At 38.3% G+C, this 144,179-nt stretch overlaps 6 protein-coding genes, 2 long non-coding RNA genes and 1 pseudogene across 19 annotated transcripts in view; 6 read left to right on the top strand and 3 right to left on the bottom strand.

Annotated features, from left to right (window-relative positions):
• LOC148801204 (uncharacterized) overlaps positions 1 to 11,646 on the top strand; it is a 12,356-nt gene extending 710 nt beyond the window's left edge. Inside the window, exons 1-3 of the long non-coding RNA XR_016083429.1 lie at positions 1 to 4,583; positions 5,554 to 5,721; positions 7,857 to 11,646. The exon at positions 1 to 4,583 is cut by the window's left edge and continues 710 nt beyond it. This is a non-coding gene — a long non-coding RNA (uncharacterized LOC148801204). The remainder of the gene's footprint in view (positions 4,584 to 5,553; positions 5,722 to 7,856) is intronic.
• Positions 11,647 to 23,069: 11,423 nt separating this feature from the next.
• LOC148801203 (uncharacterized) lies at positions 23,070 to 24,129 on the bottom strand. The gene is made up of 2 exons (XM_088900338.1): positions 23,967 to 24,129; positions 23,070 to 23,284 (listed from the first exon to the last, which is right to left on the bottom strand). The coding sequence occupies exons 1-2, from the start codon at positions 24,127 to 24,129 to the stop codon at positions 23,070 to 23,072; spliced, it is 378 nt and encodes a 125-aa protein (XP_088756464.1).
• A 28,889-nt stretch (positions 24,130 to 53,018) lies between these two features.
• LOC104609537 (uncharacterized) lies at positions 53,019 to 58,119 on the top strand. The gene is made up of 3 exons (XR_016083621.1): positions 53,019 to 53,235; positions 53,374 to 53,451; positions 57,847 to 58,119. It is a non-coding gene; the product is annotated as an uncharacterized LOC104609537 (long non-coding RNA).
• A 3,989-nt stretch (positions 58,120 to 62,108) lies between these two features.
• LOC104609538 (signal recognition particle 9 kDa protein) lies at positions 62,109 to 76,823 on the bottom strand. The gene is made up of 4 exons (XM_010275873.2): positions 76,607 to 76,823; positions 76,374 to 76,442; positions 62,590 to 62,683; positions 62,109 to 62,367 (listed from the first exon to the last, which is right to left on the bottom strand). Exons 1-4 carry the CDS (start codon positions 76,676 to 76,678, stop codon positions 62,291 to 62,293), a joined length of 312 nt encoding a protein of 103 aa, XP_010274175.1. The 5' UTR covers positions 76,679 to 76,823; the 3' UTR covers positions 62,109 to 62,290.
• A 7,425-nt stretch (positions 76,824 to 84,248) lies between these two features.
• Positions 84,249 to 86,124, bottom strand: LOC104609539 (transcription factor bHLH92-like). 2 transcript variants are annotated; one of them, XM_010275874.3, is made up of 3 exons: positions 85,581 to 86,123; positions 85,117 to 85,410; positions 84,249 to 84,692 (listed from the first exon to the last, which is right to left on the bottom strand). In XM_010275874.3, exons 1-3 carry the CDS (start codon positions 85,899 to 85,901, stop codon positions 84,585 to 84,587), a joined length of 723 nt encoding a protein of 240 aa, XP_010274176.1. In that variant the 5' UTR covers positions 85,902 to 86,123; the 3' UTR covers positions 84,249 to 84,584. The 2 variants fall into 2 exon arrangements, with proteins under 2 accessions (XP_010274176.1, XP_088758245.1); XM_088902119.1 differs by having other exon boundaries at positions 84,550 to 84,761; positions 85,581 to 86,124.
• Positions 86,125 to 96,306: 10,182 nt separating this feature from the next.
• LOC104609541 (GABA transporter 1-like) lies at positions 96,307 to 100,913 on the top strand. The gene is made up of 7 exons (XM_010275876.3): positions 96,307 to 96,844; positions 97,079 to 97,201; positions 98,091 to 98,185; positions 98,284 to 98,470; positions 98,576 to 98,706; positions 98,788 to 99,003; positions 100,468 to 100,913. The coding sequence occupies exons 1-7, from the start codon at positions 96,652 to 96,654 to the stop codon at positions 100,861 to 100,863; spliced, it is 1,341 nt and encodes a 446-aa protein (XP_010274178.1). The 5' UTR covers positions 96,307 to 96,651; the 3' UTR covers positions 100,864 to 100,913.
• Positions 100,608 to 111,052, top strand: LOC104609542 (DNA-directed RNA polymerase V subunit 7-like). 11 transcript variants are annotated; one of them, XM_088899646.1, is made up of 4 exons: positions 104,507 to 104,882; positions 105,583 to 105,684; positions 108,239 to 108,324; positions 110,280 to 111,052. In XM_088899646.1, the coding sequence occupies exon 4, from the start codon at positions 110,288 to 110,290 to the stop codon at positions 110,813 to 110,815; it is 528 nt and encodes a 175-aa protein (XP_088755772.1). In that variant the 5' UTR covers positions 104,507 to 104,882; positions 105,583 to 105,684; positions 108,239 to 108,324; positions 110,280 to 110,287; the 3' UTR covers positions 110,816 to 111,052. The 11 variants fall into 11 exon arrangements, with proteins under 11 accessions (XP_088755770.1, XP_010274179.1, XP_088755773.1 ...); XM_088899644.1 differs by lacking the exons at positions 104,507 to 104,882; positions 105,583 to 105,684; positions 108,239 to 108,324 and adding exons at positions 100,608 to 100,746; positions 101,004 to 101,155; XM_088899647.1 differs by lacking the exons at positions 104,507 to 104,882; positions 105,583 to 105,684 and adding an exon at positions 104,457 to 104,494.
• A 6,215-nt stretch (positions 111,053 to 117,267) lies between these two features.
• LOC104609543 (uncharacterized) lies at positions 117,268 to 135,949 on the top strand. The gene is made up of 6 exons (XM_010275884.3): positions 117,268 to 117,476; positions 128,356 to 128,410; positions 134,053 to 134,590; positions 134,677 to 134,908; positions 134,993 to 135,465; positions 135,604 to 135,949. The coding sequence occupies exons 2-6, from the start codon at positions 128,388 to 128,390 to the stop codon at positions 135,697 to 135,699; spliced, it is 1,362 nt and encodes a 453-aa protein (XP_010274186.1). The 5' UTR covers positions 117,268 to 117,476; positions 128,356 to 128,387; the 3' UTR covers positions 135,700 to 135,949.
• A 4,032-nt stretch (positions 135,950 to 139,981) lies between these two features.
• LOC104609544 (PRA1 family protein F3 pseudogene) lies at positions 139,982 to 141,185 on the top strand (annotated as a pseudogene).
• The last annotated feature ends 2,994 nt before the right edge of the window (positions 141,186 to 144,179 follow it).

Raw genomic sequence — 144,179 nt, 5'->3', positions numbered from 1 at the left:
ACCATTTCCCCTAATTGAAGCTAAGCCTTCTTGATAATTAGAATCAAAATGTAGTAGAAGAAAGGCTTAGTCAATTAACCTTAGTAGCTAATTAAGATATTTACCTCAATGATCAACATAATTGTTGAACAAGAGACTGCAATAACAAAATAAATAAACAATCTAATAGCAAGAGTTGTAGGGGTTAGCAGTTAATAAATATTAGGGGTGCCAACAGATTGGGTTCAACACAGATTTGCCTCAATCCTAGCCCAACCCTCTAGTGTCCTAACCTAAACCTAACCCGATCGACCCTATAGGGTCTAACTTGAAACCAACCCAACTCGACCTATAGCATTTCAAATCTATTTTTCAACACGTTTTGATGACCTAAAACCCATTAATTTGCATTAGGAAATTGTTTTACAGATTCTAAGGTGTCACTTTTTCCACTTAAAAAAAAGAAGAAAATCAAAATTAACATGTAAATAAATCATAAACTTTAAAGCTATAGAGTTAGAAATCAAAAAGTTGCAAGAATACTTTGTATATTTGTAGGGTGTTAAGACCCAATGGGGCAGGCCAGCCAAAACCTAAACTCAACTTGATTCAAAAAAATCAAAACCCTAACCTAACCCTAAAGCCAAATATATCTGACCCTAACCCAAATTGGGTTTACCATTTAACCCGACCCATTGACATCCCTAATAGATATAAACCACAAGAAGCTAGAATAACTGCTAACAAGATGATAGCAACTGAAAATACATGAAACAAATAAAATATTGTAGCTTACTATTAGGTTAGTGGTACTACAATTATATAAACAAATATAAATGTTGGAAGTAAATAAACTACAGAAATTAAATGAGCAATTAAATGTAAATAAACAATAAAGTAAATGGCAATTGCACCAGTAGTGTGTGCCTAAAGTAGCAGCTAAAGAGAGATGACGGGCCACTAAAAGAAGTTGAGAAAAGGACCAACGACAAGATGATAGTTAAGATTATAACAAGCTATCAAAGTTGAATAAACTTAAGATTCAAGCAGTTTGTTAGACTACTATTGGAACCCAATGACAAATTGAACTATCGAAATGTAAATATAGTTGAATGATAAATGGACAATAAAAATAAACAACTGTAAATGTACAAGCAAATGCAAAGTAGCTAAAAGTAAGTGGTCAGCAGTTGGAAGATATTAGCAAATAAAGTCCAAACTTTTGAACCAAGATATTTGTGCACTTAGTAAAGTTAGTGAGATTAGAAGCTCATGACTGCACTAAATGATCTTGTATCTTGCATATCTAAATAAAGAGAAACAAAGTAAGAGCAATGTCTGCAAGATCTCAAAAAAAGTTATTACAATTATGAGAGAATGTTAGTAAAATTAGTAAACAACTAAACTACACAACTTGAAAAAAAAATGCACATACAAAGGCACACAAGACTTTTATAAAGGTCCAGCCAATCCTGTCTACACCCTTTATCTCAAACCACCATTGATGATTTTCACTAATCTACTAAACTTCTCGAGTGCCAACAAAGCCTTTTACAATGAACAGGACTTCACGGGTGCCTATAAGTCCTAAACTAGTTGGACTTCATGAGTACCAACAAGACCTAACCAGTAGGACTTCTGAGTGCATATAACACCTTGTAGTTAGGCTTAACAAAGGTGCTAACAAGACTTTGATGGTGTTCAATAACTTTGAACACCTACTTGCTTTAAGATATTTCGCTTTTAGCACAAAAGCATGTTTACACCAAGAGAAGCCTTTGGATAGGCAAATATTACAGTACGAGTACAAATTAATTCAATTGCTAGAGTTTCTGAAAAAATGCCCAGATCAATGAAGAGACTCCCAACAAATGGGTGAGACTATACAAGCTCAAAATCTTCTTAGATTTGCTAACCTCTAACACTATTGAAGCTCAAGAATCTTTTCAACAAAATGACTCTATACAACTTGCTATCTCTAAAAAAACAGTTGTATACATTATGTACAAGGAATACACAAGTTTTTCTTAGCTTTGATTCAATCTCTTGCTACTTAATTTTAAATCAAGCACAACTCCTCTATTTATAGAGGTTTTGAGAGTAGGTGATTATTTTCTAACCATTGGAGGGATTTTTCCTTTCTTATAAATGATTCAAATTTCTCCAACATATTGTAAGGATATCCATGGGATGAATCTTCAAAGTATTCAACTGTCAAAATTACTAGTAAGCTACTTGGCAAAGGGATGAATCTTTTTCCTTTCTTAGTTGACTAGTTCCTCCATATCAGGCAACTAGTATTGCTTTAAACTCAGCTTGTCTGGGTTAGTTGACTATGTTATTTTGGGTAGTTGACTAGTCTTCTCAAACAAGGTATATTTTATGTCTCGACTGTCACAATTAGTTGACTATGCCTTTTGGGGTAGTTTACTATATCTCACATTCCTTGCATCAGTGCAAATTTATTTGCATTGCAACCAAACATAGCCTTACAATCAAATCAGAATAGAAAAGTACAAGTTTTAATAGTAAGCTGATCCTAAATTTGGAGTGGGTATGAAGATACAATAGAAATTTCAAAAACCATCATCAAAGCCTTATCAATACTAAGCTGATCCTAAATTTTGAGTTCATCTCTAAAACTCAGCAGAATATCAAAGTTTCTTATGATATTGTAGTCAAGGTTGCCCTTCAACCTCCAAGGAGGAAGGATATGGCAAGGAAGAAAAGTCATAGAAAGCCAGGTTGCTCAGTCTTGAGTATCATGTGTGGAGGATGTGTTGCATAAATGATATTTGGTTGGGGATGGATGACCTTCAGAATTAATTCACAATTTTGAATGTTCATATTTGTGTGGTAACAACACCCTCGTATTAGTGCCGGGAAGGGTAGAGGGAGTTTTTATTCTTTGTTGCCTTAGTAAAAATAGCTTATACTTTGTTGTTGTTAAATTAGGACCTGTTTATTATGCAGTATATCAAATATAAGCAGTTTCAAATTAAAAAAAAAAGCAAGGCAAATAAAGATATTTAAACATGGAACTTTAACTTGAATGAGGTTTGAAACTCAAGGAGTTTTTAATTTTTCCATGTCAGCATGACATGTGGCGATATTCAAATACTGTTATGACATGTCATCTTATAAACAAATCTTGTGTTGTGGAATTGGATAATGCAACGATTTTATCAAAGTGGAATGAATCTAATCATCTTACAAAATTTTCTCAGAAACCAAACACCGGAAAACATATTCGATAGGACAACTGATGTCAGGGTGATAGGAATGGGAAAGTACATTTTACCTTTTCATCTCATCTTTTCTTAGCAACCAAGCAGACCATAAGAATGAATTTATAGATGCAACTTAGGGGAGACGACCCAAACTGAAACTTGTTTAGCCTAGGCGTTAAAAATTATACACAAATTGAACCTGATTTAGCATAGCATCAAAGAAAAAACAATGGTTTAGCCCAATATACTCTACCCAAGGTTTTATTGAGCTAGGGCTAATTCTAGCCCCATTTACATGACAAAAGTCGGTTGCTGACTCACTTGGAGTCCATACAATTTGGCATGGTCAATTCTTTTAGCATTATGAAGCATTCATGTTTACTTTATCTTCCAGGCCGGTCCAACCATATTAGACGTTAACCCGCCGGTCCCGCCGAAGAGCTTGGGTTGATTTCAACTCATTCGCCCATCCCATCCCAGTAGTCCAGTACAAGTACTCAAGTCAACCAGTCAACCTGGGCTTTAGGTTGGACTGGGCACAGCGTTGTCGGTCCAGTTTGCTCCCAGACTATTGCCTATTATTGGGATTCCTGATGTCATTATAAGTTCAATCGAGGTCATTTTAGGAATATGAGAAAAGACCACATAGACCCTGCACACAACAAAATATATAGAGCGTTTCGAATGGTCATTCATATCCTTTCTCCTTTCTTCTTCTTCGTGATCTTCATCTCCCTCTCTCTGCTTCTCCTTTTCTATTCTTCTTTGATCATTTCGATTATTCGATTCTCCAAATCTATCCGATCTCTTCAAAACCCAGATCGGAGTTCTTATCATCTGATCAGCTTCGACTGGTTTTGTTATATTCCGCTGTATCTCCAATGAGGATTCGGGTTTCTTCAATCAGTTCTCCTTCTCCTTCTACTTCATCCCATTCTTCTCATTCAGTTGTTTCTGCTCATTCGTTTGCTTCATCTTCTAATTCTATTGCTTCGTCTTCACCGAATTCTTCTTCCTTTTCACTCGATTACCAGACTCGCTGCGAGGGGCTCGATCTCTTGGTAAAAGCTGTTCTCCATGTTGCAGGATTTGTGTTGGGTGTTCCATTTACTCAGAGACGAGTTATCAGAAGAAGAAAGAGAGCTTTCAGATTCAGAAAAATAGCTGTGAGCGAAGCTGGAAATAATGTAGAAGAAGAAGACGACGACGAAGAAGAAGAGAAGATGAAGCAAGATTTGGAAATCGATGTGATAGCGAAGCCGAAAAGGCGAAAAAGAGTGATGGCCATGCCTTCCAAATACCAAGATTCAGTTCTTCAGCCGTGGGGGCGAGGGAAGCGTCAACGGAGGTCAATTGAGATGGATGTCTGATCGGGTTAGTTGATGAGTTTTCTGATGTGGGTTTTCTTTTATTGGCCTTAAGATGTTCTTCTCTTCTCGAGAATGTTTGCAGAGATCCATGTTTCGATGAATATCTTGATTCTTTTTCTTCTTTCCTTCTGCTTATCTTATTTTTGATTATTGCAAATCTCTTATAAAGAAAAAAAAAGAAAATTTTCATTACTGGGTTTCGGTTTTAGCTACAGATCTTTTCACTCTCAGATTGGATCTATTAGTTTTTTCTCTAATTCTGGTGTGATGTAAAATTATTGCAAATAGAATCCTGATGTATTTCATTTTTTGAACTTCCTCAGTTTCCTCTTACATATCTGAACAATTTTGGTTCTTTTAGATATTCTATTGATCTCCTTTTAATACAAATTCAGAGTTGTCAATGCCACGGAAAAATCTCTCCTCCTTTGAATTGCAATGTGGTGAGAATGTGTTTGATAGAGGATGTCTCTGTTAATCCTTTTAAATCTTCTGTATTCATTGGATGCTGAAAAAAATGCACAATAGCAGTTTCCTTTATTTAGTTGGTTTCCACCTACATCTATATTAGTTGCAGTTAGCTTGAGACTCCGTGATGATTTAGAATCTGCTGGTTTTATTTAGCAGATCTCATCGGTTTGCTAGTGTTCTCGTTGCTGATTGTAGGTAGTATCCATACTTCCTTTTAGAACGATGAAGGTCGATTAATTGTGGAAGTATCAATCTGATTTCAGTACTGCTCTTTGTCTGGGTACTGTCAATTTTAATAAGAATCCATGAAAATAGTTATTCATGGTGAAGCTTTCCATGAATTGTTTCATGTTTGCAAATCTTCTTCAGCTTTATGATCCAGCTGAAGTGTGTTCACACTGACAGTGACAGCCCACTGCTAATCACACTACATTTTTCTGGGTTTTGTATGAAGAATTTCTTTAAGTTATAGTAATTGAGATTGTTGATCTGTTTATGCTCAGCTCAAACAGCTTTGTCAACTGTATTTACCAAGGAAGATGTGTTCTGAGCTGGTGCAAGCTTGTAGCTTTGTTCCTCTGTTATGTTGTTGGTGAACTCTGAGAGGTTCGTCACTGTCTTTCCCCTCCAAAGACTGGCTATTGACCCAATGAGGTGAAGACCGAAAGAAGGTTGGCTTATGAAAAAACTTGGTAAAGAGATATGCATCCCTTTTTCGGTAGTTACAAATGGATTTCACAGTAGTAACCAGTCGAGAGAAGAAGATACATCATATATTAGCTATTTTAGCTATTAGTGTCCGTCCTTTAGGAGGGCTGAAGCGCAGGGACTTCTGGACAACCTATAAGCTATGTTTGTTGAAAAATCGGGACAGCCAAATCAGCTGTCCACCAGCCAGTTAAAGGCTGTCTGCTTCAGCCTCTTTGAGGGCCCCTTTTTGGGAGGGCTGAGCTGAAAATTCAGCTAAGCTGTTCAGCTGCGTTGAAGGCTTGAAGCGCTTTGGATAAGCTAATCAAAGAAGCTGAAGTGCAGCACTTAAAATGACTGATGGACAGCTGATCTGGGCTATTTTTTACCAAAAATAGCTTATAGGCTGTCTATATTGGGCCCACTTTGAAAAGCCAGAAGCTGCATTTCAGCCCTCCCAAACAGGCACTGAATAGCTTATTGAAAAATTAGTGCTTAAAAATAACTGCTGATTCTAATAAGCATTCATGAGCATTTGGTGAAAAAACACTTGTTTTAAGCAGAGGTAGTATAGGTATTTTCAAAATGACATGGCAGGCAGACAGAAAGTAAATAAGCATTTATTGAATAAGCAATTTGGACTTATTTTGAAGTGAATAAGAATAAGCACTTATTTGGGCCTATTTGACAAACACAGATAAACGCTTATTGTGTGGTCTGACCCAAAATGAGTGTTTATTTGAATAAGCCCTTATCCCCAAACTTAGCCTAAACCAATTGTCAACAAACATTGTTTATTTGGGCTTATTTGACAAACACATTTAAATGCTTATTGTGTGGTCTTGATCCAAAATAAGTGTTGATTCGAATAAGCAATTATTTTTAAACACCCCAAATTTAGCCAAAGCCAATTGTCAACAAACATTGCTTATTTGGGCTTATTTGACAAATACATATAAATGCTTATTGTGTGGTCCTGATCCAAAATAAGTGTTTATTCCAATAAGCCCTTTTTTTAAACACCCCAAACTTAGCCAAAGCCAATTGTCAACAAGCATTGCTTATTTGGGCTTATTTGACAAACACATATAAATGCTTATTGTGTGGTCCTGATCCAAAATAAATGTTTATTCCAATAAACCCTTTTTTTAAACACCCCAAACTTAGCCTAAGCCAATTGTCAACAAACATTGCTTATTTGGGCTTATTTGACAAACACATATAAATGTTTATTGTGTGGTCCTGATCCAAAATAAGTGTTTATTCCGATAAACCCTTTTTTTAAATACCCCAAATTTAGCCTAAGCCAATTGTCGACAAACATTGCATATGTTACTTATTTGTGCGGTTGAACTAAAGCAACTGAATCAAAGCGGGTCTTCAACTCAGCCCTTCCAAACGGGTCCTATGGTACAGTGATTTTAGTTTTGAGGATAGCATCGTATGGACTATAGAAGAGGGCATAGAAGGTCTCTCATGTGGATGTGGCATTTGGCATGCCTGGAAAGTGGGCTTCGCAAGGTCCAACGTAATATCAATTTTGGGTGGTTGTGAATTTGTGATTCCAAGGCCCAGACTTGGTATATGATTTAGGGCTCATTTGGTTTGCGGAAATAGAGATTTAGAATTGGAATTCAATTCTAACTGTTTGGTTGGTCATTCCCTTCCTTCCTCTTGGGAATGAATGAGATCCCATTCCACTTTATTTCAATCCCGATTCCGATTCCCTCGAAGGGAATAGACCATTCTGATTTCACTTTCAATGGATTTCAATTCCAACTGGACCCTTAATTATTTATTGGGCCGAGATGTCAGCTTCGGGTCCATATTTGCACATGAAAGGGTTTTGAATGAGATCCCATTCCACTTTATTTCAATCCCGATTCCGATTCCCTCGAAGGGAATAGACCATTCTGATTTCACTTTCAATGGATTTCAATTCCAACTGGACCCTTAATTATTTATTGGGCCGAGATGTCAGCTTCGGGTCCATATTTGCACATGAAAGGGTTTTGACTTTTGAATTAGGCAGTCAAATTCCCAACGACAGAGGTGAGTAACAGTATTGTAAGAATAGAGCTCCCCCTATTACTAATTACTTCCTGGATACTTTTTTCAGGTGAATCATACAGCATACATGTATTCCGGACTCGTGGTGCTAGATGCATTCAAGGAAAAGTCCTCACATTGTATTTGAGTCTTGAGACTTGAGAGTAGAGGTTCTTCAAATAATTGAGGTCATTTCCATGGTTTGTTGAGTATTGAGAGGTGAAAATAGAAACGCCATTTCACGCAGTCAAGATATGAAAACACATGTTTTATTTTTTATTTTTGTCAAGAATGGTTTTCATTCTACTCTATTCTCTAGAGCATTGTGGGTATAAATACTATTAGAAACCAACATCAAATTATTTCAGGGCCCGTTTGCATTTCGGGAAGTTATTTACCTGGATAAGCGTTTTTTGGGAAATATATATCCGGATAAATATATTTACCCATGTTCTTTTATTTCTTAGGTAAATAAAATAATGACTGTTTTAGTCATAAAAAGTCATTATTAAAGGGACAATTTTGTCCCATCAAAGTTTTGACAACTTCCTCCCAGGTGGGAAAGTTATTTACCCACTTGGGATAGAGAAATTAAATTTTCTATGAACCCCACATTAATCTGAAAAAGAACATGGATATCTTGATCAATGAGAACCAAAATCCCATTATTTAATGACTTGTAAGACAACCCTGTAGAGCAAAGCGCCATTATCTAGTGACTTGTAGGGGCAAACATTTCTAACCTGGCCAGAAAATTAAAGTCCTCCCTGGCCCAGCCCAGCCCAGCCCACTCTCCTCTCCTCTGGGAGACCTCCAATAAATCACAATGAACCCTGCGTTTCGAACTGGGCCTCATACAAAAACTTCTGAAGCTGTGTTTAATGAAAATCCAGAAAACCAACATGGGTGTTCCAAATGCCAGAATGGTGACTGTAACAATGATAATTTTTCATGCTTGCAATAAAATGCATAGGACCCACATCTCTTACAGTACAATAGGGCTCATGAATTTATTATTCATGTGGAATCTTATCATTGGTTGGGTTCCACAGCTGTATGAACATCCATTGTGACATTCGCAAAAGAAATATGATTTTCTGAAATTAGGATTTTAGTCAGTGTAACAATATAATGCGACAATAGTTAACTATTATTTCTTTGTTTTTTTGTGAAGGTATTATTGAAAAGAACTTCCCTGATTGATTTGAAAGAGGGGTTATTTGGATTTGTTATTGTCTTTGCAACAATGAAACCCTTTTGGTAAAAGAAATTTCTTTTTCTACCACATTTCCCCTAATAAAGCTGGAGCTCACCACTTTTGTTGCAGAAAGCTAGGGCTTGATGATCTGTATAATGGGTTTTTTGGGTTGTATTTTAGGCTCCGTTTGGGAAGAGTGTAAATACAAATACGTTTAATTAATGCGTCTTCCCAATTGGAGCCTTGGGGGTTTCAAAATGTTTTTTGGCAGAGCACAAGACAATATGACTAAGCAGGCTTTAGCATCTAATCTATTACATGAAAAAGACGGAGCTCTGGAAAAGCATTAAAGAGCAATATGGGCTGAATCAAAACAGTCCCATTCCTGTGGAATCAAAACAAGATCCAGAACAAGAATTTTTTTTGGTAGAAAGAGAGCAAGATTTACAAGTTTGAGTATTTATGCCCTACTATTATACCCCAGAATGGTGCCACCCAGTGGTTATCAATGGAATGGAATATGTTTTGGGAGCATGTAATGGGAAGCTTTCATGGAGGCACCCTGTGCTTGTTGGCCTGACTGAAGAGTCCGAAAGCCTGTTCAGGGACACCTGCTAAGCCATGACAGACACAGACAACTTCAAGGCTGCCAGAGTCCTTTTGTTTGTGGTTTTGGAAGAAGACATTCTGATGCCAAGCCAAGATATTTAAGTCTTGTAGCCAGATCTGACAGCGGCAATTGGAATAGTATGCTTGGAGATGAAAAGTTTGCCATAGCAAGACCAATCTTGGTTGAATGATTGAAGAATATATATAAGATGAAAGATGAAAGCTGAAGAAATATAAAATTAACTGGATGAAGTAGAGTCAAAGTATGATGTTATGCAATTCAATTTTAAAGGAGGAATGATGTATATGATATCAGGGCCATTCACCATTGCTTTGACAGGCATCATAACTTGGGGTTGAGTCTGGAAACAATATTTATGTAATTTAATGATCAATTTTATTCATTTCCGATGTATGATCTAGTAAGTGTGGTGGCGAGGCTAGGCAAGGTGGTCTCCTTGAATGACAAAGAAGGGTTAGGGCCAAATTCCGTAAGGGAAATAATGGGCAGTCTCAGCGGAGTCGAGTAATGAGAGTAATTGAAGAGAATGTCCCCCGGTTGTACCTTATCACCTCATTTTATAAGGGTGATTCCGAGACTTTAAGGGGAAGGATCCAAAAAAGGGTTTGATTTCTATTAGGAAAAAGAATCCTCGTTTTTATGTCGGTTATCAAGAAAACACCATTAGGGTTTCGCCATGTGTCCAACTAGATCTTCTAATGACAAAGTTCCTTTTTCCTTGAGGATTCTAGCCTAGCACGTGCAGGTTATTGAGGATAACAAGGAGAAAAACTCTTCAACTGAACAATAGGGAGAAGGATAGCGGCATGTCATAGTGCCAACATCTATAAATACATAATCATCACTCTCGCATAGAATGTGCGAGATTTCCAAACTTGTTTTTTCCTTTATGGTATCAAAGCCTAGATTCCCTTGCTCAATGGCACTCTCACAAACTTCAAATGATCAGTCTTCAACTGCTGCAACAACTGAGACAACACATTCAACTATTGCTAGCCTCAGCCTTCCCACTTCTGTTGGTCATTTGATATCAGTTAAACTGGACCGCAACAACTACTTGCTCTGGCGGTCACAATTCATTGTAGTTCTGAAAGGACTCAAGGTCATGACACTACAACGAGAAAGTAGATCTGAAGCCATTGTAAATCCCGAATATGAGATTTGGGAACAACAAGATAAGCTGCTGCTCAGCTGGCTGTTATCATCACTTACTGAAGGCATCTTGGCCCAAGTTATTGGCTGCACGACTGCGAAAGCTGTTTGGGACACCCTTGCCCATCTCTTTGCTTCCAAGTCTTAAGCTAGGATTATGCAATTATGATTTGAACTGCATGGAAGATTAGATCTAAAGGGCTAGACTTATCTGTGATAATCTAATAATGATAGGAGCATTGTAGGTAAGCTCCAATATCTTACTATTACCAGGCCTGACATAACCTACTCTGTCAACAAGGTATGTCAGTTCCTACATGGGCCCACAATTGATCACTGGTTTGCAGTACCTCAAACATACTATACATTATGGTCTCATGCTATGTCATTGTCAGGACCTTTGTCGTCATGCTTATTCTGATGCCGACTGGGTTGGTTGCATAGATGATCGATGTTCACAGAGTGATTATTGTATGTTCATGGGCAACAATCTTATATTTTGGTCATCAACCAACCATTTCTTGATCAAGTACTGAAAGCGAGTATCGCAACATTTCCATGGCCACTTTGGAACTTCTGTGGTTGCAATCTTTGTTAAAAGAACTTGGCCTCTCTTCCGCTGCCAAACTAGTGTTATAGTGTGACAACCTTGGTGCCACTTATCTCACCTCCAACCTAGTCTTCCATCCACACACAAAACACATCGAAATTGACTTTTACTTCGTGCGTGAACAGGTGATGTCCAAGAACCTTCATGTTCAGTTCATCTCCTCGAATGAACAGGTTGTTGATATCTTCACCAAACCGCTCTCTTGGGACTAGTTTAGTCATCTCCGTGACAAGCTCACCGTGTTATCCAACCCGGTTAGGTTGATGGGGGCTATTGAGGATAACAAGGAGAAAAACTCTTCAACCGAACAACAAGGACAAGAATAGCAGCATCACCCTTATCTGTTGTATCATATTTAAATTGTATTTATCTTTAACTGCACTTATGTCTAACAACTGTACATATCTATCTCATAGTGCCAACATCTATAAATACATAATCATCACTCTCACATAGAGTGTGCGAGAATTCCAAACTTGTTTATTTCTTTACAGGCTACATCTTGTCATGGGTTTCTTTGTGGCAATGTGGCAAAGGCGGGGTTTGGGTTTGTGCATTCAATCGCCCTCGAGATGTTGCATCACAGCTTCCTCGAACCCTTGATTTAGGTGGCTTTTGGACTCATTGCAGGTTTAAGGTAGTTTTTTGAGTTCATTGCAAGATCGAAATGACTATAAATACAAATATGTAGAGTGCAAAATCTTATATTTTGCATGTATTTGTATTTGTACTCTTTCCAAATTGAGCCTTTAGGGTGCAATCGAATTGAAATTCAATCCAATAGCCCTTCAGGCTCAAATTTAATTAGGTTCAATGCTATATAGTTAAGAGATGCTGAAAGACTTGAAAGTTTTGTTAGGTTTTAATCTCTATTATGTGGGCTTACATATTTAATGAAACAATTGCATTGATGGGCTTATTTTATAAGTGAGCTTAATTAAGTGATTCATTTATGTAAAGTCCATCATTTATGTAAAGTCCATACTTTAATAAGTGGGTATGGGTTTAATGGGTGGATACCATATTTTGACCCATATAGGCTTAATGGGATCCTATTAGGTTAAAATATAAGGACTCCTAGGTTATGGTTCCCAATACGTTAAATCATTCAGCCACTTTCTATTCTCTACCCAGAGAGTTGAGAAAACCTAAGGAAACAAGGGATTTAACTAAGGAAAGCCACACCTGTCGATTCAAGCACTTGTTCATCATTCATTCCGCAAAGGTTCGATTGCTACAATGAATACAGGCATTTATATCAGAATTTCCTTAATAACTATAGCATGATGGATCTTGGGTGTTTAAAGTGTTTTGATCATTGTGTGTTTATTGATCTTAATTAAGTCTGACAAGTGGTATCAGAGCCTAAATCATGTTAGGTGATTAGGATTATTATTTTGTTTCTTTTTTTTTTACTGTCAAAATCCGTAATTGGGACTGTATTTGGCACTACACAGCCGTTCGGTAATGTGCAATGCCGAACGGCTATGTAGCAAGGTTGTGCGGTTTTTTGCACAACCGTGCGACTGTTCATCAGATTTCCAGAAATTTTGTATGATAGTAACAGTAAAGCCGCATTCTATTTTATTTCAAGTTGTGATATATATATATGTATGTGATTTACATGAATTAGATCTGTATGACAATAACATTGAGTTGATTTTGTTTTGTCATATGTGCAATACTAAGAATTTTACTTACACTAGTTGTATACAGTATTTTCAAATTAAGTTGATTGAAACAACATGTTACCAAAGTAGCCTCTACTGTGTAAAATTAATTTGATTTGAAATGTAAAGATTTTGTGTATTCATTGTTTATGCGGACATTGATTAGCCCAAAGGAAGGTTAATGTTTGGCCAGAGAATGAACACACATGCGATGATAAATATTGATATTATAAAGTTGTTATCCATGTGAATAATAGTCGGTCCAAAGAAAGGCTATTGTTTGACAGGATTTATTATCAATGTTTGATTGTTGTGTTGAGAGTACCATTTACAATTGATATTTCTGTGCAAACACTAAATGTCAAGTTGTGCTAGGTATCTTATTTTGTAATTTGTATTATTGATTATATGTTGTTTCTTTGTTCTTTATTTAGTTTCAGCAACTGCAAATAATGTTTCTACTCAAATCAGTGTCATTCCTATGCTAAATGGTACAAACTTTAAGGTCTGGAAAGAGAATGTGGAAATCATTTTTGGTTGTATGGATTTAGACCTTGCGCTAAGGACGGAGCGATCCGTTCCAACTGAGGATAAATGAGGCCAAAGTTGAGAAATGGGATCGCTCTAATCGCATGATTCTAATGATCATGAAACATTCCATACCGGAAGCGTTTCAAGGCTCTATTTTTTAGAGCAATAATGCTAAGGAATCCCTTGTAGCAATACAACAATATTTTGCCAAAAATGAGAAAGCAGAAACAAGTAACCATTTGGCTACTCTGATTTCTATGAGGTACAAGGGAAAAGGAAACATAAGGGAGTACATACTAGAAATGTCAAATCTTGCTAGAAAACTAAATGCACTAAAGTTAGGGATAAATGATGATTCACTCGTGCATTTAGCTCTCATTTCTCTTCCTGCACAATTTAGTCAATTTAAGGTGAGTTATAATACTCAGAAGGATAAATGGACTCTTAATGAACTCATTTCTCAATGTGTGCAAGAAGAAGAAAGGATCCATAGGGAAAAGACTAAAAGTGCTTACTTAGCATCGACCTCTCAGAATAATAAAAAGAAGAGGGCTAAGGATACTGCAAATGGAACACCCTCGTAGAAAAAGGTGAAGAAGCAAGGTGATGAATTCACCTATTTTTTCTGCAAGAAGGGATGACACATGAAGAAAGAGTGTTCCAAATATGCCGCCTGGCATGTAAAGAGGGTAAGTCTCTCACTTTAGTTTGTTCTGAAACTAATTTAACTTTTTTACCTATAGACACTTGGTAGATAGATTCTGGTGCTACTACTCACATAAGTATGTCTATGCAGGGTTGCCTCTGGAGCCGACCGCCAACTGATGCTGAAAGATTCATCTATGTGGGCAATGGCAATAAATATCCCGTGGAAGCTATAGGACAGTTTAGATTATCTTTAAAAACTGGTTGTTATTTGAATTTAGTTGAGACTTTTGTAGCTCTGTCATTTAAACGGAATTTAATTTCTATTTCCTATTTGGACAAATGTGAATACTTTTGTGGTTTTGGAAATAATAAAGTTAGTATCTCTCTAAATTCAGATGTTATTGGTACCAGTATTTTAATTGATCGTCTTTATATGCTAGAAACTATTGCTTCCCATAATGAAATCCTGCATACAAGTTCTAAAGGTACAAAGCATAAATTAACTGAGAATTATGCTTCCTTATGGCATAAGCATTTAGGCCACATCTCTAAATAGAGAATTCAGAGGCTTGTATCGGATGGAATTCTTGATTCCCTTGATTTAATAAATTTCCAAGTTTGTGTTGAGTGCATTAAGGGAAAATTAATGAACATAAAGAAAATAGGTGCCAACAGATGTACAAAAGTCTTAGAACTAATACATACGGATATCTGTGGGCCATTCCCTACACCAGCATGGAATGGTCAATAGTACTTTATTACGTTCATAGACGACTACTCAAGATATGAGTACCTATATTTAATAAGTGAGAAGTCTCAATCCCTAGACGTTTTCAAGTCTTATAAAATTGAAGTCGAACTTCAACTTGGTAAGAAAATTGAAGCTGTCAAATCTGATGGTGATGGAGAATACTATGATAGATATGATGGATCAGGAGAACAACGTCCATGACCCTTTGCTAACTTCCTAAAGGAATGCGGTATCGTCCCACAGTACACTATGTCGGGCAAACCCAGCATGAATGGTGTTGCTGAAGACGAAACAGGACGCTTAAGGACATGGTAAGAAGTATGATTAGTCATTATTCTTTACCTGAATCACTTTAGGTAGAAGCAATAAAAACTGTAGTATATATCCTTAACAGAGTACCCAACAAACCACTAACTAAAACCCCATATAAATTGTGGATTGGAGAAAAGCCTACTATAAGACACCTACACATTTGGGGATGTCCAACTGAAGCAAGGCCTTATAGGCCTAACGGAAGGAAATTGGACTCTAAGACAGTTAGTTGCGACTTTGTTGGATACGTAGAACGCTCTCGAGGATTTAAGTTTTATGATCCCACTACCCGGTCCTTCTTTGAGACGGGAAATGCGAGATTTCTTGAGGATGTAGAGTTTGGAGGGGAAGAATTAAGGAACATCTCTTTTGACGAAACAATTGTCTTGGAAGAAGAGAAATTATCTTCCTGATATTGTTATTGACGGTGATCAGACAATAATTTATGACATTGTTCAAGAAGCAATTCCGGTTCAAGACAACAATGAAGTTTCTCCTATAGAGCAAACTCAACAACCTCAAGAAGTGCCATTAAGGAGATCCAACAGAGAAAGGAGAAGTGCGATTCCTGATAACTATATTGTGTTCCTCCTAGAACAAGAAGATTCTGTAGGCTTAGTGGAAGATGATCCAATCAACCTTAGAAGCTCTTCAAAGTTCTAATTCTCAACGTTGGATCAATGTCATGCAAGAAGAGATGAAATCTATGAAAGACAATGACGTTTGGGATCTGGTTGAGTTGCCTGAAGGTTCGAAACCCATTGGTTGCAAATGGATATTTAAAACCAAAAGGGATTCAAAAGGCAATGTCGAAAGATATAAGGCTCGTCTAGTCACCAAAGGATTCACTCAGAAGGAAGGCGTTGACTATAAAGAGACATTTTCTCCGGTTTCATCAAAAGACTCTTTTAGGACAATAATGACACTTGTAGCTCATTTTGATTTAGAGCTACATCAGATGGATGTAAAGACAACATTTTTCAATGGAGACATTGATGAAATGATTTATATGGTTCAACCAAAAAACTTTGAATCCAAAGATTCAAAATCTATGGTCTGTAAATTAAAGAAATCCATCTATGGTCTCAAACAGGCTTCTCGTCAATGGTATCACAAATTTCATCAAGTGATTACCTCATATGGTTTTGAGGTAAATGTGGTTGATGATTGGGTATACCACAAGTTCAATGGGAGGAAGTTTATCTTCCTGGTGTTATATGTCGATGGCATACTGCTAGCGAGTAATGATATAGGCTTATTGCACGAAATTAAGAAATTTCTCACTAAGAATTTTGAGATGAAAGATCTTGGGGATGCCTCTTTTGTACTAGGCATACAAATACTGCGAGATCGCTCTCGAGGTATTCTTGGGTTATGACAAGAGAGCTATATTGAAAGGTGCTAAGCAGATTCGGCATGAAAGGTTGTTCGTCGGGAGATACACCTGTAGCTAAAGGAGACAAGTTCAGTCTCAATTAGTGCCCCAAAACAGACCTTGAAATAAAGGAGATGCAAAAGATTCTCTATGCCTCAGCAATAGGAAGTCTGATGTATGCTCAAGTTTGTACCCGTCCTGATATAGCATTTATAGTGGGACTGTTGGGCAGATATTTAAGTAACCCAGGACTGGATCATTGGAAAGCAGCCAAACGAGTTATGTGGTATTTATAGAGAATAAAGGACTTCATGTTAATCTATAGGAAATCAGACAGTTTGGAGATCATTAGGTATTCTGATTCTGATTTTGCGGGATGCCAAGACAGTAAACGATCCACTTTGGGCTATGTTTTTATGTTGGCTGGAGGAGCTATATCTTGGAAAAGTGCCAAACAGACACTCATAGCTTCTTCAACCATGGCTGCAGAGTTCATAGCATGTTTTGAGGCATCTAATCATGGGATATGGTTACGTAATTTCGTCACTAGGTTGTGTATAGTTAATGGCATTGAAAGGCCATTAAAATTATTATGTGACAATAAGTCTGCAGTTTTGTATTCCAATAACAACAGAAGCTCTGTGAAGTCAAAACATATTGACATCAAGTTTCTGTCTGTTAAGGAGAGAGTTCAGAGTGGTCAGATTTGTATAGAGCATATAGGGGCAAACTCCATGATAGTGGATCCGTTGACCAAGGGATTGCCACCTAAGATCTTTCATGAGCACACTGCTCATATGGGTATAGGCATATTTTGAGATACCTTGATTTAATGAGAGTTTTTTTTTTTTTTTTTACTTTTGGATGTTCTATGGATTAAGACATGTTTTATATGTTTATATTTATGCATAGTAAAGTTTAATGATTCATTTCATCATCTATATCTCTGAATATATTTGTGAATTTTTAGATTGATCTCTCTAAAGAATAAAGTAGAACCAGTTGGAAATAGGCATGTTTTGATATCACATTGCATGTAATTTTTATGCCACTCATCCATACTTGATCTATGTCATTGAATGTATTGATATGGTGAGCATAAAAGGTTTAGTCACGCTTGTATGTGACAAAAGCCATCATAATCTCATATTGGTATAGGAAATGGAGCAGATTGAAACTAAGGAGAAGTCTAAAGAAAATAGCATAAAAGGTGTACACATAAGGAATTTGTTCAATATAATTGTTTCAGATTTCATATGTAGCCCAAGTGGGAGATTGTTAGGTTTTAATCTCTTTTATCTGGGCTTGCATATTTAATGAAACAATTGCATTGATGGGCTATTTTATAAGTGGGCTTAATTAAGTATTTCATTTATGTAAAGTCCATAGACTTTAATAAGTGGGTATGGGTTTAATGGGTGGATACCATATTTTGACCCATATAGGCTTAATGGGATCCTATTAGGTCAAAATATAAGACTCCTAGGTTATGGTTTCCAATACGTTAAATCATTCAGCCACTTTCTATTCTCTACCCATCAGAGACAAAGAGTTAAGAAAACCTAAGGAAACAAGGGATTTAACCGAGGAAAGCCACATTTGTCGATTCAAGCACTCGTTCATCATTCATTCTGCAATGGTTCGATTGCTATAATGAATACAGGTATTTATATCAGAATTTCCTTAATAACTATAGCATGATGGATCTTGGGTGTTTAAAGTGTTTTGATCATTGTGTGTTTATTAATCTTAATTAAGTCTAACAAGTTTGGCTCGGCTAATCTCGATTCAATTGCATCTTCTATTCCTACAAGTTATAGGTGCCACATATGTATTTTAGGACTGCCAATGGGTTAGGTCTGGGTCGGGACAGGGTGGTCCTAATCCCGAACTGATTATTAGCCAGAATAGATTTCATTTGGAAATACTTATTTAAAGGCCCATGATTCTAAATTTACCTTACTACCTCATACAAGAGTTACCAATTTTGAATGCAATATCATGTAAGCCACAGTGACACCAAGACCCAAGTATGGAGAGAGAGGTTAACAATTACAATCTTTTTATCTGCTTGATTAGTTAGCTTCTTATGGTAACTCTAGGCTAAAGAGTGATTGTATTCTTCCCCAAGTGGGGAAATCAACCTTGGTTTCCGATATGCTGGCTGGAATTCCTTGCACAAGTAATGAATTGCAATCATAATGCACTGTGAAATGTGATGGTGACTTGGCATCTTTGGTGTGGTGCCACTTGTGAAGATATATTGGCATTGGTCAAGTCCACTCCTCATTAAGAATTAAATTCTTGACTGGTGAAGATTATGCTTTAAAGTGGAATGCAAATTGGTGTTGGTTAAACAATCTCCAACCCTAGGCATCTAAATTGGAATTAATATTTCCTCCCAAAAGGAAATATTAATTCTTGACAAGAGTTAAGCAACTGCACTTTAGTATTACAATGTAAAGCTGGATTACTAATATGACACCAAAAACACAATTTTACACAAAAAGATCTTAAAAAAACAATGCTGAAGGGATTGTATTTCCATTCAGAAACCTTACCTTGAGGAAACAGAATTTTTCGTTGTCATAGAAGAAGAGTGAGTTCTTATAACTTGTAACCCCTTTTCTCTGTTCAAAGTTTTTGTCTATCTTCTTTAAACCTACCTATATGAGGCCCAAAGATATAGAAAGCTTACTTCTGATGCTACCTAAAGCCTTCATCTATAATCTCAGTCTTGAACCATACACATCTATACTACTTTAAAAAGCACAAATGGCCTCAAGAATATTTCTAGAATTTTCTAGGGACAAAATTTACTCCTCTATATTTAAATTTATTGATAAAAAAATGAGGGCAAATAGGTAATCGGTTCTTGATAATAAATGAGTTGAAAAGAGGTAATTTAAAGATAATCAATGCATTCAATCCCTCTCATTAAATCCAACATTTAAGCTATTAACTTGCATTCATGTTCATTGAATCATATATTTAAGTCATTTTTGCTTGTTCTCATCATTAAGTTCTATTAATTAAATCCATACTTAATAAATTAATAATTTCAATAACATAAAAACTTATACTTTTAAAATATACCTAGCAAAAATAGTGTTTTCATCTAGGTGGTGGCAAGAAATTAAATTATTTTGGGTTAAATGGGCTAATCCATATTACTACGATTAAATAATAAAATTAAAAAATAGATAAAATGAAAAAAATAGAAATTAAAAAAATTCCAAACATTTTGAACATACATATTAACCAATAATAAGTATGATAAATAAGAAATGTTTTTATTGATGATGGAAATGGAATGCAAAAATTAAAACCAACTGCAAATAAAAATACTTTCCTATTATCTCTAATTAAATCCTATATTTAAGATATACTTTTCTCATCATTGAATTCTTGTAATTACATCCACAATATTAATTTTAATAATATAAAAATAAATATTTTGAAAAGTAATTTGAAAATAAAACCATTTTCTTCTCTCCTAGTGGTGGATAAGCAATTCGACCATTTGGGGTCAAATGGATTAATCAATAATGTCATAATTAAATAATAAAATAAATAATTATGAAATATAAAAAGTGTTTTTATTAATGATGAAAATGGAATGCTAAATTCAAAGTCTACCTAGAAATGAAATGATGTCATAGTCAAATAATAAAATTTTTAATAATAGAAAATACAAAGAATCACAAAAAAAAGATAGAAAAAATTTTGGGCACATATCTAATATTATATATTTATAAAAAATAAAATATTGGGTACATCTCTAATATTGTGCATTCATTATATTGAACAAAAATAAGTTTTATACATAAGAAATCATTTTATCAATGATGAAAATGTAATACAAATTTTAATGTTAACTTAGAAATCAAACAATTTTTATTTTTAGATGGTGGGTTAGTGGTTTGAGTCAAATGATACCATAGACAAACAAAAATTAAGTGTGATAAGTAAAAAATATTTTATATAATGTAAACGAAATATATAATTTAAAGGGAAAATTATAGTTAAAGCCGGTTGTACATTTAAAATTAGGCTTTAGGTTGGTCCAGAAATCAACAAAACTCTGACAACTGGCTCTACATTTCAAATTATAAAAACCCCGCCATGTCATCGGAGGCTTATGTATCTATTGCCAACATGGGACTCTTAGTCCATGTAGGACACAACGAAAAACCTATACCAAAAATAGGTTTTAAGTTTCTCTTCCACTCCCTCCCTTCTCTCACTCTCACAGTCATCTCTCGATCTCCCGCTCCCTCTGTCTCTCCCACTCTTTCGGCTTCGATATGTAGCCAAATCAAAACCTCTCTCTCTCTCTCTCTCTCTCTCTCTCTTTCTCTCTCTCTTTCTCCCTCAATCTTTCTCATTCTTCACCCTCACTCTCCCTCTCGGTCAATATCTCCTTATCCTTCAATCTATATCATTCTCCAATTGGTGTAAATTTCATAGCTAAGAGCTTCTTGTGAATTTTTATTAAATTAGTGTAATAATTTTTGAACCATACCAAATTAGTTTCATGTTCTTTTATACAATTAGATTAATACCACATAAGTGTGTAAGAAAATTAAAGAAAAAACGAGAGAGGGAGTGTGAGAGAAACTAAGGGAGAATGATAGAAATTAAGGGAGAATGAGAGATCGACCAAGAAAGAGAACGAAAGAGACTGAGGGAGAACGATGGGTAGAGAGAGAATGAGAGAAATTGATATAGGTAGATATACAGATATATATATATATATATATATATATATATAGAGAGAGAGAGAGAGAGAGAGAGAGAGAGAGAGAGAGACTAAAAACCTTTTTTTTTTCCAACACCCAACATTAAAGGGCAATTTCAGTATAAGCTTTTTTTGTGTATAACATGGATTAAAAGTCCCATGTTGGCAATAGCCACATAAGCCTCTGATGACATGGTGAAAGTTTTTATAATTTGAAATGTAGAGCTGGTTGTTAGAGTTTTGTTGGTTTATAGACCAACTTGTAGCCTAATTTTAAATGTACAACTGGCTCCAACCATAATTTTCCCTAATTTAAAATGAATCCAAAAGCAAAGCTATTTTCCTATCTAGATGGTGGATCAACGACCCAACCTTAAAAAAAAACCCATAATGTCATAATTGAATAATAAATATTTAAGTTTATTTTTAATCATATTGTTACTTTTGTTAATTTTCAATTTCTATCTTAACTATGATATATCTAAAATTTAAGTAATTAATATAAAGAAAAATTTCTCACATGCAACGCATGTACTTAATTACTAGCTGTATACAAAAAGAAATTAATAACCAACCATAAACAGGTTTGGTTGAATATGGATTGATTTGTTCTTGAAACAATTTTGACAAAAATCTCCACCAAGTCTATGTGTGAGCAGATTGGGATAGTACTCCCACCAATTTTGACAATAAGCATCGAGGGATCTTCTAAGCATCTCCACATGTTTCCTTGCTGGGCAACCTCTCATAGTGCTACATTTATAGTATCACTTGCAAAAGTTGGACCAACCAATGTTATTTCACCATGAAATTGGAAATTCACAGATTTGCCACGAGAACCTAAAAGTAGATCCCTTAGATTTGGAAGTGCATCAGTCTTCAACTTATGATATTAAAGAACAGTTTCGAAAAGATTGAATGCCCAAGGAATTGTTGGCAATTTGAGCCTGGATGACAATTACCCAATTGTCCACCTTGAGGCAACAAAATTGACCTGACATGAATTTTTTCAAAAAAAAAAAAAATCACCCATGGCTAATGAATTTTCATAAACTCATGGTTGTTTGCTTTCCTAGGAATTACATGGTCTGTTAACAGGCACCCTTTGTCACAATTAGGGGTGGCAATGAGTCGAACTCTTCACAAGTTATTTGAGCTCGGCTCGGCTCGGTTTTAATTGAGCTTCGAATCGAACTCGGGCCCAATTCATGAGGCAGGGTGGCTTTTTTTTAAAAAAAAACAAAATTCATTTGTATTGCAACCCATAAATCCATGATTTAACAAGTTTCTAAGTCATTTTCCATTCAAAAATTTCAAAGCATAATTTCCATGGAAGGAATGAAAGGCAACCAAAGTGCTAACCTATAGAGTTAGGTTTGCTCAATTTAGCAATTAGCTTTTTTTTCATTATCATTAGTTAACATTTTCCTTCAACAAAGTCAATACCAACATGCCTCCCCGTTTATTGAAAGATTTGGCAATGGAAATATCAATTCCATCCAAAGTTGGAAATACAATGGCAGTAATGGAAAGATTTGAGGATTTGACACATAAGTCCATTATCTTCTCCTAAGAACCAAACCTAAATAACCATCCAAACCTAACAGGCAACCATAATTTCAAGTGGAAAGTCGTCTAATATGAATCAAACTTAGGGCCAATAACTAGTCAACCACAATTATACACATCAAGATCATCAAGCATGTGGGAAAAAGGCAAATATACCTAGGATGTGGAGAACCCTTGATTGGCTTCTGGGCATACTTCCTCCATGAATACTCATCAGCAAGCTTGTTACTAATGGTAGGAACCTTGATCGACTTCACCCTAAGCTTCCTAAAAACAGAAATACTGGATAGCAATGAATATCGACCGATCACTACCAAATGGAAATATATGATTGATAACAAAACCTGACATCCTCTTTGAGCAATGGCATCTACCACTGCTTCCACATTTCATACTGCCATCTTCTCCTCTACCAAAACACCTCCTCTTGGGGGTCTGTTGTGAGTTCCGGTTGGATGATTGCGGTGCCCTGATCAAATGGAAAGCCTTTACATCCAAGTTGGATACAGTACCATCCATGCTCAGAGATGAGATGAAAGATCTGTTGGATGACATGGTGGCCGTACAATTAGAGTTATCAAACTTGAGGTTTATGCTATTGTTGCTCCTACCAAACATCACATCGGCTTGTAATTTCATCTGTTGCTACTGAAGCTGAAACTTTTGTTGTTGCTGCTAATGTTGGAGGATTTGATAGTGCGTTGGTGGTGTTTGCTGGGCAAGTGGAAGAGGATTCTTAGAAGCAGAACCTAGTTCAAGTGTTGGGCTGTCCATAAATATCTTATAGGGAATTTGTGCACGATTCTTAGCTGCTGAAGCTACAGTGTCCATCTCTCGAACAGGGCTTTTGGGAAAGCTAAGTTGGAGGGAGAGTTGCAGAGGCTTTACTGAAGAATCTGCTTTAGGATTTGGATTCTCTAAAAAGATTTTCTAGGGGAAAGGGGATTGACATTTCTTCAGTCTTTTGACCCTTACAAGACCCAATCCAATACCAACACTCAGAAGGATCACAGTCCGCTTGAACTTGGACACAGCTTCACCAGTTTCCACCATTAAATTCCTGTACTGATCATGATATTGGGGCTTGGATATAAGACTCAAAACTCTATGGCAGTTCTCCATGGCTGCTCTGTTAGTTTCCTCAACCTCCTCCATTCCTCCCCAACTCCAAAAAAATTGAAGCTTAATGCCTCAAAACCTTAGAAGCCTAGTAGGGAAATCATCATAAAATTCCAAAATCTAGCTCCAATGGATAGATTAACAGAAACCCATTCGAGGAAAAAACAAGAACCCATATGGACAAGGAGTAAATGCTCTCAAAATCTTCGATTCATACGAGGAAGAGTTTCCATTTGCAGACTGAGATAAAGGGGAGTATATTCAACCGGGTATGTTAAAAATTAACCAAGAAAAAGAAAACCCGTATGTGGGATTAGCCATTGAACCAAACACAACTAAGTGGGCGTTTATGGATAAGTTGTTTATATGTATTTTTTCACTTTAAATGTTTATTTATACTTTATTTAAACATTTCTAGCTTTTGTCATATGGTTGGGTTTCACTTTAAACACTTTTTACTCTCCACCTCAAATTAAAACCCATTAAAGTATGTCACATCAGCATTTGGTTTCAAGAAACACTGGGGCATTGGGGGAAACAAGAATTTGATGTTTCCCCAAATGCCCCATGCATAAAAATCAAAGCGTTTCAGTTTTCTATCATAAACGGTGAAACCAAACAGTTGTTTCATTTTGCTTCATATGCAATAAACGTCAACGCTTATCTATGTGTTTGGTTCTGTGGGCATTTATGGATAGCCCATTTATTTGTACTTTTTCACTTTAAACATTTATTTATACTTTTTCACTTTAAATGTTTCATATTTTTGTTGTTTGATTGGGATTCACTTTAAAATTTTTTTACTCTCCACCTCAAATTACCCATTAAAGTGTGCCACATCAATATTTGGTTTTGAGAAACGTTGGGGCATTAGGGGAAACAAGAATTTGAAGTTTTCCCAAATGCCCCATGCACAAAAATCAAAGTGTTTCAGTTTTTTACCATTTATTTGATAAATAGTGAAACCAAATAGTTGTTTCATTTTTCTTCATATGCAATAAACACCAATGCCTATGTGGCGTTGATGTTGCGACGCTTTTTCAATAAACGCCCACAGAACCAAACACAACCTAAGTACGTGTTTGGTTTCGTGGGTATTTATGGATAGATTGTTTATTTGTCATTTTTCACTTTAAACGTTTATTTATACTTTTTACTTTAAATGTGTTTTACTCTCTTCCTCAAATTAATATCCATTAAAATGTGGCACATCAGCATTTGGTTTCAAGAAATGCTAGGTAGTTCGAGGAAACAAGAATTTGACATTTCCTCATGCCCCATTCACAAAAATCAAAGAGTTTCGGTTTTTACCATTTATTTGATAAACGGTGAAACCATTTTTTGTTCTATGGGTGTTTATGGATAAGCCATTTATTTGTACTTTTTCACTTTAAACGTTTCCTGTTTTTGTTGTTTGGTTAGGCTTCACTTTAAACGTTTATTTATACTTTTTCACTTCAAACGTTTTATATTTTTGTTGATTGGTTAGGTTTCACTTTAAATGCTTTTTACTCTCCACCTCAGATTAATACCCATTAAATTGTGCCACATCAGCATTTGGTTTCAAGAAAAGCTAGGGCGTTGGGGGGAAATAAGAATTTGACGTTTGTCCAAACGCCCCACGCACAAAAAACAAAGCGTTTTAGTTTTCTATCATTTATTTGATAAATGGTGAAACCAAACAATTGTTCCATTTTGCTTCATATGCAACAAACGCCAACGCCTATGTATGTGTTTGGTTTCGTGGGCGTTTATGGATTGACCATTTATTTGTACTTTTTCACTTTAAACGTTTATTTATACTTTTTCACTTCAAACGTTTCATATTTTTGTTGATTGGTTAGGTTTCATTTTAAATGCTTTTTACTCTCCACCTCAGATTAATACCCATTAAAGTGTGCCACATCAGCATTTGGTTTCAAGAAACGTTAGGGCGTTGGGGGGAAATAAGAATTTGACGTTTGCCCAAACGCCCCACACACAAAAATCAAAGCGTTTTAGTTTTCTACCATTTATTTGATAAACGGTGAAACCAAACAGTTGTTCCATTTTGCTTCATATGCAACAAACGCCAACACCTATGTATGTGTTTGGTTTCGTGGGCGTTTATAGATTGATCGTTTATTTGTACTTTTTCACTTTAAACGTTTATTTATACTTTTTCACTTTAAACGTTTCATATTTTTGTTGTTTGGTTGGGCTTCACTTTAAACGTTTTTTACTCTTCACCTTAGATTAATACCCATTAAAGTGTGTCATATCAACATTTGATTTTAAGAAACACTAGGGTGTTGGGGGAAACAAGAATTTGACGTTTTTCCAAACACAAAAATCAAAGTGTTTCAGTTTTCTACCATTTATTTGATAAATGGTGAAACCAAACAGTTGTTTTTATTTTGCTTCATATGCAATAAATACCAATGCCTATGTGGCACTGGTGTGGTTGCATTTTTTTAATAAACGCTCGCGGTCCGTGGGTGTTTATGGATAGGCTGTTTATTTGTACTTTTTCACTATAAACGTTTATTTATATTTTTTCACTTTAAACATTTCCGATTTTTGTTGTTTGGTTGGGTTTCACTTTAAACATTTTTTACTCTCCGCCTCAAATTAATACACATTAAAGTGTGTCACATCAACATTTGGTTTCAAGAAATGTTGGGGCATTGGGGGAAACAAGAATGTAATGTTTCCCCAAATGCTGCCCCATACAGAAAAATCAAAGCGTTTCAGTTTTCTACCATTTATTTGATAAATAGTGAAACCAAGCAGTTGTTTTATTTTGTTTCATATACAATAAACGCCAATGACTATGTATGTGTTTAGTTCCGTGTCCGTTTATGGATATGCCATTTATTTGTACTTTTTCACTTTAAACGTTTATTTACACTTTTTCATTTTAAACGTTTCCTATTTTTGTTGTTTGGTTGGGATTCACTTTAAACATTTTTTATTCTCTACCTCAGATTAATACCCATTAAAGTGTAGCACATCAACATTTGGTTTTAAGAAACACTAAGTGTTGGAGGAAACAAGAATTTGAAGTTTCCCCAAATGCCCCATGCACAAAAATCAAAGTGTTTTAGTTTTCTACCATTTATTTGATAAACATTAAAACCAAATAATTGTTTCATTTTGTTTCATATACAATAAATACCAATGCCTATATAACACTAATGTAACTGCATTTTTTCAATAGATGCCCATGAAACCAAATAGCTCGCTATTTCATCGGAACAATGAAAAAAAGAGAACATCAACAAAGCAGAAATAAACCGTGAAACCCAAAATTTGTCTTCAATGACGTTTGTGAGATTGAAAGGTGTGAAATAGATGGCTTTGCCCTCAAGAGAATTTACACAGCAAGAAGGAAAACAAAAATAAATTCCCATATTTTTAGTATTAATTAAATTACTTATTAAAATCAATATTTATAAAGAAGAAAATTAACATAGGAAATGATAGATTAGAGAGAGAGGGGAGAGAGATAGGGGAGGAGGCCACGAGGGTTTAAGGGAGAAAAAAAGAAGGAATAGTGTGTGCATTTAAATAAGATGCACACAGGAGTAGTCTTTTTGGAAGGGAAACTGTCGTCTCTATCACAGTACAGATCTGACGGTGGGGCCCAATCAAGGCCTCATTATTCCTTTTTTTTCAACTTTTATTTTTATTTATTTTCTCTCTCACTTACTGTTTGCTCATCAAAATCTACACTGATGGTGGGGCCCATTGAAAGACTCCAGTGGTGAACAGTGGTGGTTCGCTACGCGTTGGGGGGATTACCTTAGGCAGATTGGACACGTGTCCTGAGGTATGTTGATTTGGCAGCTTTTGTGGCTGATGAGCTTATGCCAACCAAGCGCCGATTGAGTTGTAACCGAAGCTTCCTGGGTCCCACCTGCTCAGGATTGATTGGACTGATAAAATCGTTGACTTGATTGGAGACCGCCCAACCGTCCTCTTTTTCTTTTATTTTTCCAGAATAGGAATTAAACAAAAAGGATCGTTTACTATAACTATCCTATAATTTGTATTTTACTAAAATATTTTTTATAGTTTATAATTTATTTAATTAACCGTACTTTCATTAAAAAATATTTGTTTTTTTTTTATTTAAATATGATAACAGGATCATCTAAATTAAGTAGAAAATGTTCACCCATAGTTGTTTTTCAAAAATACTCCTTAACTAAGTGAAAAGTGTTCAAGGAAGGATGTGGATCTATGACTATTTATTCCAAAAGTACCCCCAACAATTGCATAGAAAATAAAATTGACCAAATAGAGAAGAATAGAGCGGTTGTCCCATATATTATTAGGGGAAAAAATAGCATTTTTTGTTTTTAATTTTTTTTCATTAATTTTATTTGAATAGATGTTAGGGTTAAAATTGGCATTCCATTTTTCTCTAATGAAAGGTTGATTAAGTAAATTGATTGCAAACTATAAGGGATGTTTTAGTAAAATACAAACTATAGGATATGTTTTAGTAAATTCATGAAACTATAAAGAGTGTTTTAGTAAATGACCCTAGACAAAATATGAAGAAAAATTGTTAATTGGGCAAATTCGTCACTTTCTATAATATAATATTATTAAATGCTGAAAATACCCTCGTTAACTAACAACTCTGAGCCAAGGTTATAAAAACCGACCTGAAAACAGAATCACTGTGGCCATTGATTTTCGGGTTAGCGGTTTGACTGTCCAAGTCGAATGGTTCAAACTGGTTACATTATTAGGGCAAATGTTAGTCTTTTTGACTCTTATGTAATAGCTTTTTATGAGAAAAGAGTGGCTATGGCTGTCAGCTAAAGAAAGAAGAAGAAAAGAAAGAAAGAAAGAAAAGAAAAGAAAAAAAAGAAAAGGAAAGAGAGAAAGGAAAGAAAGAAAGGAAAGAAAGGAAGGAAGGAAGGAGGGAAGGAGGAGGAGGGAAGAAGAAGGAAGAGGTTGAGGAGGATTCAACCTTCACCAGCAATGATAATGGCGACGGCAACGACAGACAGTGGCGACAATAGAAACACTGATCTCAGATCTGGGATCTGATTTCTTTTTGATGAAGGGAAATTTGGCCCAACCTCGCGATCGCCTGACACGTGGCAAAGGCAAGCAGCTCGGGACAGTAGAGCACCCAAAGCGAACATCGGAAGCAAGTCCAAACTCACTACCGAGCCCGAACTCCAGACCGCTGCACTTAGTCCGAGCTCCTTGTTAAGAGCGAACTCCCTGTTAAAGGTCCGAGCTCCCTAAAACCCGAGCTCCCTAAGTCCTAGCTCGGTACTAGGAGCCCGAGCTCCCTAAAGAACCCGAGCTCCCTAAATCCGAGCTCCCTACTAGGAGCCCGAGCTCCCTAGTTAAGAGAGCGAGCTCCCTATCAAAGGTCCGAGCTCCCTAAAACCTGAGCTTCCTAAATCCGAGCTCCCTACTAGGAGCCCGAGCTCCCTAATAAGAGCGAGCTCCCTATCAAAGGTCCGAGCTCCCTAAAACCTGAGCTTCCTAAATCCGAGCTCCCTACTAGGAGCCCGAGCTCCCTGATAAGAGCGAGCTCCCTCCTGAGAACCCGAGCTCCCTGCAAGGAGCACGAACTGTACTGGGCCCCAAGCCTCACAAAGCTGACCTGAGCTGACCCGTGGCAGCTCGGAACACTCCAAACCGAACTCAAGGCACCTCGCTCGCCACTCCAACACTTGACTTCCAAAGCACCAGGCCAGCCAGACGTACCCGATACCAAGGACATCTTTATCCAAGGGTGGCATACCTGACTGATTTGGGATCTGACACCTGACAGCCGCATTTCAAACGGCTTCCTGCCACCGCCACCTGCAACCATCGTCACTAGCCGCAGAGACGGCCCCGACAAAAGGAACAGTTGCGGTTCTGTCCGACCAGAGGAAATGACACCCGAACTGGCAGGAGTTCAGAAGTAATCATGCCCGACCTGACGGAGGCCTGGAAGTGAGTGCGCGAGGTGGTTATAAAAGGCTTCTACCCACCCAGGGATGAGGTATGCTAACTCTCGCGCTATCTGGTTATTCTTGCCTCTAAAGGATTCTAACTTGAGCTTCGGAGCCCTTACGCCGAGTTCTCCCCGGAGCTTCACTTCGCCCATTTCAGGTTCCTGTTACTCACTCCAGAGGCAAGATCGTCAACAGCTAAGACCGGCCAGATCGTGCATCATCAATTGGCGTCGTCTGTGGGAACACGCTTCAAAAAGCCTCCCTCCAAAACTTTCATACCCTTTCCTTCTTCTCTGAAAAACTCATTACTTATGGCCTCATCCAGCAACGCCGGACGCGGCACAGAGACAAACACCACCGGGGAACAGCTCCAAGTTCCCGTGGTGTGTGTGGGGCAGTTCACCATCCCCCTCACGGTGGATGGAATCCCCAACCTGACTACGCCACAAACAGTGGCACCTATAAGCCTGCCCTCCGCAAACATCTCCTTCCCTCTTCCCATCGAGACTACCTTCTCTGAACCGACCGCCGTCCCCCTGGCAGCTAGCCAGAATCGGTTGGACGACTTAATGCAATGCATGCAGGCAATGCAAGCCCAGATGCAGCAGTTCCAGCAACACCAGCTTTACCAACACCAAGTGTTGCACAACCTCTCCCAATACCACTATCAGCAGCAGTTTCCCCAACTGACACCGAACCAACCACCGCTTCCACCTCGTCACCCAGCCCCGAAGCCAGTAAAAGCCTCTCCGCAAGATGGGCGCCTTCACCAAGGAAAGGCCTCCAGGCCCCAAAATCCCCCCAACAGCCAGGCCTCATCCCCAGGCCGGAGAGAAAGAAAAGTCATCCCCGCCTCGCGGCTCACAGGCGGATCAGGAACCTCGGCCGCGAGGTCAGCACCTCGGGTTTCAAAACCGGAGTCCCCACTGGTGGGAAACCAATTCGGCGCACTGACAGCAGCGGACTACCAGAACTCCGAGCCCATCGAGCTCGGCAACACGGAGGCCAGCAGCGCCAACACAAGGCCCACTCAGCAGCGAAGACGCCGTCGAAGTCGACGAACCGCCACCTGCGTCTTATCCGAGCTCAGAGGCAAAGGCGAGGCGAGCTCGGACGAGGTAGGAATCGCCCCGATCCTCTCAGTTCCTTCCCCCCTCGCCCCAGAACTCCTAGCAGTCCCCTTGCCTAAAGATTTCAAGCTCCCGCCCCTAGACAAGTACGACGGATCCTTCGACCCCAACGACCACGTGGACGCTTTCCAGTCCCAAATGCACCTCGCCAGGGCCAGCAAATCATGCATGTGCGTGGCCTTCACCACCACCCTCAAGGGGGTAGCCCACACTTGGTACAGGAACCTGGCCCCCGGATCGATAAAGTGTTGGGCACAGTTCGTGCAGGTCTTCACTGCACACTTTGTTACCAGCAAACGGTGCCCCAGAGCAGAGGAGAGCATCTTCGGAGTAGTCCAAAGGGAAGGAGAAACGCCGGACGCGGCACAGAGACAAACACCACCGGGGAACAGCTCCAAGTTCCCGTGGTGTGTGTGGGGCAGTTCACCATCCCCCTCACGGTGGATGGAATCCCCAACCTGACTACGCCACAAACAGTGGCACCTATAAGCCTGCCCTCCGCAAACATCTCCTTCCCTCTTCCCATCGAGACTACCTTCTCTGAACCGACCGCCGTCCCCCTGGCAGCTAGCCAGAATCGGTTGGACGACTTAATGCAATGCATGCGGGCAATGCAAGCCCAGATGCAGCAGTTCCAGCAACACCAGCTTTACCAACACCAAGTGTTGCACAACCTCTCCCAATACCACTATCAGCAGCAGTTTCCCCAACTGACACCGAACCAACCACCGCTTCCACCTCGTCACCCAGCCCCGAAGCCAGTAAAAGCCTCTCCGCAGGATGGGCGCCTTCACCAAGGAAAGGCCTCCAGGCCCCAAAATCCCCCCAACAGCCAGGCCTCGTCCCCAGGCCGGAGAGAAAGAAAAGTCATCCCCGCCTCGCGGCTCACAGGCGGATCAGGAACCTCGCCCGCGAGGTCAGCACCTCGGGTTTCAAAACCGGAGTCCCCACTGGTGGGAAACCAATTCGGCGCACTGACAGCAGCGGACTACCAGAACTCCGAGCCCATCGAGCTCGGCAACACGGAGGCCAGCAGCGCCAGCACAAGGCCCACTCAGCAGCGAAGACGCCGTCGAAGTCGACGAACCGCCACCTGCGTCTTATCCGAGCTCAGAGGCAAAGGCGAGGCGAGCTCGGACGAGGTAGGAATCGCCCCGATCCTCTCAGTTCCTTCCCCCCTCGCCCCAGAACTCCTAGCAGTCCCCTTGCCTAAAGATTTCAAGCTCCCGCCCCTAGACAAGTACGACGGATCCTTCGACCCCAACGACCACGTGGACGCTTTCCAGTCCCAAATGCACCTCGCCAGGGCCAGCAAATCATGCATGTGCTTGGCCTTCACCACCACCCTCAAGGGGGTAGCCCGCACTTGGTACAGGAACCTGGCCCCCGGATCGATAAAGTGTTGGGCACAGTTCGTGCAGGTCTTCACTGAACACTTTGTTACCAGCAAACGGTGCCCCAGAGCAGAGGAGAGCATCTTCGGAGTAGTCCAAAGGGAAGGAGAACCCATACGGGGCTACATCAAACGATTCAATGAGGCATGCTTACAGATACCTCGGTTGGACCCCGCGGTACAGCTTGCCGCAGCGAAAAGAGGGGTGACGCACAAGGAATTCAAGTGGCACTTGGTAGCTAATTAGCCCGCGACCGTGGCCGAGTTCCTCAAGCTCGCGGACAAGTTCATGAGGACGGAGGAGGAAATCAACCAAAGAACCGAGGGCGGAAACGAGAAAAGAAAGAGGGACGGCGAGCCCTCTAGCTCGGCCGACCGAAAAAACCCGGCCCAGGACCCGAAACCGAACCAGTCACTCCGAGCTCCCCTCCCAGCTCGGACGGATTACACGCCACTGAACACGAGGCGGACCGAGATCCTAATGACGATCAAGGACGCCCCCTTCGTGAAATGGCCACCTTGCCTAAAGGGAAATCCGAACGAAAGGAACAAGAATTTGTATTGTAGTTTCCATAGGGACCACGGTCACAGTACCGAGCTATGTAATAACCTCCGAGACGAGATAGAGGGGCTCATCCGTCGCGGATACTTAAGAAACTTTGTACAGCACAACAATAACAGCAATAAAGCGGATCAACCGGGCGAACACTTAAAAGACGCCCTGGAGACTAGCAGCAGGTCTGCCGAACCAATGCAGCGATAGCCCCTGGCAGAAAGGCCAGTTCGGGGAACCATCCATGTAATTGTGGGAGGTTCAGTAGTGGCGGGGTGCACATCAGCGGCAGCTCGGACCTCAGTCCGCGAAGCGGTCCTCGAGGAGCGGAACCCCCCGAAGAGGCCGAAGACTGAAGAGTCGATCCTTTTCACAGAAGACGACGCACGGGGAGTTCGCTACCCTCACGACGACGCACTCATCATTAAACTCCGGATCAGCGACTTCGAAGTTAGGCGCGTACTCGTAGATTCAGGCAGCTCGGCGGACATCCTATTCAAGTCGGCATTTGATCAGCTATAGCTGCCAAGGAGCGAACTAAAACCTACGAGCACTCCCCTGGTGGGCTTCAGCGGGGAGGAAGTCAGGCCCCTTGGGAAGATAACGGTGTCCGTGGAAGTCGGCACATGGCCTTGTGCGGTCAGACTCAGCCACGATTTTCTGGTGGTCGCGACCCCCTCCCCATACAACGCCATAATAGGACGGCCAATCACGCATATCCTGCGGGCGGTGGTCTCTACCTATTATTTGGCAATGAAGTTCCCTATGGACTTCGGTGTGGGGGTAGTGCGGGGCGACCAGCTCGAGTCCCGCAAGTGCTACGTTGTCGCCCTAAAGGGCAAGTCCAAGCCGGCCGGCAACCTCGACCTGGAGCTGCCTACGGAGCAAGGCGAAGAACGAGCCTCGCCGACAGAAGAGACAGTCGTGATCCCGACCTCACCTACGGACCCATCTCGCGCACTCCAGATTGGTGCTTCTGTCAAGGAACCCCTACGGGCCGAACTGGTAAGTTTTTTACTCCAAAATTTAGATATTTTTGCATGGTCCGCGGCCGAAATGCCCGGTATTGACCCTAGTCTTATAACTCACAAACTTAACACTGACCCTTTAGTCAGACCCGTTAGACAGAAGAAACGGAACATAGCCCCGGAGCGCTGGAAAGCGGTCGACGAGGAAGTCGAAAAGCTCCTCGCGGCAGACTTCATAAGGGAAGTCCATTACCTGAGCTGGGTGGCCAACCCTGTGCTGGTGAAAAAGGCGAACGGCAAGTGGCGCATGTGCGTCGACTACACCGACCTGAACCGAGCTTGCCCGAAAGACTGCTACCCCTTCCTAGGATCGATCGTCTAGTGGACGCGACCTCGGGACACGAATTGCTAAGTTTCCTGGATGCCTACTCAGGCTACAACCAAATCCGGATGGACCAGTCCGACGAGGAAAAAACCAGCTTCATAACAGAATTCGGTATATACTGTTACAAGGTCATGCCCTTCGGGTTAAAAAACGCCGGGGCGACCTTCCAAAGACTTGTAAATAAGCTGTTTCGGTCCCTGATCGGCACAAAGATAGAGTGCTATGTAGACGACATGGTCGTCAAAACACAGTTTTCACAAGAATTAATACAAGACTTAGATTCCGTCTTCCAAATCCTACGTCGGTATAACATGAAATTAAACCCCAACAAATGCGTCTTCGGCGTCACCTCGGGCAAGTTCCTGGGCTACGTTGTCAATCGACGTGGCATCGAGGCCAACCCAGACAAAATACAAGCCATCCTAGATATGAGACCACCTCGGAAAATAAAAGAAGTCCAAAGGCTGAACGGCCGCATAGCCGCCCTAAGCCGCTTCATGTCCAAATCGGCAGACCGCTGCCTACCCTTCTTCAAAGCGATCAAAGGCCAAGGGTTCGAGTGGACCCAAGACTGTCAGCTCGCGTTTGACGAGCTAAAAGGCTACCTCACCAAAGTACCAACCTTAGCTTGGCCCGAGGAAGGCGAAGTCTTGGAGCTGTACCTCTCGGCCAGCGACAAGGTAGTCAGTTCGGTACTAGTAAAGGAGGCAGACCGGGTCCAACGACCCATATATTATGTTAGCAAAATCTTGCAGGGAGCAGAGACAAGGTACCCGCAGATAGAAAAGCTAGCGTATGCTCTGGTGATAGCAGCACGAAAACTCTGCCCGTACTTCCAGGTCCACACCGTCATCGTCCTGACCAGCAAACCTCTGAGGCAAGTCTTACTCAAACCCGAGGTTTCCGGCCGGCTGACGAAGTGGTCCATCGAGCTCAGCGAGTACGAGCTCCAGTATAAGCCAAGAACTGCCATCAAGGCCCAAGCCTTGGCAGATTTTATCGCAGAATGCACGTTTAGACTCGAAGCCCCTGAGCCGGTAGAGCCCGAGATCCCCAGTTCGGGCGAACTCGGAGCTCCCGAGCCAAACGAGTCCGAACCCCGCGAAGTAGCAGCCAGTATGGCATCCCTCCTGGTTAGACCAAGTGCGAACTGGGAGGAGGAGCCCTGGATCCTTCACGTAGATGGCTCCTCGAACCAACAAGGCAGCGGGGCTGGAATAGTGCTACGCGGCCCGGGCGGAACAAAACTGGAATACGCACTACGCTTTGAGTTTGCGGCGTCCAACAACGAGGCAGAATACGAGGCACTGATAGCCGGGCTAAACCTAGCCCGCAAGGTCGGAGCAAAGCACGTGGTTATCTGCAGTGATTCCCAGCTCGTGGTCAACCAAGTTACAGGCGAGTACGAAGCACGCGAACTCACTATGATTGCGTACTTGGCAAAAGTAAAGGAAGCTCTGCTCAACTTCCAATCACACTTCATCAAGCAAATCCCGAGGTCAGAGAACGCTGAGGCCGACGCCCTGTCCCGACTGGCTAGCACGAGCCACAACGCCAGGAGAACCGTGTATGTAGAGGACTTACCTCGGCCCAGCATTCTCAGTGGGGCAGAAGAGGTCGCTCCCGTCACCGAAGCAGAGCCGAGCTGGATCGACCCACTCACGAGCTTCCTGTTAGACGGAACACTCCCCGCGGACCGCAACACAGCCAAGAGGGTGCAGCGCCAGGCAGCCAAATACGTCATGATAGACGAACGGTTGTACCGACGATCCTACACGCTCCTCTATCTGCGATGCTTGCGCTCAGCCGAAGCCGAGCTGGTACTCCGCGACATCCACGAAGGCTTGTGTGGCGGACACCTGGGGGGCAGAGCCCTCGCCCAAAAGGCACTTCGACAAGGATACTACTGGCCAACGATGAAGGCAGAGGCAATCGAGCTTGTCAGAAAATGCGGCAAGTGTCAGAAGCACGCCAACATCCACCATCAGCCCGCTGCCGACCTCAAATACCTCACCAGTCCATGGCCCTTCGCCCAATGGGGCATCGACCTCCTGGGGCCATTCCCACCAGCGACAGGCGGGAGGAAATTCCTAGTGGTGGCAGTAGATTATTTCACAAAGTGGATAGAAGCCGAACCCCTGGCAATAGTTACAGCCCGAAACATACAAAACTTCTTTTGGAAGAACATCGTATGTCACTTCGGGCTACCTCGGGTACTGATCTCCGACAATGGCAAACAGTTCGAAGACATCAAGTTCCAAGAATGGTGCCAAAATATGGGAATTAGTCAGAACTTCACATTGGTCGCACACCCGCAGGCAAATGGCCAAACAGAAGTAATGAACAGAGCCATCCTCCGCGGACTAAAAACGCGATTGGACCGGGCCAAAGGTTTGTGGGCAGACGAACTACCAAGTGTTTTATGGGCACACCGAACCACGGAAAAGACCGCCACGGGTGAGACCCCCATTAACCTCACCTATGGCACCGAAGCAGTGATCCCGGCGGAAATCGAAGTGCCTACGTTATGACTGGAAGCGTACGACGAACGGACAAACGAGGGCGAGTTGCGCACCAACCTCGACCTACTGGACGAAGTGAGAGACCTCGCGCACATCCGAACTGCGGCTTACCAACAAAGGTAGCTCAGTACTACAACGCGCGAGTAAAAAAGAGGAACTTCCGCGTCGGCGACCTGGTTCTCCGTAAGGTCATGGTGCCCGAAACCGGCGTAGGGAAACTGGGACCGAACTGGGAAGGACCCTACAGAGTAACGAACACACTCGGTGGGGGAGCGTACGAGCTCGGAACCCTAGAAGGGAAACAAGTACCCCGAGCATGGAACGTTGTCAACTTGAGAAGGTACTATCTATAGGCCACCAAAGCAAAGTATGCCGAAGTCATTTCATTAAACAAACTGACGGACCGAAATGGTCAGTTCGGCAAAAAATATAAGCTCGAAGACACCAGTACACGAACAAAAAGACATTTCATTTCAAAACAGATGTGTACATTTCATTTCATTACATTTTACAAGCCCGGAGCTACTTCATCGTTATCAGAAGCCTCTCCGACAACGCCCGAAGGACCTGCCTCCCCCTCGGAGTCTGGTTCGGCATCCGCGGCATTAGCCATCTCCGGAGTGATGCACGAAGTGGATATGGCGCTGGTATCGAGGTCGGGGTACGTATTCCGGATCATCCACCGACTTAGCTTGAAACCCCTCCTGTAGGAGTCTACCATCAGGTCATCAAAATCCGGCGAAGCAATGTAATCGCTAACAGCCTTCTTCTTCGCGTCTTCGATGCCCTGAGAGAAGATCTGAGTCCTCTCCCTGATATCCTCCTGAAGATATTCGACCTGGTGTTCCAAGTCCAGCTTCATTTCCGCCATGCGCTGCACCACCACCCCCATGGCCTCGGCATCCCTCTGAGACCTCGCCTGCCTAGACCGCGCACGGTGAGCAGCAGCATCAGCAGCGCGAGCATTCTCCACGGCAGTCCGGGCATTCTCCTCGGCAGCCCGAGCAGCCTCCTCGGCAGCTCGCGCCTGCCGCGAGCATTTCTCCACTTGATTCGCCAAGGTATGAATGGAGGAGTTCACCTATCAAAGGAAAAGGAGATCAGAGAAACGAATGAAAAAATAGAAGCTAAGCACGGAGGCAGGCCACTTACCACCATGGCATGAGTAACGGCACGGCAGGCCACTTGGTGCAGAGGGAGCTTGGTCAACGCTGCGACTTCCTCAGGAAACGTCGCCTCCCTACTCCGTTGAAGAGCATGCATGGGCAACAGCACGCTCCTGAAGTCCTCCGGGGCCTCCGAGCCCGACGGCCCAGCTCGCATATGAGCGGACTCGAAATAAGCGGGAGCCCCCGTGTGTGTGGTTTCAGCATAAGGAGCCCCCGCCGGCCCCTGCATGGGAGGAACCATCTCGGGCTCCTCTGCCGGACAGTCCGGCACCTCGGGCTCCGCAGCCCGAGATGGCTCGGCGCGTGCTCGCTTGGCCACCCGCTTTCTCCTCTTCATCCCCTCGAATAAGTGCGCACCTCGTGACCCTCGTGAATCCATTGTACCTGCGAAAAGGAGTTCGACATCAGTAAGACGTAAGCACAGAACAAGACAAGATCACTAGGGAAAGAACCTACCCGAACTCAGGCCCGCAGCAATAAGCTTGGCCTCCGTCAGATACCATTGGCAATCTAGCCCAAGCCGCGCCCATTGCCGAAGGCCCTCCGCCGTCTCCTCATCAAGTGTGACGCCGGAATCAGGAGCGGCCACCCCCCAGCCGGTCTGAAACGGCCACCCCATCGCACTTCGAACCCCGAAATAGTCCCGCTTCCACGCCAGGACCTTATTGGGGAGTCCGTGTAAGAGCTTGAAGCCCGGGCGAGGGGACAGGTAGTATGCCCGCCTGCACCCAGGGAGGGGACCCACTTGCTTTTTCAACATCAAGATAGAAGAAAAAATCTCCAGATCCAGAGGGAAGTTCTTGTCGCAAAATAAAGAGATCGTTCCCACTAAGTTCCTAATAGAGTTCGGGTGAAGCTGGCCAACCGTCACACCGAAGTGATTTAGGACCTCGACAACAAGAGGGTGGAAGGGCAGTCGCAGCCCCGCGGCAAGCTGTTCCCGGAAAATCACCATCTCATCGGGGCCATGTTCCCAAGGAAAGCTCCCCGTTGGGATAAAATAACCATACTCATTGGGCAAATTATAGTAGTCTACGAGGGTTTGAAGTTCGTCAAGCGTCATGGTCGAAGGGCCGAACTGATCTACAACCCGGCCACGACGGGAGGTGGATGCCGACCTACCCGAAGCACCTCGGGTGGTAGGCCCAACCCCTCCCTCAGGACCTACATCGGGCTTGCTCGAACTACCGTGGGATGCAAACTGGTTCGTGGAACCCACATCAGACCCGCTTGAACAGTCTGAACCCTCCAAACCAGACATCGCGAAACGGAACGGGATTCCAAAAAATACTCACCCGGGAAGAAGACAAGCAAGACCTGAGACGCGAGCTGAAAAGCCTGGACGCGAGCTGAAAAGCCCGGACGCAAGCTGAAACTTAAGGCACGAGCTGAAACTTAAGGCGCGAGCTCAAGATATACGACAATAGCAGGGACGCCCCCCCCCTGCGCACTATTTATATCCACAGCGTACGGAAAACAACGGCCCAGATCAAAGCCAATCCAACGGCCCACAACCGCGCTAGGATGCACGTCTTTTAGAGACTGACGGAACGTCGCGCACGTCTTGTCAGAGGACAGGTGTCGGCACGCGTCTTCCCGAAGCTGACGGAGCAATGGCGCACGTCCCCTCGCAATAAAAGCGTCTGCAGCGTAACTCTCGAATAACTGACATCACGACTTCAGAACGCGCGCTCCTTTTTGAAATCAAATTGGAGTGAGCGCGCTCAGTACGGACCAAAACCCTCCCACTACCTTGCAAACTCCCTGCGCCAAGACGGAACCGTTGTCACAGGGAGTGGGGGGCAATTGATGAAGGGAAATTTGGCCCGACCTCGCAATCGCCCGACACGTGGCAAAGGCAAGCAGCTCGGGACAGTAGAGCACCCAAAGCGAACATCGGAAGCAAGTCCAAACTCACTACCGAGCCCGAACTCCAGACCGCTGCACTTAGTCCGAGCTCCTTGTTAAGAGCGAACTCCCTGTTAAAGGTCCGAGCTTCCTAAGTCCTAGCTCGGTACTAGGAGCCCGAGCTCCCTAAAGAACCCGAGCTCCCTACTAGGAGCCCGAGCTCCTTGGTTAAGAGAGCGAGCTCCCTATCAAAGGTCCGAGCTCCCTAAAACCTGAGCTTCCTAAATCCGAGCTCCCTACTAGGAGCCCGAGCTCCCTAATAAGAGCGAGCTCCCTATCAAAGGTCCGAGCTCCCTAAAACCTGAGCTTCCTAAATCCGAGCTCCCTACTAGGAGCCCGAGCTCCCTGATAAGAGCGAGCTCCCTCCTGAGAACCCGAGCTCCCTGCAAGGAGCATGAACTGTACTGGGCCCCAAGCCTCACAAAGCTGACCCGAGCTGACCCGTGGCAGCTCGGAACACTCCAAACCGAACTCAAGGCACCTCGCTCGCCACTCCAACACTTGACTTCCAAAGCACCAGGCCAGCCAGACGTACCCGATACCAAGGACGTCTTTATCCAACGGTGGCATACCTGACTGATTTGGGATCTGACACCTGACAGCCGCATTTCAAACGGCTTCCTGCCACCGTCACCTGTAACCGTCGTCACTAGCCGCAGAGACGGCCCCGACAAAAGGAACAGTGGCGGTTCTGTCCGACCAGAGGAAATGACACCCGAACTGGCAGGAGTTCAGAAGTAATCATGCCCGACCTGACGGAAGCCTGGAAGTGAGTGCGCGAGGTGGTTATAAAAGGCTTCTACCCACCCAGGGATGAGGTATGCTAACTCTCGCGCTATCTGGTTATTCTTGCCTCTAAAGGATTCTAACTTGAGCTTCGGAGCCCTTACGCCGGGTTCTCCCCGGAGCTTCTCTTCTCCCATTTCAGGTTCCTGTTACTCACTCCAGTGGCAAGATCGTCAACAGCTAAGACCGGCCAGATCGTGCATCATCACTTTTCAATCTCCAGCCTTTGCAATCTTCTTCTTCTTCTTCTTCTTCTTCTTCTTCTTCTCTTTGAATGGGAGCTAGTGATCTCATATTTGAGATCATTCTTTTCTCACTCTCTGTTGTACTCACGAACCACTGTTTGGGTCGAATGGGTTGATAGTTCAACCGCCCGGATCTGTGGTTATCTGACCAAGTCAACGGGTTTTGGCCTAGGAATGGATTAAGGGTAAAACAGAACTGATTGCCTAGACGGTTTCTAGGCTTAACGGTTTGACCGTTCAGGTCAACGATGGTTCAAAAACACTATTCCGAGGGCCAAACTTATGGCTAGGATTTCTCTCTCTCTAACTGAATTCATTCTACTTTCTCTCATATCAACCAATATGAGAGAAGTGGGTCCACCTTACCTTACCAACCAATAATATCTAAAGTGATGTGGGTCCATATATTGCTTAGTAGACTAAAACCATCATAACCCATCAACCAAGGTTGGTTGGTCTAATTCAATGACAGAGGCCATGGTCATTTCCATAAATAGATTTGTTTTTAGCTACACCCTTACTATTTTTTATTGATTCTCAAAGTGAGACACCCTCATTGGCCCTCACCCCACAACAATAACAATAAATTCCAGACCATCCTGATATAGACCGGGTTGGCCTATGGTCTACGCCGGCTCGACCTTGACACATCATCCCCTCAAGGTTGCTTAGGTAAGTAGGTTTCACCAGAAGAGACTGACATCATGCACAATTGGTCTAGCAATTCTCATTATAAAAGGTCATTTTCCAATTTTGGTCCCAGCCATCTGAGTTCTTAGGAGGGTTAGACTGGATGAAGCCGAACCTGGCCCAGCCCAGCCCGTAAATAGGACTAACATCATGCACAATTGATCTAAAAATTATCATTATAAAAAGCCATTACTCAAATTTACTCAAATTATCATCATAAGATACCCTATATATCAGTTTTCAAGGCCATTGGCATTCTAAATTAAGGTTTTAAAAACCGATACCGAATCACCACCACTTTGGTCACAAGTTTCTGGGTCACTGGTTTGACCATCTGGTTTGAATGAACGATCCTCCAACTTAAAAAAAAAAATATTAAAAATAATAATTAAAATAAAAAATGGTCAAAAATAGTTGTTTGAATCAAATGGAATGACGGTTTGACTGCTCGAGTCAGCGAAAGTCAATGATTTTTGGCCAACGACTGAGTTAAGGGTGAAACAGAATGGGTTGAAGATTAATTTAGTGGTTTTAAATGTCAACAGATGTCATATCACCGCTGCGGTGGCGGAAGACAGGGCGGAGAGAGAGCGAGAGAGAAGAACCACCGCCGCTGCAAGTCGGTGGCAGGAATACAAGAGAGAGAGAGAGATAGACAGAGAGAGTGCAGCGGCAGTGGAGCTCCGTTAATTCACGATGAAGATTTGGTTCGATTTACATGAAGGACCAAAATATGTAATATTAAAATTTCTGAAGGTATTTATGTCTTTTATTCACCTCTATATTAGGTCTAAGCAGCTTCTCCACCTCTTAGAAATTAAGATCTAAAATTCAATTTCAAATCTGTAATAAGAGATAATACCAAACAAAGCAAGATGTCTGAAAAGCAAACTTTTCAGATTCAGACATCTAAAAAGTGCAATCAAACCCACCGCCCTCTAAAGTCTCAGCATAATATTATTCCTTCTCTCTCCCATTACTCTTTGCAATTAAATATTTATTTAAAATAAAAAAGTAAGCAACCTAAAGTGCTTTTTTTATATTTAAAGGGATTTTTAATTAATTAATATTTTTTTGGAAACCCCATAAAGTCGTTGTTCCTTCACATTGAATTGCCATTTGGCAGAGCAAAAGCGTCATTCTTTGACACTAATTGACGTTTACCTTTATCTTTAATGACAAATCTCCCTTAGTTTCTAGTCACATTTACTAACATACAACTTGATTTGCTTAGAGCTAGAGGCTTGAAATTGAATAGAGAGTTTGGGACCAATCCACTTCCCAGTTCCAACTCTTCATACTTGTTGAATTGCTTAATCAAATCAGAGAAAATCTTTCAGTGCATGATCAGATAAATAGATGAGGTGAGAGAGGGAGAGAGAAATTTGTTGATGTTCTCAATCCCAGAGGCTCCTATCAGAGTTGGTGGGTTTGGGTTCAGGCCTCCATTATGAAGAAGACAAAGCACCAATGGTTGTCTGTATTCTGTGGGCTTTTGGGGTTCACTTTAGTTTGGCAAATGAGATAGGTTTCAAGGAAAAGTCAGCTGATGACCAATTGATCTCTCTTTACATTTTTGGGTTACTTCAAAAATAATGTTTCCATGAGCAATGCTGTTGGGTTGTTGCTGCTTATTGGAATCCTCCCTCTAAAATAATTGAGTCATGACCCACTTGAGAATTGAGAATTGAGATCACTGGCCACTTTATCTAGTTGTTGGGCTCTTGAGTAAAGCTGTTTTAATCGTTTTGGCTAGCTGTCAAATAAGGGAAATTTGATTAAGGCTTAACCTTTTCAGTTGGGTTTGGTGTTAAGCCCAATTTGGTTGGTTACTAGCTTACCCTAATTTATACCAAACAAACTACATCAGTTCTCTGCCTGAAATTAGCTAGAATCAATCAAGTCATGAGTTGACTCACTGGAAGTGGTATTAATTGGAATTGTTTCCATTTAATTTGGGTGTCTCATTTTGATGTTTTGATGAATAAATAAAACAGGCTTCTTTCTCATATGTGACTTTGCTTGAAATTGTTGGATTCTGAATTTTTAATCCAATGAACATGAACTTAAAAAATCAAAGAAATTTCTTTTGAATACTTAAGCAACAAGGCCAATTGCTGTTGTGTGAAATGTACAATTAGAATGAAAAGTCAAATTTCTGAAATAAAAATGGGCCAAGCTTAGACTTAGAAATGATCTGATTCATGAATGGTTCTTGACTATTTTATTCATCTTTTGAGACCCCATTTGGTGTTAATCAATTTATGTGGGTTAGGAAGGCAAACTCCTTTTATGAGGAAATTAGAGTTTTAAGATACTTGAGACTGACCTAACAAGAAATATCAAGTAATTCTTAGAACTTTGATTTGAGAGAGAGAGAGAGACAGAGAGAGAGGTATAACACAAATTCAAGGGATTGCTTTGAGAAGCTCTGGTGCTGGCCATACTCTGCCATTTCCATAGGATAATGTTAGGATGTACATGTATTTAATGCATGTAGACGTAACATGACTCATGAATGGATTTAGCACAATTGGGTCATTGACTTCATTGTGATAAATATTAGATATTCCTAAGGCATTGCCTACTTTCTACATGCATCACATGCTCGTGGCTTTAGCAAATTTTGATGGTGTGTGATTTAGTAGTTCCCTGCTACAAAGACAGCTCGAACATCTGTGTGTGAGGTTGGTTGGCCAAATTGCAAGTGAGTAGTCAGAGTACCCAAGGTGGGTACTCTTATGCTTAAGTTAGCGAAGAGTATGTGAATGCTTGAAAGTGAGAGAGCTTGGAAAATTTGAGAGCTAAATCGCATGTACTTTCTCTGATCAATGGGACACCTTTATATAGGCGTAGGTTTTCGTGGACTTCACGTAGCACGTTTGAGATCTTTGAGAGGGTGTAGCTTACTTGTCTGCCTCATTTGGAGGTGGCTTCACACTCAGAGACGGCTTTCGCGTAAAGCGATAGAGCTTATCCGATTATCTCCAAAATGAGTGGGGTGGGAGTTAGCTCCATCGATGAGGTGACGTGATCCCAAAGGATTCAGAGATATAGCTTACACACAATGGAGGTCGGCCACCACGTCATGTAGGTCGCCAACTAGGCCTTAGTTAGGTCGGTGATGAAAGGTCACCCCTTATGCTAAGGTGCCTATAGATCGGCCCTACCGAGGTGGTGTCGATACTCTCTTGCAATGTGCGTGAGGTGTTTGAGGTGTGCCCGAGGTCGTTACCTACGTGGCACTAAGGTGTCATGCATTGGTTCTGGAATGCTACGTGTTGTGATGTCACAGGTGGGCCAAATCTCCTCTTATCATTTTTCTTTCCGATAATAACAACCCCTAAAGCATGTAAATTCTTTCAAAATTTACAAATTTGATGGGCATATGTATCACAAATTTTGTCATGACTGTTGTTCAGACATTCATTTTGGAAAGAGGTCAGCTCAAGAACAGCATACACCTGCCTAGGCAGATGGGTTGAACGGTTAAGATCGTAGCATGGAATTCACTAGCAAGTTCAACATCTATCAGGACAACGCCCGTTCAAACAGTCGTTGTAAAAGTATCGATATGTATCGGACCGTATCGGCTGATACGTATCATGCCAGTGGCTTCCTGATACGCCTCTACAGGGGTTATATCGGGTCAACCACTGGTTCAGAGGGTAGCTAGGCCTTAAACCGGCCACTCTGAACCGATTTCGAAAAAAAAAACTAAGTAAAACATAAAAAAAAAACCACCGACACAGGCCGATATGTCGATAGGGCGTATTGGCCCATATCGATATTTAGAACCTTGCTTACAACCTTGCATTGGCAATATCTCCATACTTATATGCTTTATTTCATACGAGGATATTCTCAATACAAGGTTGCAAGAGGCTGTTAGCACACAGTGTGAGCACGGGCTTACCTTGACCGAAGTCGATCCCTTCACTAGCATGGCTCAAAGTATCATACATTCATACTCTAAAATCAAGTTTGGATCAGGTCCCAACAGCCATTATAGCCGTGTATTGGGAATAATCTCCTTTGTTCTTCATTGCAAGATGTTTTCTACAATGGTTATTGGGACTGATTTACGGGCTCTTAAAAGTCATGTTTCTAAAGTTTCACTATAAAAAGTCAAAGAAAGAGAGAGAGTTTTCTGGTTCTAGAGAGAGAGAGAGTAGAGAGAGTAAGCTTGCATTTGATAAATCTAAAAATTCAAATATGAAAAGTTAAAAAGATATTAACTGTCTGAAATCTGAAAAGAGGCAAAGTTGCTTTTCTACTTTTTAGAGGATCTAAATCCATGAGTTTGTTTGTGTTGGATCAATCCTTTACCATCTGAAATTTATTGATTTTACTATTTTACCCCTAGAACATATTATTTGGAAATATTGAGTTCAATTTGCATTATCTCATAAAAAATAATTTTCAACCTCCAAATAATATTGAAACAATACAAATAAAAGATAATAAATTATTAATTGTTAATTAATGAATGAAACGATTAAAATTAAAAAAAAAATTAATGACTATAAAAATATTAAAATAATTAATAATTTACACAAATAAAAATTAAAATAATTTTTAAAAATTAAATAAATAATTAAAAATTACTAGTTAATAAAAATAATTAATAATTAATAAATAACACGATTAAATTTAATAAAAAATATTAAAATAATTAATACTAATATTATTATTATTCACCAAACCACTATTGCTGCATGTTGCAGCAGCGGTGGTTGGAAGATAGTGGAGAGAGAGAGAGAGAGAACTGTCGCTGCAAGTTACAACGGCAATGGCGAGAATACAGGAGACTGAGAGAGAGAGAGAGTGCAGTGGCGGTGGAGCTTTGTTAGGTCGTAGGGACAGTTCGATTCGATTTACATGAAGGACAAAAACATGTAATATTAAAATTTCTTTGAGGGAATTTATGCCTTTTATGCACCTTTGAATTAGGTCTGAGCGCATTAAGCAGTCTCTCCACCCCTTAGAAATTGAGATTTGAAATCCAATTTTAGATCTATAATAAGAGGCCATACCAAACAAAGAAGATGTCTGAAAAGCAACATTTTCAGATTCAGACATTTGAAAAGTGCAATCAAACGCCAGGAGAGAGAAAGTGGGGTGCCACATCATCATTCCAAGTCAGCATAAACATTCAGTGGTTGAGAATCTAGGATGGCAGGTAATGGTGGGCCCAAGATGGCCCACTGTTTCTATGGCTGACATGCAAGACCTAGATCCGCTAGTAAGATCCAAGAAGGCATCCAATGTTTGGTTGTAGACATATTTTTGTTCCAACGCATGGTTACTAGGGAATAGTCTTATTTCTGTTTCCACACGCTATAATAGCTTTTTAGTCAGGTAGGATTAGGATAGATCAAGCTCATGGCTTACCTGGATTATATCTCTCTTACATTGTAGTAGCAAGGAAAGAAAAAGGGTTTACAATTTGATAGCATATGGTGTTGGAGAAGTGTTAAGCATTAGAAATAGGGAAAATAAAAATGATTTGGAGACAAAGTATGTGTTTGGTTCTGTGGGTGTTTATGGGTAGGTTGTTTATTTGTACTTTTTCATTTTAAATGTTTATTTATACTTTTTTTTTATTTTAATCGTCTTTTACTTTAAACGTTTCCTAATTTTGTTGTTTGGTTGGGCTTCATTTTAAATGTTTTTTACTCTCCACCTCAGATTAATACCCATTAAAGTGTGTCACATCAGCATTTGGTTTCAAGAATGCTGGGGTGTTGGGGGAAACAAAATTTTGGCGTTTCCCCAAATGCCCCATGCACAAAAATCAAAGTGTTTCGGTTTTCTATCATTTATTTGATAAATGGTGAAATCAAACAGTTGTTTCATTTTACTTCATCTACAATAAATGCCAACGCCTATATGGTGCTGATTTGACGGCGTTTTTCAATAAAACACCCACAAAACCAAATACAACCAAAGTATAATGTTATTATTTATTGATTACTATACATAACCATCATTAGGTGCCAAATAGGACAAAATGTCACTGAGAACTATCAAAACAAAAAAAAAGGTAAATTACAAAGACCCCCTATACTATGGGGTCTTTGACAAAGACCCCCTGTACTTTGTTTTGCGACAAAACCCCCCTATACTATGACCATGAGACAAAGACCCCCCTTGACCGTTAGGTTAGATGACAAATACGTTAAATTACGAAAATACCCCACTAAGTTTTTTCTATTTTCTATTTTTTCCCTTTTTCTCTTAAAACCTATTTAACATATTGTTTTCCCTTTCTTCTCTTCTTTTCCACTCCCTCACCGTCCTCTCTCATTCTTTCTCTCTCCAACTCTCTAAAAAGAAAGAACAAAGGAGACCCATTTCTCATCTTTCCTTTCTTCTCTTCTCGGCCGATCAATTGATCAAAAAGTTTTCAAAAGAAAAGAAAAACGAAATAGAATGAAACAAAGCACATCTTTCTTTGTTCTCTTTCTCTCTCCCTCACGATCCCCGGTTCTCCATGGGAGAGAAAGAAGAACCTAGTTGGATTTCGTCAACAAATCTTTGCGCCTTCATCTGAAATCGATCAAAACCCATCTCTGATCTCCAATGTCGGATTCAAAAAGACCCCAAAGATCCAATTGGAGAAATACCCAGAAGAGATCCCTATCTCTATCGATTTTTTCTCATTCCAATGAATCTGATGGTGAATTTCGTGGCTTTTTTGGGGGGTATCTGAACTAGGTTTCTAGGGTTCTCGTTGCCCTAATGATGAGGAGGCGATAGAGACAATGATGCAGCTTCATTTCTCTCCTAGCATGAAAAGCATCACAATCTCGAGCAGCAATGGGTCAAAATAGAATGAAACAAAGCACATCTTTCTTTGTTCTCTTTCTCTCTCCCTCATGATCCCCGATTCTCCATGGGAGAGAAAGAAGAACCTAGTTCGATTTTGTTAACGAATCTTTGTGCCTTCAGCTGAAATTAATCAAAACCCATCTCTGATCTCTAATGCCAGATTCAAAAAGACCCCAAAGATCCAATTGGAGAAATACCTAGAAGAGATCCCCATCTCTATTGATTTGTTCTCATTCCAATGAATATGATGGTCACAGCTTTTTTTTGGGGGGTATCTGAACTGGGCTTCTAGGGTTCTCATTGCCCTGACGATGAGGAGGCGACAGAGACGATGATGCAGCTTCATTTCTCTCCTAGCATGAAAAGCATCACGATCTCAAGCAGCAATGGGTTTCTTGACTTCATGAATATCAAGGTCGCAACTCACCACATCTCTTATCGGACTCTCTTTCATTCGATTCTCATCCTTGCCCCTATCCTATCATGCTGCAATTTCACAATGGTGGAAGTTGCCTATCCGGCTGCATTTGAGGATGGGTTGAAAGTTTTGAACTGATTAGGGAAGCAAATGGAGAGAGAAATATCGAGATTTGAAGAAAGCAGTAATGGAGAGAGAGATTAGGATTGAATTAAATGGGTTCAATCCCGATGCTGTTAAGGGAAGGGCAAGAAGAGAGATTGGGGGAGAGAGAGGAAAGAGAGGGAGAGAGAGAAATGTGAAGGAACGAAAGGGTATCGGAAGGTTGGGGAAGATGAATAGTGTTTTTCTCGTCTAGTTATTATAAGGGTAGTATGGGGATTAAAAACTATTATAATGGTCTTTTTGGACGAAAGGAAGTCTTTGTCTCACAGTCATAGTACAGAGGGGGTCTTTGTCACAAAACAAAATACAGGGGGGTCTTTGTCACAGACCCCATAATAAGGAGGGTCTTTGTAATTTACCCAAAAAAAGTGAGAGATAGAAACATCCAAATTTCCTCCTAAAAGTGATTTAACCTAGACAAAATGGTACAAATAATTGTAATTTAATCAACTCAACCAAACAGGATTTTGGTTTGATAAAGTCAAAACACCTGTATGGTTTTATATGGTGACAAAAAAACTCCGCAATACCACAATACCAAATACCTCCCACGTTTCCAATGTCTAACATCTCTTGGTTTCTCTTGATTTAGTTTAGCCTAGCCAAAAGCACATTTGGGTCTAACATGAATCTCTGGTCCTCTCATCTCCATGCCGTGTTTGGCTGCTAATATTATAATTTCACTGGAATTAGGATGATTTCATAGTTATATTTGTAACATTTTTTTTGAATTGGGTAAAATACAAAAACCTCCCTTGAAGTTTTTGACAATCATAAAATCCTCCCCTATAGTTTCATTTTAGTAAAAACTTCCCCTCTATTTTTTATAAAATTAACAAATACCTCCCTTTCGTCAATGACCAAGACAGAAAGCGTTAAAGAAATGTTTATTTTTTTCAAAATACCTATTTTACCCTTTCTCGAATACTATTCGTCTTCTTTCCATTCGAACCCAGAGAGCTAGTGGTGGAAATGATAAAAGATAAAAGGTACATCAAGAAAAAGCGGACACTAAATATCGGCAATGATATATCGATTTTGGGGATTGTAACGCTTGGAATTCTCTTTCTCTCGGTTATCTTCCATGGGTAACAGTTGCGGGAAGCTTGGCACCTCTTGCTTCCTCGACGCCGGTGGAGTTCACCGCCGTCATGACATAGCTGTCGTTATATCTGAGCCTCCCAATGAAGGTCTTGGCCACTTCTTCTGCTATGTTCGCCTCGATCCCTCTCATCTCTCCTCCTCCAAGGTTTACTCGGAGGAGACAACCACCTTTCGATCCATCTCCGGCACTTCTGTAAGTGCTAACACGTCTACCCCTCTCTCTACAGCTTTTGTTGACCTCTATTCCTATAACAGTCTTGATCGAGCTGCCGCTTTTGAAAGCTCTACCTCCTTTATTTCCATTCCCCTGCAACTTGATCCTCACTATCTCATGAATTCAGGTCCATTATCCGGAAATTTCGGGGGAGTTATGGGTTCTAGTCCCCTCGACAGGGGATTTTTATCTGGTCCGATCGAGAGAGGCTTCATGTCTGGACCTCTTGAGCATGGCTTGTTTTAAGGTCCTTTGATTAAAGGGTCTGATCAGTTCCAGAGGAGTTTCTCTCATGGGAGTTATGCGTTTAGACCAAGATCCAAAATGGGTCTCTAATTCAGGTTCTCCGGCAGGCCATTGCAAAGACCATCAATCACGATCATAACTTTGTAGTTGCCTCGATCAAAGGGGTCGTTTCCGTCAAAGAATCCGATTTAGGTTCTCCGACAGGCCATCGCAAAGACCATCAATCACGGTTAGAACTCCGTAGTTGCCCCGGTCAAAGGGTTCGTCTCGGTCAAAGAATCTAATTGGGTTGTTGCATCGGAGAAGAACGGGGAGAACCTCACCGTCAGCAGCACTAATTTGAGTAGCGAAGGGAGCTTGGATGACGACTATTCTTTCGAAAGTCAGAATCTTCAATCGGGCTCAAGGGAAAGCCGGGGAAGATCAAGTCCATGTTGAGAGCTGCTTTCTTCTCTCTCCTCTTCTCAACCCAAGGAAAATATAATAGAGCGAAGAAAAGATTTTTGGAAAGGCCATTGGCTTCAAATGAGGACCGTGGAATGAATCGCGTAACTAGAAGGTTGAATTGACATATCTATATGTTGGTATAGAAATATTTAGAAGGGTGAATTGCCTCTGTTTCTGGGTTTGAATGGGGAAGAAGATGAACAGTGTTCGAGAAAGGGTAAAATAGGTATTTTGATAAAAATGATCATCTCTTTAACGTTTTCCGTCTTGGTCGTTGACGAAGGGAGGTACTTGTTAATTTTATTGAAAATAGAGGGGAGGTTTTTGCTAAAATGAAACTATAAGAGAGATTTTTATGATTGTTAGAAAATTCAGAGGAAGTTTTTGTATTTTACCCTTTTGAAATAAACCAAACTTCAATTTCAAAATTTGAATACACCCCGATATATACTAATGGGGTGTATTGTGGCTTTGACCCTTGCACCTTCGGCTTTTTTTTTCTTTTTTTACTTTTTTTCTTTTCAAAATTTGATGATTGGGCATGTTGTTATATGTTTTAATGATTAAAAACAATTTCTCAAAAACACCTTTAAATGGGTATATTAATAGTATTGAAAGATACAATAAGATATGATATGCCCTATATGCCCTATATCAAGTGTATCATCTTAATATTTCAAACCTTGCTTCAGAATAAACTTAAAAAAAGGAACTATCATATTATGTGCCATAGTAGCCGCTAACACATCGGCAGCATCTTTTGAATTTGTAATTTTATATAAATAAGAATTCATTGCTTGTTTGAGGTAGTAAATGATGAGAAGATTTTTGGTGTGGCCACACGCAGCGACCTCGAATGGATGCTCTCCCAGGGCCGGATCACATCTTGATCGTCCGCGTCTGTCTACCTCTAGGTGGTCTCAAGTATAAATAGAGGTTACCCCCCCTCAAGGTAAAGAATAAAAAAACCTAGGCTGGAAACCTGCTACTCCAAGCTCTCTAGCTCCTAGGCAACCTCGTCTGAGCTACTCTACTCAAGCCTCTTCCACCCTCTTTGCTACGCCCTCACTAACTTGACTGTTAGAGTCCCCGCCTCGGGCTAGCGCCCGGGGCCTCTGACGTCTCCTTTTTCGCAAGTCCTCGACCTCAACACTCCTCGGATTCCACTGGTCCTTGGCCTTGGCACCCATTGGACCCACTGGTCCTTGGCCTGGGCCCTCCTCAGACCCCATTGGTCCTCGGCCTCGGCAGTCCTCGGACCCCACTGGTCCTCAGCCTTGGCCCTCCTTGGACTCAGCTGACCTCAGCCACAACGGGCTCTTCCATCTACCAACTCATCTGGGAAGCGAAGCTACAGAGTTGTCCTCAGCCCATTCTAAGCATCAACAGAATCTTTGTTAACAAAGGGTTATAAACTGATCCAATGTGATGGAAGTGTGTTGAATGATAACTTTGAATTCATTTGATTCACAGGAATAGGGGTTTGGAATTAGAACCAACCGTTTAATTTGGTAGAATTGAAACCTCATTCCCATTTCTAGTGGAATAGGATTCCCCATCTGAGTGAATGGCCAATCCAGTTTTAATTCTGATTCCCATCTGAATCAAACAGGTGGAGGAATGGAACATTTCAATTCCAATTGCAATTTAAAAAAAAAAAAATCAATTATAAACCGAATGGACTCTTAGGGTCTGTTTGGTTCGAGGGAATAGAAACCTGGAATCGGAATCGGAATGGCCCATTCTCATTCCAAGTGTTTGGTTGACCAGAACGAAAATCCTATTCCCATTCTACGTGGAATGGGAATCCCCCGTATGGGGGGAATGGCCATTCCCATCCCCCTCCTACGGAATGCGATTCCCATTCCGGTTTATGGCTTCATTTTTTGTTTTTTGGACAAGAATACCCCCTTCATTTCCGATCCTAGTCGAACAGAGAGCTGTCGCGCCGAACAGAGACTGCAAACAAATCCAATCCATCTTTCATGCCGAACCGACCTTTGGTGAGGTAAGACCGCTGCTCCTCCTCCTTCCAAATCAACAACCCATGCTCTGATCCAGTTCGGGATCTTCTTCTTTTTCTCTGCCTCCTCTTCCTACTTTTTTTCACTAATTGAAATATGTTTTTTTTTTTTATTTTTTGCAGGTTCACCCTTGCTCTATTCGGGATCGACCTACTTCTTCACTGCTACCATTGACGAGCTTTTCACACCAGTCAATCCAGGTAATAGAAATTTTCTAATTCGTTGATATTCTTTTACATTGTTTTAGAATACCTCTGATATAGATGTGAATAGAAATTTTTTAGCAAAGTTTGTGTATATCCGACGTATTTAACAGCAAGGTTTTAGTGTATTTCACCTGAAATACTTGTTTTGGTTGCCTTCAATGTTCTTCATTCATTTGAATATGATATGAGACACTTGTTTATGTTAATGTTATGCAAATTAATATTGTGAGATGAGACACTTGTGAATACTGAATTTGTGATTTGCAAGTGATATATTAATGGCTCTTTGTTGGGGGTATAGGACTGCATGGTCAGCCTTAGCTAAGCTTAACTTGGCTGAGAATGAACTGAAGGACAAGGGTGCTATTTTGATCGTAAAAGCACTAGAAGAAGGCCATGGCCTATTAAAAGAAGTTGATTTCAGAGGGCTAGGGCGATGTCCTTAGCACAAGCTGTGGTAAATAAGCCTGAGTTTAAGTTGCTGAATACCAATGGGAGTTGCATTTCTGATGAAGGTATTGATGAGGTAAAGGACATATTCAAGAAATCACCTGATGGGCTAGGGCCCTTTGATGAGAATGATGAGGAAGGGGGAGAAAGCGATGAAGAGGAAGAGAAGGGTGATGAAAATGGGGATGAATTGGAACCGAAACTTAAACAACTTGGAGTCAGCAAGGAGGAATAGCAGACTATGATGGATTCTGATATTGGCTTTAACTTGTGGAAGAGGTTTAAAGTATTTTTCTTGTGATATTTGGAATTGATCAGCTCATTGAATCCTACTAATACAGTTATTGATTCTGTAACACAACCACTCGAGTCAGTAATGGGTCATGTTTTTTTTAACTTGTTTTCTCCCCATTTCAAGAACACTAGTTTAATTAATTTTTTATTTTTTATTTCTGATGTTACTTTAGCGAATTAATGGATTTTGTTCTGTTTTTTGCTTAGATGGTTGATATGTTTTGAGATATTCTGGTATGTGTGAGTTGTGCTTGATAAATATTTCCTCATAAATCCAAGTCTTTTGTGGCTTGATGGCCTCCAAATAACAAGGGCAATAGAGTTTCTATTACCAAAAGATTTTTAACACTACTTAAGTAATAACAGTTATATATTTTAAAATTTGGTCTAATTGTAATGTAACTTAATTTTGAATAAAATATTACTAATCTTATACCTGGGGTTATGGTGAATTGTATTTTCTAATAAGTTTAGTTTTTACCACCTCCTCAAATTTGTGAAAATTAATGTTGATCATGTGATGATTTTATGCAATTTGAATTAAATTATAAGTAACTATTTTCATTTTTAATGCTATAGTGTTAAAATCAAGGTTCATTGTATTAGAAAGACAGAATGTTGGATAGGTAAACTTAAGAGATGTATGATACACTTTGGACACCCATGCATACAGTGGAAAAATTAGGATACATATGCACTTTTCTAGTGAAACTCCAATAAATCCTAAGGATTCAATAACACTAAATTCAAGTCTTAGATGATTATAAATGAGGTATATACATATAAAAAACATATTTATGTGAAGTGTGAATATTAGGACACATTTGAAAAATATTAAAAAGTATACAGGAATTAAATACATGCCATGTATATCTTAAATTTTTTTGGACACCAATATTGTTCTAATAGAAAATTAAATATTAAAATTTAAAACAGAAACAATTACCAAAATGAAGGTGTAGTCTTAACTGGTCAGTGGGTTGTTTTGCCATCTATTGATACAGGTTCAAGTAAACTTGTCTTACTACAAATTTCTAAATGCTCTCTCACCCCTAAGATTTTAAATGTGCAAAGCTATTCTCTTCATCTTGCTACTCAGTTTTACAACATTGGAGTTTATAGAAAACAAAAATGGTTAGTTATCAATAGAATTTTATCTTTTAGAGTAAAACTATGGCATCTGAAACCCAAGTAATTGGTCCAACAAACCTCCTCTCAAATGGCTGCTTCCCTTCCCTCCCTCCTGTATGTCCATGTACACTAGAGCATGCAACTTTTGTTCATTAGGCTGCATTTGTTTGTGATGCAAATGCTAGTTCAATACATAAATGCACTCCGGGTCAGTTTTGCAAGTGTTTGGTAGGTATGCATTTGTGTATATATCAATGATGACAGCTATCAGAACTTCCAAGACATGCATTTGTAAATCAGGGTTTGGGGGTATAGGACTGCATGGACAGTATTTGAAAATTCCTGTGTACAGCTCTTTGTCGTACATGTTTTTTTTTTTCTATTCAAAGATTTTATACTTTACCTGTTTCAAAAAAAAAAAGTGCAGGCTCATCTGAGGATCCTATTATTGGATTAGCTCCAAAATAAACGTGAGATTATTTTTTTTGATTGGTGAATTTCAGAATTTTCGGTTAATGTTCTTTTATTGTGTTGAAATCATGCTAAAGTTTGCTTAACCTTTTTGGTCTTTCCCTGGTTCTTCTAGCCCTTTCAACTTGTAACAGATCACTGTGCTGTAAATGGACTCCAAGATATGTATCAGATGCTGATTCCTGTTTCTATAAACATGGAACACTGCCTTCTGACATTAACTGTATCTTTCTGGTATGTTTAATCCACCCCTAAACCTTAATTGGATCCATTTCCAGCCCTACAAACACTTGTTCATCAGTTCACTAGTTTTTATCAGTTGGAATACTGGCCTTGCTTTATGGCCTCAGCCTCAGGTGGATGCATTTCTCTAAGGTTTTAGCAGGTAGATGTGCAGGGTAACTTTCAAAGGTGTTGTTGGTTGGAGTATAGATGGTTTTGATCATTCCTTGATGGATCTTTGGTTTATCTAATTTGATTACCAATAGTCTTTTGAAGAGTGGGGTTGGGACTGAACCATAATGTGGGGGTCTTTACTCTCTAGGTAGCATCATTTTTTTTGTGCTTAAAAAATAGATAAAATTCCACAAATTTCCTTATTTTGTCCAAGGTAGAACTTCCAAGATGATCACTTCCTCCCCTTCTCTAGTATGAGTTCTGTTTGTTAAAGGGACCTATAACTCCTAAAACATCCCCTGCTGAATTCACTCAGGTTGGAGGGGGGGGGGCAAGATCCTTATGTTCTATATGCAATTCCTCTTCCTTTCCTTTCTTAGTTTCTTTATCTTGAAGATCATAGATTACTTCGGCTAAAATTAATTACCTCCTTCCCCTCTCCACTAAAAAATCGGTCAATTAAGTATGAGTTCATTTTTTTCTTGGGGAAGATGAATTTGTATATGAATGTTTAGTGCTTTGAGAGTTGGAGTGAAGTTGAGGTAGTAGAGGGGATGGCTGGATAAAAGTCAAGTGTGGATATAAAGGAATGAAGAACTAGGAGGTAAGGGAGGGATAAGATAGAAGGGGAAGGATCTAATGCAAGACATACACAGTAATTTCCATATATGTGAGATGTCTGATGCAAGCCTTCTTATGAGAGTCATTTTTAAGTGTTCTAAGCATCGCATGTATGGGTCTTTGTTTTGTAGAATCCTGCTTTTGGAGCTAATATAGTTGAGAACAGCAATCTTACTGATGTTCTCAATGGGTGGTTTTCTCTTGGTAACTGTACTCTTAGTGTGGGCACTGGTTCTCCTCATCTACTTCCTCCAATGGCAAGAGATTCCCTCAGGCCCCATGAACCTTTAAGTGGCCGCTACATCCTTGTGAGCAATATACAGACCTGGATGGGCCCTGCTCAGATGATCACAGAGAAACTAAAACTTTACCTGACATACCAAGTATCTGCTTGGGTTTGCATTAGTCCAGGAACAACTAGTCCTCAAAATGTAAATTTTGCACTTAGTGTGGATAACCAGTGGGTCAATGGGGGCCAAGTTGAGGTTAATGATGATAGGTGGCATGAAATGGCAGGTTCTTTTAGAAATGAGGAGCAACCATCCAAAGTTATGGTCTATATCCAAGGATCATCTTTAGGTGTCAACTCAATGGTTGCAGGGCATCAAATTTTCCCTATTGATAAAAACAAGATTTAAGCATTTAAAGAAGCAGACTAACAAGGTATTTTTGTTTGTTTTATGAAAAGCTCAATATATTTTATGTATCATTTCATTTTTTATGCTGTATTCTGTATCTTTGGATTGTACTTTTATATTTTCCAAGGTTTTGGCTTGTAAAATAGCTTATTATGCAAGATTACAGACCTAAGTGTCACAATTGCTGAGATCGTTCAACAAATTTGTTCAGTGATATTTAGTGAGATTACAGACCTATGTGTCTACCAATTTTTTTATGTGAGATTATTGATTTACCTGGACGGCCTAATCTATTTTTAACGTTTGAGCTCTGCGTGAGTTGGGTCTTTTCACCAAAATTCTCTTCTCACATTAATTGTTTAACTATGTTACCCTTTCTGTTCTGCAGATACACAAGCACGATGCCATCCCAAAATTTGCAGGATCTGATGTTAGTAATTTGTTTGGCACATTTGTGAAAGTTAGGCAGACACAAAACAGTTTCCCATTTGGCTCATGTATGAATAGAACAAATATAGACAATGAAGATTTTGTTGATTTCTTTGTTAAGAATTTCACACTTAAAGGTTCTAAAGGGTCAGCTTTTTTGTAGATGGGTTTTGTGAGAAATTGTTGTACATTTTTTCATTTTTATGGTGGAGAGTGATTTTTTTTTGTGTGATTTTTGTTTGTTTGTGTTTTTCTTTTCATTTTTTTTTTCATATTTTCTCCATATATATGCACTTGTTAGCAGGTTGCCAATGTGCATATATGTTGAAAATATATAAAAGGTGGTTGTTCTTTAGGTTCTTTTAACAGGGGCAAAATTGGAATCTTTGGCTGATTCTGATTCCAGCTTCTAGTTGAACCAAACAGCAGGAATTGAACCAAACAGATGTTAGGAATAGGTGATTCCGATTCTGATTCTTAGGGATTCCGATTCCAATTCCAGTCCTGTCCGCGAACCAAATGCACCCTTAGTTTTTTTCGATTATTGTGTGTTCTTGTGGCTGCAGGAGGAAGTGTTGGAAATCCGTTGGAAGCGGAGCTGGGTGGTATATTGAAATCGTTAAGGTTGGTTCTCGAGCAGGACTTGAAGGAGATAATTGTGATTTCGGATTCAATCGTGGCTATAAAAGCTTGCTCAAGAGTGGACCAGAATGTTAACTGGTCAAGAAAAATTGGATGATATTTTGAACTTAACTAAACATTTTTCTTCGGTTATTTTTGTTAATTTATAAAAATATAACTGTTACGATTTCAGTTCATACTGTTATTCAAAGGGCTAATTTTTTGCTGAAGATGCATTTTGATGCTATTCACCACAGATCTAGTAATTGATATATAATATTTTTTTATTGATTAGTGTATTTTTTTCACCTTTCAAAAATAAATAAAGGGTTCATGTAATTTTCAAGGTTTATAAAACCAGACTGGACAGCAAACCGTTCTGGGTCCGGTTTCTAGGTCAAATGGTCCAACTATCCAGTCCGAACTGATGGCCCATTCTGACAAAAAAAAAAAAAAAAAAGACGGCCAAAAACCATTCTCGGGTCAAATGGTTTGATGGTTTGACCACCCGGGTCAGCAGTTCATTAATCAAATCAACAGTTTTTAGTCAAATAGCAGTTTTGGAGTAAAACAGAATCAATCAAGTGATAGGTTCCCGGTTTTTTCGGTCCGACTGTCCAATCTGGTCCAGTCCAGTTTTGAAAACATTGGTAATTTGGTTGAACCATTGTTTGAGATTGCATGCTGCTAATGCTCAGTTTGGAAAGAGTATAAATACAAATATAAACAGTATAAAATAATACAAAATACAAGATTTTACGCTTTATATATCTGTATTTATACTCCTTCCAAACTAAACCTAAGGCTCAGTTTGGAAGGAATAAAAATACAAATATATACAGTATAAATAGATACAAAATACAAGGTTTTATGCTCTACATATTTGTATTTGTACTCCTTCCAAATGGAGCCTAATAGCCCACAATTGAATCTATGTGACATGGCCTTTTGTGTCCAAGTGATGTGGTGGGATAGAGACAAGAAATAGGGCATGGGCATCTCAGTGTTGGAAAAATTTTGATTTTATGTAGCAAACCTAAACAAAAGAGTTGAATAGAGTGGTCTACTAGAAGAATCCTGTCAAATATTGTTTACAAGTAGATCAAAAACACCAAGGCCCCATTCGCTTTTCGATAAGTTATTTACCCAGGTAAATGTAGTTATCTGAGTAAGTTTTTCCTGGGAAACACTTATCTGGATAAGTGCATTTACCCATGTTCTTTTATTTCTCATGTAAATAAGGCAATAACCATTTTAGGCTTTTAGCTATAAAAGTCAATTATTAAAAAGGGCATTTTCGTCCCATTCAAGTGTTACCAACTTCCCCCCTAGGTGGGAAAGTTATTTACCCACGTAGGAGATGGGTATCACTTACCCGGATAAATGATAAACAGGGAAATAAACTTTCCCTGGTCCCCACATAAATCTGAAAAAAGAACATTGGATTCTTGATCACTAGGAACCAAAATTGCATTGATTAATTTTCCCCCCTCTCAAAATCTGAAAAAAGAATGCCCCCCAAATGGACTACTGATCTGATCTGATTACACAAAGGGAGTCAAGCCAGGTGGTGGCCTGAAAGGTCAGACAATAACGACTATGGCCAGCTGACAAAAATGTGCAAGCTTCCAACTAGTTAATTATCAATATAATGAAGCTTGTATTCAGACTTGACAGGAAAAGGCTCCCGTCAAAACAACAGTGATAAGCATCCATATAGGTCAGCAGTTCACCCTTCTCATTTTCAACTTCAGTCCTACTACTTGTCCAAAGTCATTTCTGTGAAGCTGGCCTCAAGGAAAATGCAACTGAATTCTTGTAATGGATAACAGGTTGAAAAACCAAAATTTCCTTCAGTGGGTCTGTAATTTGAATATACACACCAGCAAGGCCAAGGAAGATTAAGGGTCCATTTTTGGAATCGGAATCAAAACTCATTGGAATCTTCTCGTTTCAGTCAGCTGGTCTGAACCCAGATGTTCATTGGATTCCTCCATAGTTCTTGTGGCCACAGCCACCAGCCAGTAGCCACCAACTTTGAATCCATCTTCCCCTTTAATATCAATAATCAACTAGGGTTCGGATCCCTACAACTTACATGCACAAAGTCCCCTATGCGGCTTATATGCCTATTCCCTTGTCCCGGAGGATATAGTCTAGGTCCCTCTTCGGTCTGCAAAAGAGGACTCCGAATCCTGTACGGCTCACCTCATAAAAAATCATGGCTGGTATCAAATTATCAAGGGAGAATGACTGTTCAGCCCACAATAGATTTCTTAATTTCACCACAGGTGGGGATGAATACTGACTATGAATTGATGCCAAATGACTGTTCAGCCCACCTTAGATTTATTAGTTCTACCGTATAGATGGGATGAATCCTAACCGTGAATTGATGCCAAATTCATGAACATTATGCAGTTTATAGGGGGGCTATTAATAAACTATAGAGGCTATAATTTTAGAATTATGCAGTAGGCTGCAATGTACTTCTCCCCCAATTATCAATCATATAGGTTACACATTGGTTAAGGGTAATAAGACAACCAACAGAACCGCCAGCACCCATCTGGTACAGAATCAACGGGACATACTGTGACTTGATTGGCCCACTATCACGAGCAGAACTGTCGACGATTCGGGCACAACGGCCCAGAAAAAACCATGCTCAGAGAGTGGTTTGGGCAACCAGACAGCCAGGGGCGAAGGACAAAGGTGGTGTTATATCTTCTGTGGAAATCCATTCGGATCCATTTCTGCTATGGCATAAACAAACATTCCCTGGAGGGAAGCTCAAGAAACAAGAAAAATGGCGCCATGAGACATGAATTGACAGGCCGTTTGGCTTTTGGGTTGTCACGCCAGACATGACTCAGAGCTTTTGACCCACCTTTCACTGGTGGTGCAACGTTAGTACGTCTCATTCCTTTGCTTTTATGATTTATCTCCCCCAACGAACTCCACCTCCAGCATTCTAAGAAATACCACCAACCACCCAGGTACCCATCGAAAGAAAAGGGAGAAAATTAGGGATCTACAGTAGCCAAGCAGAAGGATGAAACTTGCCAGTTTTTATCAGAAAGAAATTTCAGATTAAGTTTTCGCACAGCTTTTTAGAAAGGGAAAAATACTTCTTCGGGGAAATAGTAATTGCAATTCTATCATTTACTTGGCTATCCAGTCTCCCCTATCAATCTCAGGGCAAGATTTGGCTCCTACCTGGATGGAGGACATGCATTTTATTTGTTTGGGGGTTTGGAGTTTAAGATTTAGGGTTTAAATGTGAATCAATAGCTTTCATCCGACCATGGTGGGAACACAGTAGGAATGCCCATGCCTTTATTTTCTTAGCTATTTTTATTTCATGAAGGCTGTTTTTGATTTGACAGAAAGTTGAGGGAAGGCTGTTAAGAACTTTCCCTCAACGTTCAGTTTCCCTAAAGAACTAATATCACCCAGTCAAATGGAGAAGCATCTCCACCCCTAAAATATTTCAAAAGGCCTCTCCAAAATGGGCCTTTAGTTGGTTCAGAACATGGTCCTGAAAATTCAGTATGCTTACAGCCTGCCTTGTAGACAGCCATATCAGGGATGATGATGGACACAATCACATTTGCAATACTCTATTTGGTTGTTCATTAAGTCCTTTAGAAGGGTCCAGATATCACGGAGTTGTCAAAATTTCCTCAACTTAACCAATTAGATCGACATAAAAACAGCTTTCAAAAAGTCCACCAACATACAATCATTATCTAAACCTAGATCCTTCATGAGCCAGCATGCTATTGTTTCCGACCCCTTCCTTTCTTTGTTGGCTGTGCTTCTGACTGCTCTTTTCCTGATACTTCTGATATATCCACTGCAGAGGCATTTGATTTTAGAAAGGTTCAATGTCATGAAATAATAAAATTCCACTAAAATCAGAATTTGAAATATCTAAGCGACATAGAGAATGCTGATATAGAGTAGGTTAACAGAAGCAAATGGAAGAACATTGTAAGCCAAGAACTGCTCAGTTGCTTATAAATATAGGTATAAATTACAATTATCTAACAATAAATATGATGGGAGAGAGAAATACCATCAGGACCCCGGGCCATTAGGGTAAAGAATATATTGTTGAGTTTCTCCATCTTCCTAGCATCCTGTGCCTGATCTGTCTTAAACTTGAGACACTGAAAGTACGTAGAACACTCAATAAGCAATCCGAAAATATATCACATCTAGCAAAAAACAAAACATCTTACAGCTATGATGGTTTAGTCTCAATTGTAGTCATCTACAGCTATAGTGGAAAATATCATGGTTAGAGTGGTTGATTGGCTAAAAATACTAGATTGCATTACTCCTTTCACTTTGGATGACATTGTAAAAGGGTGACACTGGGTGGCAAAATCATCTACATCTAGATCTATACCCTCAATGGAGTGGAGGCTACCAAGCAACAATTAAATTCCAATAGATGCAGCATGGGAAATTTAGGTTTGGTTGGAATTGGAGTGTTTAGAAATGGTTGTGAAGAAATAATAACCATGTTTTCTGGACCACCAGGAGTTCGGAACTCAGTAAGGGCTGAACTATTGGATGTCCTTCAAGTCAAGGCCTAAGGCTGAATAGGGATTGGTTTTAGCAATATAGAGGTGGAAGGTGGTTCCAAGATGGGTGGGTTGGCAAAATAGTACTAGCCAAGCTCCTTGGCAATATAAGCACTAATGAGGGAAGCTGAAGCTGATGGGAGAGGTGGGGACTAGCTTCAAGTTGGCTATATAGATCAGCAAACAGCTTGAACAAGTTTAGGGGGTTCAATGTAATAAGGGATGAAACTGTATTGGGTTAGGCAGCAGATGCTAGAATAACACTAACATGGTTTCCTAATTGTAAGCTTGTAAATTGAATCCTCCCTAATTGTAAGCTTGTACACTATTTTTTGCTTAAATCAATGAAGTTGCATGTTTACACATTAAAATGAAAAATTGCGGTCATCAAAGCCAGAACAGATTTCCTAATAACATAATGCGCAACCACACTCCAGACTAGTATACTAAATCCTCCCTAATGCGATGCTAATCATGCTATTCAAAAATAAAAAAGATATCAATCTTTATTAAATGATAGAAAAATGAATTATCTACAAGATATCTTGCATCCCCAACTATAGGCTAGAAATATTTGTGAATGAAATTCTTTTGCTTGCTAATAGAAAATTGGTTTCTATTCTTAAAACTGTATGTATCTACAGTCATAATTCCTTGCATTTTGGTCGGCCATAACTCCCTCAAATGCTGACATCTTTGCAGCCCATTCCTGTGATGAACCAATTAGATTAAACAACAGAAATCAATTATTATGAAGACCTAAACCATATCCTTTAAAATTAAGACCAAATTCATGGGCTTGGACACATGATGACATGGGATAAGAAGAAAGTAGTATTCATGACACAAAAAGGCAAATTATCATGTTAATAACAGGCATGTTTTCTGACTTTGGGGCATCTAATTCCTAACCTGTGTATGATGCTATTGGAAAGACAGCAATATATGGCTAGAAATATCATGTATATTGTCATGATTCCATGTATTTTGGGTAGTAGCAAATCCATCAAATGCTGACCTCTTTGCAGTCCATAACTATGCTGCAACAATCAGCTTGAACACAAGAATCAATTATTACAGGGACCTAAATTATAACCTTACAAATTGAGAGCAAGGTCATGGAGTTGGACACTTGATGATGTGGGACAAGAAGATATTGGCATTTGTATCATGAAAAGCTGATATCATGTTAATAATGAGCTTATATTTATAGTTAATAGAAAATTAATTCATAATCTACTTGAAGCTGAAGTGGAGGACCATCTCAAGTCTAGCACTCATCTAGCAGATAGCGAAATTAAACTTCTCCTTTCAGCTATATTTTAGCATAATTGAAAAGGCTGTTCAATTACTACCCAACAAGCTCAATTTGTAGTGATTTGGACATAAATTTAGCAACTTACTGCTGACATGAAAACCGATCACAAGTGTTTGTGATCGGTTGATTTTTGGCAAGTATTAGCTCTAAACCAATTTTCCTTTTAATAATTTGTGTCAAACTTGCAATTGATTAAAAACTTATTTTTAGAAAGTTTTCTGGGAGTTCTACTTATTTTTGAAGTCATTCCATCTAGGAATGACATGATGGTTATGAGTCTTCTAATTATGTATGTATGTATAATATATATTCATAATACTATTGTAAGAGAAGGATTATGGGATTTACAATAAATTTTGGCCTTCAGCTTCTTTTTTTTTTTTTTTGATCAATAACTGTGAATTGAATTGAATTAAAAATATGAGAAATTACAAAGAAAAGAGGCTAAACCATCTTAGCTCCCGAGTACAACCATTGAACACCAAAAGACAATTACAAAACAGCCCAAAATATAGAGTTTCTGTTCACCCTTGCCTAGCTAGACCATCTGCCGGTGAGTTTCCGCTTCTCTTTACCCATTTGTACTGAATTTCAGTGTCCTTAGTCAGCCACTTAAATTTTCTCTTTTCATTGCTGTAATTCCATATCCTAGAGTTATCCTCTTTTAACCAGTTCACCACAACTTAGAGTCTCATTCTATGATCAGCTTATTAAAATGCATATCCTTGACTCTTTGTACCCCTTCAAGAGCTGCAAGTATCTCAGCCCTCAAGGAATCTCCCGCCCCTATTGGTCCAGAGACCATAGCTAACAGATTCCCTTGTTCATCTCTTATTGCTCCCCCTATTCCGGATGGCCCTGGATTACCCATACTGCTGCCATCAAAATTCAGTTTAATAAAGCCATGAGGTGGAGGAATCCAACAAGAGTTTGATGCCTTCTTAGCTGGAGTTAATTCTGCAATCTCACTTCCAGTTTCTTAGCATCTCATCGACTGAGAACAATGCCAAAGTTTTCAACCAAGTATCACCCTAATATGGATGATCTCCAATATTACTTCCAAGCTTCTCTCTTTTTCTGAGAAGATCCATGAGTTTCTCTCCTCCCAAACAGTCCAGCAAATTGCAGCCCTCATACATCTCCACATAATCTTGGCCCTTTTTGTTGTTGGCCAATTCAGCATGAAAATGAATAAGCTTTGCACATTTAGGGGGGGGATCCACCTGCACCCAAGCAAAGAAGTACACCATTAAACCGACAAGAAATTAGTAAATGGTATGCAAACTCTCCATCAGCTTTACAGAGAGCACACCAGTGAGGACACAAACAACTATTGGGTCTTTTTCTTTGAAGTAAATCACCCGTATTAACTCTTTCCATAAAGGCTTCCCAACAGAAACTCCCAACCTTTGGAGGTATAGGAAGACACCACACATCTTTAACAGGAAAGGACAAACCCAAAGAAGTAGGTTGTGTTAGGGCTTTAAAGAAAGAGGCACATGTGAATGAACCCGAGGGGGTGAGTGTCCAGATTCTACTATCTGTCTTTGTTGGCTCTAGGAATACCCCTTCAAGGATGGATAACAAGGATAAAATACAATCAAACTCTGTGTCCCCGATTTATCTTCTCAAGCCCAAGTTCTAGCTAAACCCCAAATCTGAGTAAGAAGGTACAAGGAAGGAGGAAACTGGTTCATTTTTAAATGTGGAAAGAGCAAAAAGACTCGGGAATTGGTCCTTTAAAGAGGAATCCCCAATCCAAATATGTTCCCAAAAATTGATGAGATTGCCTAAGTGCAAGTCATACTTGATCCATGGAGAAAACAATGTTAAAATAGCTCGGATAGCTTTCCAAGGCGTTGCTCTTGTAGTCCTTGCCAGAATCCCATCCATTGTCTGCAACCCCATGAATACTATCCACTATCTTCACCCAAAGTTTATCCTTTTCCAATGAAAATCTCCACAACCATTTCCCTAGAAGTGCCAAATTCCTATACCTTATGTTCCCAATACCCAAGCCTCCCTCCCTCTTACTCCTACAAACCATCTCCCATCTAACCCTATGGTCCTTCTTCTCCTCTCCCGGCTCCCAGAGAAAGTCTCTCATTTGTTTTTCTAGTCCGCCAGCCACCCTAACTGGAATCTTAAACACTGATAAAAAATAGACAGGAAGGTTAGCTAATGTAGACCTGATTAAAGTGATTCTCCCACCAAGAGACAAATAATTCTTCTTCCAAGTTGCTAGTCTCTTCTCAAACCTCTCCACAACCAGAACCCAAAACTCATATTTCTGAGGGTTATCTCCCAATGGCAAACCGAGGTAGTTTAAAAGCCAATTAGATACTACGCACTCCAAAATGTTTGCACACTCAGATGTCTCCCCCTCCCCCATATTGACTCTGACTATACAACTCTTCTCAAAATTCACCTTAAGGTTTGACATTTGCTCAAAGAGCTTTATAGTGAGCTTCAGGTTTCTAATCTATTAAGATTCCCTCCTTCACAAAAGAGTATTGTGTCATCTACAAACTACAAATGTGTGAGTGGCACATTCTCCCTTCCAACTCTTCAACCTCTTATTAAGTCCCTAGAATCTGCTTTAGAAATTAGTCTCCCTAAAACTTTTGCAACCATCGTAAATAAAAAAGGGGAAAGGGGATCTCCTTGTTTTATCCCTCTCAAAGCTTGAAAGAAATCTACCACTGTCCCATTTACCAATATGGAATAATGGCATTTACTGATGCAGCCCATCACCCACTTACACCAACTGTCTCCGAACCCAAAGTTGACCATCACCTCCATCAGGAAAGACCAATCCACCATGTTGTAAGCCTTTTCTAGATCCAATTTGCATACCACCCCTTTTTTCTTGGATCTCTTGAACTCCTCCAAACTCTCATTTGCTATAAGTATCTGATCCGTTATCTGCCTCCCCTTCACAAAAGCTCCTTGGTTGTCTGCTATGATTGTTGGGAGCACTTTCCTAATTCTAATGGACAGCACCTTAGTGATGACCTTATAGAGGATGTTAACTAGGCTGATCGGCCTATAATCCCTCAGGTGATTTGTGTTCCTTTTCTTGGGAACCAAGGCAATGAATGTGGAATTCAGCCCCAGGTTAATCACACCTCTAGAATGAAATTCCTCAAACACTAGCCTTAGGTCCTCTTTTAGAATCTCCCAACAATCCTGGTAGAAAGCCATTGTAAAACCATCAGAGCCTAGTGCATTTGATCTATCCAAAGAAACACTGCTTCCTTTATCTCTTCCAATTCAGATTTCCTTTCCAACCATTCCCTATCCTCTAGTTTCAATGTTGGCCATTCCAACCCCTCAAGCCACACCCTACTGTTTAGGGATCTTCTAAAAATAGACCTAAAGTGATCTGCAAAGGCTCTTGAAATTTCTCTTTGGTTGGAAATTATTGCCCCTTTAGTCTCTAGACTTGAGATATAATTTCTTCTCCTTCTTCCACTTGCCACAGCATGAAAAAACTTGGTAATCCTATCCCCCTCTTTCAGCCACTTACACCTTGACTTTTGTCTCCAACTTATTTCCTCTTGAAGAAGACAGTCCTCCAATTGCTTACGCAATTTCCACCTTTGCTCCTTATCCTCTTCTATAAGACAACCCCTCCTTTCCTTGCTATCCAAGGCTTCAATTTGCGTGGTCACCATTTGCTTCCTTTCCTCCAATCTCCCAAACTCTAAGAGATTCCACTCCTTGATTCTACCTTTCAGATATTGGAGCTTTTTATGAAACCGCATTCCACTCCATTTCACTATTGGATTGCTCTCTAACCACCACTCTTTGACTTTCTTAATGAAACCCGGCTGTCCTAACCACATGTTTTCAAACCTAAAAGGTGTGGGACCTGCATTTCTCACCTCCTCCTTACAAATTACAATAGGCCAATGGTCGGATGTTACCCTTGGAAGTGCTCTAGAGTTCAAGTTCCCCCAATGTTCTTCCTAGTCATTTGAAAACAAGAATCTGTCCAGCTTGGAACAAATCGGGTTGACTTGAAGATTGGACCAAGTATAACAAATATGGGACAATGGGTCTCCTTAAGTTCGTAGGCATCCACAAATTGATTAAATTTTCTCATACTCATGGTTGATTTCTGCCTAGGACTATTTGTTCCAAGAATCTGATTACATTGAAGTCACCTCCTAAACACCAAGGCCCTTCCCACAATCCTCTTATATCAGCCAGTTCTTCCCATAACTGCCTCCTCTCTCTATAGTCATTCGGTCCATATACATTGGTTAACACCCATTCAAACCCATCCTCCATCTGTCTAAACTTCAAGGAGACTGAATATTGGCCTATCAATTCTTCCTTACCTACAAGAACTTCATTCTTCCACATTGTCACAACACCCCTTGCAGATCCCCATGAAGGTAGAGCCGCCCAATTAATCCCCCTACCTCTCCATACACTCCTTACCCACCTAATGTCAAAATATGCTCTTTTGGTTTCCTGCAACAGTACTGCATCTGGGTCTATTTTCTTGATGGCCTCTTTTATTATTGCTCTCTTCCTAGCACTTCCTAACCCTCTAACATTCCAGCTTATGATCTTCACCTATCTTTGTTCTTGACCCCTTACTCCTCTTACCCTCACTTATTCCCTTTCCTCCTTTCCCCTTCAACCTTTCAACTTCACTCAATTTTTTCCTTTTAACCTTAGTTTCTTCTCTCTTTTTTTTTTTGTAAAAACATTTTTAGGTCATTTGGATCTTTCAATTTACACCCCAACTTCTGTACAAATGCTGCCACAGAATCCTCACTAGTCAAATCTCTTTCATCTGACTTTCTATTTCTCTCTTCTTGTTCTATTTCCCCACCTTTGTCTCCTACCTCCTCAATACCTTCTATTCTAGCTTCCTCTGCCCCTTCCTTCTATAGATTATTTTCCACTCCTTCATTCTTTTACTTCAGTTGGCCTTCAGCTTCTTTCTCGTTTGGCATTAATGTTTAACCAACTTGGTGAGATGCCTAGAAATTCTTGCTAATATCCACCCATCATCTTGGGCAGGGAAGCATGAGAAGGTTCAAGTCCGATAATAGCCACTTTGTGCAAAAACAAAAAAAGTGTAAGTCCATATCTAATTCACCCCTCCAACAGAGATCCAAGATTAACATTGAGTAATGGCCCCATTAGGTGGCAAATGCAAGCTACATGGAATTGGGGAGAATGTAGGCAATTGTTTATATATGTACTTAGAATTATCGTCCACAATTACAAAATTAACCTCATATAACTTTAAGGCTTAAGTATTATGGGTAAGTGGATAGCGTTGCAGACTCATGGAGATTCTAGGAGGGCCGCTTGACTTAATATACTAGTATAAATATATGGTGGATGGTTGTGTTACCTTTATTTTTCTATTTCTTAATTTATTTGTATTTTATTTCTCAACATTGGTTGTGCTGGAATTCAGCCTAGATGGTTAGACCATTTGACAAGAAAAAGAGGTTGATGCCTGGGCTGGGTCTTGTGAGTGGTAACATTGGAAGAAATTAAAGCCTTGATTACTAAACATGCTAGATCATCCAGTGATGGTAAGCCACTCATCAAGCAATCAGTTGACTCACCCACCCTTCATGTGCATGAGATTGGGATGTTATCTGCCACTCCAAACTGTGTGCCAAGAATAAGATTATGGAATTTAAGTTAAAACCCCTGAATTCCATAGAGCCCACCGTCAATAATGTATGGATATTTGATGATTGATTGGCTATTTTAAAATGTCTGGACAGAATCATGAATATTATCAAGATTTTGGTCAATAATATATCAGATTCTAAAATTTTTGTCATTTAATTATTCTTAAGAACTCTAAATTAGAAAAACTAAGACAAGGTGGCTGTGTGTATTAACAAATATATATCACGAGTTCCATGGACCCATAGCTAGTTGAAGGCAGAGAGACAGATTAATTCCTTGAGAATAATATTATCTGAACTCAACCACTTAGAGTCAAGAGTTTTAGATTCAGGTGAACACTTCAAAAACCTCCAAGATGATATCTAAATCTAAAGTGGGCTGTTCTAGAAATATATTGGCAACACTATGTTTTTCTGTTGAGCTTTGCACAAGCATATAGAGTACCTAAGATGCATTTTAATATACTTTGAAGTATTATGTAGCTTAAAAATATATACCAATAAATGGGGAGTATTTGCAGGGGAAATTGGTACATTATCTTTGCTAAACTTCATTATTGAAAGATTTGGAGTTAGCTAGATGGAAAATGGTTTGTAAATGGAAGGAAGGAGGACTCTGCTTATGCACTATAATAATGAAGAACAAAGCTATTCTCAATAAATGGCATTGATGCTTTGGAAGGAGGTCAGCCAATGGAGAAAAACTACCTAAAGAAATTATTGCTCCAACTAGGTTGCCTAGGCATTTAAGGAAATAGTTCTCACTTATAGCATCAGTGCGTGGAAGGGCATTTAAAAGTTACTAGAAGACTTCAAGAAACTAATAATTTTGAAGGCAACTTAAAAAACATTAGCATGATATTCAGTGTGACGACAAACCTGTAGACTCTTTTACTTCCATCATCCTGCTGGCAGGTTATCAGGAAGTGGTTATTAGAACTTATTGTGATTAAGTAGTGGAGGATGTAACGTGAATTCTAAGGTTGAGAAGAAATATTAGTGATTGGGAATAAGATTCTGCTGCTATGTTTGTCATCCCCACCTCAGCTACATTTGCCTTTTGTCTTCAAGAGAGAGTAAAGTTATTTATTACTTGATCCTAATTATATCTACCTTTTGAAGTTATTTTCCCTATATGTTGATCAAGACAGGAGTTAACTTGCCACCTCCTTGATAGGGGAAAGAAGGGTCCTTTAAAGTTGATTCAACATGACCATCTTTACTCTCTTCAATATGGTGGTTAACCTAGCCTCAGTGGTTCCAAAATGTGCATCAATGCCATTAGGTCAAGCATTAAAGCTGGCACATTTACCATCAAAATTGAATGATTGTGGTTTAGGCCCCCTACTTCTGTCTCTTTCACTATAATACCAAATTTGGTGGATTGAGTCTGTTCGTTCCATGGCTTCCTTCTTTATCTGGGAGGTGGTTAGTGAAAGGATAGATACCCGTGACAACATTCAAATGAAAAGAAGTTGCAACCTTTATATCTCCCCTCATGTATGTGTTATGTGCTTTAAGATGGGGAATCAATTGGCCACCTCCTCATCAATTGTCCTGTAGCTTGCAGGCTTTGGCAATTATCCTTCATGCAGCAGCTATCTGTGGGACAATAGGGTAATTGATTTTATTTTGCAATGGGCAAGTTGCCATTTAGGAAGGAGAGACAAAATCTTTTGGAGAGTATTTCCTCACACTGTCATGCAGTGTATTTGGGAGGAACAAAATAAAATAATTTTCAATAATCAGTCTTCCTCATGTGGATAATAGCAAATAGAATGTTTTGCATCTTTCTTCCTCTTGGATTCTGTCCAGCCCTCAATTTAGAGGCATCAGCTCTGATCAGCTGAGCAGAAATTTTGTTTAGTTGCTGCACACTTCTAGGGTGGACCCTCAGCCTCATCTCTCCTTTGATCCATAGCCTGCTTGTGACTTCTGTTTGAAATTTGATGGTAGCTGTAGAGGCAGTAATGGCAGTCAGGAACATGCTGGAATTGGGCCCATATTTTAGATGCTAATGATAATCTGCTCTGGGGTTTTCACTGGTCCTATAGGTGAGGCCGATGTTTCTGAAGCAGAAGTTAGAGACCTTCTGATGGGTTTAAGGGCTGCAAGATCAATCCAAGCCAGACATCTGCAGATTCAGGGTAAATTAAGAAATGTTATTAACTGGGCTGCAAGGAATGAGGGTTATCCTTGGAACTTGATCATTTTCTGAATGAGATCCAGAAGATATCAGCAGAGTTGGGTAGTTTTTATCAATATTTTAAAACGCAGAGGCGTGACACGAGGCGTTCCACTACCTAGAGGCGTGAGGCATAGTTCAGAACATAAGAGGTGTAAGCCTCCCGAACACAAAGAGGCATAAGCCTACTTAAGAGGAGGGGGGTCGAAAGTTTTTTTCTTTTCTTTTCTTTTCTTTCTTTTTCTTTTCTTTTCTTTTCTTTCTTTTTCTTTCCTTTCCTTTTTTTCCTTTTTCTTTGTTCTTTTCTATCTTTTTACATGGGGTGTGCATGAGGCACATGAGGCATATGCCTCTAGCACGCCTCATGAAAAAAGCGTATGAGGCATACGCCTCAGAGGTGTCAGCACCTCTGGCATACGCCTCCCATGCCTTTTAAAACACTGGTTTTTATAGGTAGACTCCAAGGGCTTTTAACTTTGTGCCTGATTCTCCTGCAAAATCAGGGGTGGAAAGGATTTCTTTTTTCTTTTGTATAGTGCAAATACTCTTCTAATGTAAGTTCTATTGGTCTTATGCTTTTTTGTACATCCTTCGTGTACATGCCCCCCCCCCCTTTTTTGCTCTTCAATTAAAGTTACCATTGATGTTGCATGAGGTGAGTGGAAGATACGTACATAAGGTCAATGGAAGAGACTGAACATAATCCATTCATCCATGCAAAAAAATCATGCCAAGAGTAGAAATGCTGCAAAAGACATGGCCAAGTAGGTGTTTGGAACCATGGGCGTTTATTTTTATAAATTCTCCACATCAGCACCAAGTAAGCATGGTGGTTTTAACACCAACCTTTTCTGTTTGGTTGGGCTGTTTATAAAAATAAACACCTACTTTAAACACTTTGGTTTATGTGGGAGCTAGCATTGCAAGAAACATTATTTTGCTTATTCTTGCAATGGTGTTACTGTTTTTACCTTTTTGTCTATGTGGTGCCTAACTGGCTTGAACAAATGATAAAAAATGTGCACATAATCCAATATCACTTTAATGATTATCAAGGCAAAAACATTTCATGAAAAAACACCCTCTAAATGACATTCAGTAAATTTGGAGCAACAATAGCATATTGAGGGGCCATTCAATCACAATAATGAAAAAGATGAAATAGACACCACACAATGTATCAAGATTTTATCAGATCATAATATTAGCACAACACAATAAAGAATGAAATTTTAAAGCAATTAAGTCAACAAGAATAATTGGTATAACACCCTCCAACAGAGTCAGAAACATTCACCACCTCAAGACATCTAGTTCAATTCATATAATCTATAGACACAAGAATCTACTAAAAGAAAACATAGTGCTAACCTATTACTATTACAGTGAAAATAAAATTTTACTCATTTAGAACTCTTGATACATTTTACTTACCACATTTTAAAAATGTGAACCCTATGAATTAGAATCGAACTATTTTCCTTTTAACACTTATTCACATTTTCTAAACCACCACTGAGACTATCCTGAAAATAAGATCAACACTTGAGCAGAATGCAGAAAAGGTTACCAGCTCAATTAATATGAGAAATTCCTGGCCTTCTATCAATAGATGACCCTTTCTTGTGGGGTGAGTAATAGATGTCTCATTCTAAGTTTGTTGTTGCCAACACGATGGTCTTCACATCATGCTGCCAATCATGGGTTGTTGGCTTGGACCACTTGCATCAGGTACTGTGCCCAAGTGAACCAGGTCATTATAACTTCCTAGCTATAGTGTTTCAAGTCATGAAAGTTGAAAAGTCAAATTGGTTATGATGCAGTACAAATATAATCTGCATGTCATTTTGCAGTGATAGATTGAACCCTAAAAGTAGTTCCATGAAAATGCATCTCAAATGTGTGAGTAGTGACCATTTAAATCAGAATTACAAATAAAATTTCCCAAATTATGCATAAGATTTATTGACTTAATCTGAGAAATATGAAAATTACAATGGAAATGAAACCAAATGGGAAAAAAATGAAAGATTCAGAGTAATATTCTCTACAAATGAAAGCAAAAGCTCAATTCTATTCGGATAAAATACCTGAACATAGTTCCTTTGATTGACTACTAAAAATTTCCTCACTTGTAGGTGGAAGCTGTTCCTATAGTATGTATTGGATCAAACATGAAAACAATTGTACTTAGGGCCCATTACTTGGTGTAATTATAAAATCTTGGGCTGTCAAGTGTGAGAACATGAGTTCAAGTCTGAGAGCTTTGTGCAAAAAATGCCAAAGGTTAGGACTGTATCCAGTCTACCCCTCCCAAGACCACCCCAGATAGCTGAAGTGGGTAATGGCCTAATGAAATTGATTGTACTTGGTTCACTTTAAAACTCATTTCCCTGCAATTTCCTTTTTAATTTTCAACTTTTTTGCCTAAATATTTGACTTGTACACAATCTGTAGAAGATAACTTTCTAGGTTCTCAATGGTTTAAAGGAACTTTGCCATAGCCTCTAAAAGACCATAGTCTCTTGAACAGATGTCACTTGAAAAGAAGTTTGATATGCGGCTCAACTCACCCATGTGCCAACTACGTAGGGTTGGCTCAATGGATCATTCCACCATTCTGCTCTATGTAGGGCAAAAGTTCACATTATTTCCTCAGGTCGTTACTAACAAGTTCAATCCACCTTTTTTTGGTTGTGTACTGCTGCTTCCATAGCTCATTTATTGGTCAAAATCAATACTTTTTCACTGGTGCAGTCATTGGTCTTCAATAGGCATGGCTAAACAAAAGTATTGACTTTCTATTATATTGTGCAAGTAAGGCCACTATTGGGTTCCCAAGAATTTCATTGTTCTTATTTCAGTTATGCTAATTGTAAAGATGTGTTATTATTTCCAAGGAATTAAATTTTGGCTTTTCAATGAGTATCGACCTCCACAAAAATGATTTAAAAATAAAAAATAAAAACTGCCAAGATTCCAGACAAATTGCAAAAACAAAAAAAAAAATGCTAGAAAATGTTCGTATTGTGTTTATTTTGTCACTTTCTGTTCCTTTTTTATCTCTTCTCAACCTAATTATTTCCCATTTCTTCTACTTTCATTATCTAAATCTATTTAAGTCTTTCTAATTTCAGTTAGATCCTTAAACATACCAAATTCTTCATTTCAGGGGCAGCTGAAACCAGAAAGAAATGTTGAAATTTTTGGTGAAATTTAAGCTCTAGTAATCTAGTTATTTCTTGAGCGCCCAACATTCCAATAAAAAGCTAACATAGCATGTACATTTCTTTAGCTATATTATATGATCACTTCCTTCCTTTGCCCACCGGTTTCTTTGCCTTGAACTTCTCAACAGTCCTATCTCCCTAAAGGCAGAAGCCGTACAAGTATAATCATCACTGTCCCGACTTTTTGAGGAAACATTTCCTTTGACCACACGTAATTTATTCTGATCTTTGTGTTTGCACAAGTGGATCAAACACATTCATCTCAATCATGAAATTTGGAGACCTCTAAGCTGCCATCTGCCAATGGCAGCGGAGACAAACATAGACTTGGTGAAATCTCCTTCAAAATCCATGTTCTACACCTAAAAGATAAGTTGGTAATTCACGAAGAGGGACAAAACTGGTAGTGTTTAATCATTCAAGCAACTTGTTTTTTTTTTCTTTTTTTTCAATTTAATCGTACTCATTTTTTGTTTGTTATTGCTGTTTGTCCTTTTTACCTCAAAGCATATCTTTCTTTTTAATAATATGAACGCACTACATAAAATGCATAGCAGGAAAAGCCCCTCCCAGTTACAGCAACACAGAAAGAGCTATAATTCCTAGACTTCTACCTAATGCAAACTAACCTAACGACCGACAGACAAAGAAGAACAGAATTAGATATCAAATGGTTATACAGAGGTTATCCTCATTGAGTTTACAGCATCGATTGAAAAAAAAAATGTAGTCACATTCATCAAAAGAGAAGCAAAGGATAAAAAGGGCACTCATTACAATGACTTATAGGCAAAATGGTAACTTGCAGACAGATTTAACCATACAAAGAACACGGAGATCAAATAAATTATAAATATATCCATACCTCTCGATTATCGGTAACTTTGAGGACCAATTTCCCGTCGCAGTGCCTGTATTTCATCACATACCGCGACTATATCCCAAATTTAACACAAAACTGAATCAAGGGAACCATTTAAGAGATAAAAATCTAGAAAAAAATAGTATAGAAGAATTAAAATTAAAATAAGCAAAATATCTCTTCATTAAATTAAAAAAAAAAAAAAATCTTAGGATAACTGTAAGAACGCAGGATACAGATTGGGGATCCGCACGAAACAATTGTATGGATCTCTCCGCGAATTCGTCCCACGAGCTAATGTAAACCATTGACCTAAACAACAAACTCACAGAAAGAGAAAGAGGAACAGTGCGAGACAGAGAGAGAGAAGTGGAGTTTTCAGTCTTCGTATTATTTGGATCTCTCTATGCGTTGTTAATTTTCGCTCCCTGCTGTAAGGCTGTAAGGCTGTAAGAGTAAGAGGGAGGAAATTCTCCTTTTCTGGGGTGAGAATTGGATCGGCCGATCCGGTCCGGACCGTGGGCTTAGATTTTCGATCTTCGGACTGGGCTGAGCCAAAAGGTTTGGCCGTTTGGGCACATCCCTTTACCTTGCATGTGCATAGCATTCCACCCAAATTAAGGTTGTGTACTTACTATTTATTTATCCACCAAAATGAATGCAATTTTTTCATATTCAAATGTTTTCACTTTTTTGTCATTTTATACTTTATTATTAATAAAAATGATTTTGCCATCGGGTCATGGATCAAATGATCGGTTGACCCAATGACCCCTTTATTATCATATATGATAAAAACATCAGTATCACATATCACATTAGTAGATTTGGATATGGATACGTGATACATATGATGGAAAGATATAATTTATAGGTTCAAAGTATTGATACGTATCGTTTCGGGACATTTTTGATACGTCTCTACAGTGGGTGTATTAGGGTCTAACCGGTTCAGGGGTGAAGGAGCCTAAACCGGCCCCCCTTGAACCGATTGCGAAAAAAAAAAAAAAAAAAACATCAAAAGCTGTATCAATATTTTGAACCTTCATATGAATATGCTTAAACATTAAAAAAAAACTTTTCAAATCCTACAAATACATCAATAAATACCAAATCAAAGGTTGAAATAACCATGAATAAGGTGTAAAATGTATAAAAATGTTGAGGTTAATGATTCATACCAAAGGATACATTACAACCAACACTAAAAATTCATCAAAATAAATTTTAAGCTTCCAATTTACTAAAAATTCATTACAATAGACAGATTAAATTGTTATTATTAGATGAGTGAATTTGATCCATCTTATAGTTTTTTCTTATGATAATCACTTAAAATATATAAGAAATTATTTTTTGTACTTTTCAATTTTTTCCAATTCTTTTAAGAAAAATCCATAGATCTAACATAACTTGGCATAATTGAATTATGAAACATCTTGTTCATTTGGTTTTAAGTCGGCAAAACCCTACCTATTGGCATGACACCATTTGAAACTTGAGCTCGGTTTGGAAGGAGTACAAATGCAAATATCTATAGTGCAAATACATCCAAAATAATATAAAATACAAATATGTAGAGTATAAAACCTTGCATTTTGTATCTATTTATGCTGTACTTGCACTCTTTCAAAGCTCAATTTGGGAAGAGTACAAATTTGGACATGTACAACCTTTTGCACTAGACATATTTGTATTTACACTCTTCCCAAATACAGCTTTATAAACATACCTTGGCTAAGTAGAGTTGTAAAGTTCACTGATCAAGTCAGGTCAGCTTGAATAATTCAATTTTGATTATTGGAGCTACGTAGGACCGTGGTGGTTTTAGGTTGGGGTTGGATAGGGCCAAATCTTACCAAACCTGACCCCTTGACACCCCTATTCATCGAATCCGGATCTACTCCTCTAGTTGAACATTGGGCACATCTCTCGTAATTGTATATTATTATTACTAGCAAGGCCTATGCAATTCACGGTAAAATTTGAAAACCAAATAATAAGATCAAAGGAAAGTAATCCACAGTAAAATAATAAATGCATTGTTACTATTAATTTAAGGTTAATTAAACCATATTTATTATTAATAAATATTATTAATTTGTAATTAAATTTAAATGATTGTTGTTAGTTAATAGTAAAATAAGTAAATTACTGTTTATGATAAGTAATTGAATGGAGATAGAGCGGGTTCAGGGAAGAGACCATATTCCCCATCCCCAATCCCGATTATGAAACGAATCCCCATCCCAACCCTGACCACTACTAGGGATAAGAAGTTACCCTCCATCCCTGATCCCTGATGAAGACAAGTTTTCCGTGGGGACCCGAATCACCAAAATTTTTTAATTAAAAGCATTTTTTGGAAAATAAGTTTACTTAAAATAAATAATAATTTAAATTTAAATAATATCTTAAATACATTTTGATATATATATATAATGTAAATAATCTATACCATACATAAAGAAAAGCAGTCCACGTCAACTACCCTCTCCTTTCTCCAAATCCCCTTCCTCCTTAACTCTCCCTCCTTTCCCCTTCCCACCACTCCCATTTTGTTAATTCAGCACCCTTTCTTTTCATTTCTTAATTAAGTAAAATAATGAAACTAACCAAATTACTGTTAATTATGTAATTAAAGTTAATTAAAAATTTTAATCAAAAGTATTTTAGGAAAATAGATTCACTTAAAGTAGAGGAAAATTTTAAAATATAAATAATTTTTTTAATATATTTTAATGTATATATAATGTAAATAATATTTAATATATAATCAGGGTCGCGGCAAGGCAGAGACTTCACTCTCCATCCTCATTCCCATCCCCAATTAGGGATCCCTATTAATCCCCATCCCCGCCCTCCCCATTGGGTCGGGGAGGTTGAGTACCCAACGAGGATGGGGAAAATTGCCATCCCAAAGTAATTTTGTTAATTAAACAATCTAAGTTTAATTAAGCAACCTAATAAAGTAAAGGTTTAAAGTGTTAGAAATTTAGTAAATTAATTAGTGTAAGTTAAGTAATTATTATGGAAACTTATAATTAACCATTTTACTATTAATTATGTAAATAAAGCTAATTAAATTGATTAGTGTTAATTATGTAAATCATTAGTGTTATACAACACAAGAATGAGGTATGCAAGGTTTTGAATCAAGATTTTAATGCAACTCATATTGTTCTTGGCAATGGAAGAGGAAAATATGAAAATGGAAGATTGTTCAAAATCTTCCCAAAATATTCTATCCAATTTTGTAAGGAATTGTAACTGGCTCTACTCTATGGGATGCATATCTCACTGATGAGATAAACTATCCTAATATGGAAATGTAATGGACGTTATTTGATTACCAATATTAGAAGGGTGGTGACATGGCATCATGAGAGAGAGAATTGAGCTAATTAAGGAGAATAGTTACATGGATAGAGAGAGAGAGAGTTGAGCTAATTAAGGAGATTAGTTATGTGGGTAAAGAGAGTGAGAGACGTGAATAATTGTGGGGACAGAAAGGAGAGATATTATAGGTAATATATTGAGTTAATTAAGGAATTGAGAGAAAGAGTGTTGAATTGGCAAAATTGGAGTGGTGGGAAGGAGATAGGAGAGAGAGTCTAGGAGAATACAGGAATGAGGGTTAGGGTAATAGAACAAGGAGAGGCATGATGGCATGGACCGTCTTGCTCTATAGATAGATACATAGATTATGGAAAATGTTCCTAATATACAGGTGGGATGTGGCTTCTTGATCGGTGTTGGGAGCAGATCCCAATTTCTATTCATCAACGTGTAGTGTCATGGTGAAAAAGAACTGATATACTTTTTCAAACCCTAAAAACATTCAATACAGTCAAGAAACATTACAATCCTTGGAATTTGGAAACCAAAGCAAGAATGACTTATATGACTAGGCCACTAAAAGCAACCCAAGTGGAACCTGCAACAGAACTTGAAGTAACCTTATGGTATCTTTTGTTTACTGGAAAGGGAAGCTAGTAATTAAGGGTGCAAAAAGAATATGTATTAATGTGATGGTCACATACGCAAAATTTTGAAACTATCCTTATGATTTAGTTAATTGGTTAACTCTATCCTTATTGTTTAGAAATTGTCTTAAAATACCCCTGTTATTTTTGACAATTGACATTTTTAAGTACTAATGAAAAAATAAAATATCAAATTTACCATCTACTATTTTTCAAAATTTCAAAATAAAACCTAACCTATAAAAAATTTCAGGAAGATAAGAAGCATATCACTGCTCTATTATTGTCTCCACCTCCGCCTCCGTCTCAGTCTTCGTTTTGGTCTCTCTCCACCTCCGCCTCCTCTCCGTCTGCGTCCTTCTTGCAGAGGAATCACTACTTGTGGATTTAGATCCCAACGTGACTTCTAGTTTCAAGCAAGATTTGGTCCGAGATGCATGCAGCCAACCTTACTTCAGGCGAGCTCTAGTTTCGGGCAAGTTTCAGGGGAGCTTTGCTTCGAGATGGAGTTTCTCCTCTGATAAAAAACCCAACTGATCCTTTCGAAGTTTCATTCTTCCTGCACAACTCAGGTTTAATTGCTGCCTCCATGAAGAAACAATCCAAGTTTCATCCCTGGCTCTGCACAACTTAGATTTCTCATTTCCTCTCTTTTTCTCCACGTCCCTCCTCACTGCCCCTACACAGTATTCCCTCCCTCTTTCTCCAACTCCCTCCTCACCGCCTCACACAGCACCAAACCACTCCCACACAGTCAAAACCTCCATTGCCCATACAAAAAATAGCTAGGACAGAATTAGAAATGAACACACGATCTGTCAAATAAGGAAAAGAAAAAGAAAAAGAAAATAAGTTATTCAGTTTTCTGAATTAAAAACAATTGCCCCATTGTTGATGCGTCCGTGTTTTATTGGGGGTACAACAAAGCATCGGTAGATGTTCTTGCATTGCCGTTAAATAGAGAAAAATGGAGGAACAAGATTTATTTATGTAAGTCGACCCCTATTATCTGAATTCACATCTGTGCCCCACAATGTTCCATAGCACATTCCACCGTGTATTGGAAATATCTCCCAATGATAATATCAGAATCAATGATGTCATCATCGGGAGATATTCTCAATATACGGCGGGGATATGTTGTGGGATGTTGCGTCTTAAAAGTACTTTCTGGAAGTATTTTGTGAAAATTATGTTTTAAAAGTACTTTCAGTAAGTATTTTGTGTAAACTGCGTCTTAAAAGCACTTTCTGTAAGTATTTTGTAAAAACTACGCCTTAAAAGTACTTTCTAGAAGTATTTTATGAAAATTGCGCCTCGAAAGTACTTTCTGGAAGTATTTTGTGTAAACTGCGCCTCGAAAGTGTTTTCTTGAAGTATTTTGTGTAAATTGCGCCTTGAAAGTACTTTTTGGAAGTATTTTGTGAAAATTGTGTTTTAAAAATACTTTCTAGAAGTATTTTGTGAAAATTGCTCCTTAAAAGTACTTTCTGGCAGTATTTTGTTATTTATCAATATTATTCATTATTTGTTAATATTAGTTATTAATATTATTTATAATTATTATTTTTATTATTATTATGATAATTTATTATTATTATTATTATTATTATTAATTGGATCAATGTATAATATAACATGTGAAAAGTATTGTATATATGTATAAGTGAAGTGAGGGCTAAAATGTCATTTGAATAAATATAATCACTTACGGAAAAAGTAGTTTACCAAACATTTCCACCCGAATAAGTATTTAAAAACATAATAAGTGATTTGAAAAGTGAATTACCAAACAACCTAAAGGGTTGTTAAAATAAGTAATTCTTTTAATAAGTACTTAATCATCAAACAGGGCCCAAGAAAAATGTTGAAAACTCATGGTGAATTTTAGACAATTTCTCAATTTCAAAAGGACCCAACCCAACAATTTGAGTCAATCTAATAATGATATCCATATCACCACATGACATTACAGCCACACATCCAAAATCTGTTCCCATTTATTAAGTACGACTGTTAATGGGACGGGTCAACCCAATAAAACCGAATTGACTAAAGTGATAATGTCAAATTCATATCAACACCCCACAGCCCATCCCAGTTGTGTATTGGGAACATCTCTCCATGACAAGTACCGGAGATGTTCACAATGCAAATTGAGATGTGTATGTAGAGCGCCTATAAGGTACCAATCCAACCTTGATTATCTCAGGTTCTGTTGTTTTGTCCTCATTAATAATTGTATTGGAACCGGTTCCTATTGTTTAGAACCCATTTGGTTTTCTAAAATTTTTATTGGACATAAATTACCCCTTAATCAGTGAATTTCTTGGAGACAAACGTATATTTTGACAAAACACCATAATTAAGATATTTAATATTGTAATTTTCAAGAACTTTTGTCGGATATAAGTTACCCCTTAATCACTGAATTTCTTGGGGACAAATGTGTACTTCAGCAAAACACCATAATTAGGACATTTAATATTGTAATTTTCTGAAATTTTCATTGGACATAAATTTCCCCTTAATCATTGAATTTCTTAGGGACAAATGTGTACTTTGACAAAACACCATTAAGACATTTGATATTGTAAGTCATTGTTGAACCATAGAAACCATTTATGTGGATAGATGCCACCTCATCCTCCCATTAAAATTCACCTAATATAAAAGAAATGTATCCTCACCTTCACATACACCATTGTAAATGTAAATTTTCCTCCCATTCAAAGGGAACAGAATTTACAAAAAGAAAAATTAACTATAGTTATGCGACATGAAATAATAATTAAAGGAACCAAATCTAAATATGATAGAACATGTATCATTATAACATTTATTTATTTTTTTGAAAGATTTCAATGAAACATGGCATCCCTTTTTAAATTGCCTCTATTAATTGAAATAAAAGGGCTATTAAATAGTAGTTCCAAGTCTGATGTGCAGTGCACCAGATTTGATTGCTATAGTCTAGGTCCAGCCCAACCTAGGTTCCAAGCTTAAAACATAAGCCCCGCACATTATTAAAATGATGCTACCAAATGTGCAGTACAAAAGGGCACAGAGATTGTATTGTAATTTAATTAAATTTTACTTTTATCTTTTTATTTCTGAGAAATTCATGTAAATGATGCAATGAAGTAGGCCATATCAATGAAGTAAACCCGCCTTGACCTAATCCATCTTGATTGGGTGTCAGGTGGGGTTCAGATCAAGTGAACCCGCCAGGGCAATTTTTGGGATCCTAATATTAATAAGAATAATCTTTTTAACATAATTATTAAAATATATTATTATTTTTTAAATATCAAATAGGGGCAGAAATACTATTCATCTCCTTCCTCCTTCAAACCACCGAACAAATATCCCCCAATCCTGATGTTCAAGCTTTAATGAAGTTCAAAACTGTTTTAGATACCTCTAATAGGTTTATTAGCTGGAACCAAACTGCCAATTCATGTACCTGGTACGGTGTTTCATGTATTCTTCAAACTGCTTTGGAACAACTCAAATGTAGAGAAGAAGAAGGGGGAGAGAGAGAGAGAGAGAGAGAGAGAGGTGGGAAGACTTGTTTGGTGGTCTGGAGGAAGAAGTAGATGAACATTGTTTCTGCCCCTACTTAGCCTATTCTAAAAATTATGTTAAAAAGATTATTTTTATTGATATTAGGGCCCAAAAGTTGCCCTTATCAACTAAAATCCCCCTTTTTATTTCACATTTGAGGTACCATTTAGCAAATCTTTTTAGGAAGATTTTCCACCAGTCCAAATGGCTAAAAGATGTAATAAGCTTTTGGGGTCTTGTATTTAAAGATTTATGGTCCACCATTTGGTAAATACTCTGGCCTACCAAACTATTAAATAAAAGATTGGGATAGTAAACTGAAGTCCACCTCAGAAATCTAAAATTATAGCCCCCTCTTAGTCTACTAGAACCCCTAAAAAGATTTTGGGTACAAAAGATAAAAATTTTCAGCTAATTTGGGCTTTTGCGAACTTTTTGGGGCACGGGTTTTGTCTTTCATTGCCAAATAGAAAGAGACAAAATGTTGGTCTTCTAAGCTTTAAAAAGCCCAAAAGACGGCATGAAAAAAGAAAGAATTTAATAACACAATCTTCATATGCTAAAAATATAAAACATCTCTCGTCTTTCTTCTCTTTGTCAACATATAATAATATTTCAACTTGCTTTAATTGATCAAAACTGTCTTCAATCATGAGTTGTATTAATGTGACCCACTGTATTCTTCCCTTTCAACAAAATCAACTGCCAGCTTCCTCTCAACTTCCATCAGAGCGCACTGCATGGCGTTTTCCACAGCCGCTGCTTCGATCTATCACAATAGGACTCACAGAAAGTTGGAAAAGTGCAGGCAAGATAAGTCCCAGACAGACATTCAAAGCTAAGAATCAAAGATGACAGAAAATCTCAGATTTCATATTATAATAATAATAAAGTAACTGGAAGTTCTAATATTAAGTGAATAATCACATGTTCACGGCTGACATCTTGAATGTTGTTAAAGTATTGACGTGTGAAACGTGAATTAATGAAAAATCAAATAATCCATGTGACATATTTAACATGATTGGTTGAATTCTTCCTAAATGAACCATAGTTGGACTCCCAAAATATTTTAAAATTTTGGCAAAATTTAAGAGATAAATTCATCCAAATAGAAAGAAACACTATATATTTTTGTAATCTGAGGAAGAAGAATGATTCTTAATAAGAAGTTCAATTTTTGAACACCCCACCTCGGTTTCGATTTCCAAAACTGCTGAAAACTCCTGCACAGAGAACTTCGATTCGATCTTTCTTGCTTTCAAGTTCATACTCTTCAACCATCTAAGAACCCAAACCATGGAATCGATTGCCGAAGATGGATTGCAAACCTGTAATCTAATCTTTTTGGTTGAATCCTGCGTCTGGTCGGCCTTCCCTGCTAAGCTCACTCCGAGCTCGTGGTTCTGCTTTTCTAGTTCTTCCTTCAGCTTCTCCAGATCTTGTAAATACGAAGTCGCAGCTCGAACAATGGAGATTTTCTCATTCTACAGGGGAAGAATAGCAGAATACGACGCAAAGTTGATCAAGAGATAATACCACTGAAACTTCAAAATTCCAACAGAAAATAAGATACCCACTACATATTACAATAGTTTTCAAGCTGCTTCAGAGATTTTGCAAGAACAATTCACACCCAGTTACAGACAAGGAATACCTTTGTGCCAGGGGGCAGGATGGAATGCAGAGCTTCATAATTCTGCCTCTGCTTGTCTCTCCTGACACGCTCACTGATCATATGTCTGTAGCAACGATCCGTCTCAGATTCTCTGCTTTTGCTCCTTGCATTTGAGATCGCTCTCAGTAACTCTATGATTCTCTTGTTACAGTTGGGACGGTTAGATACAGAGACCGGATTGTTCGGCCGGAACTCTTGGGTGAGTGTCGTGTATCGAGTAAAAGCGCTCTGGTTCACTGAGGGAGCTTCTGGCCAGTTCGTCGCTCTCTGCGTCTCCCATGCCCGGAAGGGATCCTCCATGCTCTGAGTCTGAGGTTTTCTGGTTGGTTTGCTGTTTTCCGGGGAATTTTAAATTTCCGTTTAAACGGCTCTTATAACCGTTTTCCCGAAGGATTTGGGGAAGCTCTGGTGTTCGGACAAAGGCTCAAAAGGTCAAAACTCGAACAGAAATCACGTGGTCAAAATGTATTACTCCTTGAGTTCTGAGTTATGACCTCAGCCGTCTTAGGACCCACAGGCAACCACTCTCTTGAACTGCTTTACAGGCCGTTGAATAGCTATTGAATTCAGCTAATCCTTCCTCCATGTAGGACCCCCACAATTTGCTTAAAAACTTGTTCACTAAAATCCAAAGCTTCAGCTATTTCAACTGTTATTGAATGGCCCCTTAGTCTTTTAAAATTACTAGAAAAGGCTTCTGCAATGTCCCATCATAAGAGCAAAAGCATAAGGGCCCAACTCGGCGAAGATGGCGGAAGCCATGGCCTTACGGTTGGGCTGCATGAATGGACCGTGAACAGTTCGAACAGGTCCTCCTTCACCAAACCAACATTGTTGGTTTCCTCTCCATATAGCATCTCCGGCCAGGTTTTCAACATTGAGCATTGGAGGTGAAGGACGCTAGAGGGAAGGTGTGATCCATAATGACCCAAAAGAGTTCAGGCACATTGAGTTCTCCATCGAAGGTTCTCATCCTCCCTCATTGCAATACAAGCATAGGTAAGTCTCTAAGCTGCTACTATCATTTCTAAGGCCTTTGTTCTATTTGTCTTTTTCAGAAGTTTATCCAAGGCTTCGGCTAGGGAATGAAGGGGATTAGGCATCTGTTGTTGATGCCATCTTCCCTAAGTAGATTGTTGACTCCACGAGAGGTGTGAAGGGGGAAGTAGTAAAGGTTCAAAGTATTAATATGATAGGACTCGTATCGGTACTTAGAAACGGCCGAAACTTTATTTTTTTAGTTTTTTTTTTTTTACATTTTGGTTTTTTGGGAAGCTTTTAGCATGCTTTTTATTATTCAAAAAAATTGGGGGTCCAAAACACCTGGAAACAGGTATTTCGGATCATATCTTTTTCAAAAGATACGATACAATACACCCCATATCGGGCATATCGTATCGATACTTTGAACCATGGGGGAACCCAGTACCACCCCACTTGTTGGAGTTCAGCTTGAAGAAGAATGATCTCTAGCACTGACATTTAATCCTCTTTACCCTTATTTCAGACTCCTGGCTGTAAGGGTGTTAATGGACCGATTTTGGACTCGACCCCGTCCAGTCCAAAATCAATTTGGACGGATTGGACAGACCAACAAGACATGTTGGATAGGACCAACCCAGTCCAAATTATTTATTAGATTGGATTGGACCTGGTCCGTCCGTAATAAATTTATATTGTATTGGGTTAGATTAAGTCAATATCTGATCCATTGATATAAGATAAGAATATAGGTGTCAATTGACTGGATTTGGATTGAAACCAATTTAAATTAACATGAATTTGAACAGATTGAACGGTCCAGACATTGAATTGGACCGGTCCAAAATGGTCCAAAATATTCATTGAATTAGATTGGACCTAATCCATTTATAATAAACTCACATTGAACTGGATTGACTTGGACCAAATCCAGTCCAATTGACACCCCTACCTGGACGAGCTCTATGCACAGCTCTTTCCAATTTGAGTTTTGACCTAAGTAATGGAGTGGAACCAAGAGAGGGGTGAAGGAGGAATCCCAATACTGTTTCCAACCCAAATCTTTCAAGGGTTGTTTGTGGAGAGAGACAATCTAAAGTGAGCCTTGTTGACTGTCATGTTTAATGGATTATCCCTGCTAGCTAGATGATAACAATTCGGTTAAACTTTATCACCAGGTCTAATATCAAACATGTTTTGTCTCTTAAAATAATAAATAAAATAAGTAAATCAATAATGGTGATAATAATAATGTTGATAGCAGTATAAGTTAGCATATTCTTGCATATTTTGTAAGCTTATCAAAGCCTGAGAGTGCTTCTCGAACTCAGCCCATCAGCATTGGGAATGAGCTATCATGTTCTTGCCCATTTTGGAAGTTTACCAAAGTACAAGACTCAGTCCATCAACACTAGGAGTGAGTTATCATGATCTTGGACATTTTGGAAGTTTACCTTGGTCCATGAGCTATCATGTTCTTGCACATTTTGGATGTTTACCAAAATTAAGTAATGCAAGCTATTATAATCTTGCACATTTAGCTCAGTTTGGAAGGAGTAAAATACAAATATGTAGAATGCAAAACCTTGTATTTTGTATTATGTAGTATATATTTGTATTATGTAGTATTATGTGTTTGGAGTCATTATAAATCCAAAATCTATTTAAATTCAATTACTGAAAGTCCCATCACTCCCTTTTCTATCCAAAGATGGGTAGCAGCTCCAACAGTTAGACATGAAGTGGGCTATTTCCCAATGCTCATAATAAATAAAAACACAAATAAAGGAAAAATGAGGCAACAAACTACTTGATTTTTTTTGTGAATTTCTATACTAAACAATAATATTAATAATTAGTGGAGTTCTACTTAGATGTATGAAAAGCAATTTTAGGAGTAGTTGGGTAAAAATTGAATAGAAAGAGGATCTAGTGGGTTCAAGTTTCAGTAGGAGAAAAAATTTTGGGAATATTTTATTTCACTTTCCTATTCAAGTTTGAAACTTAGAAGTGTCTATATCAGTAATTTCCCCTTGGATTTCTTAAGAATTGGGATCAACGTTGAATGGGTTTTGATTAAAACTGGAGTTATACCACAACCTATAGATCATTTTAATTTAGAAAAAGTTTAACCATTTGATTTGATACTTATAAGAAACTTCTATGAAAACTTGCACATTTAGCTCAGTAAGTTTTTATTTTCCAAAACTCACCTTCCGTTGGTGCACTGCTAATGCTTCTTAACAGAGGTGTCCATGTCAGCATAAATAACAATTTTCATGACTAAATTACCCTTGAATGGCGAGTTAGAGGAAAAATGGTTTTTTCAATTTTCAATTTTATTGTTTTTTTGCATTTTTAGTGTTTTGTTATAATTTCCAATATTTTTTATAATTTCTATTTTTTTTACATTTTTTATTTTCTACAATCTATAAATTTTCCTGTGTTTTTTGTTATTTATTTGTAATTTCTGTGTTTTTCTATAATTTTTGTGTTTTTTCTACAACTTTTATTTTCTGATTTTGATTTTCAATTTCTATAGTTTCTATAATCTGAAAGTAATTTTTATTTTGGTTGCAATTTCTAAAATTTTTTATATTTTTTGTAATTTCTATGTTTTTATCTATTTTATATTTGAAAATATTTTTTGAATTTTTTCCTTTTTTCATGTCTAAATATTAAAATGGTAATATATTAACACCCGTTAGTCTGTTTAACGTCAAGTTAGTGACATGGTGAGTTTTAGACATTTTGAAAAGTTGTGGTAAGTTTAAGAGAAATGTTAAAAATTCATTATGAGTTTTAGACAATTTCCCTTAAGAAAATGGTAATTTGAGAATTTAGAAAAGTTTAAATAGTCACATGAGAATCCCCTTCAAAATTAACTTATAGAATACTAATACTAATGGAGGAGGCCTTTGTTGAAATCTGAAAGTTCAAGGGCTCTTCGTCGCAAATGAAAGCTTGGGGTGGGGAGGGGGGGTAATTGCCACTACCTCAAAATACATGGTAGTAATTTGTTATTTATACACACACACACACATGGCCTGAGTTATCTGGTCCAGGCCCAACTCACAACCCTAATTGAACTTAGGTCCAACTCGTGCAAAAACATGGGGTGGGTTGGACCCACCCAAGTTGCACCCCTAAGATACATGGATATATAACTATGTATGTATGTATGCATGCATGTATTTCTTTGGATGAGCTCAAATTGGATTGGGTGCAGGTTGGGTTGGGTTGGGCTCAAGCTATCCAAGCCTAACCCATGTTCAAACCAGGCCTGAGTTTTTGGGCCTAGGCCCAACATGTGGCTCAAAAATGCAGGCCCAACCTGTACAAAAATTCAGGTTAGGTCGAATTGGCTCGGGTTAGGCCTACCCAAGTTGGATATCAATTCTCTTCTCTCTTCTTGTATTTTTAGCCATTTCATTACTAATAATTATAATTCTCATCTATCACACATTTTTATTTAATATAATGAATACATAATATTATTAACGATGCCAAGTTTTTCCTATAGATTTTATACAAGTGTTTTTTGAAAGTCTTCTGTATGCTTAAAAAGTTGAACCTTCAGTCCATATCGACTAGTGCATGCTGGACTATCATTGAAATGGATTGGCACCAACCCGAAGCCTGAACCTGAAACAGTGTAAAATGTTAACTCAGGTCCACCCAAACATCCAACCCATTGGGAGCATAAGAGCAGTTGACCTTAATATTGTTTTGGGCGAAAAGACAAACTGGTGACCAAATGGGTTGACAACGTGACTCAAGTCTCAGAGCCAACTAAGACAATTGACAAATAGTTATTGAATTAGGTAAACATAATAAAGAGATAATAAAAAAATGATGAAGAAAATATTAAAAAAAAAAAAAACCTTTTCCAACAACGTCGCTGAACTGTGAACCTGAAAGCTGAATGAGTTATTAATATCTCACAAAATAATAAGTCATTACTTTAGCCACTTCAATCATTATGTTATCTCTCCTTCAAAGATTACTTTATTAGTGTTCAATACAAAAATATAGAGTTTGAATTGTCTACGGTTGTACTTGTTATTATATTGGGCTATTGGGTCTCAATCACCATCGCTGAGGCATACATACATCGTGGCTTAATTCGTTGCTTCTTGGTATATTGTTCAAAGGGCAGGACTTCAAACTCTACAGCTCTCTGAGTTTGAATAAGCTGACTGATGCATTGAATCTAGCCGGGTATCTCAAATTCTAAACCAGAACTAATTAAATTAAACGTGCTTTTATGTTTTATCATCAGATCATCTTGGTTCATGGGATGCATGAACAGTGTTCTCGACCTGTTGTTATCTTGTTGGTTGGTTGAATGAATCGTCATCTGGTTAAGATTTTAGATTTGATTTTTTATGAAATTTGTCACTTGGTAAAAAATCATCCAATTTAAGGGGTTGAATTGATGATCCATTCGACCTAGCCATCGTTACCAGGTTATAAGTTGTACAGTCAATGTATGTGCAAACTTTTGGAAGCCATTACTTGATGCTCAAATGTTTGATTGGGGTAATCTTTGAGATCTATGCATCTCGCGCTTTGTCCCGTTATTTTTGCAAAAAAAAAAAAAATTGTGCCTCAAACAGCAATTTTTAACATTTCTACAAATAAAAAATAAATTTAAAATACAAAATAACATTTATACATACATGTATTACATCTAAAAATAATTATACATTTTTATTGATAAAATACATGTTTATACATATCTATGCACAGATACATATATGATGACATGGCATGGTCCCATTCAACCTGGATGGTTAAATTGGTGACATGCAACTCAGAGGCAAAAACACTTTGACCTTTGGGCTAGTTTTTAAAACATTGTATATGTATATACATGGGATGAGTCTAGTTGTATAGGTCCTCATAACTTGTTATAGTGTCCCATCTATCCATAATCAGGACCCACCCCATGAGTGGGACACTGGTTGTAGAAAAAGTGGACATTAACAAGATGTTTTTTTTTTATTTATTTCATTGTCATTTATCTTAAAAATGGCACAACACCACATAGGTATTTCCTCCGATAGAGTTAGAAATGTTGTTTGGTTAAATCGTTTATCAAATAAACATTTGTCTCAATTTGTGTGAGAGCCATCTGTTGGGGAAGTCTTGTTTTTAATGTTCCCTCCCCCCCTCCCCCAACACGAAGGCATTTAGGCATTTTTCACTATTCAGCTTATGTGGCACTTAATAGTGTCTAATGGGTGCCTACCTATAAAAAAAAAAAACATTTTTCAACTTTTTTTTTGGTTTTTCAAAATAAATGTCATACAAAATATTTAAATAAATGCCAATGCAACTAAACATCCCCAAAATGATCTTATTAAATGCATGATAGAAGAATAGTCAAATATAGAACATGAATTGTATTATTACACATGGTATAAAGGTAAACTAGTGAATGACCCCGTAGTACGGGGAAGTTAATTATATATATATATATATATATATATATATATATATATGAATAAACATTAATGATTTTTATCACCATTTTTTATTATTATTTATAAACTGCCATTTTTTAAGACATTCTTACAGTTTACGGGTCCATATAAATTGACCCTTATATGGCAAACCTGTAAAATTATACGGGTCATTAAATTCAACTTGAATTGTTTATTACTTTAATTTAGCCAGTATTATTATTATTATTATTATTATTATTATTATTATTATTATTATTTTATTTTAGTATTTAATTTAACATTTTTGTTATATAGTAATAATAATAACTGAATTTGTAATTATTTAAATATTTACTTAAAAAACTTGAACATGAAAAACTAATTATTCAAAAATAAGGTCATTTAATCAAAGAGCAACTAAAATTATTCGGTAAATAATAATTTTATGAAATTAAAATTTAATAATTAATTATCTGTTCGAATTAAAATGGGTAATTTCAACAAATAATTTTAAGTAATTAAAATTTGTGACTAACATTTTTTTAATAATAATCAGTATTATTAATAGATTAATAATATATTAATAATTATGAAATCAGTAATAATAATAAGTATATTGTTATTATTTATTAACTAATAGTATATTCTTATTATGTGTGTATTCGTTTTGAAATCAGTAATATTAAGGTATTATTATTACTACTACTATTATTATTATTTTATTTTTACTTTTATTAAGTAATTAATTTGTCATAATTACGATTTTTAGTTAATTCATAAAATAATATTTGCTTTATAATTCTTTAAGTTTAACAATATTGAATAATTGAAAGTTTTATAATTTAACTTTTACTAAATGAAATATTTATTGGAGAATAATAATAGTATTAATTATAATTACTTGTAATAATAATAATGTAAATAAGTAACACTAATTATATATTTATAAAATATTTAATATGAACTAATATTAATATAAAATGATTATATCCCAATTAATAATTAACATTATTAAAGTGCTTATTAACTAACATTTTGAAGTAATAATTATAATCATTAGTATCAGTAATAATTAATTATAATTGATAATAATAATATAATTATATTAATTAATATAATATGATTAATTATAATTAATTATAATAATATGATTATATATTACATATAAATGTATGAATTATAATTTCTGATAATAATTAAAATTAAATATTTTATTTTCAAAATAATTAACGTGAGTTAATATAAATATAAAATGATTATTTTTGAATTATTAATTACCATTATGAAAATATTTATTAATTATCATTTTGAATTAATAATGAGCAATATTGTCAGTAATAAATTATCAGTAATTCAGTATTAATAGTAATTATTATAAGAAATTATTTTTTGAATTAATAATTAGCAATATTATCACTAATTAATTATTATCAGCAATTAAGTAATAGCAGTAATTATTCTAAGAAATTATTATTAGTGAGTAATTATTATTAGTAATTAATAGCTGGAATTAATTAAGTAGAAGAAGCAGTTAGCAGCAATTAATTAGTAATTAACAATAGTTATTATTAGTAATTAATAGATGTAATTAATTAATTAATTAAAAGTAGTTATCAGTAATTATTATTAGTAATCAATTGCTGGAATTAATTAATTAGTTTAGTAGTTAACAGTAATTAATAGCATAGTTTCCTTTTTTTTAGGAAAGGATTGAAAGTCGGAGCTTCCCACTTCTTGCATGGTGGTGAATTCCACTCTGCATGTTAGTGGGCTCTTTTCTTGAACTACCACTAATCAGAATTTGACACATGTCTAGTGGGCTTTGTTCTTGAACTACCCCTAATCAGAATTTGACGTGTCCATTTTGTTTATATCTTTGGAATGATAGGTGTCTAAATGTAGATGGGCCACATGTTTGACTGTAGGGGCTTTAGCCTGAAATCATTCATTCCTTTAATATATATTTATATATATAATATATATTAGATTTGTCTATTTCTATATATGTTGATGTTAAAAGGGCTCATTTGCAAGGGCTGAGATGAAAATTCAACTAAGCTGGTTTAGCTGTTTTATCAAGCACTTGGGAAGTTGGAATATTCATAGAGGCTGAAGTGGCCGAGATCGGCTTCATTGCTTGGAAGAATGTGCTCATGCCATTCACACAACCTTTACCCTGTGCATTAGGAATATCTCTATACTTGTATGTTGTTTTTCGTGGCAAGATATTCCCAATGCAAGGCTACAAGGGACTGCACGAATGGTGAGAGCACGGACTTGTAAGAATGTCATCTAATTCTCTTTATCAACCATCCAAATATTGACAATAAAATGAACAGTCCCAAATTCTAGATTCTTCTAAACAGTCACCAACATTTTTGAATAGAATAGGCTAGGATTTGGGACTGTTCACTTTTTTGTCAGTGTTTGAATGATTGATAAAGAGAATTAGATGATATCTGAAGGGCATTTTTGACTTTTTAAATATCACTTAACGGCTGATTAACAGACTGGTTAATGGCAGGTACTGGATTGTTCCATTTTAAAGTTCGGAGATCAATTTATCACTCGAGCCAAAGTATTACGGGGGTGCTGATCGGAAAATTTTCCTTTTTATTATTCAGCTTTTATATATATAGACTAACGTAGGAGTGACTTGTTGGTATGTTAATTGATTGTAGGGGTGGCAATTTTTCACCCAACCCATTGAACCCACCCAACCCACTTAGTATCTAATCCGCCCATTTACTTGGCGGGTTGTGTGATCAACCCATCACCCAACTTGCCCATTTAAATGGGTTGGGTTGGGTTGTGGATTACCATTGGGTTAACATCATAGACATAAGTATTAATTCCTTAGCATTTTTTTTTAATTTTCTTTATTTGAATTAAATAATTTATAATTAATGCATTAATTTTCTATTAATTATTGACTAAAATTAATTTTGTCTTGAATTAACACACTTCACCCAACATAAATCCAAATCAATTTGACCTGAGCTTGGATCAGTTCAACGCAGTATGATCCAAATCTGAAATAGACCCTAGACGGGATGGTTCAGTATCGCTTCCTTTGCCCGTTTTGGGTTGTCCGGTCCAACCATTATTCACACAGCCCAAATCGACCCAGTACAAGCTGATCCGGGTCGACCCGAATCCAAAACAAATCAGGTCGGGTGCAGTTCGAACCCTAAACCCACCACGCTTGCTTTGCCCGGTTTGGATCATCTGGGTTGGCTCGTATTCATACAACCTGACCCGAATCCAGTTCGATCCGATCTACTTCTCTTGACCCGCTTCGGGCCAATTGGTTCGGTCCAAACCCATGCACAAACCTGACATGAGCCGACCAAAGTCAATCCACCAATAACTGAACCGGTCCGATTAGAGTCCGGTCCAACTGAAACAAACCAATCTAGTCAGGATCTAGTCCAATCGGATTGATCCGGTTCTAAACGGTTCAACCACTCTTGATGTGATTAGCTCGAAGACAATCCAATTAGATAGTTTAAGTTGGTTTGACCGGTTTGAACCTAAGTGGTTCGTCGAATCCGAAACCCGAACATAGTTAAATGACTTTGCTACTTGTGTAAAAATAGCATGCATGTAATGTGATTTGAACCTTCACCACTTGTGCAAAGTACAATTACTATTGTAATCAAGCTATGACCAACTTATTTGTTAAGAGAGAGTTAATTTTTTATTTTAAGTACATAAATATAAAATTAATGGATTTGGGCGAGTTGAATTGGATTAAAACAGATTTGGGTTTAACCCAATTCATTTAATTTTAAATGGATTGGATTGAAGCTCAACCCAAATTAAACCCAATCCAACCCAACCCGCCCAATTGCCACCACTAATTGATTGGCTTCAATATTGACGCAAAATCAATTCTTTTAAGATCAATATGAGAAAAGGGATGAGGGTTACTCCTTTTATCGGTGTGGTGCGTGGCACCAAATACCAAAAAACAAAAGCTTAACGTGTGTGAAGACATGAAAACAGCATGTGCGTAGCAGATCCGAGCCCCCTTGATGCGTGAAAATTTCAAACGGCCGGAAGCTGGATGTCTGTATTTGTGCTTGTCTCTCTCTTTCTTGTCAAAGCCCTTTTACACTCCACGCCCTCTGAAATGATCTTATTTGTAATCCAATCCGACGAGAGTCCGGATCACCTGTCCACGAGAATTCTATACTACCCACAATAGAGAGGACGAGATGTTTTCCATATATGGCTTCGATAAACGTGAGCAGAATTCTCGTGGAGCCGGACTCATCCGACGATCCTACTTCGAGTTTAATACTTTTGCACCATCTGATCCCACCGGCTAATATGGGCCCACTTTGACATTTCGCGCCACATTTCTGTCTACGTCTCTCAGTCTCTCTCATGCTTTATCTCTTTTGTTGCAGTTCAAACTTCTATATTTCAAAGCATTAACTTGCCCATGCATGATCTGTCTCACCCAGCTTCTCTCCTCCATCTCTGCAACAAAAAGTCAATGGAAAATATTAAAAAAGAGAAAACTAAATGAATTTTCTTTTCTCAGCGTTTAGCACCATTAATTATCACCACAGCAGTAATGATAGTTGCATAAGAAGAAAAAAAGGACTACCATGGGCTCTGCTTCTGACGATCATTCTCCAGAATCATCAACTTGCATTGATGAAGAAGGAGGCGGAGGAGGCTCCGTTCATGGAGGGAGAGGAACCTGGAAGCATGGTGCATTCCATGTTGCTACTACAATTGCTACGCCAGCGGCTTACGCTCCACTTCCATTTGCTCTCGCCTCTCTGGGTTGGCCACTCGGTAATTCGTTCTTCCCTAAAACCTCTCTGCAACGTCATATTCTTGAAACGGAAGGAACTGGCACTTCAATTTGGAAACCCAGTGTCGAAATTCTGATATTTTTACCAATTGGGTCTCCCTTTGATTACGATTTTGTGTAAAAGGGTCTTGATTTTGGTGTTCTAATTCTGAAAAAAACAAATCTCTTTTTCTTGCTTTTCCTTTGAGTTTTCTGAACTTGCTGCTTGAGTTCAGGTGTAAGCAGTTTGGTGGGTGCAACTTTGGCCACATGGTACTCAAGTCTTTTGATTGCATCCCTATGGAGATGGAACGGGGAGAAGCAAACTACATATCGGGAACTCGCAAGGAGTATCTTTGGTATGTATTCCCATTTCCCAACATTGCTGTTTCTCTCGAATTTGCAGTTTTAATTCATCCTATTCTTCAATTTAAAGTTTTTTTTTTTTGAGGAATTCTAACAAGCTGCTCAAGTCGGGTTCAGTAAATAATTTCTTAATTCATCCTATTGCTTTATTACACAATGACTTGGTTGTCATTTGCATTACAGTACAGAACTTTTATTATTAGATATAATAGGAACTTCACGTCAACCCTTAAAATTCTCAGATTGCAATAGTAAAGTTGTTCATTTACCCTCTGTTTCTTCCTTGTTTTGTTATGATCAAAATGCACAAATATGTGATCTCACTCAAATACAAAGAGAGATGGAAATGCCTAGTTTTTCATAATGATCAAAACGCTCAAATATGTAAAGTTGTTCATTTACCCTCTGTTTCTTCCTTGTTTTGTTATGATCAAAATGCTCAAATATGTGATCTCACTCAAATACAAAGAGAGATGGAAGTGCCTAGTTTTTCATAATGATGGCTCAACTGTTTAAGTTATTTCTTGATTGGATAATGGTAGTTATCTATCACACACATAGCAAAATCCATGTGGAGTAATAATCTGTTTTAGTTTAATTCAGAAACTTGTTGGTCAGATTTGCTTTTTTTTTCATTTTCCTTTCTTTTTTACAGTCAGTGTTCTTTTATCAAATTTAGCATGTTTCCTAGGGTTGACATACATGACCCATGTTGAGAAATAATTTGTGTTTGCTTATTTATTTAATTCTTTTGTGTGTGTGTGTGTTGTTTTGGTGGGCGGGGGGGCTAAGTCTTATGTGATGTTTAAAATTCCGCATACAAACTTTTCTGTTTTGATTCCTATTGGCTTGTTGACGATTAATATCTTCCAATTTTTGAAGGGCCCAAGGGTTATTGGTCTATTACATTTTTCCAACAGGTGGCTTCTCTAGGTAATAACATTGCCATCCATATTGCTGCTGGAAGTAGCCTAAAGGTTAGTTAATTTTCTGACATCTTCCTGCAGCATTTCATATCAATACATGTAGTCTTTTTCCTTTTCTTCCTTGCAGGGCTTATTTCTCTGTTTTTCAGGCAACTTACAAGTATTATCATAAGGATGGGACCTTAACCTTGCAGCAGTTCATTATTTTCTTTGGGGTCTTTGAATTACTCCTGTCACAGTTCCCAGATATTCACTCACTTCGGTGGGTGAATGCATTGTGTACTTTCTGCACAGTAGGCTTTGCTGGAACAACAATTGGTATGACTATCTATAATGGTAAGGTTATAAAACTTTGATTTTTCTATTTTTGTTATTGTTTAAGGAATAGAGTTCATCTTGAGTCAATGATTGCATCTGGTTCAAATGATCGTTTGTTTTTAGGGAAGAAGATTGATAGAAAGTCAGTTCGCTATGGATTACAGGGAAGCTCTTCGTCTAAGGCATTCAAAGCCTTCAATGCTCTTGGGGCAATTGCCTTTTCATTTGGAGATGCAATGCTTCCAGAAATACAGGTAACAAAACAAGGTTAAAATTATTTCATAGTAAAAGCTATTCCCTGATTCAAAATGGCTTAACTACACTTTCCTCAACAGAATACTGTCATGGAACCTGCAAAGAAGAATATGTATAAAAGTGTGTCTGCAGCATATTCAATCATTGTTTTGAGTTATTGGCAGATAGCCTTCAGTGGTTATTGGGCATTTGGGTCAGAGGTTCAGTCCTACATCCTCTCTTCTCTCACAATTCCAGGGTGGGCAATTTTCATGGCTAACATCTTTGCAGTGATTCAAATATCAGGATGTTTTCAGGTACTTTACCCCATAGTTCGCAAATCATTATTTACTTGTTTCTGTCTTGTCCTTTTTCCTTTATGCTTGTAATTGGTGGATATAAAAGAGAAAAGAATGTGATTTCTCAATGAAAGAACTCAGGGACTTGGACAGAATAATAAGATCTACAATTTCAGAACATTATACCAATTAGAAATGAAGCTTTTGTTAATGCTAAAGAAATAATGGGATACTGAATTTCCCTCTGTGATGTCAAGATTCTAATAGGTAGGATTGGGGGAAGACAGAATAATAAGATCTACAATTTCAGAACATTATACCAATTAGAAATGAAGCTTTTGTTAATGCTAAAGAAATAATGGGATACTGAATTTCCCTCTGTGATGTCAAGATTCTAATAGGTAGGATTGGGGGAAGAAATGGGGGAATGAATGCAAAACCCCTGACAACAAAATTAGAAATGAACTTTTCTAGATATTAAGGAAAAATATTGAATTAGGTACTCTTTTTCCATAAATAATTTCCTTTGTTATGTCAAGATTTTACTTGGTAGATAAAGCAAAGGAGAAAACATATCAGATATATATGTACAGTTGTGTAAATTCTTTATCGATTCTGAATTACATAGAATACATATCAAGAAGAGTTCATATAAGGCCATTACCCAATGTTGGTCTCAGCTATCTGGGGTCTTGAGAGGGGTAGACTGGACACAGTCCAAACCTTCGGCATTTTCTTGGGCACCAAGTGGCTGCTCCTAGATTCAAACCTGCATTCTCATGCTTCCAGCCCAAGGTTTTATCATTGCACCAAGCAGTGTTTATACATACAACAAAATGTTCCTCATAATTATTGACTTAGTTCTTAGTTACCTCTACTTATGGCTTTATAATAGAAGCTGATTACTCTATTGCTTATTTTTCTCTTTCTAGTTTCTCTTTTGAAAAACAGATAAACATCTCTTCTACCATATCAGTGTTCTTGTCCAGGCAGATGTGACACAGATATAATTTCATTATGAGGCTTTTGGCACATTATTTTATTTGAATATGTTATAACACACTAATATGCATGTGTTGTGACACTAAATATGCATCTATTAGGTCTCAACTCTACATATTAAAACTAGTAAAAATTGGAAACAGATGTATGATATCAGTTCTGCAAATTTTCACGGTAGATGCTCATTTTACAGTTGAGAGAAATTATGTTCACCAGTTAGTGGACTTTAGTTGCTAATCTGAAGCAGATATAGGTTCATCTAACTTCATCTCAAGGTGTTATCATTTTTCAAACGAGACTTTGATAAAATAAAATTTGAGATTGGCCACATTTCTGAATGCAATACTCCCATGCAGTGAAAGGGGCTCAGTTCACTATTTGAAGGGTTCTATGATTATCACCCACAATTTATCTATAAAAATAAAAGTAATGAATCCCAATGAACTGAATCTTTTATCTAATTCTATATTCTATGTTCAGATATACTGTAGGCCGACTTATGCCTATTTCGAGGAAAGAATGCCATCCAACAAAACTGACAAATGCCTAAGGATGAGAAGTTATCTGCGACGCCTCATTTTCACTTCAGTTTACATGGTCATCATAACAACTGCTGCTGCTGCCATGCCATTCTTTGGGGATTTTGTTTCTATTTGTGGAGCCATTGGTTTCACTCCTCTAGACTTTGTCTTCCCTGCTATAGCATTTCTGAAAGCTGGGAAAATGCCCAAAAACATAAAACTTCGCCGTTTAGTGCAGGTCCTTAACCTCACCATTTCTGCTTGGTTCTCTGTTGTTGCAGTATTGGGTTGCCTTGGTGCAGTAAGGTTCATCATAAAGGATATTAAGACTTACAAGTTCTTTTATGATATATAAATATCTCAAAAATATGCAGTGAAATGATGTGATTCCGCACATCATTATATTCCATTGGCTTAGATATCTCTACCTTTTTTCTATCAATGTGCCATTTGAGCTACATTGGCTTAGTGATCAAATATTGTCACAAATGTTAGGTTCGGCTTATATGGTTTATGGGGATGAGAAGGATGATCACATCGCCATTTTTTGAGTTGATTTGTACTCCTACTCAGGTTAGAAATGAGTTGGATTACAAAGAACATAGCATGGAGATCAAGGATGCTAACATATACAAGGTTCTTCACAGGTATGTAATTTACATAGTATGGTGATTCTTAAATGCAATTTAATGCATGTATGGAGCCCTGTCATTTGCTTTCTCCCTAAATGGGGTCATGGTTCATTGATCCTATCTAATGCATCAGAATGTCAGGGATGAAAATGGTATCCATTTATCCAAAATGGGGTCATAGTTCTTTCTTCACAGGTATGTGATATCGATCTGTTTACCCATTAGACGATTACCCAATGTAGGTCCTAGCTAAGTGGGGTCTGTGGGAGGGGTAGACCGGGTATGATCATAACATTTAGTATTTTTCACACAAAGTGGTCGCCCTGAGACTCGAACTTATACTTGTCAGCCAGAGATTTTACCATTACACCAAGCAGTGGCCCCAGCAATGGCTCCAATCTGATCCATTACAGTCCAATCCATTTTACTGTATTTAAGTAAATGTGGTTATATGTACATAAAATGTATCTGTGAGTGAAGTTGGTTTGAATGTTGTATATTTACTCAAGAGTTATACATTCAAGTCTGCAGAAATTATTTCCAAGTCATTTATTTATTATAAAAATATTGGTCATTTTTAGTTCATTCTACTGATAAGTATATAATATTGTGATATAGTTTGTTTGATTCATAAATGGAATTCAACGTCCAAAATTCAATCTATCTAAATCTGAACCCCATGGATAACATTCAATTTGTTTAGCCCTGCCTCTGCCCCTTAATAAACTCAAGTGCCAAACCTCCTATATTAGCAACGTTAAAACTTTGATGGTGTTTGGTATCGACACTCCTCAAGGTGAAGTGTTTAAAACTACACTGGAATCTGGATTTGGGAATGGCGAAAGAGACATTTTGGCATGGATATTTTTATACTGTTTCAAGTATATATAGCATAATAGCACCAACACGAAAAATGGAGACCGGATCTGCTTCTCATTACAGATACATACATATGTATTATATATTTTTTCCTCATTACATGTATATATATATATATATATATATATATATATATTGATAAATCGATTTAATATAGTTTACCATTTGGTCTGATTTCTAAAATTTAGAAAACCAAATCAGAAAATTATGATTTGAGGAATTTTCAAACCAAACCAAACCATTTTAAGCCTTAACCATACCAAACCTCCCATTTCGATTTGGCTCGTTGTGGTTTGGAGGTCTAGACCATATAATGAACACCCTTAGCCAAGAATACTCCACACCAACCTCACAGCCGTGCATCGAGAATATCACTTATAGGTGGCATTCGGAAGTGTGTAAATATAGTGGACGGGACCGTTTTAGTCCTGTCCACGGTAAGATATGGTGTTTTGCTATGTGTGGATGGTCCTCGTACACAAAAGCGTGGACAGGGACGGATCACACCCCAATTTATCGTCCACATTATTTTCTCATGGATGGTCCACACTATGGTATGGATGGTTTGTAAAAAGGTTTTAATGTAACGCACCTGGGTTACATTGGTCCAATTACTTGCATTTAATTTAATTTTTTAATAATTTTTAAATTTTAATATTTTATCAATAAAATAATAAATTTTAATGTTAATTCTAGCACAAGTCCGACAGTTCTCCTTCTTAACTCTTTTTCATTATTTAAATATTAATTTTTTAATATTTTTATCAATAAAATAATATTTAAAATATTAAATTTTTATTTTTTTAATATTTAAAATAATATTTTTTAATTATTTAAAAATGCAATTATTGTCTACATATTGACACATTTTTTTTTTCAATTTATTTACCATATAAAATGCAAATATTAGACATTTATGATTGATTGTGTAGATTTCCCATAAAATGTATATGAGATACATGAAATCCAAAAGTGTGGTGTGAACTTGTCCACACCACACCTATAGAACGCCACCGAGTGTATGGACTGGTCTGGTTCACACAATCTATCTATAGTTCAGAACAATTGTGGACTGTAGTGTGGTGTGGATTGATCCCTACCACATAGGGGTGTCAACGATATTTAAAATTCTAATTATGAATTCGAGATTCGACATAATTGAATTGAATTCGGATAATTCGAATATCTAATCGGTCGAATTTGGATATCATATTCATACCGAAAAGTTAATCGGATTCGAATTTGGATGTGACCTGATTCGATTCGATAAATGTCTGAATTCGACTAGTTATTTTATTCTTATATATAATATATAAATTTTTTAAACGTTCTATATAATTTGTATATATAATAATTAAGTTATATAAATAATTTATATATTTATATGCTTTATATAGATAAAATATTTATTTTATATATTTATTAGTTACCTAAAATAATTAATTAGTTGAATTCGAATCGAATTGAATATTTAATTGGATTCGAATTCAAATATTAATTTTCAATATTTGTCGGATATCGAATCAAATTCGGATATTGGACTTTTAAATCATATTCGAATTCAGATATTGCTTGATCTGATTTGAATTCGACTTGTTTACACCCCTACTACTGCAAGGTATGGTATGGACCAGTCCACACCCACTAATTTCTCATCCACACTATAAAAAAACCCTCATAATTTACAACATTTGAGTAAAATTCACATCTGCGACGCAAGAAAGGGCGCCTTATAAATGCCCTATAGCATATCCCAACCGTGTATTGGGAACATGTCCCAATTACAATTACGGGAGATGTTCCAAATGCACGAGATGTACTATGTGGGGCATTTTGGGTGGGGCGCCCCCTCTCTAGTACAGGATGCAAGGTGCTATGTAGTTGCCTAGTATATGTTTGGCATCGATGCTGCAAATGTAGCACAATTTTCTAAGAAAATGGTGCTGCTGATGTGTGGGTTGGAACCGTAGTTGCCAAGTAGGATATTTCCTGGAGCAACAACTTTTTCTGTTTGGTACCAATGCTCCAGGAAAGTTTTCAGCATTGGTACCCATTATTCAGTGCCATATCACTACCCTGTTGGTAACAACGAGCTGTAGTTCTAAGAAATGCCCTCTAAGCCTTGCCTTCCCGATTTTCGAGGCATGGCTTAAAGCACTATTTTGTGTGGAAAAACGGTTCCAAGCAAATATCCGTTTCCTGGAGCACATTTTTTTTCAATGTGACGCTGATATAGTGCCGCTTTCTAGAGCAACGGCAACGATGCCAAACAGACGCCTAGTTGGTTTGAGACGCACTAATTCGGATTCGGATTCGTGTTGAGCAAATCCGAATTCGAACCATTCGTATTTCGTAATAGGTGGGACCCACTTTACTTGTTCCAACTTCCAATTAAAAACATGTATTTTTATTCCGATGCTTCCACCGTTACATGTTCCAACTTCCAATCAAGGAAACCAGCATTAGTACCGCCAGGTACATGAGTTCCATGCCGCAGTTCATTTTGGTTCCGATTTTCTTTACCTTGTGGACTCTGTGTTTCTGTGCTGCGAGATTTGATGTTTCTAATACTATCTTTGTTTCATATAATTTGATTATTTCACTTCATTTTGTTCTTCTCTGTTTTCCTTTCTTCTTTCTGTTGTAAAGGGTTTATTATTTTTCTTTTTTCTCATTTCATTTTAAGGGGCTTGGGTTTTCTTTGTGTGCTTTATTCCTTCTTCGTTTCATTCGCTGAGGGGTTTATTCGGTAGTGGGGCTATGGTATAGGGTTCTAGGCATTGTCCTTAGCTGCTATATGCACGAGATTTTGGCCCTTAGTTCAGTGACAGGAAATGGCCTGTTGAATGCTACTAGGCTGCAGGTGAGCAAGACTATGAACAGTGGAAATGATTGTATGCAGAGGGATTTTATGGGATGGTTTAACTAAAGAAAAAGGTAAAATAGAGCAAAGTGTAAGAGCAGTTTACTTCTAGGGAGATGAACCTCCTAAGCTTGCCTCCGAAGGGGGAAAATCCTCCACCAGAGCAGCTGCTGCTAAAACATAAATCTTCTCTTCTTCTCTGCAGCCATACAGTATCTAGATTTTGTAGGGCTGTTAGCATCTGAAAAAGGGCATTACCCCATATTGGTCCTGCTATCTGGGGTCTTGGGAGGGGTGGGCTAGATGGGATCTAACATTTGACATTTTCTTGCACTAAGTGGCTGTTCTCACCTCTCAGACTTGAAGCCGTGTGCTCACGGTTGTGAGCCTGAGATTTTACTATTGCACCAAGTAATAGGCAATAGCCCCTTGCTAGCATTTATGCATGTAAACTAACAAATAATTCACCAAATTTGCTGCTCCTAAATCTACCATAATATTGAATAACTAATATTATAATTGACTAAAACATGGCTACTGAAGTAGATGGATACATTGGAATGAATCAAGATGGGTGGGTAATTGGCTAATTGCCTCGTACTAATTGCAAGTGCTGCAATGGAAGTATTTGTTCATGTGATGTTGAAAACTTTCCGTGCTTCTAGATGAAAGTTTGAGATATTGTATAGTTCTTTTTCAGAGTTCCACACTTCCACTTGGTCTTGCCACGGAGTGAATGAATCCTGGATGTTGCTGTTGTGATGGAATTCTATCATTTAAAGTGTTGCCAGTCCTTATCATGGTAATTTCAGTGGTCAAGCAAAAGAATGGCCAATTTCATTAACATTGTTTTTAACTACATTGAATGATTAACGTTCTTTGTTCAGATATGAACAGAGAAGAATCTGTACTAGTTTGGTATAAGTGAGGGACTTATGATTCTTTCATGCTTGTGTGGAAGGTTTAGGATTATATTGATTATTTTTCTGGCTTCCTGATTTCCCTTAGGTCTCTGGATGCAGCTATATCTTTTAGGATTTTTATCTGATCGAAGCTTTCTTGTGCAGTTTGAAGATTTATTCATTTTTATTACTAGTTATTCATCTCTTATTTTGTTTTTCTTATACCTTTCTAGGATTTTAGGGATTATTGGGTATTTGGGTTTCAGTGGCAGTTTTACATTTGGTTAGAGATTTGTTGTTACAATTTGTGTGAATGAAGAGAGATTATATTTCTGACAAAGATGATTGCCTTGTTCTAGATAACATTTTGGATGGTACAAAAATAGGCCTTGGTGAGTTAATATTGATTACAATCTAGCTTTTATATTGAAACCGTTGGTGGTTCAGAAGACAAAAGAAAAGATAACCTCAGAAAAGGAAGAAAAGAAAACAAAGAAGAGAAACTTTTTTTTTCCCTGACAACCATTTGGTTGTCCAGAAAGAGGAAAGAAAATATTTGGATTTATTGCAAGAAATTCTGGGACCAATGAGCTTTTTACAACCAGAAGGATTTATTAACTAAACAATCTGGTTAACAGAGCTAATCCCTATGTATACTTCCATTTCTTCTTGCCAATCATCCCTTGGGGTATGTTGAATTGCCAATGGAAATGTTGGAAAATAGGAATTGTACTAGAATAAGGAATTTTCTAGTATTTGGTCAATGTGATATTGCATAGTCACATTGAAGATCTGAAATTTCTCCAAAATTGTGTTACGTGGGTGAGGAAGTAAAATCCTGAAGGATGATGTGATTAGCAAGCTCTACCTTATCTATTTTCACCATGCTCTTTAGGCTGTATTTGGTTTGTACAGGTTTCTCCTCCTTTCCTACCTTTTCATTCAAACCAAGCACAGCATTATTGTCTGAGGTGCCCTCAGGAACTCTATGGTAGCATTGCTGCCACTTTTGTGAAACAACAATTCCAGGTAAAATTTGTTTTTGATAAATAATAATTCCAGGTAAGATTAACATTGATCTATCTACTTTCTTCTGTCACACCCTCTATTTTAAGTTATTTTCCTTGAAATAATGAGATGCAATATATGTATCCAAAGTGGGTTTCAATGGATGAATGATGCTTTACAGACATCTTCAGGTTACTGGTATCACTAGGTTGGTCCTTGGAGGCTAAGCTTGCTATATGTGTTAGAGTTACACCCTAAGAACATGGCTCTGGGCTTAGACCTGTCACAAGGAAAGTCTATCAAGTGATTAAAATGGCAAATATTCAGTTATCTGAGCATGTGGCTGCCTAAACGCCATGTAAATGCCATCTTCCTGTCCTTTTCACTCTTTGTTGGCTCACATAGATGTAGGACCAAGTGAATCATTGGCTTTTAATCCATATCTTTACTTTGTTATAGTCCTTAATTGTGAGTATTCAGTTTGTATGAGAAAAGGGTATTTTTTTATCAGCAACACAGAAAAGATTTCATTAATTAGAAAAAATCATGGATACAACAAGAAGTTGTGAAAGAAACCAGCTTTAGTATCTGAACCAAAACAAATTTACAATTGAGCCCAAAACATGTGTTCTTTGTACCCCTTGCTTAGCTAAGCTATCTTCCAAGCTGTTGGCAGATCTGAGATCTCCTCACCCATCTTACACGGTTTGACATGTCCCTTGACAGCCATTTAAATCTCCTGAATTCATTCCTCAACTGCCATGTCACCCTTTCACCCTTCTGCAACCATTTTATCACAGTTTTCGAGTCTCCTTCAATGATCAGTCTATTAATACCCAACTCTTTAGCCTTCTCAACCCCACATGGTGCAGCTAGAAACTCTGACCTTTCCACATCACCCTGTTCCACAGGACCAGATTACAGAGCAATGATGTTTCCATTATCATCTCTAATGGCCTCCCCACCAATGCCTAAGGGGCCCGGATTACCCACACAACACCCATCAAAGTTCAGCTTCTTCCAGCCCTCTATTGGGGGAGACCATACCTCAACAAATTGCTGTCTTGTAGATGAAGAGGCTGCAATAACACCCCAAACCCTGAAAAAGTCTTCCACCTTAAAATCTGAGAACAGCTTCAAGCTTTTTGCCCAATGTGCCACCCGCAAACAGTCCAATGTAGTGCTGCTCTAATACATCTCCACAGGATCCTACCCCTCCTTTTAGTGCAACTAATACCATTAGGGCTGAACAAACCATCCAATCTGTCAGGATAAGACCACCTGCAACCAAAGAGGGAAGAAAATATTTGGACAGGGATTTGAATGTAATATCAGTCCTTGTAATTTTGAATATTTTTAACATTATATAAAGAGTCTCTTTCTAATAATTTTAACATTAAATAAAAGAGTCTCTTTTATTCTTTCTTCTTCTTTTTCATTATGCAGAACAAGATGGTATTAGAGCAACAAGAAGAAGACTGATGATGAAGAAAATGTTGATAGTGATCAGATCCATTAACCACTTCAGATCTGTTAGTCAAATTCTTTTTGTCTTAAAAAACTATTCTTTCTTCTGCTATAGCTCATTATTCATTGTTCTTGTTGTCTTTCATTCATTGTTTGGAATTTTAGGGTTTCTGTCAACAGTCCCATATCCCTAATCTTAATCTTAGCTTCCCCTTACGATACTTGTTTTCAGATATCTTACTCTAAATAGTAATTATGGAATTAAAATAAATAGCAAGTCTGAACTTTATTTTTAATAGTAATTTAGTTGTACTGAAAATAGTATTTACGTGCTTTTCGCCATCTCATTCTTGAATTGCCTGGTTTTGTTAAATATTTTTGGAGAATTTTCAAGTAATTTTTTATGCCTAGAAAAATTTTATAGAGAGTAGAGATTCTTCCTGGAAATTAAGAAAAATTGGAGATTTCAATGTTAGTTGTGGTCACTGGTAGAGTGTTCATCATTATCTATGTTAAATTGGTAGTATACTTTTATGACTGGGAATGTGCCAAGAGTTGGAATTGATGATTGGACATGTCTTGAGTAAACGTTGTGGGCTTCCATGAGTACAGTGTTGGTTGTTTCTTGGGTAAGATCTGTGAGCCACCATGAGTTCCATCTAACCAATTGAAAGACTTATCCTACCATGAGTTAGAGTCAAAAGTGCCTTTGTGAGTGCAATCAAGCTAATTGGATCCCTGTGGATGTGGTGTAAGAGCTAATTGCTGCCATGCTGGAATTATGAAGTTGTTTGTTCAAGAGAAACTCTGGAATATTGCTACTAAGGTTACATTATTTCTTTCTAGGCAAGTTAGCTGGTTCTGGCTTGAGGGAGAGTGTTGGAGATTAACTTTATATGGAGAAGGTTATTTTAGGAAGAAAATATATGGTACAGGACATTAATGTAATATCATTGTTGGGGATTTTCTTGTAATTTTGGATAATTTGAATATTATATAAAGAGATTGGCATGCTTTATTGTTAGACTCAATTGTTTGTCTTCTCTTCTACCTATTTAGGAATTATATGTTGTGGTTGCTGTATTATGAATTTTTGTGTAAACTGAGTTACTGAGAACCATTTGAATGATTCAATGGTTCATGGTTCTTGGTGGAAATGCAATTCATTTTAGGGATTCACCTAACGAGCTGTTCAACCTAGCAGGCTTGCTTTGGCTTCTCTAATTTGATGTCTAAGCATTCAAGGAATTTTTCTGTTGACTGTGTTTCCATCGAGTCACCATAGAATAGTTGCCTTTTAAAATCCTAAACCCCTCCAATTTCATCCCATAAAGAAAGAGAAAGTAACTCAGCTCAAAGTGAATTTCTTATCCCCATTTTCCACGAATAGGTGACACATTGTCCAAAACATCTCTAAGCACACCTCCCTCCAAATGGGTTTAGGTTCCTAATGGAGCACCCATTAAATTCATCTCTAATCTTCCTTGGTCTGGTGGTACCTATGTTTGATTTGCATGCCATTGTTTGTGTCTTAAATTACCACCACCATCTGACACTCTTTTAAACTCTTTTGCTTATGTGCAAATCTCATGGCCAAAAGATCAATCAAGATACTAACATTAATTCTCCCATTATAAAAGTTGAAGGGTTCCTTTTATTCCATAGTCCATACACTCCAAAGGACATCAACTGTGTCACCACTTTGCTCCTGCATCACAACTTCGGTTCCTTTTTGATATACTTGTTCATATGGGACTAAATTTGATTGCTAATGGTTTAGCTAGGTTTGTTATGGAAAGGGTACATTTTGTACAGTGAAAGCCTTATACCTGTATAATTTAGTTTTATTTATTTATTTTGAGAATGAAGCTGCCATCGTAGATTAATGCAATATGATGGTTACCTTATTTAGGAAAAAGAGTATCAAACTGATTTTATGTTATTTTGATGCAACTTGATGGCCATTTTATGGAAAATTTGGGACAGTTCTATATCCATTATATTTTATTTTGTGTTGCAGGTTGTGAGATGTATCTTAAGGCACAGCTCTCCTGGAATGTGTTAATACCTCCTGAAAATTTGGATCACGAAGGCCTGATGCTACAAAGGTCCATCATATTAGGCTTGTTGGAAGAATTTGCTAATAAGAAAGCCACCAAAGATCATGGTTACTTCATTGCAGTAACTACCCTGGTCAGTATAGGCAAAGGGAAGGTTAGACAAGAATCGGGGAATGTGCTTTTCCCTGTAGTGTTCAGTTGCATCACCTTCAAGCCTTTCAAGGGAGAGGTTTTGCAGGGTGTTGTTGATAGAGTTCTGAAGCAAGGTGTTTTTCTGAAATGTGGACCCATTGGAAAAGTATTCCTCTCTGAACATAAATTGCCGGATTACCACTACGTCCCTGGAGAAAATCCGGTTTTTTTGAATGACAAGCATTCTAAGATAGAGAAGAGCTCAGTGGTCCGCTTCATGGTTCTTGGGACAAGATGGGCTGAGACAGATAGGGAGTTTGAAATGGTTGGTACCTTGGAAGGTGATTTCCTTGGACCCATTTAGTAACTACACTATGTTCTGTGGTTGTATATGTTTCTTTCTTTTTTGATAAATGTTGGGTGGTTGTATATGTTGGCTCAGAGTTTTGTATCCATGGTAACTTAGTTGTGGGTGGTGGGAAGTTGATAATGTTGTTCTTTGGTATACGATCGAGCCTAGAATTTCCTATATATCCCTCACTATGCAATGTATGTAAAACTATGTAATGTTTCAGTTCAATCAAATTATGTTAGTTTTTAATTTCTTGTTGTGGTCAGATTGCAATTTTCACTCTTCTTCTAGTTTAGTTCTGCTATGATTAATTGTTTGCAAGACGAACTCAGATTATCTGTGGGTTCCATTTATATGGAATGATTGGCAGAACGGCATCTGGCACCATTCCAAATTGATCCCTTATAAGGCATGGCCCATTCATTTTGATTTTTAATTTCATTTTAGCCCATGATTTTACAGAACCACTACAGTTGTGTTAAAGTAAAATGTGGGCACTTCTGCAGTCCATTGAACTTGTATTTTTTTCTTTTTTGAGACATTTCAGCAATGACTCCTGTGAATGATGATTCCATTCCACATCATGAATTTTTGACTATCAATTCCATGAAAGTAAAGCGTAGTTTTGTTTCTTCTGACTTTAACATCTACATCCTAATCCTATGGCCTTGGCTAAAAAAATAAAAAGGCTATTAGAAATTTTGACACTTTCGTTTTACACAAAGTAGCCTCTCTTGGACTCAAAACCACATTCTCACTCATGTCAGACTAAACTTTTACCATCACAACAATCAATGGCCCTTGTCCTGTGGTCTTCAGTCATCATTGCCATCATCTAAGCCTTATCCCATTTATATCAGCTACATGAATATCGCTTTGTCATTCCATTATGTTTAGTGACATCTATTTTTAAAAGTGTGAATGAGGTCTAAATTTTGGAAATTTTCTTGATTAAAATGCCTTTTTGTTGAATTAGGTCCCTCTTTATTATAAGGGCAAAAAATCTAATTTGAATTATTACTTATATTAAACTCATTACATTCCTTGTTATTAAATCCTATATTAACTCCCACTCTCTCTAGACCCCTATTTTTGAATTTGGTCATTATTTATTATAATGGCAGAAAACTTAATTTCAACTAGTCTTATTAAATTCATTATAATCACTTTCATTAAGGCCTATGTTTAAGATATTAATTCCCATTCCCTCTTATTAAATCATGTATTTAATGTACACTAAATGAATGAACTTTGTGGACTTTCTTGACTAAAAAACCCCTACTTATGAATTTGGTCCTTTTATAGCTGTGGGTAGAAATTATAATTTAAATTATTATTATTTTTCACCTTATTCAATTCCCTATCATTAAGGTGTTAATTTTCATTCTCTCTCAAATACTCAATGTGAAATGTTTTTGTTTTTCACTAATAAATTCTAATAATTAAATCTATATCCAATACTTTTAAGCATAAATTTCTTAAATTACCCTTATGGTTTAGTTAATATACCCTTACTATTTGACTATTGTCTAACGCTATCCCTACTGTTTCTAACAATTACTATTGCCATTAAATAATGACCGAAGGGCTGAAATGTCTGTTTTACCCTTAAGTCAAATTTATGTGCAAAAATTAAAATTACTTATTTGACCTTCTTTTTAACACATATGTGCGGGTTAATTCAGACGAACAAAGTGCTTGAAAGCAGCAAGGGAGCACCATTGCCATCGCCTGTGAGTGACAGTTGTCGCTACAATTTCCAAACCAAAGGAAGATCGGAAAAAAAAAACATTTTCCCCTCTCCACCAAGAACTTACACGTCTCCTCTGCTTGGAAAATGGGATGGTTATTGCCCTTCATATCGAAGAGCATCGCCGTGAATATTCCTCCAAGCCTATTCCAGTGGCAACGTCAAAATAATCAGCGATTCTTGCGTCTAGATTTCCAGATTTGGTCTTGAGAGCTTGTTCTAGGTAAGACAAGGCTTTTCCTGAGAAGATCTCTCATCAATGCTAAGAATGCAGACCTTGCCTCTTTGATTCTTGATTGCCCCAACACCATTGTCTTTAATTTCATCGAAAATCTTCTTTTCCCATTCCTCACCTTGTCGGATTGTACTTCATCTTCTGATGAGCACAAAGTGGTCTAGGCGGCCTCGATGGTCCGATGGACTTCAATAGGTCAAAATCCAAATTCTATGAGGTCTCGAAGACTAGGGTGACTATTGTTGATGTCGCCGTTGGTGCATCGAGAGTTTGGGACTCTCTCTCTCTCTCCTCCGACACCCATGCAGGCTGGCTTTGCACTAGTCCACCTAGTCCTGACCGAACACTACAATATTGACATCACCACCCACGCCGTACAATTGCAACTGGGAGGCATAGTGTAGGCTTTGATATCATTTGTTATGTGTCTTAGGGGAACTCATCCCTAAAAGCTAGCTATTAGAGGGAGGGAACCCAAACACATATATACCCTACAATAGCATCCCATACTACCAATTTGGGATACCTCACATTAACATCCTATAGGACAAATGGATTGTAACATGTTGGGTAATTGTCGAATTCTATTCTACATGCAAGAGGGATGTGTCGATGCATTTTAAGTTCAAGGAGGAGCCGATGTTCATAAAGGGAAGATACTTCGGGGGAGCCGGTGAGGTTGTAAGCTTGCACGAACAAGGTAAGCTTCAACTGCTCCAAGGGGGTCCCAATTGATCATTCCGATGGCCCCTGCGAGGGTTGCGTTGGGATACGCTTTGTGCTGTGTTTCAATTGCAGAGTGAATCCTGGAACTAATGGGTTGCCCACCCGATGCACAGAATGCAATGGCCAATGGGAATGGATTGATTACCTGCCCTCTATGCTGATAAAGAACCCATTTGGGTTCTGTTGGAGATCTCTAATTTTTTTTTTTTTTCAGATCATATTGGTTTTCTTATTACAGATTATTTTGATTTTGTGGTGCCTTTGAGTGGAAATTAACATAAGATCAATGCCGTTCTAACTTCTTTGTATCAATTTGTGTATATGGGAAGATTATTTTGGATCAGCATTGGACCTAAAAGAACTTTCAATAGAATAAGGATTGCTTTTGTGGCAGGTAATTTTCAGAAAGTTGGATGTGAGTAAGATTGAACAAGTAAAACAAATGGTTTAATGTCAAAAGGGAATAACTTGGTAAAGACAAGTTTTAAAATGATATTAAGGGTAAAATGGTTCGAAAAATTGCCCAAAAGGTGGTTTGGGCATTTATAAATATTGTAACATCAAAATGCCAACTTTTTTCAACAAGAATTGACGGAACACTAGTTGAGGGGGTCTTTGTCGCAAAAAAAAAAATAGTATAGGGGGTCTTTGTCACTGACCCTATAATAGGGGGGGTCCTTTTAATTTACCCTAGGTTTTAACTCGAACCACCCTTAGGTGTCGCTTGTTTTACAATAAAAGTAGGGTTTAAAGTTTTTTTAGGCTCTGTTTGATTTGTAGGAAGATTTGGGTGGGATGGGAAAAGATGGGATGGGATGGGAAAGTATAAAAATTTAACTTTTCAGTGTTTGGTTTTATTGGGATGGGATGGGATGGGAAAGTGTAAAAGATGGCACTGTTCACCTTCTTCATTCGTTCAAGACGAACAGAGGGACAACTACCCCTTCAGATAAAAGACACCACCATATCGAAAAACCCCTTCAGGAACTTCCGTTCGTCCTTCCTTAGTAACTTCACGAATAGAGGCATAGCTTCAGGAACTTCACAAACAGAGGCACAACTGTCCGTGGGTGTTTCAGTAGAATATGTGACTGTTTCAGTAGAATGGGAAATAGAATATATTCGATTATGGCTATTTCAACCGACATCTCTTCGATTAAAATGCAATGATCCTATATCTTTTCTTTTGCTAATATTGTAACTCCTGCTTTATGAGAAATTTATGTTCTTTGCATCGTTTTAACCGATGTTAATTTTGGGAATCAATCAACTTTTAAGCAGAGTATCTAGGTTTCTTTCATATTAAAACCCTGAATAAAGGGAAGAAAAGGAAAATAGTCTACTAGTTTAGAAGAGATGACTTTGGGTGACATTGGGCTACGAAATTGAGGTCTGTACATTTCTGGGTAGGCTTTTCCTTTTCTTTTTCCCTTTAAATTTAGAACCTATTGATGAATTAGAGTCGGAGTCTTGGCACGACGATGAAGATGACTCCCCAGTTCGCCCTTCCTCAAAACATGCGCACTCTCGCCAGCTTCCGACCCCCTCCATCCGAGCCAAAACCTCCCGTTGAGCCTGTCATAGTCTGAAGAGGAAGAAGAGAGAAGATGAAGGGAGAGAAGATGAGGGAGAAGAGAGAAGAGGAAGACAGAGTCACACTAAAAAAGGAAGAAAGGGACAGAGACAAGGGGCAGAGAGAAGAGGAAGACGAACCCAAGGGACAGAGATAGGGGACTACTGTCTGTTCGTCGTCTTTGAGAAAGGGAGAAGACTAGAGCATTATTTCTCTCCTTCCTCTTCGTCATCGTTGGTTTGCTTTTCTTGGCCTTCCCTCCTCTGCTCATCGTGATGGTAAGTGGTAACAATGATTTCCTAGTTTTTCCATTAGGGTCGCATTGTTTTGGTGCGACCCCGATTCCATGATTTTGGGATCTGCCATCCCACATCTTTCCCTTCCCATTCCTCTTTTTCCCTCAAACCAAATAAGAGAAAAGAGAATATTTTTGGAATATTCCCTTTTTCTCATCCCCATCCCTTAAACCAAGTAGGTGAGTCTCACATAAATGCAATAATATGGTGTACCATTGCCGCTACAATGGGTGAGGGTAATTTTTTTGGGGGAAATTTCCGATTAGTACTATGTACTTTGTGCCTAGTGCCACTTTGGTCCCTGAATTTTAAAATGCGACAATTCAGTACCCAAACTTTCAAAACGTGACAATCTAGTACCTGCCATTAAACCTGTTCATGGGCCGGGTAACCTGACGGGTTGGCTCGACCCAACCCATTATTAAGTCGGGCTTGGTCATAATTTTAGGCCCGCAGGCTCGAACTCGGGCCTAAAGCACCAAGCTTGACTTTTTACGGGCCGGGCTTAAGCTTTCTTAAAAAAGCCCAGCCCGAGCCCGAGCCCAACTTGATACGATATATTAAATAATAAAAATATATTTTATTTAATAAAAAATATATATACAATATTTTTTCTTTGTTCTTTTCTTTTTTCCAAGTAATAGTGAGATGTTTATTATTTTTGAATTTTGAAGGTTTTTAATATAAATAAAACACTTTTTATTGAATAAAAAAAGAAAAAAAATTCAGTTTTCAAATTTATGGCTAGGCTTGGGCTCAAGACTTAGGCCCGATGGTTGGGCCTGGCTTAGGCTCGAGCCTGAGTGTATTCTGTTGATAGTTGATACATATACAAAGCTTGGCTCGAACCTAGCCTGGCTCGACCCATGAACAGGTCTACCTTAGGGGTGACCATGGGCCGAGCCGGGCCGGGCTGGGTCGGGCTTTGCACTTATGTTAAGGGCTATAGCTTAGGCCCAGGGTTCCGAGCATGTAACATAAGCCCTAGCCCATGTCTACATGGGCCCGAGCTAGGTCGGGCTTGATTCTGGGCCAATGTCTTTCATATATAAAACATTGCATATCTATAATATTTTATATTAAATGACATAACATGCATATAAAGTTTTATTTTATATATTATATAATATAAAATATTACATATAATATATGTATACATTATACACAAAACGTGTAAGTTTAAATATATGGGGGCTGAGCTTGAATTATTAAGCCCAAGCCCAGCCCTAAAATTTGCGGGTTTGATGTGGGCCTGCGCCCGGGCCGGACCTAAACACAAACCCAAGCCCAAGCCCAGAATTTCCGGGCCGGGCTGAAATGATCACCCCTAGTCTACCCGCCATTAATCAACAATTAACTTGCCGTTAAGTGACATTTGAAAAGAACACAAATGCCCTTCAAGTGTCATTTAATTTTCTTTATCAGCCATCTAAACATTGACAAAAAATTAGGAGTCCCAAATCCTTGATTCTTCCATTCAAGAAAGTTAGGGATACGTTTGAATGGATATTCTCATGATCCCAACTTTCTTGAATAGAAAAGGCAAGAATTTGGGATTATTAATTTTTTGTCAATGTTTGGATGATTGATAAAGAAAATTAGATGACATTTAAAGGGCATTTGTGTCTTTTTAAAATATCACTTAATAACTGATTAATAGCTAATTAACGGTAGGTACTAAATTATCACATTTTAAAAGATCAAATATTAATCTTTCATTTTTTTTAGAGAATAACTGTTCAACCCACCATAAAATTCTTAACCCCAAAATACAGTGGGATATGGGAGGCTGTAATTTGAGAATTCTGCTGTATGCTACAGTAGTACAGTGTTTTTTCTTATGTGAGAGCATTGCCGTAACCAGGAATGACGGGTAATGTGCCTGATTGGCGGGTAATGTGGAATTCGGATTTATACGTTTGTAGGCTTAAAAATGTTACTTTTAAAGTGCGTCAGTGCCCCCCCGGCTGCCCATGTCAATAATTTTCCTCCTTTTATATTTCACGAGAAAATATTTTCACAAGCAACTTCTCTGCGGTCGTAGTATAAGAAGTGTGCGAAAGCTTACTCCCAGCAATCTGTTTCCTGCCGAGGTGAGTTGTGGATCTCTCTTGGCTCTATTTCTCCACTATTTTCGATTATTGTTTGTTGGCTCATTACCATTTTCAATCCAAGAAAGAGAAATGCGGACATATAACACACTAACACAGAACTGATAGAAGCCCTAGAGAGAAGATTTTGGATAACAAAATAGTGAATGAAGACGAATGGGGGGGGGCATTTCACGGGCAATTTCTCCCAGAAGCAGTATCCTTGGGAAACTGACTCGGATTTGAGCCATATATAATGGCTTTGTTCACAGAAAAAACCCTCTTCGCTCCCCTGAAACTTGGAAAAGTTTTGATCCTTTCGGTTATTTCTTTCTCGAAAACGAGAAGCATTTGGTTTCCCCAGTTTCTGAGTAACGGTGGGAGTGTGTTATCACCTTTGTTCCAAGGATACATTGGTTAGCGAGAGTGGCTTAGTGGAATGTAGATTGGTCTTGGATGCTAATGTGGTGATTGTTGTTCTGAGAGTTCTGAAAATGGGTATGCAGTGCTTGTTCTGATTGGTGAAATATAGCATCGTTCAACGTATGGATACCAGGGCCTTTGAAAATCTAGGTTTTAGTTGTAAACTCCTTATATCCGTTGCATCACTGTCTAACAGCAGTTACAGGGTATTATTATACCTCCAATTATTAGATTGCATGTTGAACTGAACATTGAACAAGGGACTGATAGTGTTATTTCAGACGGATTGCTGGTGTAAATAGGGGCATTTGCAAATGACTTGAATCAATGGAATGATTTCATTTCCGTAATTGGAGTTAAGCCATGACATCGAATTTTACTAAAACAGTTTAATTTATTTATAAGGTTTCGGTTTCAAGGAAGGAATTTAATCTTGTTTTTAGTCTCCTGAGATAACTTATTACCAAACACCCCTTAAAATGAAACATGTAATTCAAATGTTTATTTTTTATTTTTACTTTTTTTTTTGTTACTCTGGCCATTAGAATTGACAAGACTGGTTTTGCAAGACTAAAAGGTGACAATTAAAACTGAACTCACTTTGGATTACCTGCCATGAATTGTTACTAACTGTTAAAGCAGACTAATCTATCCACCCATTTCTGAGCAACCGGTGTACCTTCTTCTCTTGAATAATTTTGCTTCTTTTAGTTATTGCTTGTCATTTTTTTTTTATGAATGAAGATAATTTTATTAATCCAGAAATTAAGGCAATACAGGAAATCCATGAAGAGGCACGAGCTGTTACCTCTTCTAAACAGAGTATTACATCAAGTTAAAAACAGGAATAAAAAGAAATAAAATTACAGAGCAGCCCAAAATAAATGTTCCCTTGAAGCCCCTTGCTTAGCTAACCCATCCACTAAGGTATTTGCTGATCTTCTCACCCAAAGAGAGGTAAGTCATGATTCTTGTGAGCCAGTTGGCTTTCCTCAATAAGTCTCTGTGTCGCCACATAGCTGAAGCTGGATCTTTCAGCCAGTTATTGCTTGTCATTTCTCTGTCAGGTTCTGCAGATAGAACCGAAATGCCTTTTCAGGTATATAATTTCAAGATTCTTGATATAATTCAGGTCTGCCTTAGAGTTCGGCCTGACTGAGTTCAGTTATGTAGAAGAAGAAAGAGTGATAAAGAAAGAGAGAAAGAGAGAAAGAGAGAAAGAGAGAAGAGAGAATTCTGGTTCGAACTGAAAGAGTCAACTTGACTTCTCCCAGTCGGCCAGTAAGTATTTATACTATTATTAAAACATAACTAAAAAGACCTATGTGCCCTTACTTAAGTTAAGAACACATGTTTCAACACAACATTACAGATCAGCAACATCAATCAAGGTATAAAGACAGAAATACCCCTACGCTAACACTCCCCCTCAAGCTGGTGAGTATATGATTGTTACATATGTAGTCCACTCTTCCCCGACTCAAGCCTTTTGTAAATAAGTCAGCCCACTGATTTCCTGTATTAACATGTGTAGTGTCTAGCTCTCCATTCAGCACCTTCTCCCTCACAAAGTGACAGTCAACCTCAATGTGCTTGGTTCTTTCATGAAACACTGGATTAGAGGAGATATGAACTGTAGCCTGATTATCACAATAGAGCTTCATTGGAGTGTTAATGTTGTACCCTACTTCCTGTAGAAGGTTCCTTAGTCACACTAATTCACAAGTGGTATGCGCCATAGCCCTATATTCTGCTTCTGCACTGCTTCTTGCCACAACCGTCTGCTTCTTACTTTTCCATGTCACCAGGTTACCTCCCAGAAACGTGCAATAGCCTGTAGTAGACCGCCTATCAGACATAGAACCGGCCCAATCAGCATCAGAATACCCTTCCATTTCAAGTTTTCCCCCACTCTTGTATATCAGACCGTGACTCGGGGCCCCTTTTAGATACTTCACAATTCTCAGAACCGCATTCCAATGTGGAATCAGAGGTTTTTGCATGAACTGGCTTACCACACTAACTGCAAATGAGATGTCTGGTCTGGTAATGGTTAGGTAGTTCAGTTTGCCCACAAGTCGTCGGTATCTGCCAGGGTCTTCAAACACTTCACCCATATCACTGCTTAGCTTGGTATTTGTGTCCATGGGTGTTTCAGCTAGTTTGGCACCCAACAAGCCTGTTTCTTCCAGCAAATCAAGCACATACTTCCTCTGGCACAGGTTAATCCCATACTTGGATCTCGCTACCTCTATCCCCAAGAAGTATTTCAGTTTACCCAGATCCTTTGTCTGAAAGTGATCCTGCAGATAAGTCTTCAGCCTGTCAATACCAATGCTATCATTCCCAGTAATAACAATCTCATCTACATACACCACCAACAGTATTTTTCCTCCTGGAGAGTCATGACTAAATACAGAATGGTCAACTTTGCACTGTTTCATGCCAAACTTCTTTACCACCTCACTGAACCTACCAAACCATGCTCGAGAAGACTGTTTAAGCCCATATATAGCCTTCCTTAGTCTGCACACCTTACCATCCTCCCCCTGAGCAACAAACCCTGGAGGTTGCTCCATGTAGACTTCCTCGAGTAAGTCACCATGTAAAAAGACATTCTTGATATCAAGCTGATATAGTGGCCACTCATACATGGCTGCAAGAGAGATCACAACACGAACTGACCCTATCTTAGCAACCGGTGAGAAGGTCTCTGTGTAGTCAATGCCTTATGTTTGGGAGTACCTTTTTGCAACTAATCGCGCTTTCAGGCGTTCAACACTACCATCAGGCAGATACTTAACCGTATAAACCCACTTACAACCAACAGCTTGCTTCCCAGGAGGAAGAGCAGTGAGGTCCCAAGTATGATTATGATGAAGGGCTGAGAGTTCTTCTTCCATGGCACGGCACCACCCTGGAGAGGCAAGGGCTTCCTGGACATCTTTAGGAACAATAACTGATGATAACAAGGTAACAAACTGGCGATGGGAAGCGGAAAGGTGAGTAAGAGAAAAATAATTAGAAATGGGATGAAGGGTGCAAGTACGTTTACCTTTCCGCAAAGCAATGGGTAGATCAATCTCAGATGCTAAGTGGGGGTCTGGTGCCGGATCCGTCGACGGAGATGTAGCCGGAGGAGTAGTAGCTGGTGCACGTGGGCGATGTGTATACACATGACGGATAGGTGGGCGTTCAACAGGTGGTGGCACCGGAGGCAAGGATTTGGTCACGACTGGAACAAAGGGAGGATGATCGACAACGGGAAGTGGAAGAGGAGGAGGTGATGAGGAGGATGAAGCATCACCAGACCCCAAAAAGAATGGAGTAGACTCAAAGAAGCTGACATCAGCACACACAAAGGACCGTCGAGAACCAGGATGGTAACACCTATACCCTTTCTAGGTCCGAGAATAGCCAAGGAAGATGCACTTGAGAAAACGGGCATCAAACTTGTCGTTCCCGGGACCTAGATTATGGACAAAACAGACACACCCAAAAACTCTCGGCGTAAGAGGAAACGGAGACAAAGTGGGAAACAAGACCTGAAACGGAGATTGACCATCAAGGATGAACGTGGGCATCCGATTAATCAGAAAACAAGAGGTAAGCATTGCATCACTCCAAAAAGGTTTGGGAACATGCATGTGATGCATTAGGGATCTTGCTGTTTCAAGGAGATGGCGATTCTTTCTCTCAGCCACCCCGTTTTGTTGTGGGGTGTAGGTACACGAGGTCTGATGTATAATGCCGTGTTGGTCCAGGTATTCCTGAAATGATGAGGATAAATATTCGCGGCCATTATCAGAACGAAAAACTTTGATGTGGGTACCAAATTGGTTACGAATTTCAGCATAAAATTTTTGAAAAATGGTAAACAATTCACTTCTTTCTTTCATTAAATAGAGCCACGTCATCCTTGAAAAATCATCCACAAAAATGACAAAATATCTGTATCCATTATATGACATTACTTCATAAGGACCCCAAACATCTGAATGAACTAAAGAAAAAGGACTCGACACACGGTTATCAACCCTAGAACTAAAGGGAACACGATGGTGTTTCCCAAACTGACACGACTCACAATCCAAAACAGAAAGCTGACTCAAGGACGGAACTAAGGACTTCAAGACTTTGAGCGACGGATGACCAAATCGGCAGTGCCACTGCAGAGGAGAAAGAGATGATTGGAGAGCTGTTGAAGTTTTACCACCACCACCGTCAAGATAATACAGTCCACCTGCTTCATGCCCTCCACCAATCTTCATCCCCGTCTTGAGATCCTGAAAGACACACATAGAAGGATAAAAGGTAATGGAGCAGTTAAGTGATTTGGTCAGCTTACTAACAGACATAAGGTTAAAAGGCAATTTAGGAACATACAAAACTGATGAGAGGGATACAGGATCTAGGCCAACATTACCAACACCACAAATTGAGGATGTGGAACCATTAGCAAGGGTAACAGATTGTGATGTTGAGCAATGAGATAAGGAGGAAAACACACTTGGAGTTCCAGTCATGTGATCGGAGGCTCCAGAGTCAATGATCCAGGGACTGGGTGTAGATGCCAGACAAGCCATACCTGAGTGAGCAAAAGTCACCGTGTTCTGCTGTGATTGGATAAACCTCTCATATTCATCACGGGGAACACTCACCATCTCCTTCATGGGACCATCTGTGGATGTAGGAGGCAACTGGTCAGATGAATGATTCTCCTGTCTAAAGCTGGAACTTGAGTCACCGGTCGCGGCATGATTGGCCCAGGTTGAGGGAGGACCATGTAAATCATAACAATAGTTGATGGTATTTCCATCCATACCACAATGAGTGCACTTCCTCGAGCCTGAGCTACGTCCTCTACCACGGGCTCCCCCTGAATCTTTGCTCCCAATACGACCACCACCACGATTATAAGTAGACTCACCATTGCCACTTCGGCCATATGCAGAACCACTACCAACACCACGGCCAGACTGAGCTCCCCGAGCTCCACCTCTACCACCACGGCCTCTCAATGCAGCAAAGGCAGATCTATCTGAGATATTAGAGTTCTCAGTAGATCCGATAGAAATCCTCCGAAGTCGAGCAAATACCTCTTCTAGGGACGGAAGAGCTGATCCCCCTAATATCTGAGCCCGTACTGGTTCATATTCAGACTTTAGTCCCACCAAAAATCTAGTCACATCAAGCTGCTCTCTCTGTTGTTGTTGAATCTTGACATCAGAAGTGAGAGGATGATAGACATTCAACTCATTATGTATGTTCCTCATGTTGGCATAGTACTCCTCAAGACTCTGATTGCCCTGTTGCAGATTAAAGTACTCTTGATAAAGCTGATAAACTCTGGTTGTATTGTCCTGCCCCGAATACAATTTCTTCGCATGGTCCCACACATCTTTGGTAGTATCAAGGAACATGAAGTTCACACTAATCCTGGGTTCCATACTGTTCCACAACCATGTGATGATCTGAGCATCCTCTTGCTCCCAGTCTTCATACTCGTGAGAGTCAGAGGAGGGTTTCTCCTCTCTGATGTATTTTACCTTCTTCTTTGCCTTCAGAAAGACTTCAACGGATTTAGCCCAAGGCACATAATTCTCTCCATTTAATTTAATGGAGGTCATCTGAACATTCAGGTAGTCTGTAGGCACCATCACACTAGGTTTATAATCATTATTGTCTCCCATTATGTTATCACCAATTCTGCACACTTGCTGACTTCTATTATCACTGAGATCTGCACACTCCACACCACTAGGTCACACCTGTCACACTGATTGCAGCACTAATTGTTGCTGAAATGTGTGCTCTTTACACCACAAACCCTAAATCACACCTGTCACACTGATTTCAGCACTTGTTGTTGCTGAAAAGTGTGCTCACACCACAAACCCTACTCCTACAACTACCTGAAATCTCACCACTATATGATCATATCTCTTCCTTCAAAATGCACAAAGAAACCAGCATAAACCCTAATACTTACTGGCCGAAACCCTAGCAAATGGTCTGAAACACACCTTCTATTTAATCCATAACAGATATCATTCACTGAAGTCTCTTACCTTATCGCTGAAGTAACACCCATGCGAGCAGGAGAGCAGTCCACACACAACAGCCGCTTCACACACAACAGCCACACACAGTTCGACCCTCTATTCTTCCTCTACTAGGAGAGGGCGATCTCAGAAATCACAGCAACCGACCACATACGACCTGACTGGAGGCATAGAGACCCCCAAGGGAAGAGGGCGATCACTCCTTTTCAGTCCTTTCCCTTATCTCCAATCGAACACAGAAAAAAAAAAAGAAAACCCTAGATAGGGTGCACAGAGAATGAACCCTAGGCAAGCAGAAATCTAGGCAGATTTAACCTAGCTCTGATACCATGATATAATTCAGGTCTGCCTTAGAGTTCGGTGTGACTGAGTTCAGTTATGTAGAAGAAGAAAGAGTGATAAAGAAAGAGAGAAAGAGAGAAAGAGAGAAAGAGAGAAGAGAGAATTCTGGTTCGAACTGAAAGAGTCAACTTGACTTCTCCCAGTCGGCCAGTAAGTATTTATACTATTATTAAAACATAACTGAAAAGACCTATGTGCCCTTACTTAAGTTAAGAGCACATGTTTCAACACAACATTACGGATCAGCAACATCAATCAAGGTATAAAGACAGAAATACCCCTATGCTAACAATTCTCTATGGAGGTTGTTTGTTACCCACTAAAAGTGCCTGTTAAAAGCAGATGTTAGCTGCTCTTCATGGTCATGAAGGTGTTCTTAATACACAGTTTGTATTGGGTAATTTCAGCACATGGATAGCTTGCCAACATTATCTCTTGATACTGCAAAAGTATCAGATTATCTTTTTCTTTTTATTATTTTTTGTTTAAACAAGGTATTCTGTTGAAAATCATCAAAAAACTCTTTGTACACTAAGGGACTATAAGTAAATGTATAAAAAACCATCCAAAGACAGATATCAGCCCATTCCATTCATTTTTTTTTGATAAGTACCCATTCCATTCATTACAAAGCCCTCCCTTCAGAAAACATGGTATCAGCATCAAAAAACCTATTGTAGGGTATACACTTGAGCAGCATATGGTTAGATAACCAAGAGCACAATGTGCCCTCAAATCTGTTAAGCACTACATCAATGGAATTAACTCTACCCTCAAGAATCCTTTCATTTCTTTCAGCCCAAATACACCAAAATAGCACAAGGACTGTGACTCCTCACAGCACCTTGCCCTTCTCACCAAGACTAACCACCCTCCAGACTTTCAAAGTATGAAGAACAAAATTGAGGAGATATCCGTTCCATAAGAATACACTCCAAATTACAGCCCACACTTCCCGAGTGAAGCTGCAATGAAAAAAAAGTGGTTTGTACTCTCTTTTATATTTTGATGTATGGCTTTTCCATGAACAGTTTTGAAAACTGAAATATCTACCCTGTTTTATATGTTCATAACTGAAATTAATTTCTTTCTGAGTATATATACCATGAGGTTTAATTACTTATATATACCCTGAGGTTTGAGAAACTACTTATAAAGAAGTTAGAGATCGACTCAGGCTGCTGAATCGTATTTGGTCATGATAGGGAATACCATATACTAGAAAAGTCATCACAAGAGATTTGAACATGGATGTTGAGCATTCTATGGATTCTACATGCTATTTACAAGCACTTTTCAAGGGAAAAAACATAACAAATAAATCAATAAAAGGGGAAAATACGGCTTAGGCTATAATGCCTAAAAGAAAAGTTGGAGTTACCTACCTTTGTGTGTGTGTGTTGCAAACACTTAGAGGGAAATTGAGAGAGTTGTTGACTGTCCCAAATTTATGGAGAAGGTTGAGGTGTTCTCTAGCTTATTGGCTTTAAAAAAGACTCAAAGAATGCAAAAAAAATGTGGATGGTGTTCCAAACCTTGAACTGAACTATCTTTCTTCTTCTTGTTCCGTCTTGCTTTTTCTCTTTTTTTTTTTCACAATTGAAAATTGATTTGGATGGTGGTGGTTTAATAATGGAGGAATGGGATGGTAGGAGGAGGAGAAGGTTAACTTATGGACGGTTGATGGTTTTGGGAGAGGTAGAGACTAGGAATGAAAAGAGTAAAGGTTGAGTTTGGTTGGGCATTTTTTGGAGAAGAAAATTTGCTGGTTTGAATGGATGAAGGAGGGAGGAGAGTCTCTTGCCTTGTTCGAACAAACTTGGAAAGTCAAAGGTCTTTTGCCTCTTTTTTTCGCTAGAGAGATAAAAAGGAAGGGAGCCTTTTCCTTTTATAGAAATAAAAGATGTTAGGGCCGAAATTTCTAAAAAGAAATGGGGGAACCCTAGGGTTTTCAAAAAGAGGGCACCCCATCCAATGGTTGTAGTTTAAGGAGGGATTTTCATGGGCTATCTAATGGTTAGGATGCTTGCATGTGTTTGGAGGGGGGGGGTCAAATTTCAAAAGTGGGGAGATTTATGGGGGAGGATTCACGAAGTAATTATGTGGAATGTGAAAAGGCAAGGGCTATTGGACACCCAAGATTAAATGTCAGCCCCTCATGGAGATGTAAGGGTGGAGATTATAACCTATCCTAGCTAGGGTGTGCCCTAGGACCTAGGGGAACCAATGAGATTCATGGAAATGGAATCTTGAGTTTCTACAAGGGTAGGAGGGATATTTTCGCATAAGATTTTTATGGAAGGGGTATGCGGCGTTAAGTATGTTTGGATCTTAAGGAAATTGAATATCAAATGCTTCGACCAACAAGATTGCTCCAATTGGAATTTTTTTATAGGAGTGGTAAAGCTAGGTATTTTGCTTAAAATTTGACGTGGGGACGCCTAGGTTGAAAGAGGGAGCAGTGAGGTTCGAGAGTCTTAGGGGTTGTTCTGTGAAGATTTGTGATTTTGAGAGTTGCAACTGACAAGAGTGGTCGAATCGGATTTCTTTCTGCAGGAGGGGTAAAATGGGGATTTTAGTCCTGAAATTGCATGGGAAGATGATAAGGAGGTTTAAAAAGAGTTGTGGTGGGGTTTGGAGGTCTTGGGAGATGTGCCACAAAGAGTATCTATGATTTTGAGAGTTATAACTAATGAGGGTGATTGGATTGGAATCCTTTCTGTATGTGGGGTGAAACAGGGATTTTGGGATTGAAATTTGATGGATGGGTGATCGAGAGGTTTAAAAAGGTAATGGTAGGGTTTGGAGGTCTTGGGAGAAGAGCCGCAAAGATGGGGGATTTTGGGTAGGGCAGATTGAAACCTTTTCTGTGTGAGGGATAAAATGGGGATTTTGGGTCTGATATTGGAACTCATGTAGATTATTAGATAGATTCGTAAAGAGTATCCTCAGGTTTACCTTCAATGTGAATTCCCGGGACCTGCGGAGAGAGCCGCAAAGATGGGGGATTTTGGGTTTGGAGGTCAGATTGAAATCTTTTTTGTGTGAGGGATAAAATGGGGATTTTGGGTCTGATATTGGATGGAAGGGTGACCAACATAGTTGTCAAGGTGACAAGGCGCCCTTGGAGTCTCACCTCGCCTAATCGCCAAGCAGTTTTCTATAGTGTGTTATAACAAAATTTTATATTCTTATTTTTTTGAGGTCATAATTATAAAATAGACATTTTTAAACTAAAATAATCATTTTGTGTGTTTATATACTAATTTATTTTGTTATTTTCTTATTTGTTAGGGTTTAATCAACACAAACATTGCTAAGTGCTGTATTGAACCGTCAGACTTCAAAACCTGAACCAATAAGCAAGGAAGAACATAAAATGTTGACCAATCAACACATTTTCTTCTTTTTCTTTACTAATTTTGTGTTTTTATATACTAATTTCTTCTTCTTCTTCTTCCGCCTTTTCTTTTCTTCTTTTCCTATAACAGAAATAGGGGTTCAGCCCCTATATGGTTCAGCCCCTATATTTTTTTTGAATTTTCTTTTCTTTCTTCTTTTTCTTCTCATGAATATGTTGGAATGTGTTGATTTTCTATACTTTAACATGAAGTTTATACTTTTCTTATGAAAATTATGGATATTTATTAAGGAAATATGATTATGGAACTTAGGGATATTGGAACTCATGCAGATTATTAGATATTGAAACTCATTTAGATTATTTGCCTCACCTAGCCTCGCCTTGGCGCCTTGAAAACTATGGTGATCAATGGTCCGATATTGGAACTCATGTAGATTATTAGATAGATTCGCAAAGAGTAGCCTCAGGTTTACCTTCAATGTGAATTCCCGGGACCTACAGAGGAATGAAATGTTCATTGATTTACAATCAACATTAAATGATACATATTCATGACATTACTGGTTCTCAAAATTGTCTCTTTAGATTGCATTCCTTTTTTCTGACATTGATGAACTTGATTAATCCTTTTATGTTTCCATTTAATGCTGTCACTGGAATGTTCTTCTGTTCTTTGTTTTGATGGTAGATAACAGAACTAGTGCCTTTGTCAAAGCAAACATGTATTTACGGCATCAGCACAAGTAAGATTCTTTGCTTATTTCATTTTAAATACATCTGCCGTTTTTTCTCTTTGTTAAATGGGCAGCCAGTAGGGCCAAGTGCTTTGTCAATGATAGAATGTATATCAGCATGTGATTAATAATGTGTGCCTTTTTCTTTTTAATATATTTGTTATTTGCATGGATGCCATTTTGCTAAATGGGTGGCCATGAGGAACATATGATGGAATGAATATTTGAGTGTAAATAATTGTAACTTTTCCTTGGTATGCTTGTTATTTCAAGTAGATTGTCATAGGGCCAGAATTTACATTAATGGTTGAATGGATGTTAGAGTTCAAATTACTGTGTTTTATTCCTGTTTTTAATATGCTTGTTATTTCAAGTGGCAAGTGGGTGGCCAGTGTGAATGATTGCATGTATTTTCTTTCTTTAATATGTTATTTATACGAATGCCATTTTGCCAAGTTGGTAGCTAAGGGTGCAAATGGATCGGATCATGCGAGATCCAATCCTATTTGGTTGAATTCGGATCACCCCTATCCGATCCGATATATATTATATATTTATAAATATAAATATATATAATACATATATATGCTATTTATTTATAAATATAATTTTTATATTGTATATTATAAAATTGTTATATTATTTATTTATTTATAAAAAACATGCATATATATGATGAAAATAATTAAAAAAATACTTGTATTTTTTTACTTTATTTAAATTAGTATATTTTATTTTTCTTTTAATAATTTATTAATTTTTAAAGAAAACAAGTCAGATCAGATCCGAAGATCTGACTTACCGATAGGATTCAAATTCAAATCAAGTCCTATCATATCCAAACGGATCCGACATGAACAGTGTCGGATTGGATTCGAATCCAATCCGATCTTTTGCATCCCTATTGGTAGCTAGGAGGACTAGGTGTCCCTTTAATGATGGGATGGACATCGAATTTTTCTTCATTGTAGCCATAGTTTTTTTATATATCTTAGGATTGGTAAGTGAAACTCAATTTAATGGTGCTGTGAGTAACATGAAGTTAAATAGCTTCCTCCTTCACACATAGGATGGATTCCCAACTTATCTATATTAATGAAGAGAATGTGTTAAGTTGAGGTGGCAACCTGGATGGATGCCAAAGAGAAAACTTTTATTGATTTGATGGTGTGGCAAGGGCAAATAATATACTAGCCACCTTTGACATTGTGGCGTTGAAGTGTGTGTTGACCCAATGTGCTTTGATGATAACAAACTCGTTGATATTACTAATGATTTGAAAAACAAGTGTGCAGCTGTGTGAACTGAAGTCCTGATAACAATCTGATTGAGAACATTGATGATCTAAGAACAATAAGTTGTAACTCTCTTAGATGAACTGAACTCTCTCCAAGCAAAGAAAGTGTGCTATCACGAGAAGAAGAAGAAGACATTAAGTTCTAAAGTCTGTAAAAGTTGTTTGTACATTTACTAGGACTTGTTGTAACCAAATGACAAGGATGTACTACATGGATTAAATTCAGACCTATCTTGGTATATCAAAACCTTAGAGACCAATGGTTAGGTTAGAAAAAGTTCTTGGGCTCGTCCCAGACTTATACTAGACTTAATTGTGGAAATACTAAATTTGGAAGCCTGAGGACTCAAGAGTCAACTCTTAGACCGTTGGAGTTGCCTATCAAAATGTCTAAAGTTGGGACATAGTCAATAGTCAACTGCCCATAAGGCAGTACAATTGACAACCTGTGACAGCTGAGACTAGTGTCACCTAGTAGTTTACTTGTGACAATTGAACCTAGTGTCACACTATTTTTGCAAGGACTAAGTAACTTGTAGTAGTTGACTACCAGAGAAGAAAGATTCTGTTATGCGAGTAGTAGTGAACTACTTAGTCCTGATAGTCGACACCTACTTCTGACAGGATGAAGTAGTTGACTACTTGGTCATGACAATTGACTATTTCTTGAAGAAAAATCTGATTTTTGAATGTTTGAAGGCTCAACGACTTTTTCTTCTTCTAGTAAACCTTCAACATCATTGGGAAAAGGCTTTGAATGTTTCCTAGAGTGGTTTAATCTCTTCCCAATGGCTCTATAACAGCCATAAGCTTTTTAAACTTGATTACAGCTATATATGCATGAGTTTGAGTTGAAGATTTGAACAAGGAAGAAGGAAGTGAATTTGCGCTCAAGTGTTTGAAGAAAAAGAGAGCAGTTGCAAGAGAGAAAAAGAGTGTGAAGAGATTCTAAGCTGAAAGAGCTTCAACTTTGTGGAGATGTACAAGGGTAGCAGTGGTATGGTTGGCATGGGAAGAAAGAAATCCAAGGATCTTTTAAGGCAAAGAAAGAAGCAAGGAAGCTCTAATTGAGGTAATTACCCTAAGAGTGGCACACTTGGCTAGAACCTTGAATCTCTTCTCTAGATTCAAGGTTGATGGTTTTTTCTGGTCTGGGGTGCAATAGCTGTTTCTTCCTCTAGAAGACAAAAAGCCTTTGTGGAATGGTCACCTCCAAGTTCTTTTTTTTTCTTTTTTTTTTTTATTTTTTTGATCAATAACTTTGAAAAGATTTCATTAATTTGAAAACTTTAGGATACAATAAGAAGTTGTGAAAGAAATCAACTTTAGTAAGCTGACACAGAATTACAAATGTGCCCAAGACATGTGTTCTTTGAACCCCTTGCTTTGCTAAACTATCTGCCATACTGTTGGCAGATCTCCTAACCCATCCCACCTGGATTGACATGTTCCTTGACATCCATTTAAATCTTCGGAAATCATTCTTCAACTGCCGTGTCACCCCTTCCCCTTTCTGCAACCATTTTATCACAGTTTTTGAGTCTCCCTCGATGTTCAGTCTATTAATACCCAACTCTTTAGCCTTTTCAACCCCATATGCTGCAGCTAGAAACTCTGCCCTTGCCACATCACCCTCCTCCACAGGACCGGAGTACAGAGCAATAATGAGTCCATTTTCATCTCTAATGGCCCCCCCAATGCCTGAAGGGCCTGGGTTACCCACACAACTCCCATCAAAGTTCTGCTTCTTCCAACCATCTGTTGGAGGAGACCATGCCTCAAAAAACTGTTGTCTTGTAGATGAGGAGGCAGCAATAAGTCCCCAAACCCTGAAAAAGTCTTTGACCTTAAAAGCTGAAAACAACTTCAAGCTTTTTACCCAATGTGCCACCCTCAATGTTATTGTTTCGACTAAAGCTTCCTTGCATTTTTCTTTTCCTTCAAAACGGTCCAAAGTATTGCTGCTCTAGTACACCTCCATAGAATCCTACCCCTCCTTTTCATGCTACTGATACCATTAGGGCTGAATAAACCTTCCACCCTGTCAGGAGAAGACCACCTGCACCCAAAAAGGGAAGTAAACTAATTCCAAATAAAACTGACAAAAGGGCAAGAAATTAGAAGGTGGAAAGCAGTCTCACTACTCAACTTACACAGGGCACACCAGTTCTTCTTTTCTTCCTTTTTTTTTCTTCTTCTTTTTCTTTCTTTTCTTGGCCGATTACATCCTAAACCTAGTTCTGTTAACAGCTCTAAATCCAAGTTGGTATTAGAGTAGAATTCGATTTGTTTTTGAGATCACATGTAAGCTTAACTCAGCCAGTTGCATGAAATTCTTTCAGGTCCGGAGTTCTTGGCCTGATTCTTGGAGATTAGTGGAGATCAAAGTGTTGCCCAAGATTATTTCTTGCTTGAAGATTTCCCATTGATCAGGAAGAATCAGAGATACCAGTGCTGTTGAGGTTTAGGGATTAAATCTCAGTTTGAAGGTGGCACTCAGTTGAAACTCTATAGTAGTATCCGTCCAATTGGAGATGGAGAAGAACTTTGTGGAGGCCACAAGTTGGGGAAGAGCTCTAAAGTTGGAGGAAAAAAGCTTTCTATTTGAGGAACTAAGAATCAGAGGATAGATCAGTCTGAAAATCAGGGAAGCTAAGATAGCTGGTATTATTGGTAGGACTAGATGTGGTTGAATGGTTCAGAGATTTTGTAGCTAAAGCTAACTCGAAAGGAAAGCTAAGAAGCTGGAAGGAGATTTCTACAGAGGTGGGAAGAAGACATGTGGTGGAATGTAAGAAAAATCACAAAGGATCTTTCATAGCTCTCTCAGAGTTCTTTGCCAAGAGCCAAGGTTGGCTCAAGATAGTAAAGATCCTGAGAGATTTTATGCTAAGAGTGAAAATAGATGAGGTAAAGGTCATAGGAAAGAAAGAGAGGAAAAAGGGATCTTGAAGGTAGCAAATAACGTTGAATCCCTTGGGCATGATTGTTTGACCTTGTTGCAAGCTGAAAGTAAGGCGGCTCTGTTGGTGAATGCTGGAAAAGGAGAGTGGACAAGCAAGCTGATTGTTGGAGTTGACAATCCAATCAGAAGTTGGAAGAAGATTGCTGATCTTTTGACAAAGCAGTTGAAGCCGAAAAATACTTTTATCCTAACACCTTTTGATAGGTTCAGAGCTTTATTTGATCTGCTTGAGAACAAATTATAAGTCAATGCTTTGTGCCTGCAAGATGATTATGGGTTGTTAAATATTTTTTGATGGTCCCCATCATCAAACTCGAAGGATTTCTCTATTTTGGATGGGGTGGTAGTGCGTGCCCCTTTGACTCATAGGTGATACTTATTTTGTGGGGCCTGCGTTGCCTGAACCTATATGTACCTCAAATAACTTACTGTTATGCTTTGATGAATTAGTTTGAATTTGTTACTAGGTTGTGCTTATGATGATTAGACCTTAAACAATTGGGGTTTTTACTGTTCAGTCAACCCCCACAAATCTTAGCTCCACCGTACAGTTGGGGTAGGTCCCAGCTTGGAATTGATGCCAATACATGGGCGGGTATTGGTGTTATAGGTGGAGGTGTTTGAAATTTTGAATTGTTGTAGGTCTGCAGTGGAATTCAGAATTCTGAGGTGGAGTGCAGTCTACTTATCCCTAAACAATTTAGCCTAGATAAGACTTAAATGTACAAGGCTACAACCTTTGAATCATTGACATGATGCTTTTATTTTTCAGAAATGTAGATTTTGCATATTTTTGTGTACTAAATTTTTCTTTCAACTTTTTTTGTCAAAGGTAGCACTTCAATTAGGTATGGGCCTTGCCTTGCTCCTCAGGCTATAGGAATCCCTGGCACTTAAGTTGTGTATTTGCTTTTAAAACACTGTGATCAGGAAAGGATAAGAGAAAAAGTTCTACCACCAAGTGTGTGGAGGTACTAAGTGAGATACATGTGCAATGAGCTTAAAATCCAGCAAGAATGATTGTAGAACACTAAAGGGAGATATTCTTGGTCGTGTACTGGAAATTCCAGGCGGTATGGTTGGAGGGCCTCTAGGGTTAGGGCACAACATTAAATGGTTTGGAATTATTGCCCTAGGAAGACTATTTTTATTGAAATTTTAAATGAATGCCTATTTTTATCAATTGCTTTAGACATATTTATTGATTTTTTACCAAACTATGTTCAATATTGCATATGGAATTGTTTATGATGTTTATGGATGGATGCTAGAGTGGTAACTTATTGTGCACATGTTCGATTAAGTGTTTATGGAAATACTTCATTTTGTTCTCAAATGGTTGTTTCTTATTGTTGTATGCAATTGGTTAAATTGTTAATATCCATTCAGGGAACTTGGTAATGGGCAATCCACGGACATTGCAGATTTGGGTATAATAGATCCTTATGACTTGGATGACTCGGATGAAGAAATAATTGAGTTTTTTGTAGCAATGGAAATGATGAGATATTATGAGACGTGTTCTAGAAAACAGCCTTATTACACCTCCAAAATAAGTGGCCATGCATATGTTATGGAAATCTTAAATGACTTAGAACACCCAGAAAGGTGTTGTAAAGAATTTAGGATGGAGCCACATGTGTTCAGAAATTTTGCTAACCTTCTTAGGGAACTTGGCTTAATGAAGAACACTACTTATATCACTGTTGAGGAATCTCTTGCCATTTTCCTCTTAACTGTTGGACACAATGAACAAAATCGGTTAATAGCTGAACGGTTTCAACATTCTAAAAGCACCATAAGTGTTCATCTTAGAAGAACATGCAAAGCGATATGCAGATTAGGGAAAGAACTCATACAGCCTCCTTCTTTTGATCAACCACATCCATATATCAAGCGTACAGAGAAATATTATCCATGGTTCAAGGTAATGGTTTAAGGTTTTTAAAGTGTGTGTGTATATATATATATATGTATATGTAATCTTCCTAATATTAAGTTTCATGCTCGTAGGATTGCATAGGTGCAATAGATGGCACACATGTTAGTGCATGGGTGCCTCAACAACAACAAATTCCATATAAGGGGAGAAAGAGCAAATGTACGACAAACGTGATGGCTGCATGCTCATTCGACATGCACTTTACATTTGTATATGTAGGTTGGGAGGGGTCTGCACATGATTCTAGGGTTCTCTCAGAAGCTATATCTCGCCCTGATTTACAGTTTCCGCATCCTCCAACAGGTAAGAATATTGAAAAGTCAATAGGAAGGAATTAAAGAAATTTTTAGTATGACTAATAGTCTAATGAAACATTAATTGTTGTAGGGAAGTACTACCTTGTAGATTCTGGTTATAGTAATATGATTGGATATCTTACACCTTATTCTGGGGAACGTTATCACTTAAATGAGTATTGTGGCCCACATAGGAGGTTTAACTCTAAAAAAGAGTTGTTTAACTTCACTCACTCATGCTTGAGGAATGTTATTGAGAGGTGTTTTGGTGTTTTAAAGAGTAAGTTTCTTATCTTAGGAAACATGCCATCCTTTGACTTGAAAATGCAGCGTTACATTGTGATGGCATGTTTCATCACATACAATTTCATTAAGAAGGAAGCACATCATGACGTTGAATTTGAGAGGTGGGCAAGAGAAGAACTGGTGTATGAAGAAGAAGATGAAGATGAGGAAGATTCTGAAAGTGAGGAGGAAGAAGACGATGAAGTAGCTGATTTGGAGATGACCAATCTTAGGGACAGGATTGCAGATGATATGTGGGCATGCTATCAGACATACCAGGCTTGTCATTAACTCTATTTGTGTTATAATTTTGTCCTCACTTTTGTTATTTATTTATTTTTGTTACACAAGGGATCACCTGACCTATCTACAACCAAGTAGAATTCACATCACTAAAAATCCAATGCATACATGCAGGAGCGCAGCCACTCAATGTCAAGTGTCAAGGTTTGTGGTGAACCAAGTTCACCAAAAGATTCACTGCCTGATTGCCCTCTCAATGAATGTGGTTAATGATACAAGTCAAAAGCATTTCTGATACCAGATTGTCTTGAATTTGGCTAAAGATGCAAGTATCAAAATGCTTACTATTTCTCTTTTGAATTTTTGTCCCATATGTTTAACAAGCGGGTTTGTGAATTTAATGGGATTTTACATGTCCTCTCTCTACTGTTAAACTTGAAACATAATCATGTGTATCATTGTTTGAGGTCTTTGTATATAAGTTGCTAATGATATGCTATCATTACTGCTTTTAATGAATCATTTCAAAATGTTGGTAGGCTACAAGCATGGATGGTATATAGTTGTCAAGGCAATGTATAGACAATAAAAGCATTTTTAACATCATCTATATTGTTTGTGAACATAATTATCCTTCATTGCAGATATTGCATAACCTTTTGATCAAGGTTGTTCAGTTTCTGATTTCTCTAGCTTTGGTTTCCCTCAAGATTTATACAGAGAATGATTTGCATCAAGATGATGACCAATAATCATATACTTTAACATTACGTACTTGGGGATTTATAATACTTTTGTATTTGCAGAAATTAGGGATGAACAGGTTTAGGGCTGCAGACTGATTGAATATAGGGGTATATCCAAATTCGATTTGTTAAGAAATAGAGCATGCCCAAATTTTATTCAAATCCACGGATCTATAAATCTCTATTTTTGAATTCAATTTGATTAAATAATCGGATATCTAATTAAAATCCGGTTTGATATGATTATCAAGGAGCAAAGTTCTGAGTTTTAAGAACTGAAACGGACGAGAAAAAATTAACGAGTGAACGAGATCAAGGGACAAAATTAAAAAAATGAAATAGAGATCTGAGTTTTAAGAACACCCTCAACCACAGTGGGTTTGGTATTCAGCACCGAAGTTGGACAATGGTTCAAGTTCTGAGAATTGAAAAAGAAGAAAATGTTGAAAAAATTAACCAGAGAAAGAGGAAGACCCATTCCTCTTTCAAGCACATTGTTTTCTATTCTTCCCGGTTGAAGGCCACTGTTTATCAACTAATTCTCCACTTTTTGAAAAGGCAAGTAATTCTCCATTTGTTCATTCATATTTTGGGCGGTAGAGTATAGAGTATTGGTAATAGGAACGTATCTCTTAGGGAAAACCTATGATGCCAGAAAGACATGATACCAGAAAGACTCTGTCCAATCAAAACTCCCCATCAATTTCTTATGAAATCCCTCTTGATCGATTTCCACTTTTATGATGCCAGTTTGGTTATAAGTTTTTATGGTATCATGTTCTACTGGTAATTGTTTTTTGCGGATTTGAATTCTAGATACTGCATTGTTATATATAATGTTTAGGTAATTAAATATTTATAGTAATGCCTTATTATTAGTTTATGTTATGATTTCAAAATGGAGGTTATTTGTAGAAAATAATAGCATGAAAATTGAATTTAATATTCATTTCATCAGTATTAGTAAGTGGCAATTTTTTATGATGATGATGGTGATAGTAAATAATATGTTTTCAAAATTTTCTATAATTTTTATATTTGTATCTCTACAAAAAATATTTTTTATTTGTCACACTTATATTTCTTGTACTTTTGTGTATTTTCATTGGGGTATTTTAATCAAATAAAGTTCCACATTTTCATTCACACTTTTAATAGTAGTAGAGATCTTTGAAAATAAAGAGAAAAAGAAAGTACATAACCCGATGTTAGTCTCAACTATTTAGGGTCTTGGGAGGAGTAAATTGAATATGGTCCCAAATTTTGGCATTTTCCACTCTTAGGATAGAAAAACACTACACAATGAAGAATTTGTTTTATGTGTTTTGGTTTTAATAAAGTAATATATTTTTTTTCAAAACATGTATGGGGACTCAGTTCCTTGAAAATTGAAATCACAAAGAAGAGAACAATTCATATTGGAGAACATCTCCTTAAATGTTAACTAAAACCAATATTTGTAAATCCTACCTTGGATTTAGATGATAATCACCTCAGTGAAATAATTGTAGTAATGAATAAAATTCAAAGAATAAATATGAAAAGAAAAGAGAAGAGGATGTATAAACTAAAAAACAAATGAAGTGAAATTGGAAAAGAAAGAAATGGTTGGTCATTTATCCATTAAAATGGCTAAGCACCAGAAGCAATATTGCACACTCCTAACAAAAAGAGAAGCAATATTTATTTTTGATAAATGACCAACCCTTTTTTATTGATGCTCAGTTTGGAAGGAGTACAAATGCAAATTTGCATTTGTACAAGGTTTTACACTACAAATTTGCATTTGTACCCTTTTCAAATTGAGCCTGAAGGATATTTTAGAAAATTCTCTCATTCATCGGACTAACATTTCTCTGCAAAAGTAATTACCTGGTAATAGTCTCTCAGGCTCAATTTGGAAGGAGTGTAAATGCAAATATGTACAAAATAATATAGCATACATAGTTTTGCACTCTAAGCCTTAAGTAATACTTATCCAATTGAGGCATTTACCTGTAACCAATTTATGGGCAAATGAGTCGAGCCTAATTGCAATTTGCATGGGAATGTTGATCAGCTTCAGATGTGGACTTAACATTGAGTTGAGTTGAACCAATGATTTCAATCCTGAGGCATTTGGTTTAGAGTTTAGACATGATTCCTTCTCAATTTTGTTTTAATTATCAATGGGACCAAAAAATGCAGACAATAGAAACAAACAGGCAGATGGAATTTGGGTTGGCCCAAGTTGAACCTGGATCAAAATCCGTATTCGGTCCATGGCGTCCCGTGCTTCATTAGACGTCATCAGATTGGAATCCGTTTGGTTGGAGTTCAAATGCAAATATAATCGGTTCAGGTGAGAGCAAAATTTAAGCCGGTTATAAGGTCCATTTGGACTTTTACCGTTTGGGAAGAAGAGAGAAAACTATGGATACAACTTTTCTATCGTTTGGGAGAGTTTGTAACGTTACAAACTCAGGTCACAGAGTATGTACAGTGTAAATTTTGCTGTATGAGTGTGTACACTGTACATAAACCATCCTCTTCATGTAAGCATTCCTGGGTTCATGAACCAAATCTTTTGTCTCATCAACTGGGGTTTCATTTGTGAACAGATTTTACAAATCTATACAATTACAAGATCTATTTATGTTAAAACAGGGGAAATGTTAAACTACAAGATACGGGGAAAAGGTTTTCAAATCTGTAAAAAAAACAAATGGTATTGAGAAAATGAAAACAGAAAAGAGATTTGGAAATCATCTTACTTTCAGGCAGTCCAATAAGGTCTTAGATAAGGTGAAGAGGATTTGAGAATGAGCAAGGTTTTGAAGTTTGGAACAAGAGGAAAACTACAAAAACAACAAACAACTAGGTATGTGTTTGGCGTTCATGGATAGGCTATTTATTTGTATTTTTTACTTTAAATATTTTCTGTTTTTATTGTTTTTTGGGCTTTACTTCAAATGTTTTTTACTTTCTATCTCAGATTAATACCCATTAAAGTGTGTGCATTTGGTTAACAAGAATTTGACATTTCTCCGAATGCCCCTTGTACAAAAATTAAAACGTTTCAGTTTTCTACCATTTATTTGATAAATAGCGAAACCAAACAGTTGTTTCATTTTGTTTTATATGCAATAAATGCCAACATCTATATGGCGCTGATGTGATAATATTTTTTCAATAAACGTCCACAAAACCAAACACAACCTAGATCAGCATGTATTTGATAGATCAAATGGAAAACTAGACCAGCTAGGTACAAGAAACCTCACTGACAACTTGATGCTCAAATCTTTGTTTCCTAAATATCAAATCTCCAATAACGAACACTTGTATCTCAAACACTCGGACGCTCAGGCACTTAATTTGATCTCCGTTGCCTAGAATTGATTGTCGACTTGATGCTCAAATCTCAGATGTTGTAACGCTTACTCTTCGCTAGATCGATGTGAATTCTGGTGGATGAGGGTAAACCCTTTGCCTGTTTCCCTCGATGGACTTCGAGCGTGATTTTTAAAAGTAGTTTTTCACCCCAAAATGTTTGCAATTTTACTTCGACTTTTGGTTTTTTTTTACAATGTTTTCAAATACTCGCAAATCCAACCCGGGATGCATATTTGTGCTGAACCGGAATTTGCACCCCTTCCAAACGGAGCCTTAACAGTGGTGATTCAGCCATTCAGTGATTCACGCTTCAGGAATAGGCGTGGGAAAGGGAACCGTAGGCGTACGTAACATTTGTATTGTAGCCTGAGGGTAGTCTCGTAATTTACTAATTTAGGCATTCAGGAATCCAGAGCTGAAAATCGAAAACGTCACGGCTTGAACTTGAAAGTTGAATCCAGAAAGCTTTCGTTTTGATCTCTCTGTGTCTCTGAGATCGATCGCCAGAAAGCTTTGGAGCTGGGGTTGGGTGTAAGGTTTTGCCGTTTAGGGACTAGGGTTTACTTCCTCTTCATCAACTCATTGTTCTGTAATCACTAATTCCATCCAGATTCGGAACAGGGTTTCTCCGTGATGTCGAAGGCGCCACAGACTGGTTACGGCACTATCCCTTCAACGGCAGCTTCGACTTCGAACCCTGCGGTCGAGTTCATATCCCGCGCTAAGGAAAGAGGGAAATCGGTCTACGCCACACGGCGCCCATGGAGGGAACTGGCAGATCCGTCTGCGTTTGGGCGCCCGTATAGCTATGGCGAGGCCATGGTTCGAATCAAGCGTAATCTCGGCTATTTCCGCGTTAATTATGCCATTATCGTGTTACTGATATTGTTCCTGAGTCTCTTGTGGCATCCGATATCAATGATTGTGTTCTTGGTCGTGTTTGTGGCTTGGTTCTTCCTTTACTTCTTTCGTGATGAGCCACTTGTGGTCTTCAATCGAACATTTGACGATCGGGTTGTTCTGGCGATTCTGAGTGTAGTTACCATTGTTGCGTTAGTCTTCACTCGTGTCGGGTTGAATGTTCTGGTTTCGCTTATAATTGGAGTAGTCATTGTTTGTCTTCATGCGGCTTTTAGGGTTACCGATGATCAATATCAGTTCCTCAGCGAACAGGAAGCTGCTGAAGGGGGATTGCTTTCGGTTGTTGGGAGCCCCCTGAGAACGACTTACAGCCGTGTTTGAATGGACTGCTTTTGTACTGTTGGTTGCGGCTTGGTTTCAGAAATGGGATCTTGGGTGGTGATTGTGATCATTATCGAGTTCCATATGAAAGAAGTCTTGCCGACTAAATCTGCCGGTTTGGGTTCGTTGTCAAATGTTCTGAAAAATGTTTTTGGTTCTGAACGGAGGGATTCTTGTGAGTGCATTTCTCTTGTTTCTATTTCTACAAAAAAAAGTGCAAATTCTGAAGGAATTTGGTTGTAACTGTTTCATGTTAGACTTCTTGTAAAGCAAGTCAAATTTATTTACTCGAGCTTGTATTTTGTCCTTTTATCAGTGTTGTTTTGATTACATTTAAGTGTTAGTTCATGTTGTTTCAGTTTGTTATAAATTTCAGATTGCATTTTGACCCCATTTTTTGTTGGTTTGATCAGAATTGGTTAAGTTAGTGCAGAGTCAGGCTTTGTTTCTTTTCTTTCAATTGTACAAGCATTTGTCATCTTTTTGTTTAGAATGGACGGCAATTCATGTTGATGAATTTTCCAGCGAAGTTTTGTTGAAATATTTAATTAATTATTTATTTGTTTTATATGAACTTGATGCACGTCCCAAAACTATGCACATGCAAAATGTACCTGTGTGATTTATTTCTTCGCTTATTTTGAAAACTTTCAACTTGTTAAATCTGTGTCTTGTTTTGTTAGATCATTTGTGCTGGTATTATGGATCTCTTAGTCTTTTGTTTTCCTAATGAATTCTTGTTGATTCTCTTTCCTTACCCATTTCATCTTAACATATGGTTTGTTGACATGGAGGCAGTTGTTATTTATTGATTATGTACTGTCTGATGCAACAGACCCTTAAAAAACTAGAAATATAGACAAACACCAATAACCATGTTGAAAGTTGAAACACAATGCTTGTTTTCTTGTCCACAGATGACCAGGCGAATCCAAGATAGGTAAGACTTAAGAGAAAGAATGGCACAGAGGAATCACTCAGGATTTCTTTTTTTCCCCTCCATAAACTGACGTATAATTTATTCATGGTACACAATGCTTGTTTTCTTGTCCACAGATGACCAGGCGAATCCAAGATAGGTAAGACTTAAGAGAAAGAATGGCACAGAGGAATCACTCAGGATTTCTTTTTTTCCCCTCCATAAACTGGCGTATAATTTATTCATGGTAAAATATTTTGAGCTATATTTTCGTCCCTTTTAAGATAGAGGTGTTCATTTCCTTGCCATTTACCTCAAAACAAATTAAAAGTGATGTAAAGAAAGTTTTCACTATAAAAGGGATAGAAGTGATAACTAATATTTTTATTGTAAAAAAACAATAGCTGAAATAGGTCAGCTTGAAAACAAATTATGTCCAATCATGGAGAAACATAAGAAGCCTAAAGAAAATTGTATACTTAAATTGGGACCTGGAATATATATGGACGATCATGAGCAGCCGCTATTCCATAACACTTCAAGCCTACCAACATAAAACAACTTATTTTATGGCTTGCAAGGTCTAGTTGCTAGAAGTAGCAAGAAAAGGCCAACTGACATAATACTGGGCACTCACATTATGAAACATTTGCAATATATATGTCATATCTCTCAAAGAAAATTAAATTTTTGAGAGAAAAGGTAAAAGTAATTCATTAATAGAAGACTGAAGGAGAATTATCAAAAAAAATAAATAAAAAATAGAAGACTGAAAGAGATACATACAGCTTTGCCCACTGAGGCACTGAGCAAGGCACTCACTATGAACAACTCAAAAAATCAAAAAAGAACATCATACAAAAAGATTACTCTACTCCAAAAAAAAGAATTGTAAGGGCAATTCTTGAACGGTTTATGAGTTGCCACCCAGGAATTTAACCTTCCCCAGATGCTCTTTAAGACTTCCTCCTCTGATCTCAACTGATTTTCAAAGAGTCTCATATTTCTTCCCAACCAGATTGATCACGCCACCACCGCTGGCAACACCTTGCATACAACCTTACCTCTTCTCGACAAACCCTTCAGACCCCAGCCCCGTATCAGATCCAATACATTTCTTGGGAGGCAGGACTGAACTCCAAAAACCTCTAGCATTTTCATCCAAATTACCCAACTGAATCTGCAGTGCAGGAAGAGATGTTCCAACTTTTCAGAATTGTTGCCACATAGAACACATCTGCTTGGTTCTACTACCCAACCTCTCTTTGACAAATTATCAGCTGTTAAACACTTCCCTAAAGCTGTCACCCATAGACAAAAGGAAACTTTTAAAGGAGCCACCATCCTCCATACCAGGTCTCTGGGGAAATTATCTTCCTCCTCCCTGCAAAGGCTGCTGTAAAAAGATTTGACTGAGAACCTACCTGATTTCTCCTTTGCCCAAATCCTCCTGTCCCCCCTTGTACTATCCACCCTTACTGCACTCAGTATCTGCATCATCTCCTCCCATTGCTCCACTTCCCAATCATTCAGGTTCCTTCTAAAACTGGGACACCACACAGCTGCTCCTCCAACCTGAGAAAACACCTCAAAGAAAAATAAATCAGTGATATATTAACAATTAAGTTGAGGAATTTTCATCAAGATTAAACCTTTGGCAGTTAGGTAGGTCTGAAGACCGCACTTGCACTACATTTGAAACCCAACACTTGGTGGTCTCAGGTGTACATCGTACCATGAAAGCCAAAACATAACGTGTGGACTACATCCTGGGATTTGTTTGAGAAAGTATGGCATTTGTTTTGCTGCATTACAAGTAATGCTGCATTAAATCCAGCTGAATAATTAGCATCTTCTCTATTACAAGTTCTGTTTCACCTAGGGAAGTTAGACTTCTATTTCCTGCATTATGTTCGTACAAAGTTTGTTGTATGGCATATTGTACTTTCATATGAAGCATGCAGTATGCACTACTTTTGTTTTACTTATCTTTTGGGAATAAAATGCTGAATTCTATTATCTGACACATTTTATCCCATCATTCCCCATAAATAATTGAGAATTTAACAGGTGTGATGGTGTATCATACAGTATGGTGAATAACTTGAAAGCTTTGCGTAGTTATTCAATGCAGATTTTGGTTTCTTTATGCAATATGTTGGAATAGGAGACTCATTTTTGGGTGATTGGTCTTTATAACACTTTCATCTTCCTGTTAACCTGCAATTTATAAACTTCCGGATGGGCATTAGAGAATCAAAGGTATCCAGATTACTGCGATTTTGTTGACTGAGGATTTCTGCTGGATTTATGGAGTCCTTTTTTGTTCCTATGTAACTTATTGTCTGGTCAGTAGTTCTTCCAGGAAAGTAGGGGATAGTGGTGTTGATGATTTCTAACACGAGTATTTCTTCTATATGGATTGGATTTCTCACTACTTATGCCAAATTGAATCCCATTTATCGGAT

The sequence above is a fragment of the Nelumbo nucifera genome, chromosome 3, assembly GCF_055504915.1.
Source record: "Nelumbo nucifera cultivar China Antique chromosome 3, China Antique-T2T, whole genome shotgun sequence".
NCBI classification, from domain to species: Eukaryota; Viridiplantae; Streptophyta; class Magnoliopsida; order Proteales; family Nelumbonaceae; genus Nelumbo; species Nelumbo nucifera.
This window is presented reverse-complemented; position numbering and strand designations above follow the sequence as displayed.

Bases quoted from the DNA above. Each gene is read 5' to 3' on its own strand.
- LOC148801203 (XM_088900338.1), bottom strand. From the start codon at position 24,129: ATGGAGGAGGTTGAGGAAACTAACAGAGCAGCCATGGAGAACTGCCAT. The intron at 23,285-23,966 runs GTATTGGATTGG...TCCATTTGGTAG, and splicing joins TGTGATCCTTCTGAGTGTTG to TGATCGGTCGATATTCATTG.
- LOC104609538 (XM_010275873.2), bottom strand. From the start codon at position 76,678: ATGGTTTACATTAGCTCGTGGGACGAATTCGCGGAGAGATCCATACAA. The intron at 76,443-76,606 runs GTATCCTGCGTT...TTTGGGATATAG, and splicing joins TTCGTGCGGATCCCCAATCT to TCGCGGTATGTGATGAAATA. The intron at 62,368-62,589 runs GTATTTCTCTCT...ATGCCTCTGCAG, and splicing joins AATGGCCCGGGGTCCTGATG to TGGATATATCAGAAGTATCA.
- LOC104609539 (XM_010275874.3), bottom strand. From the start codon at position 85,901: ATGGAGGATCCCTTCCGGGCATGGGAGACGCAGAGAGCGACGAACTGG. The intron at 85,411-85,580 runs GTATTCCTTGTC...CTTCCCCTGTAG, and splicing joins TCCTGCCCCCTGGCACAAAG to AATGAGAAAATCTCCATTGT. The intron at 84,693-85,116 runs GTGGGGTGTTCA...CTATTGTGATAG, and splicing joins TTTTGGAAATCGAAACCGAG to ATCGAAGCAGCGGCTGTGGA.
- LOC104609541 (XM_010275876.3), top strand. From the start codon at position 96,652: ATGGGCTCTGCTTCTGACGATCATTCTCCAGAATCATCAACTTGCATT. The intron at 97,202-98,090 runs GTATGTATTCCC...CAATTTTTGAAG, and splicing joins ACTCGCAAGGAGTATCTTTG to GGCCCAAGGGTTATTGGTCT. The intron at 99,004-100,467 runs GTACTTTACCCC...TTCTATGTTCAG, and splicing joins AAATATCAGGATGTTTTCAG to ATATACTGTAGGCCGACTTA.
- LOC104609542 (XM_088899644.1), top strand. From the start codon at position 101,089: ATGAGTTGGATTACAAAGAACATAGCATGGAGATCAAGGATGCTAACA. The intron at 101,156-110,279 runs GTATGTAATTTA...TTTGTGTTGCAG, and splicing joins ATATACAAGGTTCTTCACAG to GTTGTGAGATGTATCTTAAG.
- LOC104609543 (XM_010275884.3), top strand. From the start codon at position 128,388: ATGTATTTACGGCATCAGCACAA. The intron at 128,411-134,052 runs GTAAGATTCTTT...ATATCCATTCAG, and splicing joins TATTTACGGCATCAGCACAA to GGAACTTGGTAATGGGCAAT. The intron at 135,466-135,603 runs GCTTGTCATTAA...GCATACATGCAG, and splicing joins CATGCTATCAGACATACCAG to GAGCGCAGCCACTCAATGTC.